Genomic DNA, 144,179 nt, shown 5'->3' on the forward strand with positions numbered 1-144,179 from the left:
GACATAGTATAGTATGTCGTTTTTTAAAATTTTTCGACCACAGTATGACGTTTTTTTAAATTTTTCGACGACATAGTATGTCTTTTTTTCAACTTTTCGGACGACATACTATAGTATGTCGTTTTTTTCAATATTTCGGACGACATATGTACATACATATGTATGTCGTCCGAAAAATTGAAAAAAACGTCATACTATATATAGTATGTCATCAAAAAATTGACAAAAAACAACATACTATAGTATGTCGGTTTTTTAAATTTTTCGACGACATACTATAGTATTTCGTTTTTTGCTATATTTCGGACGACATACTATAGTATGTCGTTTTTTTCAATTTTTCGGACGACATACTATTGTATGTCGTTTTTTCTCAATATTTCGGACGACATACCACAGTATGTCGTTTTTTTAAATTTTTCGGATGACATACTATAGTATTGCATTTTTTTCAATTTTTCGACCACATACTTAATATGTCGTTTTTTTTCAATATTTCGACGACATACAATAGTATGTCGTTTTTTTAAATTTGTCGGACGACATACTATAGTATGTCATTTTTTTCAATTTTTCGACCACATACTTAGTATGTCGTTTTTTTCGACCACATAGTATGTCGCTTTTCTCAATATTTCGGACGACATACTATAGTATGTCGTTTTTTCAATTTTTCGTACGACATATTATATAGTATGTCGTTTTTTTCAATTTTTCGACCACATACTATAGTATGTCGTTTTTTTCAATTTTTCGGACGTCATACTATAGTATGTCGCTTTTTCTAAATATTTCGGACGACATACTATAGTATGTCGTTTTTTTCAATTTTTCGTACGACATAGTATATAGTATGTCGTTTTTTTCAAAAACGACATACTTAGTATGTCGTTTTTTTTTAAATTTTCAGACGACATACTATAGTATGTCCTTTTTTTCAATTTTTCGACCACATACTTAGTATGTCGTTTTTTCAATATTTCGGACGACATAGTATATAGTATGTCGTTTTTTCAATTTTCAACGACATACTATAGTATGTCATTTTTTTTCAATTTTTCGACCACATACTATAGTATGTCGTTTTTTCAATACAACATACTATAGTATGTCGTTTTTTCAATTTTTCGGACGACATATGTCGTTTTTTTCAATTTTTCGACGACATACTATAGTATGTCATTTCTTTCAATTTTTCGACCACATACTATAGTATGTCGTTTTTTTTAATTTTTCGGACGACATACTATGGTATGTCGTTTTTTTCAATTTTTCGTACAAAATAGTATGTAGTATGTCGTTTTTTTTTTTTTCGAATGACAGTATATTATGTCATTTTTTCTATTTTTCGAACGACATACTATAGTATGTCATTTTTTTCAATTTTTCGGACGACATAGTATAGTATGTTGTTTTTTTAAATTTTAAATTTTTCGTACGACATAGTATATAGTATGTCGTTTTTTTCAATTTTTCGGACGACATGTCGTTTTTTCTCAAAATTTGGGACGACATAGTATAACATGTCGTTTTTTTCCATTTTTCGAACGACATAGTATAGTATGTCATTTTTTTCAATATTTCGGACGACATACTATAGTATGTCGTTTTTTTCAATTTGTCGACCACAGTATGTCGTTTTTCTCAATATTTCGGACGACATACTATAGTATGTCGTTTTTTTCAATTTTTCGACGACATAGTATAATATGTCGTTTTTTTCAATTTTTCGAACGACATACTATAGTATGTCGTTTTTTCTCAATATTTTGACGACATACAATAGTATGTCGTTTTTTTAAATTTTTCAGACGACATACTATAGTGTGTCATTTTTTTCAATTTTTCGACCACATACTATAGTATGTCGTTTTTTTCAATTTTTCGGACGACATACGAGTCGTTTTTTTAAATTCTTCGGACAAGATACTATATAGTATGTCGTTTTTTTCAATTCTTGGGACATAGTATACTATATACGACATAGTATATAGTATGTCGTTTTTTTCAATTTTTCGGACGACATGTCGTTTTTTCTCAATATTTCGGACGACATAGTATAATATGTTGTTTTTTTCAATTTTTCGACGACATAGTATAACATGTCGTTTTTTTCCATTTTTCGGACGACATACTATAGTATGTCGTTTTTTTAAATTTTTCGGACGACATGTCGTTTTTTTCTATTTTTTGACCACATACTATATATAGTATGTCGTTTTTTAAATTTTTCGTACGACATAGTATAGTATGTCGTTTTTTTCAATATTTCGGACGACATAGTATAGTATGTCGTTTTTTCAATTTTTTGGACGACATGTCGTTTTTCTCAATATTTCGGACGACATAGTATAGTATGTCGTTTTTTTCAATTTGTCGACCACAGTATGTCGTTTTTTCTCAATATTTCGGACGACATACTATATTATGTCGTTTTTTTCAATTTTTCGGACGACATTGTATAGTATGTCATTTTTTTCAATATTTCGGACGACATACTATATAGTATGTCGTTTTTTCTCAATATTTCGACGACATACAATAGTATGTCGTTTTTTTAAATTTTTCGGACGACATACAATAGTATGTCATTTTTTTCAATTTTTCGACCACATACTTAGTATGTCGTTTTTTTTTCAATATTTCGGACGACATACTATAGTATGTTGTTTTTTTCAATTTTCGGACGACTTAGTCGTCGGAAAAATTGACGACTATAGTATGTCATTTTTTTCAATTTTTGAAAAAAATGACATTGGACTATAGTCGTCAATAGTAATTGACGACTATAGTATGTCATTTTTTTCAATTTTCGACCACATAATATAGTATGTCATTTTTTTCAATTTTTTGACTACATACTATAGTATGTCGTTTTTTTTCAATTTGTCGCACGACATACGAGTCGTTTTTTTAAATTCTTCGGACAACATACTATAGTATGTCGTTTTTTTCAATATTTCGGGCATAGTATACTATACGACATAGTATATAGTATGTCGTTTTTTTTCAATTTTTCGGACGACATGTCGTTTTTTCTCAATATTTCGGACGACATAGTATATATAGTATGTCGTTTTTTTCAATTTTTCGACGACATAGTATAACATGTCGTTTTTTTCCATTTTTCGAACGACAAACTATAGTATGTCATTTTTTTCAATTTTTCGACCACAGACTATAGTATGTCGTTTTTTCTCAATATTTTGCACGACATAGTCGTCCGAAATACATACTATAGTATGTCGTTTTTTTCAATTTTTCGGACGACTTACTATAGTATGTCGTTTTTTCTCAATATTTCGGACGACATACTATAGTTTGTGGTTTTTTTCAATTTTTCGTACGACATAGTATATAGTAGGTCGTTTTTTTCAAAAAACGACATACTTAGTATGTCGTTTTTTTCAATTTTTCGGACGACATACTATAGTATGTCGCTTTTTCTCAATATTTCGGACGACATAGTATAGTATGTCGTTTTTTTCAATTTTTCGTACGACATAGTATATAGTAGGTCGTTTTTTTCAAAAAACGACATACTTAGTATGTCGTTTTTTTAAATTTTTCAGACGACATACTATAGTATGTCATTTTTTTCAATTTTCCGACCACATACTTAGTATGTCGTTTTTTTCAATATTTCGGACGACATAGTATATAGTATGTCGTTTTTTTCAATTTTTCAACGACATACTATAGTATGTCATTTTTTTCAATTTTTCGACCACATACTATAGTATGTCGTTTTTTTCAATTTTTCGGACGACTTACTTCGTCGTTTTTCTCAATATTTCGGACAACATACTATATAGAATGTCGTTTTTTTCAATTTTTCGACGACAAACTATAGTATGTCATTTTTTTCAATTTTTCGACCACAGACTATAGTATGTCGTTTTTTCTCAATATTTTGCACGACATAGTCGTCCGAAATACATACTATAGTATGTTGTTTTTTCTCAATATTTCGACGACATACTATAGTATGTCGTTTTTTTCAATATTTCGGACATAGTATACTATATACGACATAGTATATAGTATGTCGTTTTTTTCAATTTTTCGGACGACATGTCGTTTTTTTTCAATATTTCGGACGACATAGTATAGTATGTCGTTTTTTTCAATTTTTTGACGACATAGTATAACGTCGTTTTTTTCCATTTTTCGAACGACATAGTATAGTATGTCGTTTTTTCTCAATATTTCGGACGATATACTATAGTATGTCGCTTTTTCTCAATATTTCGGACGACATACTATAGTTTGTCGTTTTTTTCAATTTTTTGTACGACATAGTATATAGTATGTCGTTTTTTTCAAAAAACGACATACTTAGTATATCGTTTTTTTCAATTTTCCGACGACATACTATAGTATGTAATTTTTTTCAATTTTTCGACGACATACTTAGTATGTCGTTTTTTTCAATATTTCGGACGACATAGTATAGTATGTCATTTTTTTCAATTTTTCGACCACATACTATAGTATGTCGTTTTTTTCAATACGACATACTATAGTATGTCGTTTTTTTCAATTTTTCGGACGACATACTATAGTATGTCGTTTTTTTCAATTTTTCGTACGACATAGTATATAGTATGTCATTTTTTCTCAATATTTCGACGACATACAATAGTATGTCGTTTTTTTAAATTTTTCGGACGACATACTATGGTATGTCATTTTTTTCAATTTTTCGACCACATACTTAGTATGTCGTTTTTTTCAATTTTTCGACGACAAACTATAGTGTCATTTTTTTCAATTTTTCGACCACAGACTATAGTATGTCGTTTTTTTCTCAATATTTTGCACGACATAGTCGTCCGAAATACATACTATAGTATGTCGTTTTTTCTCAATATTTCGACGACATACTATAGTATGTTGTTTTTTTCAATATTTCGGACATAGTATACTATATACGACATTGTATATAGTATGTCATTTTTTTCAATATTTCGGACGACATACTATAGTATGTCGTTTTTTTCAATTTTTCGACGATAGTATAACATGTCGTTTTTTTCCATTTTTCGAACGACCTAGTATAGTATGTCGTTTTTTTCAATTTTTTGGACGACTTACTATAGTATGTCGTTTTTTCTCAATATTTCGGACGACATACTGTAGTATGTCGTTTTTTTCAATTTTTCGACGACAAACTATAGTATGTCATTTTTTTAAATTTTTCGACCACAGACTATAGTATGTCGTTTTTTCTCAATATTTTGCACGACATAGTCGTCCGAAATACATACTATAGTATGTTGTTTTTTCTCAATATTTCGGACATAGTATATTATATACGACATAGTATATAGTATGTCGTTTTTTTCAATTTTTCGGACGACATGTCGTTTTTTCTCAATATTTCGGACGACATTGTATAGTATGTCGTTTTTTTCAATTTTTCGACGACATAGTATAACATGTCGTTTTTTCCATTTTTCGTAACGACATAGTATAGTATGTCATTTTTTTCAATATTTCGACCACAGACTATAGTATGTCGTTTTTTCTCAAAATTTTGCACGACATAGTCGTCCGAAATACATACTATAGTATGTCGTTTTTTCTCAATATTTCGACAACATACTATAGTATGTCGTTTTTTTCAATATTTCGGACATAGTATACTATATACGACATAGTATATAGTATGTCGTTTTTTTCAATTTTTCGGACGACATGTCGTTTTTCTCAATATTTCGGACGACATAGTATAGTATGTCGATTTTTTCAATTTTTCGACGACATAGTATAACATGTCGTTTTTTTCCATTTTTCGAACGACATAGTATAGTATGTCATTTTTTTCAATATTTCGGACGACATAGTATAGTATGTCATTTTTTTCAATATTTCGGACGTCATACTATAGTATGTCGCTTTTTCTCAATATTTCGGACGACATACTATAGTTTGTCGTTTTTTTTCAATTTTTTGTACGACATAGTATATAGTATGTCGTTTTTTTCAAAAAACGACATACTTAGTATGTCGTTTTTTTCAATTTTCCGACGACATACTATAGTATGTAATTTTTTTCAATATTTCGACCACATACTATAGTATGTCGTTTTTTTCAATACGACATACTATAGTATGTCGTTTTTTTCAATTTTTCGGACGACATACTATAGTATGTCGTTTTTTTCAATTTTTCGTACGACATAGTATATAGTATGTCATTTTTTCTCAATATTTCGACGACATACAATAGTATGTCGTTTTTTTTTTAAATTTTTCGGACGACATACTTTTTCAATTTTTCGACCACATACTTAGTATGTCGTTTTTTTTAATTTTTTGGACGACTTACTATAGTATGTCGTTTTTTCTCAATATTTCGGACGACATACTATAGTATGTCGTTTTTTTCAATTTTTCGACGACAAACTAGTGTCATTTTTTTCAATTTTTCGACCACAGACTATAGTATGTCGTTTTTTCTCAATATTTTGCACGACATAGTCGTCCGAAATACATACTATAGTATGTCGTTTTTTCTCAATATTTCGACGACATACTATAGTATGTTGTTTTTTTCAATATTTCGGACATATATACTATATATGTTAGGGTTAACACCTGTTAAACATACATTAACAAAGACAGAAAAGACAAAAGAGTTAGATTCTTTTCTCACTCGCGAGGAGAACGGACAGAGATGTGCTTCAGTTACAATCTCCTACCGCTCTGAAGCACATTTTGTCTGCTCCTCTATTTTATTGTTTCTAGGATCCCTAATCACAAGGACGCTGTAGCTCTAAAGGGAGGGGGCAAACAGCTACAGCGTCAAATGTTATTCACTAACTAACACACAATCATTCTGTACTAGATAATGTCCTTCCAGGCACAAAGATTAATAAAATATGTAGTGATCTTAGCAATGATGGTTTTATTGGAGGCCAGCAACTCAACCGAAGCAGAGCTCTTCACCAAGAGGTAAACCTGCAGGAAGATTTTGTTTCTGCTCTCTGTCAGTGAGGCCTTCTGAGAAAGGAATCAGAGTAAATCAACAATACAAGAAACATTCTTAATTCTATAATGAGATTAACTTTAAGGAAAGCATCAATTAAAGATACATTATAAAGATCAATGAAAATAACAAATAATTGATTAATAATATCACAATTTCTCCAACAATATACGACATAGTATATAGTATGTCGTTTTTTTCAATTTTTCGACGACAGTATAACATGTCGTTTTTTTCCATTTTTCGAACGACATAGTATAGTATGTCGTTTTTTTCAATTTTTTGGACGACTTACTATAGTATGTCGTTTTTTCTCAATATTTCGGACGACATACTGTAGTATGTCGTTTTTTTCAATTTTTCGACGACAAACTATAGTATGTCATTTTTTTTTAATTTTTCGACCACAGACTATAGTATGTCGTTTTTTCTCAATATTTTGCACGACATAGTCGTCCGAAATACATACTATAGTATGTTGTTTTTTCTCAATATTTCGGACATAGTATATTATATACGACATAGTATATAGTATGTCGTTTTTTTTCAATTTTCGGACGACATGTCATTTTTTCTCAATATTTCGGACGACATAGTATAGTATGTCGTTTTTTTCAATTTTTCGACGACATAGTATAACATGTCGTTTTTTTCCATTTTTCAAACGACATAGTATAGTATGTCATTTTTTTCAATATTTCGGACGACATACTATAGTATGTCGTTTTTTTTCAATATTTCGGACGACATAGTATAGTATGTCGTTTTTTTCAATTTTTCGGACGACATGTCGTTTTTTCTCAATATTTTGGACGACATAGTATAGTATGTCGTTTTTTTCAATTTTTCGACCACATACTATATATAGTATGTCGTTTTTTTCAATTTTTCGTACGACATAGTATATAGTATGTCGTTTATTTCAATTTTTCGACGACATAGTATAGTATGTCGTTTTTTCAATATTTCGGACGACAGTATAGTATGTCGTTTTTTTCAATTTTTTGGACATGTAGTTTTTTCTCAATATTTCGGACGACATAGTATAGTATGTCGTTTTTTTCAATTTGTCGACCACAGTATGTCGTTTTTTCTAAATATTTCGGAAGACATACTATAGTATGTCGTTTTTTTCAATTTTTCGGACGACATACTACAGTATGTCATTTTTTTCAATTTTTCGACCACATACTTAGTATGTCGTTTTTTTTCAATATTTCGACGACATACAATAGTATGTCGTTTTTTTAAATTTTTCGGACGACATACTATAGTATGTCAATTTTTTCAATTTTTCGACCACATACTTAGTATGTCGTTTTTTCTCAATATTTTGGACGACATACTATAGTATGTCGTTTTTTTCAAATTTTCGACGACAAACTATAGTGTCATTTTTTTCAATTTTTCGACCACAGACTATAGTATGTCGTTTTTTCTCAATATTTTGCACGACATAGTCGTCCGAAATACATACTATAGTATGTTGTTTTTTCTCAATATTTCGACGACATACTATAGTATGTCGTTTTTTTCAAATTTTCGACCACATACTATATAGTATTTCGTTTTTTAAAATTTTACGGACGACTTACTATAGTATGTCATTTTTTCTCAATATTTCGGACGACATATATGTCGTTTTTTCTCAATATTTCGGACGACATATATGTCATTTTTTCTCAATATTTTGATGACATACTATAGTATGTCGTTTTTTTTCAATTTTTCGACGACATAGTATAATATGTCGTTTTTTCAATTTTTCGAATGACATAGTATAGTATGACGTTTTTTTCAATATTTCAGACGACATACAATAGTATGTCGTTTTTTTTTCAATTTTTCGACCACAGTATGTCGTTTTTTTAAATTCTTCGACGACATAGTATGTCGTTTTTTTAAATTTTTCGGACGACATACTATAGTATGTCATTTTTTTCAATTTTTTGACCACATACTATAGTATGTCGTTTTTTTCAATTTTTCGGACGACATATGTCGCTTTTTTCCATTTTTCGACCACATACTATATATAGTATGTCGTTTTTTTCAAATTTTCGACGACATACTATAGAATGTCGTTTTTCTCGATATTTCGACGACATACTATAGTATGTCGTTATTTTCAATTTTTCAACAACATAGTATAATATGTCGTTTTTTTCAATTTCAGACGACATACTATAGTATGTCGTTTTTTTCAAATTTTCGTACGACATAGTATATAGTATGTCGTTTTTTTCAATTTTTCGGACATGTCGTCTTTTCTCAATATTTCGGACGACATAGTATAGTATGTCGTTTTTTTCAAATTTTCGGACGACTTACTATAGTATGTCATTTTTTCTCAATATTTCGGACGACATATATGTCGATTTTTTTCAATTTTTCGACGACATAGTATAGTATGTCGTTTTTTCAATATTTCGGACGACATACAATAGTATGTCGTTTTTTTCAATTTTTCGACCACAGAATGTCGTTTTTTTAAATTTTTCGTACGACTTACTATAGTATGTCGTTTTTTCTCAATATTTCGGACGACATATGTACATACATATGTATGTCGTCCGAAAAATTGAAAAAAACGTCATACTATATATAGTATGTCATCAAAAAATTGAAAAAAACAACATACTATAGTATGTCGTTTTTTTTCAATTTTTCAACGACAAACTATAGTATGTCATTTTTTTCAATTTTTCGACCACATACTAGTATGTCGTTTTTTCTCAATATTTTGCACGACATAGTATATAGTATGTCGTTTTTTTAAATTTTTTGACGACATACTATAGTATGTCGTTTTTTTCAATATTTCGGACGACATAGTATAGTATGTCGTTTTTTACAATTTTTCGGACGACGTCGTTTTTTCTCAATATTTCGGACGACATAGTATAGTATGTCGTTTTTTCAATTTTCGACCACAGTATGTCGTTTTTTCTCAATATTTCGACGACATACAATAGTATGATGTTTTTTTAAATTTTTCGGATGACATACGAGTCGTTTTTTTAAATTCTTCGGACGACATACTATAGTATGTCGTTTTTTTCAATTCTTCGGACGACATACTATAGTATGTCGTTTTTTTCAATACGACATACTATAGTATGTCGTTTTTTTTCAATTTTTCGGACGACATATGTCGTTTTTTTTCCATTTTTCGACCTTATACTATATATAGTATGTCGTTTTTTTCAATTATTAGTACGACATAGTATATAGTATGTTGTTTTTTTCAATTTTCGACGACATACTATAGTATGTCGTTTTTTTCAGTATTTCGGACGACATAGTAGTATGTCGTTTTTTCAATTTTTCGAACGACAGTATAGTATGTCGTTTTTTTCAATATTACGGACGACATACAATAGTATGTCGTTTTTTTCAATTTTCGACCACAGTATGTCGTTTTTTTAATTTTTTCGGATGACTTACTATAGTATGTGGTTTTTTTCTCAATATTTCGGACGACATATGTACATACATATGTATGTCGTCCGAAAAATTTAAAAAAACGTCATACTATATATAGTATGTGATCAAAAAATTGACAAAAAACAACATACTATAGTATGTCGTTTTTTTCAATTTTTCGACAAACTATAGTATGTCGTTTTTATCAATTTTTCGACCACAGTATGTCGTTTTTTCTCAATATTTCGGACGACATACTATAGTATGTCGTTTTTTTCAATACGACATACCATAGTATGTCGTTTTTTTCAATTTTTCGGACGACATATGTCGTTTTTTTCCATTTTCGACCACATACTATATAGTATGTCGTTTTTTTTCCATTTTTCGACGACATAGTATAATATGTCGTTTTTTTCAATTTTTCGAACGACATAGTATAGTATGTCGTTTTTTTCAATATTTCAGACGACATACTATAGTATGTCGTTTTTTTCATTTTTCGGACATCATACTATAGTATGTCGTTTTTTCTCAATATTTCGGACGACATACTATAGTATGTCGTTTTTTCAAATTTTCGACCACATACTATATAGTATGTCGTTTTTTTAAATTTTTCGGACGACTTACTATAGTATGTCATTTTTTCTCAATATTTCGGACGACATATATGTCGTTTTTTCTCAATATTTCGGACGACATATATGTCGTTTTTTCTCAATATTTCGGACGACAAACTATAGTATGTCGTTTTTATCAATTTTTCGACCACAGTATGTCGTTTTTTCTCAATATTTCGGACGACATACTATAGTATGTCGTTTTTTTCAATACGACATACCATAGTATGTCGTTTTTTTCAATTTTTCGGACGACATATGTCGTTTTTTTCCATTTTTCGACCACATACTATATATAGTATGTCGTTTTTTTCCATTTTTCGACGACATAGTATAATATGTCGTTTTTTTCAATTTTTCGAACGACATAGTATAGTATGTCGTTTTTTTCAATATTTCAGACGACATACTATAGTATGTCGTTTTTTTCATTTTTCGGACATCATACTATAGTATGTCGTTTTTTCTCAATATTTCGGACGACATACTATAGTATGTCGTTTTTTTCAAATTTTCGACCACATACTATATAGTATGTCGTTTTTTTAAATTTTTCGGACGACTTACTATAGTATGTCATTTTTTCTCAATATTTCGGACGACATATATGTCGTTTTTTCTCAATATTTCGGACGACATATATGTCGTTTTTTCTCAATATTTCGGACGACATACTATAGTATGTCGTTTTTTTAAATTTTTCGACGACATAGTATAATATGTCGTTTTTTCAATTTTTCGAACGACATAGTATAGTATGTCGTTTTTTTAAATTTTTCGGACGACATACTATAGTATGTCATTTTTTTCAATTTTTCGACCACATACTTAGTATGTCGTTTTTTTCAATTTTTCGGACGACATACTATAGTATGTCATTTTTTTCAATTTTTCGACCACATACTATAGTATGTCGTTTTTTTCAATTTTTCAGACGACATATGTCGTTTTTTTCCATTTTTCGACCACATACTATATATAGTATGTCGTTTTTTTCAATTTTTCGTACGACATAGTATATAGTATGTCGTTTTTTTCAATTTTTCAGACGACATATGTCGTTTTTTTTCCATTTTTCGACCACATACTATATATAGTATGTCGTTTTTTTCAATTTTTCGTACGACATAGTATATAGTATGTCGTTTTTTTCAATTTTTCGACGACATACTATAGAATGTTGTTTTTCTCGATATTTCGACGACATACTATAGTATGTCATTTTCAATTTTTCAACAACATAGTATAATATGTCGTTTTTTTCAATTTCAGACGACATACTATAGTATGTCGTTTTTTTCAAATTTTCGGACGTCATACTATATATAGTATGTTGTTTTTTCTCAATTTCGGACGACATACCATAGTATGTCGTTTTTTTCAAATTTTCGTACGACATAGTATATAGTATGTCGTTTTTTTCAATTTTTCGGATGACATAGTATAGTATGTCGTTTTTTTCAATTTTTCGGACATGTCGTTTTTTCTCAATATTTCGGACGACATAGTATAGTATGTCATTTTTTCCAAATTTTCGGACGACTTACTATAGTATGTCATTTTCTCTTAATATTTCGGACGACATATATGTCGTTTTTTTTTCAATTTTTTCGACGACATAGTATAGTATGTCGTTTTTTAAAATTTTTCGACCACAGTATGACGTTTTTTTAAATTTTTCGACGACATAGTATGTCTTTTTTTCAACTTTTCGGACGACATACTATAGTATGTCGTTTTTTTCAATATTTCGGACGACATATGTACATACATATGTATGTCGTCCGAAAAATTGAAAAAAACGTCATACTATATATAGTATGTCATCAAAAAATTGACAAAAAACAACATACTATAGTATGTCGGTTTTTTAAATTTTCGACGACATACTATAGTATTTCGTTTTTTGCTATATTTCGGACGACATACTATAGTATGTCGTTTTTTTCAATTTTTCGGACGACATACTATTGTATGTCGTTTTTTCTCAATATTTCGGACGACATACCACAGTATGTCGTTTTTTTAAATTTTCGGATGACATAGTATAGTATGTCATTTTTCAATTTTTCGACCACATACTTAGTATGTCGTTTTTTTCAATTTTTCGGACGACATACTATAGTATGTCATTTTTTTCAATTTTTCGACCACATACTATAGTATGTCGTTTTTTTCAATTTTTCAGACGACATATGTCGTTTTTTTCCATTTTTCGACCACATACTATATATAGTATGTCGTTTTTTTCAATTTTTCGTACGACATAGTATAGTATGTCGTTTTTTTCAATTTTTGACGACATACTATAGAATGTTGTTTTTCTCGATATTTCGACGACATACTATAGTATGTCATTTTCAATTTTTCAACAACATAGTATAATATGTCGTTTTTTTCAATTTCAGACGACATACTATAGTATGTCGTTTTTTTCAAATTTTCGGACGTCATACTATAGTATGTCGTTTTTTCTCAATATTTCGGACGACATACCATAGTATGTCGTTTTTTTCAATTTTTCGTACGACATAGTATATAGTATGTCGTTTTTTTCAATTTTTCGGACATGTCGTTTTTTCTCAATATTTCGGACGACATAGTATAGTATGTCATTTTTTCCAAATTTTCGGACGACTTACATAGTATGTCATTTTCTCTTAATATTTCGGACGACATATATGTCGTTTTTTTTCAATTTTTCGACGACATAGTAGTATGTCGTTTTTTAAAATTTTTCGACCACAGTATGACGTTTTTTTAAATTTTTCGACGACATAGTAGTCTTTTTTTCAACTTTTCGGACGACATACTATAGTATGTCTTTTTTCAATATTTCGGACGACATATGTACATACATATGTATGTCGTCCGAAAAATTGAAAAAAACGTCATACTATATATAGTATGTCATCAAAAAATTGACAAAAAACAACATACTATAGTATGTCGGTTTTTTAAATTTTTCGACGACATACTATAGTATTTCGTTTTTTGCTATATTTCGGACGACATACTATAGTATGTCGTTTTTTTCAATTTTTCGGACGACATACTATTGTATGTCGTTTTTTCTCAATATTTCGGACGACATACACAGTATGTCGTTTTTTTAAATTTTTCGGATGACATAGTATAGTATGTCATTTTTTTCAATTTTTCGACCACATACTTAGTATGTCGTTTTTTTCAATTTTTCGGACGACATACTAGTATCATTTTTTCAATTTTTCGACCACATACTATAGTATGTCGTTTTTTTCAATTTTTCAGACGACATATGTCGTTTTTTCCATTTTTCGACCACATACTATATATAGTATGTCGTTTTTTTCAATTTTTCGTACGACATAGTATATAGTATGTCGTTTTTTCAATTTTTTGACGACATACTATAGAATGTTGTTTTTCTCGATATTTCGACGACATACTATAGTATGTATTTTCAATTTTTCAACAACATAGTATAATATGTCGTTTTTTTCAATTTCAGACGACATACTATAGTATGTCGTTTTTTTCAAATTTTCGGACGTCATACTATAGTATGTCGTTTTTTCTCAATATTTCGGACGACATACCATAGTATGTCGTTTTTTTCACATTTTCGTACGACATAGTATATAGTATGTCGTTTTTTTCAATTTTTCGGACATGTCGTTTTTTCTCAATATTTCGGACGACATAGTATAGTATGTCATTTTTTCCAAATTTTCGGACGACTTACTATAGTATGTCATTTTTTCTTAATATTTCGGACGACATATATGTCGTTTTTTTTTCAATTTTTCGACGACATAGTATAGTATGTCGTTTTTTAAAATTTTTCGACCACAGTATGACGTTTTTTTTAAATTTTTCGACGACATAGTATGTCTTTTTTTCAACTTTTCGGACGACATACTATAGTATGTCGTTTTTTTCAATATTTCGGACGACATGTACATACATATGTATGTCGTCCGAAAAATTGAAAAAAACGTCATACATATATAGTATGTCATCAAAAAATTGACAAAAAACAACATACTATAGTATGTTGGTTTTTTAAATTTTTCGACGACATACTATAGTATGTCGTTTTTTTCAATTTTTCGGACGTCATACATTGTATGTCGTTTTTTCTCAATATTTCGGACGACATACCACAGTATGTCGTTTTTTTCAATTTTTCGGATGACATAGTATAGTATGTCGTTTTTTTCAATTTTTCGGACATGTTTTTTCTCAAATTTCGGACGACATAGTATAGTATGTCATTTTTTCCAAATTTTCGGACGACTTACTATAGTATGTCATTTTTCTTAATATTTCGGACGACATATATGTCGTTTTTTTAAATTTTTCGACCACAGTATGACGTTTTTTTAAATTGTTCGACGACATAGTATGTCGTTTTTTTCAACTTTTCGGACGACATACTATAGTATGTCGTTTTTTTCAATATTTCGGACGACATATGTACATACATATGTATGTCGTCCGAAAAATTGAAAAAAACGTCATACTATATATAGTATGTCATCAAAAAATTGACAAAAAACAACATACTATAGTATGTCATAGTATATAGTATGTCGGTTTTTTTCAATTTTTCGACGACATACTATAGTATGTCGTTTTTTGCAATATTTCGGACGACATAGTATAGTATGTCGTTTTATCAATTTTTCGACCACAGTATGTCGTTTTTTCTCAATATTTCGGACGACATACTATAGTATGTCATTTTTTAAATTTTTCGGACGACATACTATAGTATGTCGTTTTTTCTCAATATTTCGACGACATACTATAGTATGTCATTTTTTTCAATTTTTCGTACGACATAGTATATAGTATGTCGTTTTTTTAAATTTTTCGGACGACATACTATAGTATGTTGTTTTTTTCAATACGACATATTATAGTATGTCGTTTTTTTCAATTTTTCGGAAGACATATGTCGTTTTTTCCATTTTTCGACGACATAGTATAATATGTCGATTTTTTCAATTTTTCGAACGACATAGTATAGTATGTCGTTTTTTTCAATATTTCAGACGTCATACTATAGTATGTTTTTTTTCTCAATATTTCGGACGACATACTATAGTATGTCGTTTTTTAAAATTTTTCGGACGACATATATGTCGTTTTTCTCAATATTTCGACGACATACTATAGTATGTCGTTTTTTTCAATTTTTCGACGACATAGTATAATATGTCGTTTTTTTTCAATTTTTCGACCACAGTATGTCGTTTTTTTAAATTTTTCGACGACATAGTATGTCGTTTTTTTTAAATTTTTCGACCACATACTTAGTATGTCGCTTTTTTCAATATTTCGGATGACATACTATATAGTATGTAGTTTTTTTCAATTTTTCGGACGACATACTATAGTATGTCGTTTTTTTTCAATTTTTCGGACGACATATGTCGTTTTTTTCCATTTTTCGACCACATACTATATAGTATGTCGTTTTTTTCAATTTTTGTACGACATAGTATATAGTATGTCGTTTTTTTTCAATTTTTCGACGACATACTATAGAATGTTGTTTTTCTAGATATTTCGACGACATACTATAGTATGTCGTTTTTCAATTTTTCAACGTCGTTTTTTTCAACGTCCGAAAAATTTTTCAATTTTTCGGACGTCATACTATAGTATGTCGTTTTTTCTCAATATTTCGGAAGACATACCATAGTATGTCGTTTTTTTCAAATTTTCGTACGACACAGTATATAGTATGTCGTTTTTTTCAATTTTTCGACAACATACTATAGTATGTCGTTTTTTTCAATATTTCGGATGACATAGTATAGTATGTCGTTTTTTTCAATTTTTCGGACATGTCGTTTTTTCTCAAATTTCGGACGACATATATGTCGTTTTTTTTCAATTTTTCGACGACATAGTATAGTATGTCGTTTTTTTCAAATTTTCGGACGACTTACTATAGTATGTCATTTTTTCTCAATATTTCGGACGACATATATGTCGTTTTTTTTCAATTTTTCGACGACATAGTATGCCGTTTTTTTCAATTTTTCGGACGACATACTATAGTATGTCGTTTTTTTCAATATTTCGGACGACATAGTATAGTATGTCGTTTTTTTCAATTTTTCGGACATGTCGTTTTTTCTCAATATTTCGGACGACATAGTATAGTATGTCGTTTTTTTCAATTTATCGACCACAGTATGTCGTTTTTTCTCAATATTTCGGACGACATACTATAGTATGTCGTTTTTTTCAATTTTTCGACAACAGTATAATATGTTTTTTTCAATTTTTCGAACGACATAGTATAGTATGTCGTTTTTTCCAATTTTTCGGACGACATACTATAGTATGTTGTTTTTTTCAATTTTTCGTACGACATAGTATATAGTATGTAGTTTTTTTCAATTTTTCGACGACATACTATAGTATGTCGTTTTTTTCAATTTTTCGACGACATAGTATAATATGTCGTTTTTTTCCATTTTTCGAACGACATTGTATAGTATGTCGTTTTTTTCAATATTTCAGACGACATACTATAGTATGTCATTTTTTTCAATTTTTCGACCACATACTATAGTATGTCATTTTTTCTCAATATTTCGGACGACATACATGTCGTTTTTTTTCAATTTTTCGACGACATAGTATAGTATGTCGTTTTTTCAATATTTTGGACGACATACAATAGTATGTCGTTTTTTTCAATTTTTCGACCACAGTATGTCGTTTTTTTAAATTTTTCGGACGACTTACTATAGTATGTCGTTTTTTCTCAATATTTCGGACGACATTTGTACATACATATGTATGTCGTCCGAAAAATTGAAAAAAACGTCATACTATATATAGTATGTCATCAAAAAATTGAAAAAAACAACATACTATAGAATGTCGTTTTTTTTTCAATTTTTCAACGACAAACTATAGTATGTCATTTTTTTCAATTTTTCGACCACATACTAGTATGTCGTTTTTTTCAATATTTCGGACGACATAGTATAGTATGTCGTTTTTTACAATTTTTCGGACGACGTCGTTTTTTCTCAATATTTCGGACAACATACTATATATAGTATGTCGTTTTTTTAAATTTTTCGACGACATAGTATAGTATGTCGTTTTTTTAAATTTTTCGACGACATAGTATAATATGTCGTTTTTTTCAATTTTTCGAACGACATAGTATATAGTATGTCGTTTTTTTCAATTTTTCGGACGACATACTATAGTATGTCGTTTTTCTCAATATTTCGACGACATACAATAGTATGATGTTTTTTTCAATTTTCGTACGACATAGTATAGTATGTCATTTTTTTCAATTTTTCGACCACATACTTAGTATGTCGTTTTTTTCAATATTTCGGACGACATACTATAGTATGTCATTTTTCAATTTTTGACCACATACTAGAGTATGTCGTTATTTTCAATTTTCAACAACATAGTATAATATGTCGTTTTTTTTCAATTTCAGACGACATACTATAGTATGTCGTTATTTTCAATTTTTCAACAACATAGTATAATATGTCGTTTTTTTCAATTTTCGGACGTCATACTATAGTATGTCATTTTTTCTCAATGTTTCGGACGACATATATGTCATTTTTTCCCAATATTTCGACGACATACTATATTATGTCGTTTTTTTCAATTTTTTGACGACATAGTATAATATGTCGTTTTTTCAATTTTTCGAACGACATAGTATAGTATGTCGTTTTTTTCAATATTTCGGACGACATACAATAGTATGTCGTTTTTTTCAATTTTTCGACGACAAACTATAGTATGTCATTTTTTTCAATTTTTCGACCACATACTAGTATGTTGTTTTTCTCAATATTTTGCACGACAGAGTATATAGTATGTCGTTTTTTTCAATATTTCGGACGACATAGTATAGTATGTCATTTTTTACAATTTTTCGGACGACGTCGTTTTTTCTCAATATTTCGGACGACATAGTATAGTATGTCGTTTTTTTCAATTTTTCGACCACAGTATGTCATTTTTTCAATATTTCGGACGACATACTATATATAGTATGTCGTTTTTTTAAATTTTTCGACGACAGTATAATATGTCGTTTTTTCAATTTTTCAAACGACATAGTATAGTATGTCGTTTTTTTCAATATTTCGGACGACATACAATAGTATGTCGTTTTTTTCAATTTTTCGACCACAGTATGTCGTTTTTTTAAATTTTTCGGACGACTTAATAGTATGTCGTTTTTTCTCAATATTTCGGACGACATATGTACATACATATGTATGTCGTCCGAAAAATTGAAAAAAACGTCATACTATATATAGTATGTCATCAAAAAATTGAAAAAAACAACATACTATCGTATGTCTTTTTTCAATTTTTCGACGACAAACTATAGTATGTCATTTTTTTCAATTTTTCGACCACATACTAGTATGTCGTTTTTTCTCAATATTTTGCACGACATAGTATATAGTATGTCGTTTTTTTCAATTTTTCGGACGACGTATGTCGTTTTTTCCATTTTTCGGACGACATACTATATAGTATGTCGTTTTTTCTCAATATTTCGGACGACATACTATAGTATATCGTTTTTTTCAAATTTTCGACCGCATACTATATAGTATGTCGTTTTTTAAAATTTTTGGGACGACTTACTATAGTATGTCATTTTTTCTCAATATTTCGGACGACATATATGTCGTTTTTTTCAATATTTCGACGACATACTATAGTATGTCGTTTTTTTTCAATTTTTCTACGACATAGTATAATATGTTGTTTTTTCAATTTTTCGAACGACATAATATAGTATGTCGTTTTTTTCAATATTGCGGACGACATACAATAGTATGTCGTTTTTTTCAATTTTTCGACCACAGTATTTCGTTTTTTTAAATTTTTCGACGACATAGGATGTCGTTTTTTAAAATTTTTCGGACGACATACTATAGTATGTCATTTTTTTAAATTTTTCGACCACATACTATAGTATGTCGTTTTTTTCAATATTTCGGATGACATAGTATAGAATGTCGTTTTTTTCAATTTTTCGGACATGTCGTTTTTTCTCAATATTTCAGACGACATACCATAGTATGTCGTTTTTTTCATTTTTCAACAACATAGTATAATATGTCGTTTTTTTCAATTTTTCGGACGTCATACTATAGTATGTCGTTTTTTTCAATTTTTCGGACGTCATACTATAGTATGTCGTTTTTTCTCAATATTGCGGACGACATACTGTAGTATGTCGTTTTTTTCAAATTTTCGTACAACATAGTATATAGTATGTCGTTTTTTTCAATTTTTCGACAACATACTATAGTATGTCGTTTTTTTCAATATTTCGGATGACATAGTATAGTATGTCGTTTTTTTCAATTTTTCGGACATGTCGTTTTTTCTCAATATTTCGGACGACATAGTATAGTATGTCGTTTTTTTCAAATTTTCGTACGACTTACTATAGTATGTCATTTTTTCTCAATATTTCGGACGACATATATGTCGTTTTTTTTTTCAATTTTTCGACGACATAGTATAGTATGTCGTTTTTTTCAATTTTTTGACCACAGTATGTCGTTTTTTAAAATTTTTCGACGACATAGTATGTCGTTTTTTTCAATTTTTCGGACGACATACTATTGTATGTCGTTTTTTCCAATATTTCGGACGACATAGTATAGTATGTCGTTTTTTCAATTTTTTGGACATGTCGTTTTTTCTCAATATTTCGGACGACATAGTATAGTATGTCGTTTTTTTCAATTTATCGACCACAGTATGTCGCTTTTTCTCAATATTTCGGACGACATACTATAGTATGTCGTTTTTTTCAATTTTTCGACGACATAGTATAATATGTCGTTTTTTCAATTTTTCGAACGACATAGTATAGTATGTCGTTTTTTCTCAATATTTCGGACGACATATGTACATACATATGTATGTCATCCGAAAAATTGAAAATAACGTCATTCTATACATAGTATGTCATCAAAAAATTGAAAAAAACAACATACTATAGTATGTCGTTTTTTTCAATTTTTCGACAACAAACTATAGTATGTCATTTTTTTCAATTTTTCGACCACATACTAGTATGTCGTTTTTTCTCAATATTTTGCACGACAGAGTATATAGTATGTCGTTTTTTTAATTTTTTGACGACATACTATAGTATGTCGTTTTTTTCAATATTTCGGACGACATAGTATACTATGTCATTTTTTACAATTTTTCGGACGACGTCGTTTTTTCTCATATTTCGCATGACATAGTATAGTATGTCGTTTTTTTAAATTTTTCGACGACATAGTATAATATGTCGTTTTTTCAATTTTTCAAACGACATAGTATAGTATGTCGTTTTTTTCAATATTTCGGACGACATACAATAGTATGTCGATTTTTTCAATTTTTCGACCACAGTATGTCGTTTTTTTAAATTTTTCGGACGACTTAGTATGTCGTTTTTTCTCAATATTTCGGACGACATAGTATAGTATGTCGTTTTTTCAATTTTTCGACCACAGTATGTCGTTTTTTCTCAATATTTCGGACGACATACTATATATAGTATGTCATTTTTTTCAATTTTTCGACCACATACTAGTATGTCGTTTTTTCTCAATATTTTGCACGTCATAGTATATAGTATGTCGGTTTTTTAAATTTTTCGACGTTTTTTTCAATATTTCGGACGACATAGTATAGTATGTCGTTTTTTTCAATTTTTCGGACGACATATGTCGTTTTTTTCCATTTTTCGACCACATACTATATATAGTATGTCGTTTTTTTCAATTTTTCGACGACATAGTATAATATGTTGTTTTTTTCAATTTTTTGGACGACATACTATAGTATGTCATTTTTTTAAATTTTTGACCACATACTAGTATGTCGTTTTTTCTCAATATTTCGGACGACATAGTATAGTATGTCGTTTTTTTCAATTTTTCGAACGACATAGTATAGTATGTCGTTTTTTTCAAATCATATATCCATAATACTTCAATGTTTCAATGTGACTGCTGCTTTACCATTTTAATACTCTTTTGAAAAATAAATCTAAAAGTTCAGAACACATGTTTCAGTTCAGAAATGGGGATAATCTCCCTTCAATTTCTGCAGGATTAAAAACATCTCCACCGAAAAATCTACAGCTAATTTGTCTCTCTTTCCTCTCGTGTGTAAATATGTTTACAGAAACAGAATTCAAACCCCCCAAAAAATTCAAAACATGAAAGGATGACTTTTATTAACATGATTCCTCTTGGCTGTCATGTACTTTTAAAATATTGATAACTGTCCTTCCAAATCAGTGGATCCTGGACACGGAAGATGGAGCCGGTGCTGGGAAAGACGTACTCAGAAATGACTCACAAGTCGTGGGCGTCTTGGTGGAGCGTTTGAGGACCCAGGGATGGGAGACGACGCCTTCAATGGGCAACCTGTGCATGGGGTTGGGCTGCAGCAGCTTGGCCAGCAAGTCTTTAGCTCCGGCACTAATGGAAGCATGTGGAGGGGAACTGTACTCCACCTACACCAATAATAAATATTAACAACATGTTAGCTGGTCCGTCTGCCTAAAAGATTTTTATTTTGGATCTCTGTGCTCCAAAAAGCTCAAATATTTGGATAAAACTCCTGTGAAAATTAGGAATTGAATTATTGCATTCATCAGCAATTACCTTAGAAATCCTACGGTAGGTTCATCGTGACTTTTTGTTTCAAATGGACGTTTTCCAACAAGACACTCATAGCAAAGAACCCCCAGACTCCACAGGTCCACCTTCTCATCCTGAGTTTGGTCGTCCAGCGATCCACACAGGGTGGACCTCCTGCATGGACAGAACAACACAATGTCAGAGCTGAAATGACTACAGAGCATGCTAACATGTCAGCATGCACATACCTTAAAGATGGAATGTGAACAGAAGAACCAAAGTCAGCGATCTTCAGCTCCCCGTTTCCTCCCAGCAACAGGTTCTCTGGTTTGATGTCTCTGTAGTGGAGCGCATCTGCCAGCTCCATGATGCACTAAAAACAAAAGCAAAACAGAAAGTAGCTCATCTGTGAGCTTTAACTAGACCAGAGGCCAGTTATGTTTAAAATGCTTCGTTATTTAATTTGCGTTTTACTTAGAATTACTAATCGGACTTTCTGAACCGTTTCAAATGTTTGTCGCCGTTTATCGACATGTTGAACTGAGTTGGTCAACTTGTTGCTTTCATCTGTTTCTTTATTATTTATTAAACTACTGGAGCTTCTGGTGGATTCAGCTGCACTGATGCTGCTTATCAGCTACATTTATAATCCACAACTTTTACACCAGTTTTCAAATCATAAAACCGTTTTAAATGAATTCAGATGGTCAATACGAAACATCGGATCGCTGCATCCAGACGTTAAACTGTCTAAAATGGCCGTCGCTTCTACGTTACATATATAAATATTATATTCCTGTCTGTAAAGAGACTCTGTGTCTGTTACGAATTTCTGCTTTTGAGCTGAATGGTTGCAACATTTCTCCTGCATGTTTGCACGTCTGCATCGCATTTGATTGGATGCAGGAATGTTCTGCTGCGTTTCGGGTCCAGAGAGTCGTTTGGACCGGACCTTAGAACCGACCTGTTTCTGTAGATCTGGGTCGGAGTGGAACCGTCAGGAGCCAGGCTGATCTCCACGTCTCCTCTGCCCGGAGAAAAACAAGAAAAGGCGACTCAGATTCACATTCAAACCTCATGAACTGAAACTACTTTCCACAAATGTTCACACAAAGTGTCGCAGCTTTCAGCTCAGGAATATCTGAGGAATCTTAACTAAACTGAAATATTTCCTGGTTCAGGATTTCTCTTCTGCACGTCACAATTACACCCAGTGAAAACCTTTTCCAGTGAAAACCTTTTCCAGTGAACTGACACATCAACACCAGCAGCAGGTTTTCGTTTCTCTCACTCTGCCAGTTACTGATTTAGGACTTTTCTTCAACATCCTGGAAACAGAACTGCAGTGAAGAACAGAAACAAATGATTCATCAGAGCAGTAGATGGCTGTTCAAGAAGTCCAAATGGAAACCTGGACCTGGTCGTCCGCTTCCTGCTGGGTCTGTCGCTGCAGACCAATCAGAGACTCGTACACACAGACAGGAAGCAGCTCAGACCAATGAGGAGACAGTTCAGTACATAAAGAAGAACATCAGCGACAATCTGCCTGTAGAGAAGATCATCAACCTTTTCCACTGTCTGAATGAACTGAACCATCGTTCTCTAGTGGAGGAGATCCAACAGTCTCTGAGTTCAGGACGTCTGTCCTCTGGTAAACTGTCTCCTGCTCAGTGGTCGGCTCTGGTCTTCATCTTACCGTCATCAGAAAAAGATCTGGATGAGTTTGATCTGGAAAAGGATTCTCCTTCAGAGGAGACTCTTCTCAGACTGAGAGGTCAAAGCTGCTAACAAAGTCATACAAGTACAAACAGAGCCAGATACATCTGGTTCATCAGGCTCAGCTTGCTTTATTTGTTCAATCATTTGTTTTTGGAGCGATTTCAGTTCTTAGATTCTTTATACTTTAGTTTTGAAGTCGTTCTTTAAACTTGAACATGTGAGTATTTGAGGCTGGAAGCTCTCAGCCCTGAACTCCATCACCTTACAGAGCTACAACCATCTGGGAGGCGGGAATGAAGACGCTCTCCTTTGGGAGAGACGGTGAAAATGGCAGACTGGAAACTGAAAAATGATTTAAATATAGTTATTCAAAGAGAAACTCTGAGCTTTAAGTCCAACAGACCTAAAGCTGTTGGCCTGAACAGCAAAGTGCCAAAGTTTGAACCGATTCTATTTTTACTGGATGCTGCAGCAAGTATGAAGTCAATCGACATCCTGAGGAGTTGAGGACACATGAAATCACTTCCTGTCTCCTCCGGTGGGTTTCAGGTGAGGTACCGCTCACCTGAACAGCGCCCTCTGCTGCACTGGTGCTGCTTCTCTTCTGGCTGTTGCATCCAGTGGAGACCACAGCTCACCTGGAAAGAGATGAACAAGTCATTATTGATAATTATATATGGCAGATGAAATGCAGCAATACTGTGAAAAGTTTATTACTAAATAACTAAAAACTCTCCAGAGTTTCTCCTCCTGCATCTTATGAATCGTAGCTTCAGAACCTTGAGCTGCTTTTAGCCTCTATTTAGCTCAGAGTTTTGAGCCGAGGCTCCAGAAATCAGGTCATTGTCGTGTTACTTCATGTCTCTGTTAGGAAGGACTCAGTTTTTCTAAAACTTGTTGAATTCCAGCGTGTAAATGAGTCTTTGTCTGTGAAATGTTTGCTACCTTCAGGGTGAGTCCTTTGCGGCAGCCATCTTGGGATTCTGCTAAAGAAGAGGCCCGCCTCAAACACAGCTCTTTAATAGAACCGGCTGCACTTTGATTGGCCGGGCAAATTGAGAGGCGGGGCTTCACTGGTTAATTGATGAACTGCTGGATGTAAGGGCGGCCATTTTGAAAGCTGCTTTGGTGCAAATGACTCAATAAATAAACTTTGTTGGCAGAACAGCAAAAGTTTGACTGGATTCTTCTTTCCACACCTTTTAGTATAAAAGTCACATTCTTTAATAAATTATCACAAACTCTTGTCTCATAATTCAAACTGTTGACCTTTGTTATTCCAACTGTAATTTTCTGTTTTATCTCCAGAGAATCTCTAAAAATTGAGACTTTAGAGAGAATCTAAAATCTCTCTAATTTTATATTAGAGAGATTTAATCTTTAATTTTTAGATTAAATCTAAAAAACATCGACATGACGGCACCAGGTCCAGTTCTGGTTCTGCCCTCTGACCTCTTGGCCTCCTCCGGCCTGCACAGGTAGAGATAGGCCAGGTTCTGGAGCCACAGTGATGCTGATCGGTGATACGAACTGGATTCTGATCCGAATCCTGAGACGGATTCAAGCTGCAGCTTCAATATCAGAACCAGATGAAGTTTCTTCTTCACTAAAGAACCTTTCAGTTTGAGTCTCTGAATGAAGGAACTGATTTCATGAACGCAAGAGAGTCAGAGGAAACCGGGTCAGAGAGAACCGGGTCAGAGAGAACCGGGTCAGAGATAGAACCGGGTCAGAGAGGGAACCGGGTCAGAGAGGGAACCGGGTCAGAGATGGAACCAGGTCAGAGAGGGAACCGGGTCAGAGATGGGGCTGCTCTTAATGTTATTAAAATACTTTTATGAATTGATAATCATTTCAGTTTGAGATGAGTAAAATTTAATTTGCTGCTTTTGAATAACAGTTTATTGTTTCAGAGAGAAAAACAACAGAAGTAAAATGTATTATTTCAAATGAAAGCTAACAGAGGAACTCGTTTCTATGGCTCTTAATGTGAAAGTACTCACCGGAAGTGAATGTAGTTTGTAAACGCTCTAACTTTATCAAGTAGGTGTAGTTATCTGGGTCCGCTAGAGGGCAGAAACCGCCCTGCTCTGATATTAATAGTTCAGTTCGCGGCTCGGCAGCTAAAATATCAACATTATTCTGACTGTTTGCAGGATAATTTAACTTTTCATAAATATTTTCCTACCTTCAGACCGGAAGCTCAGCATCTTATCGCCTAAACCAGAGTTTGTTTCAGCTCTGTTGGAGCTGAAGCTCCAGTTTTAAGAACCACAGCTCCTCTGAAGCCGCTGCTAGTCTGTTAGCATCGTTAGCTCCGCTCAGAGTTTCTGCGGGATGTTTTCGTCTCTGTGGAGATGCTTCTAGTTCACACTGACAGATGAAACACTGATTTCCAGAAACCAGCTGCAGCTCTTCAAACTCACCTGTATATTCAGAGCGGGGTATTTACGCCCTCTGGTGGCCTTAGTGGGAACTACAGCCCTGATAATGCCGCATTATTTATGTTTAATATCCATTAATGTGGAGTTTAGAGAAAAACTAAAAGACATCCTGAGTCATTATCACAGATTTCTGACTCGTATATTATTCAGACATATTTTGATTCACTGTTTGGAGTTAACTTTGATCTGACGTTATAAAATTTTACATTAAAACAAACATCCGGTTTAACAATTTATATGAAGAATGTCTGTAGTTATGATAGTTCACCACCAGAGGGCAGTAAGAACTCAATCAACCATCATAAAATTAATACTTTAAACTTTTCATTAGTTTCTAATGACAACAGCTATATTAACTTAATCCTGTGAATAATAATTTATATATTTCATACATGTATGTTATTAGAGATGGAGATTAATTATTAGAATAATTTAGACACAAAGTGAACTTATAAATTAATATTTTATTTTACTATAGTAAAATAGTAAATAGTTTGAAAAAAATCCTACATTTTATTGTGTAACAATCCCAGAATTATTAACTGTGGCTAATTTTGAGAATGAAAGTATGAAAAAGCTTCAAATATCAAGAAAAAACAACCAGCTGACATAAGAACAACTGTTCTTTATTATTTTAAAAACTGTTTAAAATTATAAAATAAAGCTGATGTATTAAACTCTTTACAAGACGTTTTATTTCTAATCAAACTGAATAAAATCCTGCAGTGACTCTTATTTAACGACAGTAATGTAAGCTGACTTGATCTGACTTTATAACAGTGAAAATTAAAACAAAGAGAAACATCTGGTTGAACAATTTCTATTGATGATGTAAATAATGAATAAATCCAGAACGACGGCAGGATGACCGATGGAGAATGTCCTGATATGTGAGGAAAATTAACTCTTTCATCTCATGAACATATAAACTTTTATCCAAGCATCATCAGAGGTGGAGTCGCTCGTCCCGTCTGTATCAGCGCTGAATTTTCCTGCGTACCTGAACACATCTTCAGTAAAACCAGCCTCACTGAAGCCAACAGACCAGAGCTTCGTTGCAGGAAAACTCTGAAGCTTCTTGCTGGTTTTAGCCTCTAAACTGAGACGCGCTCTCATAAGGAGTGAAATGTTGCACTAGGTGCAGGAGACCTTTAACCCCTGGTCCCAGGTTTTAGGCGGTGTTGAGGTGAAGAGCGAGGCTCCTGATCTGCTGTGAGTGACGTGACGCTCGGTGGAAGTTCTGCATCCTGTTGCAGCTTCATGTTGGAGACGTGAGGTTTTGCTTCTCCTGTCAGGGATTTGATGGGAAACGAGTCACAACATTCAGATGATTTAATCACTTTGACGATGCAAACTCTGGTTCCTCAGTGTTTGGTCTGTCAGAACGCTGGCTCAGGTTTCTCCTCTAGTTTTTCTTTAAACTTGTTCCACTTTAAATCCACACAAATAAACCACAGAAAGTTATTTTCTCATCTTCTGATGCAAATTTGCATCCATCAACAAAAGCAGGAAAATAAAACTGTTCTTGAACAACAGCTGTGCAAACTGATCCCATCACATCTGTGAGCAACATGGAGTTGATCTGTTTCACCTTTGACCTTTTCTTCCTTCTTGTTGCATCAGAAACTTAAAGTGAATAAAGACGGTTTGAGTGAAACCAGGTTTCAGGTGGACTGAAGTCGTCTTCACTGTGAACTTCATCAACTTTCTGCTTCACAACAAAACCTTTCAAATCCAAACACACATCCAAGCAGCCGAGTCCAAATGATCCACGTTCAAATATTGTTTCTTTTCTCTGCAGGATCTGGTCAGGACGTCTGGATCTCAAGTGGATTTAATGCCACAGATCCAGAGGAAGTTTTACTGTTTGGCTCTGAATCTATAGAGCTGCTATCATGTCTGATTTTAGATCAACTTTTTCACCTCAACAGAATAAAATGACATTTTGTCCCATTAACAAACTCTTTAAAGCTTTTTAATGAAATTTATGCTTCATGTTTTTGCTCAATTCAACTTTTCTAACAAACTCAGAGTATTTTTCTCTCTTTTGTTCCTGCAGATCATCAAACAGATCAGATGAAAAATAAAACTGAAAATCTTCAACAATAGACGTCTGGAAAATATTTGAAATAGAAATAGAAAATGTTCTGAGGTCAAAGGTCATCATCTTGATCCAGAGTCTCTTTAGACTCAAACTGCTGCAGCTTCAACCTGTGAGGATCAGCAGGACACAGAGACGTTCTCTACTTTACAGAGATCAGAACCTGCAGAGAGAAGAAGGAAGGAGAGCAGATCAGTGAGTGTTTCCAGTAGCAGTCAGTGACGCAGCACATCCAGTAGATGGTTTCCAGTCAGACTGATCTCAGAGCTGTGACCAAGATGAACCTGATCAGTTGTTTCCTGTTGAACTGAGAGAACAAGCAGGTCTGAGATCAGATCTGCTGCTGTTTGATGAATGAGGACCACTGTCTCTAGACATGTTGGACGCTGGAGTCCAGCTGGACGTCCTGGAGACATGGACACAGCAACAACACAGCAAGCTGCTGCTCCTCTGATTGGCTGATTGCTGTGTCCAATCAGGAAGCCTGAACCATTCTCCTCCCACTGAGAAGCTGCAGCTTTACTGGGAACACTGGATCTTTGCTTTGATGCTGACTGGGTTTAGTTCAATATGCTGACAGCAGCTGGACTCACTGCAAACATTTACTTACTTTAAAGTCTCTACAAGATCCATCAGCTGCTGAACATCTGATTCCTTCAGGTTGTTCCATCTCAGGTCCAGTTCTGTCAGACGGGTCGGGTTGGACTTCAGAGCTGAGGCCAAATAATCACAGCTGATCTTTGACAAACTGCAGTGAATCAACCTGAATAAAGATTAAAAGATGTGAACCAACAGGATGCAGGTTAACCAGTCCAACAGAACCAGTTAAAGATTCTCATGAATATTAATGCCAACAAGCTGCTGCTCCAATAAAGACCTGCTGACTTCAGAACCAGAACCAGAACCAGAACCTGGTACTGGGTCATGATGAGTTGGAGGATTTTAGTCAGTAAAACCATTCCAGGTTCTGATCAAAGTGTTGAAGCATCAATCATTGATTATTGATTTGTTCCTGTCAGATTCCAGGAATTCACTTTTCTAGACTGGATGACCTTTGACCTGCTTGACCTGAGGGGGATTTCTACACACTGGGGTCCGAATGCTGTCCTGTTCTGACCTCAGATCAGCAGGTCCAACTCAGTTACACAGAGAAACTAAATTAAACTCTGGATCCAGGAACAAACTCAGAAAATATTGATTAGATCAGAAGAAATGAACTTTGATTGATGATCAATTATATAGAATTATTCACAGAAATATCAATAATTATATCATTAAAATACCTCAATGTCTCCAGTCTGCAGTCTTCAGTCTGTAGAAAACCACAGAGATCCTTCAGTCCAGAACCTTCCAGGTTGGTTCTTACAGGTCCAGTTCTGTCAGATGGGTCGGGTTGGACTTCAGAGCTGAGAACAGAGACGTCCAGCTGGTCTCTGATAAACTGCCTCAATCTGAATAAAGAATAAAAGATGTGAACCAACAGGATGCAGTTAAAACTGAAATATGAACAAATCAATAATAAAATGTATAAATTAATTTCCCTGAATGTAAAAGAAACATGATGAACTGATTCTAACATCTGATCCAGTCAAACTGGTTTAAAGAGTCCAAACCAGCAGAACCAGAACATTTGATCAACAAAGAAACTCAAAGTTTGTCTCAAAGTTTCTGAGGATCTTAAACTCAGTGGATGTTTTTCTCTCCATGTTTCCTTCCAGGCTCTGGATTCTCCGACTGCTCTGTCCATCATTGATCTGCTGATATTTTATGGCTCCAGTTTTTCTTCATTAATCTATTAATGATGTTTTTCTTGCTGCTTGTATTTGAACTGCAGCTCATTGCTCAGTATGACAGATGGAAACGGGTTGATTTCAATCCTTTTATCATATCATCACATTCTGAAAGTTGATCATTTTGTGCTGATTCAGTTTCTGAACCATCAACTAGAAAATATTGATCTTTTCTCTGTGAGGTCATTGTGGGTCATTTGGTTCTGGTTCTGAATCGTTCATCAGACGCTGCAGAAATGGGAACATTGATCAGGATATCAGCATCTTTAATCTGGTCTAGTTAAAGCACTGCAACACCTGGACTCTGTAAACCTGGACTGGATCATCATCAACTAATAGCAGAAGATTTAAAACTAATGTGGGATTTATGGATCTTCAATAAAGGGACATTTCATGTTGACCTTTGACCTGCTTGACCTGAGGGGATTTCTACACACTGGGGTCCGAATGCTGTCCTGTTCTGGCCTCAGATCAGCAGGTCCAACTCAGTTACACAGAGAAACTAAATTAAACTCTGGATCCAGGAACAAACTCAGAAAATATTGATTAGATCAGAAGAAATGAACTTTGATTGATGATCAATTATATGAATTATTCACAGAAATATCAATAATTATATCATTAAAATACCTCAATGTCTCCAGTCTGCAGCCTTCAGTCTGTAGAAAACCACAGAGATCCTTCAGTCCAGAACCTTCCAGGTTGGTTCCTCTCAGGTTCAGTTCTGTCAGACGGGTCGGGTTGGACTTCAGAGCTGAGAACAGAGACGTCCAGCTGGTCTCTGATAAACTGCAGTCAAACAATCTGAATAAAGAATAAAAGATGTGAACCAACAGGATGCAGTTAAAACTGAAATATGAACAAATCAATAATAAAATGTATAAATTAATTTCCCTGAATGTAAAAGAAACATGATGAACTGATTCTAACATCTGATCCAGTCAAACTGGTTTAAAGAGTCCAAACCAGCAGAACCAGAACATTTGATCAACAAAGAAAGTCAAAGTTTGTCTCAAAGTTTCTGAGGATCTTAAACTCAGTGGATGTTTTTCTCTCCATGTTTCCTTCCAGGCTCTGGATTCTCCGACTGCTCTGTCCATCATTGATCTGCTGATATTTTATGGCTCCAGTTTTTCTTCATTAATCTATTAATGATGTTTTTCTTGCTGCTTGTATTTGAACTGCAGCTCATTGCTCAGTATGACAGATGGAAACGGGTTGATTTCAATCCTTTTATCATATCATCACATTCTGAAAGTTGATCATTTTGTGCTGATTCAGTTTCTGAACCATCAACTAGAAAATATTGATCCTTTTCTCTGTGAGGTCATTGTGGGTCATTTGGTTCTGGTTCTGAATCCTTCATCAGAGACGCTGCAGAAATGGGAATATTGATCACGATATCAGCTTCTTTAATCTGGTCTAGTTAAAGCACTGCAACACCTGGACTCTGTAAACCTGGACTGGATCATCATCAACTAATAGCAGAAGATTTAAAACTAATGTGGGATTTATGGATCTTCAATAAAGGGACATTTCATGTTGACCTTTGACCTGCTTGACCTGAGGGGGATTTCTACACACTGGGGTCCGAATGCTGTCCTGTTCTGGCCTCAGATCAGCAGGTCCAACTCAGTTACACAGAGAAACTAAATTAAACTCTGGATCCAGGAACAAACTCAGAAAATATTGATTAGATCAGAAGAAATGAACTTTGATTTATGATCACTTATATAGAATTATTCACAGAAATATCAATAATTATATCATTAAAATACCTCAATGTCTCCAGTCTGCAGCCTTCAGTCTGTAGAAAACCACAGAGATCCTTCAGTCCAGAATCTTCCAGGTTGGTTTCGTACAGGTCCAGTTCTGTCAGATGGGTCGGGTTGGACTTCAGAGCTGAGAACAGAGACGTCCAGCTGGTCTCTGAGAAACTGCAGTCACTCAATCTGAATAAAGAATAAAAGATGTGAACCAACAGGATGCAGTTAAAACTGAAATATGAACAAATCAATAATAAAATGTATAAATTAATTTCCCTGAATGTAAAAGAAACATGATGAACTGATTCTAACATCTGATCCAGTCAAACTGGTTTAAAGAGTCCAAACCAGCAGAACCAGAACATTTGATCAACAAAGAAACTCAAAGTTTCTATCAGTCTGGATGAGTTGAGCTATTTCTGCTGGTTCCTGATCATCAGACCCGACTTGGTAACTGGATCAGAACCAGTCAGGTTCTTCATTAATGGCTTTGGGTTCCTATTAAAGCTGCTGAAAGCCAATGGAGGCCATTATTTCCTCAGGAGACGGTTCCTCTCTGACCCGGCCCAACAGAACCACAGCCTCAGGACAAAGCTGAGGAACCTGCTGCTGCTGCAAACCTCACTTTCATTCATTGCATCTAGATTTGCTTTTCTACAATCAGTGGTTTCTTAGACGTTCATTAATGAGGATTTGAACTCGTCAGTGTTTGTGGCTCTGGAGGATCAACATTTCATTCTGATGTAAAGAATCAGAAATAAAAGCATCTGAATCTTTACCAAACTGAAACATCTCCATCATTCATTCACAGCATTTCAATTATTTTACTCATTTTGTTCATCAAAAACATTTTAAAGAGAAAAACTGAAAAACAAAGTTCAATAATCTCAAAGTCTGAAATAAGAAAATAATTAATAAGGTCAAAAGTTTTAGAGATTTTATTCTGATAATTAAACAGGTTGTTTTAAAATAATATATATTAACATTAAATTGATTAACTATTGATTAAAGAATCAATAAATGATTTTATTGAATAAATAGAGAAAACAAACCTCAGAATCTTCACTTTACTGACTGAATTCTCCAGGATCTCAATCAGATGCTTCATATCAGATTCTCCAGCTTTATATATGAAGATCTGATTTATTTCCAGTTCAGTCAGATCTGGGTTGGACTTCAGAGCCGAGGCCAAAACTTCATATTCAGCATTTTCCATCAAACAGCCACCAAGTCTGTGATTAGAGAAGAAATAAATTCAGTTCTAATGAAATCAATCTGGATCATAAACAGACTAAAATATGATAACAGTGATGTCATCATCTGATCATCATCTGATCAATATCTACTGAGTTTGACCCCACAGAGAATCTGTGCAGTTCCTGGTTAGAGTCCAGGTTCTGGTTCTGGTTCTGGTCCAGGTTCTGGTTCTGGTTCTGGTTCTGGTTCTGGTCCAGGTTCTGGTTCTGGTTCTGGTCCAGGCTTCATGTCCTCAGACCTTCAGCTGCAGTCAGATGTTGAAGATCTTCTATCATCAGTGAAGGAAAGTTCAGTTTCTCTGCAGCAGCTGATGAAGAGGCTGACTGAGCTGAATGAAGGAAACGACTGGAGATGATGGAGAGGAGGAGGAACTGCTCACAGCTCTGACTTGGACTAGACCGTTTAGATCAAGCAGGAAGTGAGTTCTAAATGAAGTGAGCAGAACAGGAAGTCCAGCTGCTGTGGACCTCTGGCATCTCTGGGTTTGTGGAGCCAATATCTGCTGCATCATCATGAATAATAGTAATATATTGTATAGAAACATGTTTCCCAGCAGCAGGTTATTAAATGCTGCCACAGAGGAAACTGTGGCAGCATTTAGACAGAACGGAGACAGTTCTGTCTCCGTTCATCTGCTGGATTTGATGCTTTAACAAAGTAGAAAGTGGACAGTCGTCAACCTGCTGCAGCTAAAAGCTTCACGTTGTTCTGGTCGTCCTGCAGAGCAGCAGCAGAACCGGTCCTGCTGCTCCTTCCGGTCTGAACCGTCTGGACTGGGTCAGAACCGGGTCCAGGTGACCCAGGATCTGCAGATGATCCTCATTAATATGTCTGCACACATTGAGATGAGACAGACTGATAAACTCTCAGTCCATCAGTCTGATCTACTATAGTGATGATATGGATCATGGTGGACAGAACCAGAACCAGAGCCAGGGCCGGATCCGGGCCGGACCAGCGCAAGACCATCATTTGTATATGGACCCCTGTGATATAGCCTTGCTCACCCTTTGGCCACCCCTTGAAAAAAAGTCGAGCTCCGCCACTGCAGACAGAAACAGTTTATATTAAAATCCTGTTTTATGAATCATGTTTGGTGGATGAATCATAAAATGTGACAGATGAGAGACGTCTGATCATGCAGAGTGTTTCTGACTCCATTTGGGTCATGAACCAAAGAAACCCTGTGGAGAATCAACAATAATTATAGTTTATTAATGACACTAAATTTAACAGATTTCAGGAAAAACGACTCAAAGATGATTTGAACCAGAACAACACAGAGGATTTTTCTCCCTGGATTTTATGGGACGAAGCAAAAACTTTAATTATCTGGTTCTCTAATGAGAAAGAGAGAAATGTTTAAAAGATTAGAAAACTAAAATCTCCAAATACAACGTATGGAAAATAATAATAATAACAAATCAGAGAAACAAGGAGAAACTGTTTCTATGAAACCAGATGGAGGAAAAGGATAAATTTATTCAACTCAACTATTATGGAAATAGATCAAAGCAAAGAAACTGATAGCAAACTAATAGATTTATCAATAAATTTAAATCCAACAGATAAAGACACCGATCTCTAAAACACGTGAGAATCTGTTGAATGATCCTCCACTCAGTTCTGCTCTCAGCCTCATGCAGTTTTTGCTGCTGCTCTGGATTCACCATCGATAGGAACAGATCAAAATCATCCACTAACAACTAATCACTGATCAATAAAGTCATTAAAGACTGAAAGGGAATCAGACGGCAGGTGAGGAGGCGACCCGGCAGAGCGGCTGCTGAAGGATTGATTAGATCAGAACTTTGTGGAGGGGAAACACCGCCATCTTGGATCAGAGCAGAGATGTCAGTGATTCCTAAACCTGGTAAAGATGAAACTGGATGTGGTTCATAAACCAACATCAGTTTGAAACATTGATTACAGGATCACTGCAGCAACACTGGATGAATATTATAATCCCAGGAATTACAGACACAGATCAGATTTAATCTGGTTTTATCATCAACATTCAAACCCATGACAACGTGGGCTCCTGACCTCACAGGTCAAAGGTTAAACAGAATCAATAAAGTCATTTAGATGCTGAAAAGGCTTTTGATTCAATGTGTTGGAAATATCTTTATTGAGCTCTGGACAGATTTGGCTTTAATAATCAGATTATAGGTTGTTTCAGTCTGTATGAATCACATTCTGCCAGGATTAAGATTAATGTGGATTATCAGATTCAGGAAAGGGTCTGTGGCCGAGGCTGAACCCTCATCGCCACGTTGCTGCTTTTATTGATCCATCAGAGAACAACAACATTATGGGAGGAACTATTAAAGGAACAAGACCAGACGATGAGCTGCTAACGCTAACTGCTAACGCTAACTGCTAACGCTAACTGACCCGGAGTTAGCCGACCTGATAGCACAGGATGCTACGTCAACGATGGATTATAGTCAGAATGATTGATTTCTGGTCCATAATCAATGATCAATCAGCAAACAATCATCCAATTCTAGTCAGAACCAAAGTTGAAAATGTGTCAACGAATCATTTGAGGTTGAAATTGATGAATCAAACGCCGATAACTGATCAATATCTGTTATCGGCAGATATTGATCGAGTCAATATCTGATCTATATTAAATCAATAAATGCTTTCCCAACTCCCTCTTCAGTACTTTGGTTCTTGGTTTGGTGAAACTGAACTGGATCTTTATCAGCATTTGGACATTTTTAATGAATTTAATCAACTTATTTTTCAGTGTTTGTGGTTAATGGAGGATTGAACCAGTTATTGATGAACTTTAACCCCTGTATATATTGTCAATAATTGTTCCAACTGCAGTTCAAATCACCTTTTGCTCTATTTTTCTGTCTCTGGTGTTAAATCAATCCTGATTTGATCTTTAGGTTTTCTGATAAACACTTTATTTTAAAAAATTGACTCATTTTTACCACGAGCTGCAGCATCATAAATGCTGCAGCATAGTGCAGCATTTATGATGCTGCACTATGCTGTAGCATCATAAATGCTGCAGCATTTATGATGCTACAGCATAGTGCAGCATCATAAATGCTGCAGCTTGATAGCTAAATGTAACTGTATGTGTCGACTAGCATAAGATAAATATTCATGAATATTCCTCATTAACTTAGTGAGTGTACATCAATCAATCAGATTGACTGATTGATTGATTGATTGATTGATTGAGTGTACATGGGGAACCGAACGCTTTGTGTTTGTTCTCAGACCTGTAACCAGTTCCCTACTTAATATTTCTGCGTGTTACAAAACGTCTCTCTTGCTCTGCAGAACCTGGTTTCTTTAGCAGAATGCTCTCAGAGTCAAGATAAGCAACCAGCAGCTTCTGCATGCTGAGTTTTTAAATTAACACCACAAAGGAGCAGCAGACACGAACAGACAGTCAGTTTGACACAAACTTATTTTAATCTCATCAGAGAACATGTGAAATTTCCTCCCCAGAATGTTTAATGTTTTCCTGGGCGAATAACATGCAACACTGATGATGATGATGATGATGATGATGATCAGAACATTCACATTAGACTGGAAGGAAATAATTAAGGAAATTCATCCAGTGGAGAGACTGACTGTCATGAAGACTTTCTGCTGATCAATAAAAATATTGGAAGAGAAGAAACCTGAACCTGGAACCAACTGGAGGATCAATGTAATCATCTAGTTTTATTGTGAAAGTTCTCACTTTGGGTTTTATTGTTTTATTATTTAATTGTCTTTGTTCAACAAGATACTTTGCAGCTTTTGTTAGTGGAGGTTTGAATGTTCAAAGTATTTATATTTCTGAAACTATGAAAACAACAAAATATAAAGTTTATGAAAAATAATCCAGAGGATGAAGGAAGTAGATAAAGAGCAAAAACATCCAGAATCAACTTAAAGACAGAAGAAGAAACAGGAGGACAATAGAGCTGAATCAGCATCACACAATGAAAACATCTGGACTCACCGAGCCTTTCTGCAGTTCCTCACAGCTGGAACCAGTCTCCGTCGTCCTTTATCTGAGGTTTTGTACTTCTTCAGGTCCAACTCATCCAGAACTTCTGACATCTGCAGCATGAAGGCCAGAGCTGAACAGTCAGTCTCTGAGAGCTCCTTCCCTGAATCCAGCAGCCGTTGGATCTCCTGATAAAATGAGACGTCGTTCATCTCCACCAGACAGTAGAAGATGTTGATGCTTCTGGCAGGAGAGATATCATCAGAGTTCATCTCCTTCAGGTTGGTGATGATTCTCTGGATGGTTTCTGGACTGGTCTCTGTCTGACCCAGCAGATCTTCTAAGAGTCTCTGGTTGGACTCCACAGTGAGACCATGAAGGAAGCGGACAAACAGGTCCAGGTGGCCATTTTTTACTCCAGAGGGATTTCTCCATGACTTTCTCCATGAACTCATCTAGAGATGTTTCTCTGTATTCGTCTCCCAGGAACGTCTTGATCTCCTCTGACTTCCTGCTGGTGAAGCAGTGGAGCATGTAGACTGCAGCCAGAAACTCCTGGATGCTCAGATGAACAAAGGAGTAGACGGAGACGTCGCCCGTTCCACTGTCCTTTTTAAACATTTCAGTGAAAACTCCTGAATTGTGCAGATTTCTTGCTATCAATGCCACACTTCTCCAGGTCTTTGTCATAGAAGATCAGGTTTCCCTTCAGCAGCTGATCAAAAGCCAGTTTTCCTAGAGACTCAATCAGCTTCCTGTTCTCTGGACTCCAGATAGATTTGCTCTTTTTTCCTCCATCATATTTTTCCTCCTTGATTTTGAGTTGAACCTTCAGGAACTTTATGTACATCTCAGTCAGAGTCTTGGGTAGTTTCTCTCTCTCTCTGGTCTTCATCACATCCTCCAGAACTTTAGCAGTGATCCAGCAGAAGACGGGGATGTGACACATGATGTGGAGACTTTTGGATTTCTGGATGTGGGAGATGATCCTGCTGGCCTTCTCTTCATCATCTCTGAATCTCTTCCTGAAGTATTCCTCCTTCTGGGGGTCAGTGAACCCTCTGACCTCTGTCACCATGTCAACACAGTGAGCAGGGATCTGATTGGCTGCTGCAGGTCGTGTGGTTATCCAGAGGAGAGCAGAGGGAAGCAGTTCCTTCCTGATGAGGTTTCAGCAGAACAACAGTGAGGTCGACTTTTCAGGGTCAGTCAACATTGTAGTGTTGTAGAAATCCAGATTAAATCGACTTTCATCCAGACCATCAAAGATGAACAGAACCGGAACGATTCAAAGTTTCTGATTCCTTTGGTTTTAGTGAAGCGTTCATGAATCAGTTTCTAATAAGCTGAACTTTTCTTCTCTCAGTAAATTCAGTTCTCTGAAGGTGAATGGAAATATGAAATCAATGTTGTGGTTGGTTTTGCCTTCAGCCCAGTCCAGAGTGAAACTTCTGTGTTAACAGTGTTTCCCAATGCCAGCCACGCCCATGGTCATCACTGTTCTGATTGGTTGATCCTCCCAGGTGGGACTTTAAAGATGTCTTCTCTTCTGACTGTTTCTTGTTTCCTGGATGCTGTTTCAATCTGTCTGACCTCATGTTCCTGGTTGACCTCTCTAGTTGACCCCTCTGTGATGTAGAGCTCAGTGTAGATCTGGTTCAGATCGGTTTTATTTCCAAGTTCAGCGACGCCTTCAGAGAGACTCTGGATCATCTTCAGATGGTTTTTAAGTTCCTGTTGACACCGAACATCAAAATCTAAAAAATAAACAAGAGCAGACACTTCAGCTAAACATAATGAAAATAGTTATTTTGATATTCTCAAAGGACATTAATATATTTAACTTTTTCTCTGTGGTGAAAAATTTTGAAATCAGGAACTATTAGAAGAGATCAGATTTATTTATCATTTATAGTTTAATCAAAACCAGTAGAGGTTGTAATAGCAGCTTTAATGAACTTTGTCTCTCACCTGGACCAAAGGAGGCAGAGGACAAACCCAGCTGGTTGGACAGAGTTGGATCCATGTGATGAAGATGTTTGATCATCAACCTGCAGGCTCTCTGTCCTTTCTTTCTCACAGCATCTATGGTGTCGCGGGCCTTGTCTGCTCTGGTTTGGTTCATCTGCAGTATACCCTCATCCTCCAAATCACCAAACACCTCATCTGATAGAAGCTCATCAAGGAGCCGTTTCAGGATTTCCTCAGAAACTTTCTTCACAAACTCAGAGAACCTTGAAAAGTTTTTCCTCTACAGGCAGAAACAGAAACAGGATTAATTTACATCTGAGAGACAAACCTGATGAAGATCAACTCTTCCTGTTGCTCCATCCAGAGATTCCTCAGAGTCTGTTGATCAGCTCCTCAGGTCTGAACCTGCTGTTGTGTTTCTGCCTCATATCTGAGTGACGACCACTGATTCTGTCTACATGAGAACAAATGAAGCTTCTGTTCATCATTTGTTTCCTCACTGCAGGAAGAACAATAAAACAAACACCTTCTAAATATAGAGCTGAACTATTTCAGGAAAACAGGAAACTCTGATGTTATTGATGAAAATATCGACTGATTAACATTTTCATCACTTTTCTCTCTTTTACTTTCAACAAATTTTTAATCTCTATCTTTAAGCTTCAGCATCTCTGTCACCAAATGTTGGGATAAAAGACAGAGACAGTCTTTGATAATAAATTAGTAATAAATGATGTGATTATTGGATCAATTAATTAGTGAATATAGTAAATATTCCTGAAGATGTTCTTCACTTTGGTTCCTTTTAGTTCTGTTTCCATCTGAGTCCAGGTTTTATCTTCAGGTTTCACAGAAACTCAGTTTCCAGCACAGCTTCACTGAACAGGAAGCATGAAAACAATAAATAGTCTGAGGCTGAGGTTCATCACATGGCAGCAACACGGGCTGTGATTGGTCCGTTTGTTCCTTCATGATGGTTCATTTCTGCTTCTGATCACTTACCAAAATCCACTTCCTGCTGGACTTCCTGCTGGACTTCCTGCTGGACTTCCTGCTGCTGCGCCATCTTTTATCTGGAAAACATGAAGGATTTATTATGTTTCAGACTTTGTCTCATAAATAATTTACTGTGGTATAAATGATAAACTACATGGAAAATACCAGATTAGAGATGAAAATACTCATTTAAATCACACAATAACACACCACTGAAAAACACCATTTCTTTAATTCTTAAAACTAAAATTTGTCTTTATGAAAACTGACTTGATTCTTCCAGAACATCTGAAATCAACACTATTGAACCAAATGTTTGTATTTAAGGATGGAAAGCGACTGTGAGTCATTCTAGGATCAGATTTCCTTCAGACTGAAATGAAAAACATCTTTAAATCCTGTTTGTTGCCATTGAACAGTAATGTGTTGCTGCCATCACCAGCTGATTAAATGTCCCAGAAATGCGTCTGGCCTCCTGCTCAGGCGTTTAGTTTTCAGGTGACCAGTTGTCCTCACCGTCTCTGCCGTCTTCCTCTGAGTGATGATGAGAAGCAGCAGAAATAAAGACACAGAGGGATGAGAGGGACGAATCTGGACTGACAGAGTTTCATCCTGTTGAAACAAACCAAGTTCTGACTGGTTCTGCTGAAGCTGCTGACTGGGACCAAACTGGAGAAACTTAGTGGAATTAAAACCTCTACAACCCTAAAGGCGACCCAATCAAAACGACTCACTGTAGATATTTGAAACTTGCTACACAAAGCCTTCAACACAGGAAATAAACTATTGGAGGGAGGGTCAAAGGTCATTTTTGACATGTCACATGATGAATTTAGTCCAAGGAATTTAGATGTATTGGCTTCTTACAGCAGGTATTGTTGTTGCGCAACCTCTGCCCCCTCCTTCACTCTCTCCTCTCTCAGTCACTACTTCCTCTTCAGAGAGGGGAGATGTGCTACCAGCTCTCTGTCTAACGGGTGAATTGAGTTTCCTAAATCTGTCCAGAACTGAAGTAAACTCTGTTTTAGCTGCATCCAGAAAGGATTCGCCTGGTTTGACGGCCTCCATCCAGATGTCTCGTCCTTCTTCCCCTGTGAATCAGCCAGACTGAGCAGCCAACTAGTTCCACAGAGCACATCTGTTAACGGTCGCTCCTTCTCTTTGTTACAACTTGCACTTGTTACTGAATCAGGTTGGTTTAGTGACTCTGGCGAGTCCCAAGGATGTTGTTTTAGATTTGGGCTAAAGCAACCTATAAAACATGACCTAGTTTTTTCTTCCCCAGAATCAAACATCACAGCTATTTTACTACCGTCAAAGAACTTTGAGGTGACTCATTAATTGAATGTCCACATCTTTTACATTTTCTTTATGCTAAATATTTTTAGTAAAGCACTTTTGCAAGAGTCAGTACAGCTTAATGAAGTAGCAGAAATAATCAAATAAGTAAAATCAATCATCTAGTTTGTCTTTCCCTAACGCTGATACTAAGAACTAAAAAGGGAATCTGTTGTGGACAGGCGTAGAGGGGATCACGTGATGTCGTTAGTGATTATAGATCAGCTGTTGCACCTGGGTGAAGTAGTGAGTGGGTGATGGAGGAAGGTTTACTTTTTGCTGACCGCTTCAATTTAGCACATTTTGTCTTTATTCACTGTTTTTTCTACGGATCCGTTTTTTTATTTTTTTTTAACTTTATTTTTATTTATTTTTAACAACACATGTCCACAGTTGCATTCGTCTGTCTCTTACTGACATTTATCTTCTGCATTATAACTTGACAAAAGATGAGACATCAAATGATCTAACATAGGCAATAAGGAATACATACCAGTACAAACATCACACAAGAACAACAAAATAAAAATAAAAAATAATACAAGACACACAATTAAATCCCCTCTGACATAAGATGGTCCTCATTCTTAAACACCATGGTATTAACTGACCCATGGGTACATACAGGTGCCAACAAGCAATCCTGTAAGGGCGTCATTGAATTAGTAACGGTAAGACCGGGCTCCACCTTATATCAAAAACTGTTTTTGAAGCCTTAAGGAATATGTGATTCCTTCCATCAGATAAATGTCCCAGATTTTTGTATCCATGTGTTATGTAGGAGGCCCTGGTTTCAGCCACCTGATAGTTATACATTTCAAGGCTGCTGTGAGCAAGATACTTAGAAGATATCTATCACCCTTCCTGTCCATTCCATCGGGTATTACTCCCAGAACTGCCACCAAGGGAGTTTTTGGAACATTTCTCCTGAAAATAACACTGAGAGCTTCAAAAATGTCCTTCCAGAAATCACTTAGTTTAGGACAAGACCAGAAGCTACGGATCCGTTTTTATGCTGTGTGGACACTGACGCTTTGGATATTGGCAAAATAAATCAACTTAAATGCAACTTGGATTGCGTTTTTGATCAGCTGGCGCGTCAACAAAGATTCCCCTATTCAGCCGCTCAGCGACCTGGTTTGACAGTCGCTAATAGAACCTCTGAGAGAGATGGACGATCACACAAGTGACCTCTCAGGTTCTGGTTCCCCAGAACCAGAACCAACAGAGGAGAAGCAGCTTTCAGCATCTATGCACCACAAATCTGGAACAAACTTCCAGAAAACTGTAAAATAGCTGAAACCCTGACATCCTTTAAATCTCAACTAAAAACTCACCTGTTTAGAATTGAATTTGAAATGTAATCAATACTCACTGATTATTGGCTGAAAGTGCTGCAAGTGTATCCAATACTGACTGCATTGTCTGCATAAAGTAGGTTCATGTTTATTAACAGAGATTTTGAAGGGCCCAGTAGATCAAAGTCCATTGGCTGAGTTAAATATTATAAATGTTTTATTTGCATTGTTATGGCATTGACTTAATGTAGTTTTTGATTATTGATTCTATGTTGCATCACTTTGTGTTTTTTGTGTTTATTATGTCAGGAAAATCTGAGATCATCCCACTTCCCCATGCTGGAGATTTCAGTTAATAGTAATGTTATGTTCTTTGGGCACTCTCTAATTATTTTTATTTTCTTAAATAATTTTGTATTGATTTAAGTTGAGTGGTTTTGTGTTTAATATATTTTAGGGTAGTGATTCTTTTTGTAATTAGTTTGGCTTTAATTGGTGGGCGAGGACGGCCTATATATATAGGCTGGGTTGTAATGGTTGCCGCCCAGCCGCTCTCTCTCTGCTCGCTCATCCACCTCCATCTCCACCTCCAAGAGGGATGCGCCCGGAGGAGGCTCCTCCAACTTTGTCGGCCTTTGGACCCTTGTGATGCCTCCTGCCTGCCATGGGGATTTTTTTTGGTTGTTTTTTGGTCTGTTTTGGCCTGGTGAGTCCGGTTGTCCTGTTTTCGGTCATTTTGTGTTAATAGCTTATATTATTTTTCCCTATTTTCTTAGTCTGGTACTAGCAGGGGCTTCGACGGCCCTGTATAGGGTTGGCCCCCTGCTGTACCTTTTTGTTTCTTTGGACCGGCTCACCAGGTCCACCTTTCTGTTGAACTTTTTTCTCTTACTTTTTTGTTACGTTTTGGGACACGGGAAGAGGGGTTCTTTCCTTCCCTTTACAGAAAAAAACAAGTAGAAAAGGACAAGGAAGTCTAAAAGAAAAGAAAAAAAAAAATGAATAAAGGAATATTTTTCTTGGAATCCTTTTTGTCTACGTGTCCTTTTAAATATGGCGTCCTGGCGGACGTAACAAGTAACAACAAATAAAGTTACCTTTAAAATCAGTCACACAAGCGACATCTGGACCCAACAGTAGAGCCAGACTGCAATAAAATAAATCTGGTTGTGTGTGTTGTTTTTGTCTCCTGCAAACTTTGCTTTAATTATAATTATCTTTTTTATCTAATCTTAAGAAATCATAGAGAGAGATGAGACAGGAAGAGCAGGTTTCCTGGAAACTGAGGAAGGAAGTTTCCAGCCTGCAGATTTATAAAAATATCTGAGATTATTCCTTATTAAAAAGCATAAAAGTTTGAAAGGATGAAATCTAAACATTTTGAGTAATTACATAAGATTTAAAGTAAAGTACTTATATTAATATTGGTTTACTTATAACACTTACTGACACTTGTGGAAAAACGTACAAGTAAGACAAGTAACTGTAACTTTGGTATTAAATAATTACAATAATAGATTATTCTTGGTTTCTTTTCAGAACATGTGTAATAACTCACATTATAATTATAATAAGAGTAATAAGTTGTGATTATCATAAAATTATAAATTAATGCTAAATTAAAGGAACTAAAAGGATTAACATTGAACTTGAAATGGTGTAAAATGTGTAACTGCTATTAAAGATCACTGATGATGTGTTGGAGGTAGATAGAAGGTGAAAGGTCAAGGGTCAAAGAGGACTAACAGGAGAGCAGAGATGACCAACGCCTCATTTGAAGATAGATGATTGAACAACTTAAACGTCTCAGAGACATGGGAGCACGTTGAGCAACCCTGAGACATTAGCCAAGACATCAGGACAAAATGTCTCCAAGACAGTGATGGATATGAGGTCATCTGTCCATCAGCCAATGAAACAAGCACAGCAACAGTGTTAGCCAATGCTAATGCACCAAAATGGTGGATAAACCCAATAAAGGGTGAGAGCAAAAGAGGAACCTTTGGTTGGATCAGGGTTGCTCAACTTATTACTCTTGTTATTATAATGTGAGTTATTACAGAAGTTACAGTTACTTGTCTTACTTGTACGTTTTTCCACAAATGTCAGTAAGTATTGTTATAAGTAAACCAATATTAATATAAGTACTTTACTTTAAATCTTATCTAATTACTCAAAATGTTTACATTCATCCTTTCAAACTTTTATGCTTTTTAATAAGGAATAATCTCAGATATTTTTATAAATCGCAGGCTGGAAACTTCCTCAGTTTCCAGGAAACCTGCTCTTCCTGTCTCATCTCTCTCTATGATTTCTTAAGATTAGATAAAAAAGATAATTATAATTAAAACAACACACACAACCAGATTTATTTTATTGCAGTCTGGGTCTACTGTTGGGTCTAGATGTCACTTGTGTGACTGATTTTAAAGGTAACTTTATTTATTGTTACTGTTAAATTAAACTCTCCAGCATGGGGAAGTGGGATGATCTCAGATTTTCTTGACAGTATTCTTGTAAACCTTGGAGGATTAAAAGTTATCAAAATGTTAAATGTTTTGATCCAGGCCTCAAACTTTGATTTTTCACCAATAAAATTATGTCAGAGTCAAACAGTTTGACTTTAACTTGATTGTGCAGGAGGAATTAAGACTTCAGGTTGTTTTTCCCCATAAACAGAGACGTAGACCAGAACTCATTTCTTCAGAGGAACCAACTTCACACGGATCTGAATGATTGGTAGAAGAAAAGAGCAAGAACTGAAGCTCTGCATATCTGAATCCTGAGACAAGATCAGACATGCAGGTAATCAACGTCTTCAGTTTCTCACGTTGGAGAATCACAGATGGATTAAAGTGAGATGCTGAAACCTGCTGAGGCTTGAAATATTCCTCCACTCCTCAGTGGAACAAGAAGAGCTTCATAAAAACAGAAAACAAACCGTCTCTGGAGTCTGACAATAATGAGAGGATTAATATGTGAACATCTGCTGTACAGAGATGATAGATGATTGTAATAAGATCAATATTCATTCAACAAACACCATCATGTAATCTGAGATTATTTGGTTTGGTTGGGACAGATTGAGATTCCTGATAATTAGTTCATCTCTCAGGATGATTCATCTCAGAACACAAACATTCAAAGTCATGATTCTCATGTTTAGGTTCTGATTATAATCACTTAAATAAGTTTCAACAAACTCTGCTTCTGTAAACTCTGAGTTAACTTAGCCTGAAACTGAGATCCTGGTTCTAAAACTTTTTACCTAAAGATCAACAAACTGCACTAATCAAGAACCACAGGAAGTGGATTTGTGATGTCACCAGGTTCAGATGTCATTAGACTGTTCCTCTGGAGGGCGCTGTTGATTCTTTACGGCTTGATCAGCTTTCAACTGAACCACCTGCAGCCTGGACTGAAATGATTGATCAATAATTTGGTTGAAAATCTGAAAACCGTTCATCAGATTTTATCTAATTAAGCAACAACTTAAATAATATCATTAATATTAAACTTTGTTTTGGTTTCACATGAATATCAGGAAACTGGGAAATGAAAATATGATGATGTTTAAAGGGTGTAAAAACTTTCAGATGGTTTTGGATTTAAAGTCAGACTTTAATCCAGTTTCTGCTTTAAAAGTTTAGATAAATTATCCAATCTTATTAAAGCAACTATAAAACTTTAATTGTGATTGTTTCACTGATAAACAGTGAATGATCTCCTGATCTTATGATTCCTGACTCACCTCAGGCTCCGCCCCTTCTCACTACTGGACAATAAAAACTGTGGAAAGATGTTGATCGTGTTGGAGTCACTCTAGGTGGCGCTGTTTTGTCTCTTTTCACAATCAAGTTTGCTACATTTTTACAGAGAAGGGAAACAACTGAACCACTAGGGTCAAAGGTCAAAATCCTGCCACCAGACTCAGTTTATTTATATGAAATAGAAAAATCCAAACATTTAACAATGATCAAAAACAGAGTAAAAAAAACTCTAAAGATTCACAGATAGCCAAACTTCTGTAAATTTCTCTCATTCACCAAAATTTAAAACTATTTAAAACTTTGTTAAAAACAACAAAATTATTTAATATCACTGTCATTGAATGTATGAAGTGACTGAAATATGAAATACATTAACAGGTTTTCTTTTAAGTGTTAACAGTGATATAGATTATTAGAAATCGCTGTGATTCAACCAATAGTTTAGCAGATTTGTGATTTAATATTAATCAATCATTTAAAAATCAAAATGAGAGAAAATGAACGACGATCAGAGTGGAGGACAGTTTTCTTCTGCTTAAACCTCTGAGCTCTCCAGGACAAATCTGACATTTTTTATTTGTTTTACATTAAAAACAACAAACAAGACATTTGATCCAAAATGGCCGACTTCCTGCTGGGTGTGTAAACGGGTCCAATAGTCATTTTTCTCAGTTCTGATGGTTTGATGTTTTAACTCAGTTCAGGTCTAAATAACAGCAGTGGATGTTTTTAAATACTCTAGGGGGCGCTGTGTTGATATTTCACCATAATCACTTCTTACTGATCAATAATTGATTGAAATGTGATCAGCTGTCCTCTGGCTCCTCTCTGATCAATAAATTATTGACTTCATATCGAAATATTTTCATCCACCAACCAGGAACCAGATATATCAGCTGAACCAGAACAGAACCAGAACCAGCAGCTCAGAGAGAGAAACCAGTCAGGACTGGAAACCAGAAGAATGTGGAGTTAAAACTCACCTGATCAGATCTTTGCTTCTCCTTCTGTTCACACAAACCCAGTGGGAGCGAACTGGAGAACCGCACCCGATTCTCCAGAACTTTAATGGGACCCACCTGAGGCTCCGCCCCTGACAGCAGGGTGTGTTCACCTGTTGAATAACAAGAAACCAGGAAATAAATGTTAAACAACAAGTTCACGTTTAGGTTTAAAGCTTCTTTAAGTTTGAAACATATTCAGGATTTTAATCAATATTTTATTAAATTAATGGAGATTTTCAGTTTCATCTATAAAGAAATTTAACAAATAAAAGTAATAATAGTTGCTGCTTGTTATGATCTGAGCCAACAGAACCAAGAACCTTGAAATGTTGATGTTTCTCCATCTGACATGTTCATATTAAATACAGATTTTATTCATTTATTTAATCTTGTTTAATGTTGATATGAAGGAAACTTTCCATGATGATTCTCACCTGATCCTCCTTCACTACTGAACATAAACTTCTTTAATCTTTGTCTCTTTTAGCCTGGAGGCTTTAAGTTGTTCAACTAGTTTGTCTCAAACGTTTCCAACGAAAATTAAAAACCTGCAGAGTTACAAACAGGTTTTAAGTTGCTGCAGCCGTTCACTGGAAGATGTTTACCAGTTTCTGTCTCTGCTGTGCAGGAATGTTTCCTCGTTGCCAACATGCCTGAAAAAAAAAAGGTTTAACCTCCAAACATTAAGATCCGTCCAGCAGGAACCTGATGTGTCATAAATGGAAGGTGAAGGTTTCAGATCAATGTTAATCAAACTAGTAAATATCATTTAACACAAAATTCCTGATGCAGGAATTCCTGGGAACACTTCAGGGTGGGGTCATAAGGTCGTCCATCAGCGGCCCGCTGCGTTTTTTGGGTTAAAAATATTACAAAGTTTTGAGTGTCATAATTCAGAGGAGGGTTGTGAAGCCCTCCTCTGATTGTTTTACTGATAAAAAGTGAATAATCTGTTTCTCCTGATCTTATTGTTCCTGACTCACCTCAGGCTCCGCCCCTTCTCACTACAGTACAACAGTATCAGCCCGGCAGGCTGATGAAGCAGAGGAAACCCTGACTTCTAGTTCTAGTTGGTCTCTTGCTGCTCTTGTTCTGGTCCCTCACTAGGAGCCAGTGACTAATAACTTCAGCAAAACACATGAGCTTCTTTTCAGTCAATTATTTCTTAATATTGATGAATCATGCAGATTATTCACTGATAACAACATTTACCCAAATTATGAGTGAAACAATCTTCCAATTAAATAAGTAACTAATTCTACTGGCAAAATTGAATAAATTATAGGTAAATCTTTATTATTGCAAACCTTCATTCTGTCCACCAGGAGGCAGAAATGAGTAACAGATGTTTATTTAAGACTCATTTAATCATCAGATAAAAGCTTTACATTTAATAACATTCTAAAAAACAGAAATTCTCAGGAAAACATAAAAAAACAACAAAAGTTAATAAAAATGAGTCATAGGAGACAAGAAATATGATTAAAACAGCAGAATAACAATTAAATGATCATAATGTCCATCATATTAATGTTAACCTAAATATCTATTTTCATTTGATTTTATCTCTGATTTGACTAAATGTGTTTAAATTGTCCTTCTTGTGTTTCCATCCAGTTCAAAACTGACTTCAGTTCTTCAGACTTCACACAGTCAGACATTAGAAGCAAAACTATTGAGCAGGTTTCCTCCTGTTTCTCATCCTCATACAAATATTTACACAACAGAGAAACTTCTCGGCATCGAATGCTAATTAATGAGTGGAATTATTGATTTCCCTTTAAACTAATCAAAAACTATTGATCACATTGATGAGCTCTAAATAAAAAACTGTCATATTTCAGAATTTTAAAGCTCCAAATCTGGTGGGAAAAGCCTTAAATTCCCAGATGTTGAGGAGCCGTCGGGTCCAATCAGAGTAAAACTTGGTGCTGATCTGCAGGATTCTTCAGAACCGACCCGGTTAGCGGGCCGGAAGCGGCTGCATCTGCAGGGAGTCGTAGGTGTCTCTGGTGACCGAGCTCAGACCCTGAAAGCAGCCCATCAGTTAATCAATCAGCTGATCAGAGCAGATGTTGGGGGTCGGTCCAGAGCGGTCCGGTCCAGAGCGGTCCGGTCCGGTCCGGTCGGTACTCACCTGGTAAACCTGCTCGTTCTTCCGCTGACGCTGCAAAAACAAGAGTTTTTAATGCAACTGGTTCCAGAACCTGACAGAACCTCATCGTGTTCAGACGCTCACCTCTCTCCTCACAGGAAGCTCTTTATACGTCGGTTCTGATCGTTTCTGCAGGCCCTGAAACCCAAACAGAACCAGTTAGATAAACATCCAGAGGTCACTGCGGTTCTGGTCTGGACGGTTCGTCTGGTACCGTGTGTAGGTGGAGTCATCCGGCGCTCTGCGGTTCTGAGAGACACAATGAGAAGAAACAAGATGAAGCATCTGAACAGAACCAGAACCTTCAGAACCGGACATCTGGACTCACCCGTCCTCGCTCCGGGTCGGTCATCAGCGGCTCGTAGGTGTCGCCCGTCGCTCTGCTGAGAGACTGACCACAAAAACACACATGAAGACGAATTCAAGAGAAAATCTGAGCTGCGACACGACGAGACGACGGGACTCACAGCGTAGGTTCCATCGTCTGAGCCCTTCGCTTTGGTTCTGAAGAACTGGAACACAGAAGGTCCAGAATAAGTTCTGAAAACTCACAAACCGTCTGAAAGAACGAATTTATAAAAATATGTTTGTGATGACAGTTTGTTATGAAGCTGATCGACTGTGAAAATATCGACCTGCAGCAAAAAACCACCAATCAGAGCCAGGAGGAGGGGCTTAGTGCTGTCAATCATCCTCATGTATTCGCTGCTGAATGTGTTAAAGGCAGAAAAATGACTTATGTTTCAGGAAAACTGTTTATTGTTTTCCTTTTTCTACAAACAAACAGGTTTTAATCTCAACCAGAATTTATTGAAGGATAGTTTTGATATTTTATTTCACTTGTTTTATTGATTTTAGATATTTAAAATGTTTTCCAGTTCTAGAGCTAAATGGTCATTAAAATGTAAAGTTCACTGATCTGTCTTCTTGATTATGATAATCTTGGTCTTAAATAATAATGTGTTCCTGGTTTGACCCGTCATGGAAACATGTTCTGCCTGGTTCTGCCTGGTTCTGTTGGGTTTGGACCCACCTTCTCCTTGATGAACATGCCGGTCATGATGAGACCGTAGAGACCCAGAAAACCGTCCAGGTCTGGCTGCAGCTGCTAGAATATGTGTGTGTGTGTGTGTGTGTGTGTGTGTGTGTGTGTGTGTGTGTGTGTGTGTGTGTGTGTGTGTGTGTGTGTGTGTGTGTGTGTGTAGAGGGGATGTTGATTTAATGCTTAGGAACATTTTCCATCAGCAACAAACTCAGCAAGATTTAAAGAACAATGGCTACAGAGGAGGAGGAGGAGTCTCTGTGGTTACTAACCAACAGCGGATGAGGAAGAGTGAGGATGGGGACACAATGCAGACTCAGCAGATTGTAACGTTTTCCACGTACCGTTCCTCCAGCGGTTCAGTTCAGCCTCCAGCCTCTGGATGGCGCTCTTCAGGCTCTTGTTCTTCTCCTTCTCGTATTTCTTCTTCCACTCCTCTGCGGTCAGCTCCAGGTTCACACACACCGTGTTCTTGATGGTCTTCGCCCTGAACCAGACAAGATGGCCACCATCAGTCCATCAACATCTGCACATCAGGAGGGTTCAAATGTATTTGGGACAAAATAACTGAAAGCCAAAAAAATGACATTTTTAACAAATAAATCACAAAAATTGTTGTGATTCTTTAATATACTCAACAATAAACAAAGCATAATATTTAAATTTAAAAAGTAAAATTACTCAGAGGGTTTTTTGTAGAATTTTTGTAAATTGAAAAAAACTGAAAAAGTATTTATCTACTCTTGCTAATAAAAATAAAATGTCCTGGAAGCTTGAATCCAGCAACTAAAAGCAGATTTTAGTTCATAGATGTGAAGTTTTGAGTAAAAGCAATGAGTGCATGTTCTAGATACCATGACAATAGAAGGGAACCAAAAAGCTAGAAACAGATGATCACTGTGTGATGCATCACATGATTTTCATTTAAAAGTTGTAGTTTTGTCCTGATTTATTTCTTTTTGTGCTTTGAGTCCCGCACTAAATCAGTCCTCGGGCCGTAAATGGCCGCGTCCCTCACTTTGAACACCTGAGTTAGTTTGCAGAACTGACATCAACTTTCACCTGCACACGACCCAAAGATCTGAAACACTGCAGGCGAACATACATGACATCTGACACGCATGGTGGTGGCAGTATCATGATGCGGAGCTGATTACACTCTCAAATCATTGCAGAGAGAGGACACAATAAAAAAAAGGAGCATCACTTTTAAATTCCCCAACTTTACTTCAAATCAACATCTACAGATGGGGTGTCCAAACTGCGGCTGAGGGCCATTTGAGGCCCCTGAAATGATATTTGTCGGCCTCCAGACAAACAAGTCAAGAAGAGCCTCCAGCACAAGCAACAAGAATGCAGCGAATGGTTTCTGGATGGTAAGACAACCACAAAACACTTGTCTTTTCCAGCAGCCATTGTATCAAACATACTGAAGCTCATCTTGGGTTGCTAGGTAACTGTTTGCTAATTTGTGACGTTACATTCTGGAGGTTTTTAGTAAACCAAAGAAAACAACAACAAAATACATTAACATTTAGTTTTTCAGAGCATTTGGACTGTTCCTAGAAGCAGCCGAGATCCAAAACCTGAATGTGTTTCCTTATCTGTGCTCCAGAGAAGAAGCCAGGAGTACCTCTGTCCAAACATGAGCGTGGACTTGGTCTCGGCCTCGTTGTAGACGACGGCGAGCAGCAGATGATGATGGTGGTGCGGCAGTTTCCTCCCAGGGAGTCCTGCAGGATCCGGGTCATCTTGCTGTCTCTGTACGGCACGTGGGTTTTCTGGGGGAACCGGGATCAGATCAACCATCTCCAACTCGCTCCATCAGAACCTCAGGGAGAACCAAACTCACCGTTCCCTCAGCCAGAGCCGAGATGACGTTCCCCAACGCCGACAGAGATTTGTTGATGTTTTTTGCTCGTCCACCGCCCCTCTGCTCCGGTCTTGCTGACCTGTCAAACAATCGGACTTTATGAATCTCACAGCTCAGCAGAGGAATGCGACCTCATTAATCTCAGACTGACCTTCGCTGCGGCCCAGATCCACCAGGTAAAGCTTCCCTGACAGTTTCTTCTCCGTTTCCACGTTTTCCTGCTTGATGTTGATCAGAAAGATGCTGTGGCTGCGAGAGCTGTGCTCATTCATGTCTGCAGCAGAAAACAGAAAATCATTCATTAAAAAATATATATATCATTCATAAATCATCTTCTGCTCATTTTATGTAAAAAAAGTCCCTTTTAAATAAGCCAACGCCACATAGGCAATGATGACAGAAGATAAAAAAGTCAATCAAATGTTGTTTTAATCCATTTTCTGCAGCAGTTGCACATATAATCATTTTACCAGATTGTGTTTTTTGGTGAGAAAAACTCAATTTCCCAAAAATCGTCTGATTTTACTCCATCCAACAACATAATAAAGATATTTAGTAGGAAAAATAAACCCTAACAGGAAATATTTTACCAAAAATATGTTTTTGAACAAGATTTTTGATATCTTTATGGAAATATAATTTTTAACCGAATATTTTTTTGCAAATGCATTTTAAATGCTCTCGGGCTTACTGCACCCTACTGGCCAACAGTAGGTAGTTCAGGGTTATTTTTGTACTTTTTGATGTGAAATTTCATTTTGCCACAGAAAATCCACAGTATAGCAGCTAAAACTGAGAGAAAATGTGTTATTTGTCTAAATGATATCAATAAAGTCATGCAGCAACAAAACACAGATCAAAAAGTTCATGATTGCAGAATTAGACTTCAGTATAAAACAAAAATGGTAAATCTGCAGCAGGCACAAAACATGTCTTAGACTTGTTCTACATATTTTCTGTTTTTGTAAAAAGTTATAATTGAATAAATGTGATAAATAAATATGTTTACGTACTTGTCACTGCCACGTGCCGATTGGCCTTTCCCTCGTCGATGACGTCCATCACTTCCTCAGGACTGGACACGAAGCGCTCAGTGCAGCCCTGAAACAGAGAGCAGGCCGTTACAGCTGGAACAACATCATTTACAGATAAAAACATCGAAAATATGTTTGTGTCAAACCAGATCTAACCCTCATTGAAGAAGTTGAAACTCGTCTTACTGACCTTCACATAGGGCACTCTGTTCTTGTCTTCATGCACAGCGAGGTTCGTCTTCGACACTGAAAGCAAGACAAAGATCTCAAAACTCAGCTGGTGCTAGAATTAAGAAAGATCCTCAGTAAAATGTGGTTTTCTGAAGGTCAGAACGTGGAAGTGGGAGAACAGACTCACCGTCCAGCAGGTCTCTGATTTTATCCAGGTAGATTTCAAAATAAGAAACCTGCAGAGAGAACACACAAATTTAGAGTCTGGTCACTGCTTACTGAGAATTTAAACATTTTGTATTTATTATTACTCTAATCATAAATGTAAGGTCTACTAACCTGGTAGTCACGTACGACAAGGGAATCAGTGACTATAAATCTTTATGATCAATTAGCGTATCAGAAACTAGGTTCATCTCAGGAGGAAAAAGTGAAACAAAGAGTTGAACAAAACACATATTTATTACACATTTTGGCAATAACACGAACAGAACAAAATAGTCAATGTTTTCCTCTAGGAGTCCTAAGTCAAGTCAGTCAAGTTCAGGGGTTTCTTTTCCTTTGATTCGGTTTCAGTTCAGTTTTCAGATCTGAATGTCATGTTGTAGCTAACCCTAACCCAATCCCACCCATCTAGTGGAACAGAAGGTTCTTCTTTGGCATCGTAGTGGACACAATGTGAATCTGATCTTGTGGATCCTGGCTCGCTGTTCTTCATGTGTTGTTCCTCAACACAAAAAACCAACAACCTGCATGTAGCAGAAATATCTTTCACTTTAGTGTTATTATGCAACTCTAAGTCACCTCAGTGAAATTTTATCTCCTCTCCGTGTAGATAAAATTATTTGTACTTGTGATAAATAACTTTTGTCTTTTAACTCAACAAACATCACAAAAATACTATTCACTGAATTACATCAATATCTTATTTTTTAGCACTCTTAAATTCCATACAGCGAAATAAATTAAATACCTCATCAGTGTCACCATTTCAAAAGAAAAGGTGCAATATTAGCAGAATAGCCTTTGAGTTAGCGAGAAACATTTCTAATTCACTTACAAACATCATGTAGAAACATGCATTCTGACCCATAAACAAGTATCGCCGATTGTTTTTGTTTTTTCCTTTCAACTTTAAACTATAAAATTTCATGACAATCCAACCTTTAATACAAAAGCAAAACATTAGCTTGTGGCTAATCGATAGCTAACGAGCTAATTATAGCACAGAACTCACCGGAGATTCGCAGCAAGAAAAGAAATAAATTAAATCTCAAAATCTAATTCTACATTAGATAGATTTAATCTAAAAAAATCTTTAATTTTTAGATTAAATCTAAAAAACATCGACATGACGGCACCAGGTCCAGTTGTGGTTCTGCCCTCTGACCTCTTGGCCTCCTCCGGCCTGCACAGGTAGAGATAGGCCAGGTTCTGGAACCACAGTGATGCTGATCGGTGATACAACTGGATTCTGATCCGAATCCTGAGACGGATTCAAGCTGCAGCTTCAACATCAGAACCAGATGAAGTTTCTTCTTCACTAAAGAACATTTCAGTTTGAGTCTCTGAATGTAGAAACTGATTTCATGAACAAGAGAGTCAGAGGAAACCGGTCAGAGAGAACCGGGTCAGAGATGGAACCGGGTCAGAGATGGAACCGGGTCAGAGATCGGTTTATTGTTTCAGAGAGAAAAACAACAGAAGTAAAATTTATTATTTCAAATGAAAGCTAACAGAGGAACTCGTTTCTATGGTTCTTAATGTGAAAGTACTCACCGGAAGTGAATGTAGTTTGTAAACTCTCTAACTTTATCAAGTAGGTGTAATTATATCTGTGTCCACTAGAGGGCAGAAACCGCCCTGCTCTGATATTAATAGTTCAGTTCGCGGCTCTGCAGCTAAAATATCAACATTATTCTGACTGTTTGCAGAATAATTTAACTTTTCATAAATATTTTCCTACCTTCAGACCGGAAGCTCAGCATCTATCGCCTAAACCAGAGTTTGTTTCAGCTCTGTTGGAGCTGAAGCTCCAGTTTTAAGAACCACAGCTCCCCTGAAGCCGCTGCTAGTCTGTTAGCATCGTTAGCTCCGCTCAGAGTCTCTGCGGGATGTTTTCGTCTCTGTGGAGATGCTTCTAGTTCACACTGACAGATAAAACACTGATTTCCAGAAACCAGCTGCAGCTCTTCAAACTCACCTCTATATTCAGAGCGGGGTATTTGCGCCCTCTGGTGGCCTTAGTGGGAACTACAGCCCTGATAATGCTGCATTATTTATGTTAATATCCATTAATGTGGAGTTTAGAGAAAAACTAAAAGACATCCCGAGTCATTATCACAGATTTCTGTCTAGTTTGTTATTCAGACATATTTTGATTCACTGTTTGGAGTTAACTTTGATCTGACGTTATAAAATTTTACATTAAAACAAACATCCGGTTTAACAATTTATACGAATAATGTCTGTAGTTATGATAGTTCACCACCAGAGGGCAGTAAGAACTCAATCAACCATCATAAAACTAATAAACTTTTAAACTTTTCACTAGTTTCTAATGACAAGTTATATTAACTTAATCCTGTGAATAATAATTTATATATTTCATACATGTATGTTATTAGAGATAGAGATTAATTATTAGAATAATTTAGATACAAAGTGAACAACTACTTATAAAGTAATATTTTATTTTACAATAGATGGAAATTTAGTTTGAAAAAATCCTACATTTTATTGTGTAACAATCCCGGAAATATTAACTGTTGCTAATTTTGAGAATGAAAGTATGAAAAAGCTTCAAATATCAAGAAAAAAACAACCAGCTGACATAAGAATAACTGTTCTTTATTATTTTAAAAACTGTTTAAAATTATAAAATAAAGCTGCTGTATTAAACTCTTTACAAGACGTTTTATTTCTAATCAAACTGAATAAAATCCTGCAGTGACTCTTATTTAACGACAGTAATGTAAGCTGACTTGATCTGACTTTATAACAGTGAAAATTAAAACAAAGAGAAACATCTGGTTGAACAATTTCTATTGATGATGTAAATAATGAATAAATCCAGAACGACGGCAGGATGACCGATGGAGAATGTCCTGATATGTGAGGAAAATTAACTGTTTCATCTCATGAACATATTAATTTTTATCCAAGCATCATCAGAGGTGGAGTCGCTCGTCCCGTCTGTATCAGCGCTGAATTTTCCTGCGTACCTGAACACATCTTCAGTAAAACCAGCCTCACTGAAGCCAACAGACCAGAGCTACGTTGCAGGAAACTCTGAAGCTTCTTGCTGGTTTTGGCCTCTAAACTGAGACGCGCTCTCATGAGAAGTGAAATGTTGCACTAGGTGCAGGAGATGACCTTTAACCCCTGGTCCCAGGTTTTAGGCGGTGTTGAGGTGAAGAGCGAGGCTCCTGATCTGCTGTGAGTGACGTGACGCTCGCTGGAAGTTCTGCATCCTGTTGCAGCTTCATGTTGGAGACGTGAGGTTTTGCTTCTCCTGTCAGGGATTTGATGGGAAACGAGTCACAACATTCAGATGATTTCATCACTTTGACGATGCAAACTCTGGTTCCTCAGTGTTTGGTCTGTCAGAACGCTGGCTCAGGTTTCTCCTCTAGTTTTTCTTTAAACTCGTTCCACTTTAAATCCACACAAATAAACCAAAGAAAGTTATTTTCTCATCTTCTGATGCAAATTTGCATCCATCAACAAAAGCTGGAAAATAAAACTGTTCTCCTTGAACAACAGCTGTGCAAACTGATCCCATCACATCTGTGAGCAACAAGGAGTTAATCTCTGGTTCACCTTTGACCTTTTCTTCCTTCTTGTTGCATCAGAAACTTAAAGTGAATAAAGACGTTTGAGTGAAACCAGGTTTCAGGTGGACTGAAGTCGTCTTCACTGTGAACTTCATCAACTTTCTGCTTCACAACAAAACCTTTCAAATCCAAACACACATCCAAGCAGCCGAGTCCAAATGATCCACGTTCAAATATTGTTTCTTTCTCTGCAGGATCTGGTCAGGACGTCTGGATCTCAAGTGGATTTAATGCCACAGATCCAGAGGAAGTTTTACTGTTTGGCTCTGAATCTATAGAGCTGCTATCATGTCTGATTTTAGATCAACTTTTTCACCTCAACAGAATAAAATTACATTTTGTCCCATTAACAAACTCTTTAAAGCTTTTTAATAAAATTTATGCTTCATGTTTTTGCTCAATTCAACTTTTCTAACAAACTCAGAGTATTTTTCTCTCTTTTGTTCCTGCAGATCATCAAACAGATCAGATGAAAAATAAAACTGAAAATCTTCAACAATAGACGTCTGGAAAATATTTGAAATAGAAATAGAAAATGTTCTGAGGTCAAAGGTCATCATCTTGATCCAGAGTCTCTTTAGACTCAAACTGCTACAGCTTCAACCTGTGAGGATCAGCAGGACACAGAGACGTTCTCTACTTTATAGAGATCATGGGTTCTTCCACCTGCAGAGAGAAGAAGGAAGGAGAGCAGATCAGTGAGTGTTTCCAGTAGCAGTCAGTGACGCAGCACATCCAGTAGATGGTTTCCAGTCAGACTGATCTCAGAGCTGTGACCAAGATGAACCTGATCAGTTGTTTCCTGTTGAACTGAGAGAACAAGCAGGTCTGAGATCAGATCTGCTGCTGTTTGATGAATGAGGACCACTGTCTCTAGACATGTTGGACGCTGGAGTCCAGCTGGACGTCCTGGAGACATGGACACAGCAACAACACAGCAAGCTGCTGCTCCTCTGATTGGCTGATTGCTGTGTCCAATCAGGAAGCCTGAACCATTCTCCTCCCACTGAGAAGCTGCAGCTTTACTGGGAACACTGGATCTTTGCTTTGATGCTGACTGGGTTTAGTTCAATATGCTGACAGCAGCTGGACTCACTGCAAACATTTACTTACAATAAAGTCTCTACAAGATCCTTCAGCTGCTGAACATCTGATTTCTTCAGGTTGTTTCCAATTAGGTTCAGTTCTGTCAGACGGGTCGGGTTGGACTTCAGAGCTGAGGCCAAATAATCACAGCTGATCTTTGACAAACTGCAGAGATTCAACCTGAATAAAGAATAAAAGATGTGAACCAACAGGATGCAGGTTAACCAGTCCAACAGAACCAGTTAAAGATTCTCATGAATATTAATGCCAACAAGCTGCTGCTCCAATAAAGACCTGCTGACTTCAGAACCAGAACCAGAACCAGAACCTGGTACTGGTCTAATGTGTTGGAGGATTTTAGTCAGTAAAATCATTCCAGGTTCTGATCAAAGTGTTGAAGCATCTATCATTGATTATTGATTTGTTCCTGTCAGATTCCAGGATTTCACTTTTCTAGACTGGATGACCTTTGACCTGCTTGACCTGAGGGGGATTTCTACACTGGGGTCCGAATGCTGTCCTGTTCTGACCTCAGATCAGCAGGTCCAACTCAGTTACACAGAGAAACTAAATTAAACTCTGGATCCAGGAACAAACTCAGAAAATATTGATTAGATCAGAAGAAATGAACTTTGATTTATGATCAATTATATAGAATTATTCACAGAAATATCAATAATTATATCATTAAAATACTTCAATGTCTCCAATCTGCAGCCTTCAGTCTGTAGAAAACCACAGAGATCCTTCAGTCCAGAATCTCCCAGGTTGGTTCCGGTCAGGTCCAGTTTTGTCAGACGGGTCGGGTTGGACTTCAGAGCTGAGAACAGAGACGTCCAGCTGGTCTCTGATAAACTGCATTCCCTCAGTCTGAATAAAGAATAAAAGATGTGAACCAACAGGATGCAGTTAAAACTGAAATATGAACAAATAAAGAATAAAAATGTATAAATTAATTTCCCTGAATGTAAAAGAAACATGATGAACTGATTCTAAATCTGATCCAGTCAAACTGGTTTAAAGAGTCCAAACCAGCAGAACCAGAACATTTGATCAACAAAGAAAGTCAAAGTTTGTCTCAAAGTTTCTGAGGATCTTAAACTCAGTGGATGTTTTTCTCTCCATGTTTCCTTCCAGGCTCTGGATTCTCTGACTGCTCTGTCCATCATTGATCTGCTGATATTTTATGGCTCCAGTTTTTCTTCATTAATCTATTAATGATGTTTTTCTTGCTGCTTGTATTTGAACTGCAGCTCATTGCTCAGTATGACAGATGGAAACGGGTTGATTTCAATCCTTTTATCATATCGTCACATTCTGAAAGTTGATCATTTTGTGCTGATTCAGTTTCTGAACCATCAACTAGAAAATATTGATCCTTTTCTCTGTGAGGTCATTGTGGGTCATTTGGTTCTGGTTCTGAATCGTTCATCAGAGACGCTGCAGAAATGGGAATATTGATCACGATATCAGCATCTTTAATCTGGTCTAGTTAAAGCACTGCAACACCTGGACTCTGTAAACCTGGACTGGATCATCAACTAACAGCAGGAGATTTAAAACTAATGTGGGATTTATGGATCATCAATAAAGGGACATTTCATGTTGACCTTTGACCTGCTTGACCTGAGGGGGATTTCTACACACTGGGGTCCGAATGCTGTCCTGTTCTGACCTCAGATCAGCAGGTCCAACTCAGTTACACAGAGAAACTAAATTAAACTCTGGATCCAGGAACAAACTCAGAAATATTGATTAGATCAGAAGAAATGAACTTTGATTGATGATCAATTATATAGAATTATTCACAGAAATATCAATAATTGTATCATTAAAATACCTCAATGTCTCCAGTCTGCAGCCTTCAGTCTGTAGAAAACCACAGAGATCCTTCAGTCCAGAACCTTCCAGGTTGGTTCCGCTCAGGTCCAGTTCTGTCAGATGGGTCGGGTTGGACTTCAGAGCTGAGAACAGAGACGTCCAGCTGGTCTCTGAGAAACTGCATTGATCCAATCTGAATAAAGAATAAAAGATGTGAACCAACAGGATGCAGTTAAAACTGAAATATGAACAAATAAATAATAAAAATGTATAAATTAATTTCCCTGAATGTAAAAGAAACATGATGAACTGATTCTAACATCTGATCCAGTCAAACTGGTTTAAAGAGTCCAAACCAGCAGAACCAGAACATTTGATCAACAAAGAAACTCAAAGTTTCTATCAGTCTGGATGAGTTGAGCTATTTCTGCTGGTTCCTGATCATCAGACCCGACTTGGTAACTGGATCAGAACCAGTCAGGTTCTTCATTAATGGCCTTTGGGTTCCTATTAAAGCTGCTGAAAGCCAATGGAGGCCATTATTTCCTCAGGAGACGGTTCCTCTCTGACCCGGCCCAACAGAACCCAGCCTCAGGACAAAGCTGAGGAACCTGCTGCTGCTGCAAACCTCACTTTCATTCATTGCATCTAGATTTGCTTTCTACAATCAGTGGTTTCTTAGACGTTCATTAATGAGGATTTGAACTCGTCAGTGTTTGTGGCTCTGGAGGATCAACATTTCATTCTGATGTAAAGAATCAGAAATAAAAGCATCTGAATCTTTACCAAACTGAAACATCTCCATCATTCATTCACAGCATTTCAATTATTTTACTCATTTTGTTCATCAAAAAATTTTAAAGAGAAAAACTGAAAAACAAAGTTCAATAATGTCAAAGTCTGAAATAAGAAAATAATTAATAAGGTCAAAAGTTTTAGAGATTTTATTCTGATGATTAAACAGGTTGTTTGAAAATAATATATATTAACATTAAATTGATTAACTATTGATTAAAGAATCAATAAATGATTTTATTGAATAAATAGAAAACAAACCTCAGAATCTTCACTTTACTGACTGAATTCTCCAGGATCTCAACCAGATGCTTCATACCAGATTCTCCAGCTTTTTCTATGTTGATCTGATTTATTTCCAGTTCAGTCAGATCTGGGTTGGACTTCAGTCGAGGCCAAAACTTCACATTCAGCCTTTAGGAGCGAACAGCCACCAAGTCTGTGATTAGAGAAGAAAATAAATTCAGTTCTAATGAAATCAATCTGGATCATAAACAGACTAAAATATGATAACAGTGATGTCATCATCTGATCATCATCTGATCATCATCTGATCTTTAATCTACTGAGTTTGACCCCACAGAGAATCTGTGCAGTTCCTGGTTAGAGTCCAGGTTCTGGTTCTGGTCCAGGTTCTGGTTCTGGTCCAGGTTCTGGTTCTGGTCCAGGTTCTGGTTCTGGTCCAGGTTCAGGTTCAGGTTCAGGTTCTGGTTCTGGTTCTGGTTCAGGTTCTGGTCCAGGTTCTGGTTCTGGTCCAGGTTCAGGTTCAGGTTCAGGTTCTGGTTCTGGTTCTGGTTCAGGTTCTGGTCCAGGTTCTGGTTCTGGTCCAGGTTCTGGTTCTGGTTCTGGTCCAGGTTCTGGTTCTGGTCCAGGTTCTGGTTCTGGTTCTGGTTCTGGTCCTGGTCCAGGTTCTGGTTCTGGTCCAGGTTCTGGTTCAGGTTCTGGTTCTGGTTCTGGTTCTGGTTCTGGTTCTGGTCCAGGTTCTGGTTCTGGTTCTGGTCCAGGCTTCATGTCCTCAGACCTTCAGCTGCAGTCAGATGTTGAAGATCTTCTATCATCAGTGAAGGAAAGTTCAGTTTCTCTGCAGCAGCTGATGAAGAGGCTGACTGAGCTGAATGAAGGAAACGACTGGAGATGATGGAGAGGAGGAGGAACTGCTCACAGCTCTGACTTGGACTAGACCGTTTAGATCAAGCAGGAAGTGAGTTATAAATGAAGTGAGCAGAACAGGAAGTCCAGCTGCTGTGGACCTCTGGCATCTCTGGGTTTGTTGAGCCACTATCTGCTGCATCATCATGAATAATAGTAATATATTGTATAGAAACATGTTTCCCAGCAGCAGGTTATTAAATGCTGCCACAGAGGAAACTGGGAGCAGAACAAACACATGATGCTCCAGTTCTGTCTCCGTTCATCTGCTGGATTTGATGCTTTAACAAAGTAGAAAGTGGACAGTCGTCAACCTGCTGCAGCTAAAAGCTTCACGTTGTTCTGGTCGTCCTGCAGACAGCAGCAGAACCGGTCCTGCTGCTCCTTCCGGTCTGAACCGTCTGGACTGGGTCAGAACCGGGTCCAGGTGACCCAGGATCTGCAGATGATCCTCATTAATATGTCTGCACACATTGAGATGAGACAGACTGATAAACTCTCAGTCCATCAGTCTGATCTACTATAGTGATGATATGGATCATGGTGGACAGAACCAGAACCAGAGTGTTTGGGTCCATTTTTCATGATGAAGCAGTGAAATTTCTCCAGTAACTAGAAGATGTTGGGATCCATTTTCTGCTGCATGGATCATAGAGAATCTCCTGATTCAATGTGTTGACAGTAAGTAATGATTATTAGGAACATTTTGGACTCAAAGTATCAGATATTGATATGAAACTGGAACTTTCACTAAAATCATTTTCTGGTCTCCAGCAAAATTAAAACGTCTCAGACAGCAGAGGCGGACAGAGGGGTGGCAGGGATTGCATTTGCCACCCCCAACAGAGGCCTTGCCACCCCTACTGCCACCCCACTGGAAATGGTCATTTTAAAATATACTTATGAGATCGGCAAAGACCCGGCCGGACCCGGGACGGACCAGCGCGGACCAGCGCCAGACCAGGACCGGACCCGAGCCAGACCCGAGCCAGACCAGCGCAAGACCAGGGACAGACCCGGGCCAGGAAAGGGCCGATCCAGGCCGGACCAGCGCCGGACCAGCGCCAGACCAGGGCCGGACCAGGGCCAGATCCGGGCCGGACCAGCGCAAGACCAGGGATAGACCCGGCCAGGAAAGGGCCGGACTCTGGCCGAACCTGGGCCGGATCCGGGCCGACCAGGGCCGGGCCACGGCAAAACCATGCCAGGAAGGGCCGGGATCCGGGCCGGACCCGGGCCAGACCAGCGCAAGACCAGGGCCAGACCAGGGCCGGACCCAGGCCGGATCCGGGCCGGACCAGGGCCAGGCCATGGCAAAACCAGGGACGGACCCAGGCCAGGAAAGGGCCGGACCCGGGCCAGACCAGCGCAAGACCAGGGACAAACCCGGGCCAGGAAAGGGCCGGACCCGGGCCAGACCAGGACCGGACCCGGGCCAAACCAGGGCCAGACCAGGGCCGGGCCACGGCAAAACCAGGGCCAGGAAAGGGCCGGATCCGGGCCTGGCCCGAGTCAGACCAGCGCAAGACCAGGGACAGACCCGGGCCAGGAAAGGCCCGGATCCGGGCCAGCCCAGGGCCAGATCCGGGCCGGACCAGCGCAAGACCAGGGATAGACCCAGGCCAGGAAAGGGCCGGACTCGGGCCGAACCTGGGCCGGATCCGGGCCGGACCACGGCAAAACCAGGGACGGACCCGGGCCAGGAAAGGGCCGGACCCGGGCCAGACCAGCGCAAGACCAGGGACAGACCGGGCCAGGAAAGGGCGGATCCGGGCCAGACCAGGGCCTGGAAAGGGCCAGATCCGGGCCAGACCAGGGCCTGGAAAGGGCCGGATCCGGGCCAGACCAGGGCCGGACCCGGGCCGGACCAGCGCAAGACCATCATTTGTATATGGACCCCTGTGATAAAGCCCTGCTCACCCTTTGGCCACCCCTTGAAAAAAAGTCGAGCTCCGCCACTGCAGACAGAAACAGTTATAAAATCCTGTTTTATGAATCATGTTTGGTGGATGAATCATGCAGAGTGTTTCTGACTCCATTTGGGTCATGAACCAAAGAAACCCTGTGGAGAATCAACAATAATTATAGTTTATTAATGACACTAAATTTAACAGATTTCAGGAAAAACGACTCAAAGATGATTTGAACCAGAACAACACAGAGGATTTTTCTCCCTGGATTTTATGGGACGAAGCAAAAACTTTAATTATCTGGTTCTCTAACGAGAAAGAGAGAAATGTTTAAAAGATTAGAAAACTAAAATCTCCAAATACAACGTATGGAAAATAATAATAATAACAAATCAGAGAAACAAGGAGAAACTGTTTCTATGAAACCAGATGGAGGAAAAGGATAAATTTATTCAACTCAACTATTATGGAAATAGATCAAAGCAAAGAAACTGATAGCAAACTAATAGATTTATCAATAAATTAAAATCCAACAGATAAAGACACCGATCTCTAAAAACACATGAGAATCTGTTGAATGATCCTCCACTCAGTTCTGCTCTCAGCCTCATGCAGTTTTTGCTGCTGCTCTGGATTCACCATCGATAGGAACAGATCAAAATCATCCACTAACAACTAATCACTGATCAATAAAGTCATTAAAGACTGAAAGGGAATCAGACGGCAGGTGAGGAGGCGACCCGGCAGAGCGGCTGCTGAAGGATTGATTGATCAGAACTTTGTGGAGGGGAAACGCCGCCATCTTGGATCAGAGCAGAGATGTCAGTGATTCCTAAACCTGGTAAAGATGAAACTGGATGTGGTTCATAAACCAACATCAGTTTGAAACATTGATTACAGGATCACTGCAGCAACACTGGATAAATATTATAATCCCAGGAATTACAGACACAGATCAGATTTAATCTGGTTTTATCATCAACACTCAAACCCATGACAACGTGGACTCCTGACCTCACAGGTCAAAGGTTAAACAGAATCAATAAAGTCATTTAGATGCTGAAAAGGCTTTGATTCAAAGTGTTAGAAATATCTTTATTGAGCTCTGGACAGATTTGGCTTTAATAATCAGATTATAGGTTGTTTCAGTCTGTATGAATCACATTCTGCCAGGATTAAGATTAATGTGGATTATCAGATTCAGGAAAGGGTCTGTGGCCGAGGCTGAACCCTCATCGCCACGTTGCTGCTTTTATTGATCCATCAGAGAACAACAACATTATGGGAGGAACTATTAAGGAACAAGACCAGACGATGAGCTGCTAACGCTAACTGCTAACGCTAACTGCTAACGCTAACTGACCCGGAGTTAGCCGACCTGATAGCACAGGATGCTACGTCAACGATGGATTATAGTCAGAATGGTTGATTTCTGGTCCATAATCAATGATCAATCAGCAAACAATCATCCAATTCTAGTCAGAACCAAAGTTGAAAATGTGTCAACGAATCATTTGAGGTTGAAATTGATGAATCAAACGCCGATAACTGATCAATATCTGTTATCGGCAGATATTGATCGAGTCAATATCTGATCTATATTAAATCAATAAATGCTTTCCCAACTCCCTCTTCAGTACTTTGGTTCTTGGTTTGGTGAAACTGAACTGGATCTTTATCAGCATTTGGACATTTTTAATGAATTTAATCAACTTATTTTTTAGTGTTTGTGATTAATGGAGGATTGAACCAGTTATTGATGAACTTTAACCCTGTATATATTGTCAATAATTGTTCCAACTGCAGTTCAAATCACCTTTTGCTCTATTTTCTGTCTCTGGTGTTAAATCAATCCTGATTTGATCTTTAGGTTTTCTGATAAACACTTTATTTTAAAAAATTGACTCATTTTTACCACGAGCTGCAGCATCATAAGTGCTGCAGCATAGTGCAGCATTTATGATGCTGCACTATGCTGCAGCATTTATGATGCTGCAGCATAGTGCAGCATCATAAATGCTGCAGCTTGATAGCTAAATGTAACTGTATGTGTCGACTAGCATAAGATAAATATTGATGAATATTCATCATTAACTTAGCAGTGAGTGTACATCAATCAATCAGACTGACTGATTGATTGATTGATTGATTGAGTGTACATGGGGAACCGAACGCTTGTGTTTGTTCTCAGACCTGTAACCAGTTCCCTACTTAATATTTCTGCTTGTTACAAAACGTCTCTCTTGCTCTGCAGAACCTGGTTTCTTTAGCAGAATGCTCTCAGAGTCAAGATAAGCAACCAGCAGCTTCTGCATGCTGAGTTTTTAAATTAACACCACAAAGGAGCAGCAGACACGAACAGACAGTCAGTTTGACACAAACTTATTTTAATCTCATCAGAGAACATGTGAAATTTCCTCCCAGAATGTTTTAATGTTTTCCTGGGCGAATAACATGCAACACTGATGATGATGATGATGATGATCATCAGAACATTCACATTAGACTGGAAGGAAATAATTAAGGAAATTCATCCAGTGGAGAGACTGACTGTCATGAAGACTTTCTGCTGATCAATAAAAATATTGGAAGAGAAGAAACCTGAACCTGGAACCAACTGGAGGATCAATGTAATCATCTAGTTTTATTGTGAAAGTTCTCACTTTGGGTTTTATTGTTTATTATTTAATTGTCTTTGTTCAACAAGATACTTTGCAGCTTTTGTTAGTGGAGGTTTGAATGTTCAAAGTATTTATATTTCTGAAACTATAAAAACAACAAATATAAAGTTTATGAAAAATAATCCAGAGGATGAAGGAAGTAGATAAAGAGCAAAAACATCCAGAATCAACTTGAAGACAGAAGAAGAAACAGGAGGACAATAGAGCTGAATCAGCATCACACAATGAAAACATCTGGACTCACCGAGCCTTTCTGCAGTTCCTCACAGCTGGAACCAGTCTCAGTTGTCCTGCATCTGATGTGTTGTACTTCTCCAGGTCCAACTCATCCAGAACCTCTGACATCTGCAGCATGAAGGCCAGAGCTGAACAGTCAGTCTGAGAGCTCCTTCCCTGAATCCAGCAGCCGTTGGATCTCCTGATAAAATGAGACGTCGTTCATCTCCACCAGACAGTGGAAGATGTTGATGCTTCTGTCAGGAGAGATTCTATCAGTGTTCATCTCCTTCAGGTTGGTGATGATTCTCTGGATGGTTTCTGGACTGGTCTCTGTCTGACCCAGCAGATCTTTTAAGACTCTCTGGTTGGACTCCACAGTGAGACCATGAAGGAAGCGGACAAACAGGTCCAGGTGGCCATTTTGACTCCTGAGGGATTTCTCCATGACTTTCTTCATGAACTCATCTAGAGATGTTTCGCTGTATTCGTCTCCCAGGAACGTCTTGATCTCCTCTGACTTCCTGCTGGTGAAGCAGTGGAGCATGTAGACTGCAGCCAGAAACTCCTGGATGCTCAGATGAACAAAGGAGTAGACGGAGACGTCGCGTGTCCCTCTCTCTCTTTTAAACATCTCAGTGAAAACTCCTGAGAACAACGCAGCATCTTGGATGTTGATGCCGCACCGTTTGAGCTCTTTGTCATAGAAGATCAGGTTTCCCTTCAGCAGCTGATCAAAGCCAGTTTTCCTAGAGACTCAATCAGCTTCCTGTTCTCTGGACTCCAGATAGATTTGCTCTTTTTCCTCCATCATACTTTTCCTCCTTGATTTTCAGTTGGACCTTCAGAAAACTCTATGTACATCTCAGTCAGAGTGTTGGGTAGTTTCTCTCTCTCTCTGGTCTTCATCACATCCTCCAGAACTTTAGCAGTGATCCAGCAGAAGACGGGGATGTGACACATGATGTGGAGACTTTGGATTTCTGGATGTGGGAGATGATCCTGCTGGCCTTCTCTTCATCATCTCTGAATCTCTTCCTGAAGTATTCCTCCTTCTGGGGTCAGTGAACCCTCTGACCTCTGTCACCATGTCAACACACTGAGCAGGGATCTGATTGGCTGCTGCAGGTCGTGTGGTTATCCAGAGGAGAGCAGAGGGAAGCAGTTTCCTCCTGATGAGGTTTGTCAGCAGAACATCCACTGAGCTGGACTCTGTAACATCAGTCAGGATCAGATTGTTCTTGAAATCCAGACTAAATCGACTTTCATCCAGACCATCAAAGATGAACAGAACCTGGAACGATTCAAAGTTTCTGATTCCTTTGGTTTTAGTGAAACGTTCATGAATCAGTTCTAATAAGCTGAACTTTTCTTCTCTCAGTAAATTCAGTTCTCTGAAGGTGAATGGAAATATGAACTCAATGTTCTGGTTGGTTTGCCTTCAGCCCAGTCCAGAGTGAACTTCTGTGTTAACAGTGTTTTCCCAATGCCGGCCACGCCATGGTCATCACTGTTCTGATTGGTTGATCTCCTCCAGGTGGGACTTTAAAGATGTCTTCTCTTCTGACTGTTTCTTGTTTCCTGGATGCTGTTTCAATGCGTCTGACCTCATGTTCCTGGTTGACCTCTCTAGTTGACCCCTCTGTGATGTAGAGCTCAGTGTAGATCTGGTTCAGATCGGTTTTATTTCCATGTTCAGCGACGCCTTCAGAGAGACTTTGGAACATCATCTTCAGAGACGCTTTAAGTTCAGGCTGATACTGACCAACAATATCTGAAAAAAGAAAGAAAATAAACAAAATAAAAACAATTTGCTGGACTAATAAAGTGACCAGTTTGGTTCTTCTTCATAAACTTCGATGAAGGAAACATAATTCAATAATTAGAGAAAGTTATCCCAACGTCAGTCTCAGAGCCGGCCCAAGAAACTAAGCAGCCCCAGGGCCTCCAAGGGGCCCCATCAGTGGACCTGATTTATTTTATATCCATTTCAATTTCATCACAATGACATAATCACACAATTTCCTCATGAATTGATTTGTTACAATATATTTGATAATGTATGTAGAAATCATAGTTTTATAGACCAAAAGAATAAAAATGACTCCTGGTGCTTCCAGAACCGATCCAAACGTCCAAAGCTCTGATCAGAAGATAAGTTGGAAAACAATGTCTAAAAAAATGATTTATCATTCAGGGAGAAAGAAAAGAGGGAGAATAGAAAGAATCCAAGATAAAGGTTTGTTTTAATGTGTCTTGGTAATGTAATGTTTATAAAAGAGATTTGTGAAGCTGCTGATAGATTATTAACTTTATTGCCACTTTGAACAATTCAGTTCAACAGCCAAACATTTAAGCTGCGTCTTTGTGTGAAACTGAGTTTTATTTTGAAATGACTTGATTCTCATGGTTGGCTCTGAATATTTCTAAGGTATTTTGGCTTCAAAACGCAGTTTTATAACGTTTGATGCTCTTTGAATTGTTCTGAATATTCCTTACTCTATGTATGGACATGTTTCATTCTCTCTCTGTTTTTACTGTTTCTACATGCTCACTGCCACACATTTACAATTCAGACTTAAAAATGAAACACAGAAGACAAATGTAGTAAAAAACATGATGCAGTGATAAAGTTGGAACAAAACCATCAGAGTCATTGAATCCAGGAGTTTTCAGTAACATCAACTCTTCTGCATCATGTCATCATTGTCCTTATAGAAACAGAAAAATGTTTCCACCCTTCATTTTTCAGCCTTTATGAAAGAAATCTGGAGAAAAAGGTTTAATCTGCCAAAGAAATGACTCATTATGTCGATAATGTTCACATTTAAAATGACTTTCCTCAGATTGTTAGTGTCATTACATTTTGCATTTATACTGTAAATATATATAATGCAGTCTGTGTTATTTTGTCAGAGTGAATAAAGGTTTCTGTTCTAGTTGTTGGTCCCCAGATTGTCCTCCACTCCTCTGTTGCTGCTGCAGCTCTGCTGTCCTCACATTCATCTGCCTGATTCTTCTCCAACAACGTTTGGATCACAAATTATTCACTTCCTGAAGAAGCTTTTCTGTAACATAACTCCTTATTATATTCTACATTTACCATCATCTCCAGGCTGAACCTCAACCTTGAACCAGGAGCTTTTCAGAGACTTCAGTGACCTCTGAGGTTGCTCAAAATCACTTTCTGCCTCGTGAAAACCATTTTAGTTTTTGAAGTAGATCACATTAAAGATGCTCAATGTGGCGAGAAATTACGTGGAATTGTCCTTTAGTCATTTCCTGAATTGTAAGATGCAATTTTCCAGCAGAACCTTAACGGCCTGGTGTAATAACCAATAAAAGTAGGATAAAAATCCTTTTCAGCAGAATCAGATTAACCATATTGGCAGGTGGGCAATTTGCTGACCTAGAACTTTTGTCACCTCTCTTCTTTTATTGTTTTATTATTCACTTTATTCTGTTATTCTAAACATAACATTAATATCAACCAATACCCTGAGCCATCCTTTCTGCTATTTCATTCCCCTTAAACTCATAATGTGCTGAAACCAAATAAAATTATCTGTAAGAATCATCAAATTGATTCTATGAAATGTTTTATTTAGAGCTGCTCATTTTAAAATTAAAAACAATAATAATAATTATTATAATGATAATAATACAGACCTTATGGCACTTAAATAACTTAGAAACAACATAATATGTAGGAGAAAACAGAAATACAGAAACCCTTCAGCTATGAGTTTTACGATGTCTATGATTTTAACTAAAATGTGCAGATTCATATTATGATTATTTAACTTGCTGCAACACGACCTTCAGAGTAAGAGTCTTCATTTATCATTTTAAAATGAACAAAATAAAGTCAATTTGTACATTTATCTTGTGGCCATTTTTGAACAGGCTGAAATTAAATGAATAGTTTATTAAGTCGAGTTACTGAGACATAAAACTTTTAATCCTTAAATGTTCAAATCTCAACTAAAGACGTGGATCTGGAAGGAAGAAGCTCTGATTGGACATGTTCAGTCTCACCTGGAGCACGGCTGCTCTGATTGGCCGTCAGGAGTCTGGATCTGTTCTGGGTCGTTTCCCACACTGGGGCAGCTGGTCCAGCCGGATCATCAGAACATTCTGACCCAAAGCACAGCAGGATGGAAGCTCCTCACTAAAGCTGCTCCTGTGAAGACATTTCTTCATCACTGAAATATTCACTAGCAACAGGCTGGAGCTGAACATGTTCATGAAGGTCCACAAAGAACCAGGGACCAGAAACTGGGTCAGAACAGAACCTCAGAACATTGATGATTTCTGGTTTTAAGTACTTCATTGATTATATTTGGTATGATGACTGATGCCAGTGTTCCCAGTCTGGAAGATGTGGTTTCACTGCTTCAGTGGGTTTACAGACAATCTGAATTGTTGCTCCTCACATGTTTTGTTTCATGCAACATTTTAATCCATATTAATTCATTCAAACTGATTTACTGACCAACATCCTTCATGTCTAACTTTAAATTAATAAGTAAGAAAATTAAATTACTGTTTATTAAAACACTGAGATCAACCAGTTAATTTATATTTTATCTCTATAGATTCACATGAATCAGATAGAAACTGGTTTCTTACTTTCTGTCTGAGGGTCCAGGTTCATTACTGAAGTATGGATTATCATCTTTGGACCAGTCACTCCTCATAGACGGACTGATGGATCCTGGAGGTTCTTTTAGATCCAGATCTTCCATCTTCTGGACCTTTTGAGAGAGAAACCAGAACCAGTCAGTCCCAGTGATCCAGTTCCAGTAACTGGAAGCAGAAAGCTGGTTCCCATCATGTGTTCAGAGGATCAGAGTGAATCAGGTGAATGAAGGAGTGAACATCTCCTATGAAGTGGTGAATATATTTAGCTCTGTCACAGGGGTCAAAGTTCACTGCTCACCATAAAAATATCAACTGTTGTATCTCCTGCACAGAAACTCACTGAGTCACCAAAGTTACTGTGATTGATCATCATTGGGTCTCCTTCATACATATGGTCGAAACTAACTTTGACTATTCCCCTGAAACATCAAGATTCAATAACTTCCAAATGCAAGATCACAGCTGCATCAAACTTCCTATATCTCTCTGCAGACCAGTCCTGATCACATTCACACGGTCACTTGATGACATCACCTTTGCCCGCCCACTTCAACAGGCAGTCACCTGTTTTTCTGCTGTATGTTTTACTGAAATTCTATGATTATTTTTCATCCTGTGAAAACGGACTATATCTCCTCTACATCCACCGATCTGCACCAGATCTTTTGCAGATCCATATCAGTACGCCTGATGGACGGGCGCGGAAACTGCGCGAGACCTTCTGCGTTGACTAACGTGCGGGCCTCAACCGCATGACGCCGCTGTGCGGCTTCAATCTGCATGTTTACCTCACAAATGTGTCAATCATCAGTAACAGTGTTATTACCACAAATCAACCTATTAGTGAAATGAAATGGTGAAATGCTCACAATAAAGCATTTTATTTAACCCGTGACTAATTCCTGTCTAGATGAGGAAGTTAATAAAGTAAACTGAAGCCGAGCGACCCGGTGGTGGAGAACCCGGGAAACTGCGGTGGTTCATCGGTTAGAAAGGATCCAGAGAGCCGAGAGAGACACGGAGAGACACGGAGAGACACGGAGAGACAACACTTACTGTTATTAACACGGTAAGTTGTTTTCCTCCTGCGACTCAAAAATGGACGCTGTTCTGAAGGAAACCAAAGTTGCTTTCAGTTTCTTTTCCACATGACGTTACGTGACTCACAGACTAAAAACAAAACTAGATTAAATATTGAAAACCTTCAGTATTTAGATTTTGCTTTTAGTGAAGCAGATCCGAAGCTGAGCATCTTTTTTCATGGATTCAGCAGAAAACTCATTATTTGGCCTCATCGTGAGAGTTGAGGCCAAATAAAGATATTTTATTATTCTTAGCACTAATAAATGAAAAGGCCTTGTAGTAACTGTGGCTGCATCAGCGCTTCCTCTTCCTCGTCCCACCAGCTTCAACACAAAGTTAAACGCTTGCATTCAAATAATGATATGTGCCAGATTTTAGATAATTTTTTCCTGCATAATGTGCATTGCATGTATTCTACGTTGGGCAAACGTATCTTGAACGATAATATTAAATAAAAGTAGAAGAAGCAATAAAAACTTTAATGTCAAACCTGAACTTCTGTTTCCAGCTTCTCTTCTGACCGTACAGGTGAGTGCTTCTCTGATTGGCCTGTAGGTGGCGGTAATGCACCTGAAGTTGGTTTGCAGCCGCCACTGACACCCTGTAGAAGAAGAAGAAGAACGTCAACACCGGTTCTGTATTTCATTTAAAACCGACCTGCTTTGCTCGGTAAGTTGTTGGTTTTTCTATTTATTTGTGTCATATTGTGACCGAGCATCTGGACCCATGCAGGTTGTTAGCTGCGCTTTAATAAAAGTGTCATTTTGTGTTGCTTCGTAAACATTCCGCCACTCGGACTCTCATCTTTGATTCGAAGTTCTGGTTGGGAAATGTCGAGCTCTTTGTTATTAATGTTGCAGTTTCCTCTGGTTGGCGTCATAAGGGCAGGAAAAGTCGGAGAAAGTCACTTTATTCACTATTCAGTTGAACCAGGAGGAAAACCACCGCTTACTTTATTGCAAACAGTCAGAACTGCGCATGTCTCACATCTTAAATGGTCCCACGATGATGACGTCAGTGAAGAGGCTGGGCCTCACTCTGCAGCCTGCACCTCTCGATGACGTGTTTACTCAAATTGTGATAGTAGCCCACATCCAAAAATAATAAACTACAAATAAATAATAGAACCAAATAACTTTCTATTCCACAGCAGATTTGACATTAATTTCATAATTATCTATTAAGTTTTCTCTAATGAGTTTCTGTAAAAGAAAATCTAAAATAAATATTAATTCCTGTTTTGTGTTCTTGAGACATTTTTTCAATTGCAACTTCATGAATGTTTTTAGAAAGATTTTCAAAACTGAATTTTGTACAATAAATCTGTTCCACAAGTTTTAATCTTATAAAATTTGATGAAAAGTTAAATTATGATATTGACAATTTCATCCTCTGGCAAACTTTTTATTTATTCTAAAAATCACCTCCATTTTTAAAGTGAAATGATTTTATTTAATAAAGTGCTTAAACGTTGCAACATCACAAAATCCTAATATTTATACCAATATATTAACTTCATTTAAGATTTAAATTCATCTCTCATTTTTTACATTTTCTGTTTTCTTTCTTTCCTCACAGTTAGTATGTGACGATTGTTTTTTATTTCTTTTTTCTGCTCAGTTTATGAGAACTACGTAGTAAGAAAAGAACTTTGAACATGAACGGTTCTGAACTGAACTGGTTCTATTTCAGATGAATTAATTAGTTCTTGTTTTTCCTCAGTCCAGAATCTCAGGATGAGAACTGAAGACGATCTGCCACCGTTTCCCGGTCCCTCCTGGTCTTGATCCTGATACTGGTTCTGGTCTTGGTTCTGTTTCTTCGTCGCTCCTGGTGGTTCTGTTCGGCCCGTTTGCGCTCCGCGTCCTCGTCATGGTGGGCTTTGTTTAGTCCAGCTCTGTGCAGCTTTCCAATCCAGAGACATTTTTTGCTTTTCCAGGTAAATAAAACGGGTCCAGAGCCACAAAATGACATTTTAAAATATTTACTTCATTTTATCTGTTTTAACTGTTAGAGGAAATATTTTATTTTTACTTTAAGGTTTTTATTAAAAAGAGAAACACAAAACGTTCTCAAAAAAGATTTTTGAGGAATTTGTGCTAAATTTTTTTATATAGGATGTTTATATTTGCACATGATTTTTATTTTAATATCAGGAAAAATAAATCGAAATAAAATGATGAATAATCAATTATTAAAATAATAGTCAGCTAATTTGGTAATCAGTGAATCAATAACTTCAGTATTTATTCAAGTGTTAATTTTCTTTAAAAAACAACCATTCAAAAAAAAAATCTATAATTTTACATTTAAGATCAAATAAAATCTTGTTTGTAATTATTTTCTACCCAGAACTTATTAAACTGCAGTTTTTGACTCAATTATGTAAAAAAATAAAAATCTACAATTATTAATTGATTAATTGATAAAATGAATTATTAAATTTTATTGTCTCATTTAAAAATAAACTGAATTATTTGTTGCAAAATGTGTAAAGTGAAAAATATTCAAAATGTGATTTTGTTATTTATCACATTTTGTTACTTAAACACTTTTAAAGTCATTTTGTTGTGAAAATGAAAAAGTAATTTTCACTAAAAAGTGTAAAATGGTTAAATTTGTATGTTTTCTTTGTCAAACTTGAGTTTGTGATCTTTAGTCCTAATGAGCTGCAGGCTGCAGAGCTCTGCTTTAATTAGTCTAACTTACCTTCATCACTGCTGAAGACTCTGAAAACTCTCCTGTTTGTATCAATGTGACTCTGCTCGGCTTGTCGGGCTTTAATTGTTCCCTCTGAGGTGGAGGCCCAGAGAAAGTATTTCTGTGTAAAGATGAAGAAATAAAGCTGGAGTCTGTGAGAAGCCGAGTCCTGCTGGTGGATTTACTGCTGAACAGACGAAGGTCTGCAGGAGCCCAACGAGTCGCTGCAGAGAATCTGGAAAGTCTTTGGTCTGAAGATGAAGAGAATCTGAAGACCTGAAGCTCCAAGCTGTCATCAACTCTCTGATCAACACGTTTCCTCGCCTCTTTTCTTCCCTCGCCAGGTTTTTCCACAAAATTTGACAAAGTGTGAAAATGTGGTGATTTTTTCGTGACAAATTTACGCGGAAATTATTTATTTTGTAATGAGCAGTAGCTCAGAGGAATAAGACGTGGACTGGGAGTCCACAGGTTGCAGGTTCGAGTCCTGAACTCTACCGATTTTACTTGAATTTTTCCTTTATTTGAGTCAAAACGCAACAAGATCCTTGCTGGACTCGAACCAACAACCTTTAGATAAGCAGCCTGTATTCCTCTCTCCTCGCTCATCTACACTAAAATGCTTTTTTTTTAAAACTTGTCTTCTGTTTTGGAGGATTTTGGTGAAAAAGGGGCGTCGACCGTGACGACTGGAGGCGTGGCTTCAGAATCGTCTCTGATCCAGGAGAAAAACTCAAAGTTCAGGATCCAGAAGGTCCAAACTGAGCTGATGCATCTGGGCAGGAAAGCAGAACCAACATTTACTGCTCAACATGTTCAGAACAACAACGGAGGAGATCTGGAACAATTTCACTTCATCTGCAGCTCCACTTTTACTTCTTCACTTGGAGGCTTTTTATTTCTCCTCACATGTTGGGAACTTTTAAGATCATTGAAACCAGAAGGAAAATATTGATTTTCCATCCAATGATCAGTTGCAACTTTGTAAAAACACAAAATATTCCCAGTGTTTCAGTTCTGTTGCAAAGGGAGAAAAGAAAAACTTTTCTCTGCAAATTCATGAAATACAAAAATCTAACTTTAACTTTTGAAATTTAGCCTCACCTGGTTGGAAATAGAAGAGAAAAAATAAAATGAGGTTTAGTTAAAACACAACCGACTCTAATGACATATAAAATTTGTATATATAAAAAAGAAACGTTTGAAAATATAAAACATAAAATAAAAAGTCTGGAAAGTCAGAAACATTTAGAAGCAGTTGTTTTAATTCCTGAATGTCAGATGAAATTATTAGGAATTAAATGACAGGAATTCAGTTTGTTTTTATATATTTAGTTTTTATTTGGATAAATATCTGCTGGTGGCTCAGCGGCATAAATACACAAGAAGAACCAGAACAAAACGTTACATTCAGAAACAAAACGTCACATGATCCAAAGAGCTGCAGCTCGGACCGCGCCGCGCCGCAGCTTTGTGCTTCCTCAGTGACCTTTGACCCCACTACCCGCCGGTTCTGACCCGACTTCTGGAATGATCCTCCTTTTTCTAAAGTTTGGATTTGGGAGAAAAAAACAAATAAAACATGATTGTTTCAAACTTTCAGCACAAAAACAGAACCGGACTCTTCAAGTATGAGTCAGAAACAATCTGCATCGGAAAGCGTGTCAGCGTCCTGAGTGGAACACACACACACACACACACACACACACACACATATATACACACACACACACACACATATATACACACACACATACCACACACACACACACACACCCCACACACACACACACACACACACACCCCACACACACATATATACACACACACCCACACACACACACACACCCCACACACACATATATACACACACACACACACACACACCCCACACACACACACACATATATACACACACACACACCCCACACACACATATATACACACACACCCACACACACACACACACACCCCACACACACATATATACACACACACACACCCACACACACACACACACACACCCACACACACACATACACACACAGACACCTCAAACTTGCCATCAGCAGGGAGAATATTCAGGATTCAGCCGAATCTTGGACCAGAACTTCACCCAGCAGGTCTTACTGGTTCTGGTGAAGGTCGTTACCGTGGTAACACTTCCTGCCACCTGAACATTCATCCCTTCTGACTGCGGCTCGGTCAGAACCGGTCCATTCAATCTGGCAGAACAGATAAACATGATGAGGAGCTTTTATACTGAAGGAGCCTCCAGGAAGTCACAGCATGCCGTCCAGGTTCTTCTCGGCGCTCTGCGAGTCGCGGCGGTGGCAGCGGCATCCTGAGGGCTGTACTGGGTGTGGTAGTCTCTGAGGATGGTGACCACGTCGTGATGGCCGAAGTGCACCGCCTCGTCCATCGGCGTGTTGCCCCACCTGCACGCAAAACACGACAACACCATGAAAACGCTGCTGGAACGCTTTCAGGACAAAGTTTGATGCTAAAAAATAACAAAATGAAGGAAGAAAAGAAACAAGAGAGAGGAAATGAAGGAAGGAAGTAAGAAGAACAAAGTAAGGAGAGTAAAAAGGAAGTGAAAAAGAAGGAAATGAAGAAGGAAATATGGAGAGAGAAGGAAGGAAGGTCAAAGGAAAGGAGGAAAGATGTCAGCAGACAGGAAATAAACATGGAGACACTGAGGACCAGGTCTGAACTGGTCCTCAGTGTCTCTGTGTCCCTGGAGACGCTCCTACCTGTCCTTGGGGACCGGGTTGACCTTACAGGCCTCCAGCAGGAAGCGGACCACCTCAGCGTGACCTGGAACACACCAGCAGAACCTCAGCCTTCACAACACACACACAGCAGGAAGCAGCCGCCTCCACTTCCTGGGGCTGACCTTCAGCAGCAGCTGACCCTCCTCTGGTCTCCTCCCTCCCTGCGGGGGTCCCGCATCTTGAAGTGCCTCAGCTCCTCATCCTCTCACTTCCAGCTCTGGATGAAGATTCTCAATCAGCTGTTTAGATTCTGTCAGAGAGATCAGACCAGGACCGTGTAATGCGGTTCCACTAAAACCCACTTGGTTCTGTAAATGAACTGATCAAATATTGTCACCATCACTGGACAAAAGCAGCAGCTAATCAATCAGAACATTAACATTCACCAGAATCACTGAGTAAAACAAGCTGCTGCTAGTCAGTTAGCATCGTTAGCTCCGCTCAGAGTCTCTGGGATGTTCTCATCTCTGTGGAGCTGCTTCTAGTTCACACTGACAGATAAAACACTGATTTCATGTTAAAATAGGAAGAAGATTTAAGAAATAACAGCAGAAACACCAAGAGAGCAACAAGGGAGCCGATCAGGAACTGGAATCCAGCTAACTGCTAACTTAGCCTTCTGCCCCCTTCTTCTTCTTTTCTATTATGGCGGATCGCAAGCAACTTTAAGGTGCATACCGCCACCTACTGTACACGAGTGTGAAGCAACAGTATTTCACATCAGTCAGATTCTATTTTTTTATTTTGAAGATAAATAAATAGTGCTTTCCTTAATATGCAAATATCCATTATATTTCCATCATTCCCCAGTATTCCTTTCAAACTCCATTCTTGATCTGTCCTTCCAACTATTCTTCTCAATTTCTCCCTTTCACATTCATGTTTTACAGTTCATTAATACATGTTCTATGTTTACATTCTCTCCACATTCTTCACACATATCATTGTTTTCTTCCTTATTAAATATAAAGTATCATTTCAATATGTATGCCCTACTGTTAATCTAATCATTATTTCTCTCCTTAATATTTCTACTTACTACTGACTTCTGTATTTATATAATTCCTTCCTTTCTTATCTTCATTCCACCTTTTTTGCCAAATTTCCATTTCTTTACTCTTAATAATGGATTTTCCTTCCCTTTCCCAATAGGTATTTTCATGGTTATTGCCTCATCAAAAGCCCTTTTTGCTAATTTATCTGACTTATATATATATATATATATATATATATATATATATAATAAATAAATATAATATATATATATATATATATATATATATATATATATATATATATATATATATATATAACGACATACTATATATAGTGTTGTTTTTTTCAATTTTCGACCACATACTATATATAGATGTCGTTTTTTTTCAATATTTCGGACGACATACTATAGTATGTCGTTTTTTTCAATTTTTCGACCACAGTATGTCGTTTTTTCAATTTTTCGACGAAAAATTATTGTGTCATTTTTTTCAATTTTCGACCACAGTATGTCGTTTTTTCTCAATATTTTGCACGACATAGTCATCCGAAATACATTATAGTATGTCATTTTTTCTCAATATTTCGACGACATACTATAGTATGTCGTTTTTTTCAAATTTCGGACATAGTATACTATACGACATACTATAGTATGTCGTTTTTTTCAATTTTCGGACGACTTACTATAGTATGTCGTTTTTTCTCAATATTTCGGACGACAAACTATAGTATGTCATTTTTTTCAATTTTTCGACGACAAACTATAGTATGTCATTTTTTTCAATTTTTCGACCACAGACTATAGTATGTCGTTTTTTCTCAATATTTTGCACGACATAGTCGTCCGAAATACATACTATAGTATGTCGTTTTTTCTCAATATTCGACGACCTACTATAGTATGTCGTTTTTTTCAATATTTCGGAGTATTATATATACGACAAAGTATATAGTATGTCGTTTTTTTTAATTTTCGGACGACATGTCGTTTTTTCTCAATATTTTGCACGACATAGTCGTCCGAAATACATACTATAGTATGTCGTTTTTTTCAATATTTCGGACATAGTATATATATACGACATAGTATATAGTATGTCGTTTTTTTTAATTTTTCGGACGACATGTCGTTTTTCTCAATATTTTGGACGACATAGTATAGTATGTCATTTTTTTCAATATTTCGACCACAGACTATAGTATGTCGTTTTTCTCAATATTTCGACGACATACTATAGTATGTTGTTTTTTTCAATATTTCGGACATAGTATACTATATACGACATAGTATATAGTATGTCGTTTTTTTCAATTTTTCGACGACATAGTATGTCGTTTTTCCATTTTCGAACGACATAGTATAGTATGTCATTTTTCAATATTTCGGACGACATACTATATAGTATGTCGTTTTTTCTCAATATTTTGGACGACAAACTATAGTATGTCGTTTTTTTCAATTTTCGACGACATATTTCGGACAAAAATTTTTTTCAATTTTTCGACCACAGACTATATATAGTATGTCGTTTTTTCTCAATATTTTGCACGACATAGTCGTCCGAAATACATACTATGGTATGTCGTTTTTTCTCAATATTTCGACGACATACTATAGTATGTTGTTTTTTTCAATTTTTCGACGACATAGTATGTCGTTTTTTTCCATTTTTCGAACGACATAGTATAGTATGTCATTTTTTTCAATTTTTCGGACGACTTACTTCGTCGTTTTTTCTCAATATTTCGACGACATACTATAGTATGTTGTTTTTTTCAATATTTCGGACGACATGTCGTTTTTTCTCAATATTTCGGACGACATAGTATAGTATGTCGTTTTTTTCAATTTTTCGAAGACATAGTATAACATGTCGTTTTTTTCCATTTTTCAAACGACATACTATAGTATGTCGTTTTTTCAATTTTCGACGAAAACTATAGTATGTCATTTTTTTCAATTTTTCGACCACAGACTATAGTATGTCGTTTTTTCTCAATATTTTGCACGACATAGTCGTCCGAAATACATACTATAGTATGTCGTTTTTTCTCAATATTTCGACGACATACTAGTATGTCGTTTTTTTAATATTTCGGACATAGTATACTATATACGACATATATAGTATGTCGTTTTTTTCAATATTTCGGACGACATAGTATAGTATGTCATTTTTTTCAATATTTCGGACGACATACTATAGTATGTCATTTTTTTCAATTTTTCGACCACAGACTATAGTATGTCGTTTTTTCTCAATATTTTGCACGACATAGTCGTCCGAAATACATACTATAGTATGTCGTTTTTTCTCAATATTTCGACGACCTACTATAGTATGTCGTTTTTTTCAATATTTCGGACATAGTATACTATATACGACAAAGTATATAGTATGTCGTTTTTTTCCATTTTTCGAACGACATAGTATAGTATGTCATTTTTTTCAATATTTCGGACGACATACTATAGTATATCGTTTTTTTCAATTTTTCGGACGACTTACTTCGTCGTTTTTTCTCAATATTTCGACGACATACTATATATGTTGTTTTTTTCAATATTTCGGACGACATGTCGTTTTTTCTCAATATTTCGGACGACATAGTATAGTATGTCGTTTTTTTCAATTTTTCGAAGACATAGTATAACATGTCGTTTTTTTCCATTTTTCAAACGACATAGTATAGTATGTCGTTTTTTTCAATTTTCGACGACAAACTATAGTATGTCATTTTTTTCAATTTTTCGACCACAGACTATAGTATGTCGTTTTTTCTCAATATTTTGCACGACATAGTCGTCCGAAATACATACTATAGTATGTCGTTTTTTCTCAATATTTCGACGACATACTAGTATGTCGTTTTTTTTAATATTTCGGACATAGTATACTATATACGACATAGTATATAGTATGTCGTTTTTTTCAATATTTCGGACGACATAGTATAGTATGTCATTTTTTTCAATATTTCGGACGACATACTATAGTATGTCATTTTTTTCAATATTTCGGACGACATACTATATAGTATGTCGTTTTTTCTCAATATTTTGGACGACAAACTATAGTATGTCGTTTTTTTCAATTTTTCGACGACAAATATTTCGGACAAAATTTTTTTCAATTTTTCGACCACAGACTATATATAGTATGTCGTTTTTTCTCAATATTTTGCACGACATAGTCGTCCGAAATACATACTATGGTATGTCGTTTTTTCTCAATATTTCGACGACATACTATAGTATGTTGTTTTTTTCAATTTTTCGACGACATAGTATGTCGTTTTTTTCCATTTTTCGAACGACATAGTATAGTATGTCATTTTTTTCAATTTTTCGGACGACATACTATAGTATATCGTTTTTTTCAATTTTTCGGACGACTTACTTCGTCGTTTTTTCTCAATATTTCGACGACATACTATAGTATGTTGTTTTTTTCAATATTTCGGACGACATGTCGTTTTTTCTCAATATTTCGGACGACATAGTATAGTATGTCGTTTTTTTCAATTTTTCGAAGACATAGTATAACATGTCGTTTTTTTCCATTTTTCGACGACAAACTATAGTATGTCATTTTTTTCAATTTTTCGACCACATACTAGTATGTCGTTTTTTCTCAATATTTTGCACGTCATAGTATATAGTATGTCGGTTTTTTAAATTTTTCGACGACATACTATAGTATGTCGTTTTTTTCAATATTTCGGACGACATAGTATAGTATGTCATTTTTTACAATTTTTCGGACGACGTAGTTTTTTCTCAATATTTCGGACGACATTGTATAGTATGTCGTTTTTTTCAATTTTTCGTCCACAGTATGTCGTTTTTTTCTCAATATTTCGGACGACATACTAAAGTATGTCGTTTTTTTCAATTTTTCGACGACATAGTATAATATGTTTTTTTTTCAATTTTTCAAACGACATAGTATAGTATGTCGTTTTTTTTCAATATTTCGGACGACATACAATAGTATGTCGTTTTTTTCAATTTTTCGACCACAGTATGTCGTTTTTTTAAATTTTCGGACAACTTACTATAGTATGTCGTTTTTTTCTCAATATTTCGGACGACATATGTACATACATATGTATGTCGTCCGAAAAAATTGAAAAAAACGTCATACTATATATAGTATGTCATCAAAAAATTGACAAAAAACAACATACTATAGTATGTCGTTTTTTTCAATTTTTCGACGACAACTATAGTATGTCATTTTTTTCAATTTTTCGACCACATACTAGTATGTCGTTTTTTCTCAATATTTTGCACGTCATAGTATATAGTATGTCGGTTTTTTAAATTTTTCGACGACATACTATAGTATGTCGTTTTTTTCAATATTTCGGACGACATAGTATAGTATGTCATTTTTTACAATTTTTCGGACGACGTAGTTTTTTCTCAATATTTCGGACGACATTGTATAGTATGTCGTTTTTTTCAATTTTTCGAGGACATAGTATAATATGTCGTTTTTCAATTTTTCAAACGACATAGTATAGTATGTCGTTTTTTCAATATTTCGGACGACATACAATAGTATGTCGTTTTTTTTTCAATTTTTCGACCACAGTATGTCGTTTTTTTAAATTTTTCGGACAACTTACTATAGTATGTCGTTTTTTTCTCAATATTTCGGACGACATATGTACATACATATGTATGTCGTCCGAAAAATTGAAAAAAACGTCATACTATATATAGTATGTCATCAAAAATTGAAAAAAAACATACTATAGTATGTCGTTTTTTTCAATTTTTCGACGACAAACTATAGTATGTCATTTTTTTCAATTTTTCGACCACATACTAGTATGTCGTTTTTTCTCAATATTTTGCACGTCATAGTATATAGTATGTCGGTTTTTTAAATTTTTCGACGACATACTATAGTATGTCGTTTTTTTCAATATTTCGGACGACATAGTATAGTATGTCATTTTTTACAATTTTTCGGACGACGTAGTTTTTTTCTCAATATTTCGGACGACATAGTATAGTATGTCGTTTTTTTCAATTTTTCGACCACAGTATGTCGTTTTTTCTCAATATTTCGGACGACATACTATATATAGTATGTCGTTTTTTTCAATTTTTCGAACAACATAGTATAGTATGTCGTTTTTTTCAATTTTTCGACGACATAGTATAATATGTCGTTTTTTCAATTTTTCAAACGACATAGTATAGTATGTCGTTTTTTTCAATATTTCGGACGACATACAATAGTATGTCATTTTTTCAATTTTTCGACCACATACTAGTATGTCGTTTTTTCTCAATATTTTGCACGACATAGTATATAGTATGTCGTTTTTTACAATTTTTCGGACGACGTTTTTTCTCAATATTTCGGACGACATAGTATAGTATGTCGTTTTTTCAATTTTTCGACCACAGTATGTCGTTGTTTCTCAATATTTCGGAAGACATACTATATATAGTATGTCGTTTTTTTAAATTTTTCGACGACATAATATAATGTCGTTTTTTTCAATTTTTCGAACGACATAGTATAGTATGTCGTTTTTTTCAATTTTTCGACGACATAGTATAATATGTCGTTTTTTCAATTTTTCAAACGCCATAGTATAGTATGTCGTTTTTTTCAATGTTTCGGACGACATACAATAGTATGTCATTTTTTTCAATTTTTCGACCACATACTAGTATGTCGTTTTTTCTCAATATTTCGACGACATACTATAGTATGTCGTTTTTTTCAATATTTCGGACATAGTATACTATATACGACATACTATAGTATGTCGTTTTTTTTCAATTTTTCGGACGACTTACTATAGTATGTCGTTTTTTCTCAATATTTCGGACGACATACTACAGTATGTCGTTTTTTTCAATTTTTCGACGACAAACTATAGTATGTCATTTTTTTCAATTTTTCGACCACAGACTATAGTATGTCGTTTTTTCTCAATATTTTGCACGACATAGTCGTCCGAACATACTATAGTATGTCGTTTTTTCTCAATATTTCGACGACCTACTATAGTATGTCGTTTTTTTCAATATTTCGGACATAGTATACTATATACGACAAAGTATATAGTATGTCGTTTTTTTTAATTTTTCGGACGACATGTCGTTTTTTCTCAATATTTTGCACGACATAGTCGTCCGAAATACATACTATAGTATGTCGTTTTTTTCAATATTTCGGACATAGTATACTATATACGACATAGTATATAGTATGTCGTTTTTTTTTTTTTTTTCGGACGACATGTCGTTTTTTCTCAATATTTTGGACGACATAGTATAGTATGTCATTTTTTTCAATATTTCGACCACAGACTATAGTATGTCGTTTTTTCTCAATATTTCGACGACATACTATAGTATGTTGTTTTTTTCAATATTTCGGACATAGTATACTATATACGACATAGTATATAGTATGTCGTTTTTTTCAATTTTTCGACGACATAGTATGTCGTTTTTTTCCATTTTTCGAACGACATAGTATAGTATGTCATTTTTTTCAATATTTCGGACGACATACTATATAGTATGTCGTTTTTTCTCAATATTTCGACGACATACTATAGTATGTCGTTTTTTTCAATTTTTCGACGACAAATATTTCGGACAAAAATTTTTTTCAATTTTTCGACCACAGACTATATATAGTATGTCGTTTTTTCTCAATATTTTGCACGACATAGTCGTCCGAAATACATACTATGGTATGTCGTTTTTTCTCAATATTTCGACGACATACTATAGTATGTTGTTTTTTTCAATTTTTCGACGACATAGTATGTCGTTTTTTTCCATTTTTCGAACGACATAGTATAGTATGTCATTTTTTTCAATTTTTCGGACGACATACTATAGTATATCGTTTTTTTCAATTTTTCGGACGACTTACTTCGTCGTTTTTTCTCAATATTTCGACGACATACTATAGTATGTTGTTTTTTCAATATTTCGGACGACATGTCGTTTTTTCTCAATATTTCGGACGACATAGTATAGTATGTCGTTTTTTTCAATTTTTCGAAGACATAGTATAACATGTCGTTTTTTTCCATTTTTCGACGACAAACTATAGTATGTCATTTTTTTCAATTTTTCGACGACAAACTATAGTATGTCATTTTTTTCAATTTTTCGACCACATACTAGTATGTCGTTTTTTCTCAATATTTTGCACGTCATAGTATATAGTATGTCGGTTTTTTAAATTTTTCGACGACATACTATAGTATGTCGTTTTTTCAATATTTCGGACGACATAGTATAGTATGTCATTTTTTACAATTTTTCGGACGACGTAGTTTTTTCTCAATATTTCGGACGACATTGTATAGTATGTCGTTTTTTTCAATTTTTCGTCCACAGTATGTCGTTTTTTCAATATTTCGGACGACATACTAAAGTATGTCGTTTTTTTCAATTTTTCGACGACATAGTATAATATGTTTTTTTTTCAATTTTTCAAACGACATAGTATAGTATGTCGTTTTTTTCAATATTTCGGACGACATAGTATAGTATGTCGTTTTTTTCAATTTTCGACCAGTATGTCGTTGTTTTCAATATTTCGGAAGACATACATATATAGTATGTCGTTTTTTTAAATTTTTCGACGACATAATATAATGTCGTTTTTTTCAATTTTTCGAACGACATAGTATAGTATGTCGTTTTTTTCAATTTTTCGACGACATAGTATAATATGTCGTTTTTTTCAATTTTTCAAACGCCATAGTATAGTATGTCGTTTTTTTCAATGTTTCGGACGACATAATAGTATGTCATTTTTTTCAATTTTTTCGACCACATACTAGTATGTCGTTTTTTCTCAATATTTCGACGACATACTATAGTATGTCGTTTTTTTCAATATTTCGGACATAGTATACTATATACGACATACTATAGTATGTCGTTTTTTTCAATTTTTCGGACGACTTACTATAGTATGTCGTTTTTTCTCAATATTTCGGACGACATACTATAGTATGTCGTTTTTTTTTTCAATTTTTCGACGACAAACTATAGTATGTCATTTTTTTCAATTTTTCGACCACAGACTATAGTATGTCGTTTTTTTCTCAATATTTGCACGACATAGTCGTCCGAAATACATACTATAGTATGTCGTTTTTTCTCAATATTTCGACGACCTACTATAGTATGTCGTTTTTTTCAATATTTCGGACATAGTATACTATATACGACAAGTATATAGTATGTCGTTTTTTTCCATTTTTCGAACGACATAGTATAGTATGTCATTTTTTTCAATATTTCGGACGACATACTATAGTATATCGTTTTTTTCAATTTTTCGGACGACTTACTTCGTCGTTTTTTCTCAATATTTCGACGACATACTAGTATGTTTTTTTCAATATTTCGGACGACATGTCGTTTTTTCTCAATATTTCGGACGACATAGTATAGTATGTCGTTTTTTTCAATTTTTCGAAGACATAGTATAACATGTCGTTTTTTTCCATTTTTCAAACGACATAGTATAGTATGTCGTTTTTTTCAATTTTTCGACGACAAACTATAGTATGTCATTTTTTTCAATTTTTCGACCACAGACTATAGTATGTCGTTTTTTCTCATATTTTGCACGACATAGTCGTCCGAAATACATACTATAGTATGTCGTTTTTTCTCAATATTTCGACGACATACTAGTATGTCGTTTTTTTTTAATATTTCGGACATAGTATACTATATACGACATAGTATATAGTATGTCGTTTTTTTCAATATTTCGGACGACATAGTATAGTATGTCATTTTTTTCAATATTTCGGACGACATACTATAGTATGTCATTTTTTCAATTTTTCGACCACAGACTATAGTATGTCGTTTTTTCTCAATATTTTGCACTACATAGTCGTCCGAAATACGTACTATGGTATGTCGTTTTTTCTCAATATTTCGACGACATACTATAGTATGTTGTTTTTTTCAATATTTCGGACATAGTATACTATATACGACATAGTATATAGTATGTCGTTTTTTTCAATTTTTCGACGACATAGTATGTCGTTTTTTTCCATTTTCGAACGACATAGTATAGTATGTCATTTTTTTCAATATTTCGGACGACATACTATAGTATGTCGTTTTTTTCTCAATATTTTGGACGACAAACTATAGTATGTCGTTTTTTTTCAATTTTTCGACGACAAATATTGACAAAATTTTTTTCAATTTTTCGACCACAGACTATATATAGTATGTCGTTTTTTCTCAATATTTTGCACGACATAGTCGTCCGAAATACATACTATGGTATGTCGTTTTTTCTCAATATTTCGACGACATAGTATGTCGTTTTTTTCCATTTTTCGAACGACATAGTATAGTATGTCATTTTTTTCAATATTTCGGACGACATACTATAGTATATCGTTTTTTTCAATTTTTCGGACGACTTACTTCGTCGTTTTTTCTCAAATTTCGACGACATACTATAGTATGTTGTTTTTTTCAATATTTCGGACGACATGTCGTTTTTTCTCAATATTTCGGACGACATAGTATAGTATGTCGTTTTTTTCAATTTTTCGAAGACATAGTATAACATGTCGTTTTTTCCATTTTTCAAACGACATAGTATAGTATGTCGTTTTTTTCAATTTTTCGACGACAAACTATAGTATGTCATTTTTTTCAATTATTCGACCACAGACTATAGTATGTCGTTTTTTCTCAATATTTTGCACGACATAGTCGTCCGAAATACATACTATAGTATGTCGTTTTTTCTCAATATTTCGACGACATACTAGTATGTCGTTTTTTTTAATATTTCGGACATAGTATACTATATACGACATAGTATATAGTATGTCGTTTTTTTCAATATTTCGGACGACATAGTATAGTATGTCATTTTTTTCAATATTTCGGACGACATACTATAGTATGTCATTTTTTTCAATTTTTCGACACAGACTATAGTATGTCGTTTTTTCTCAATATTTGCACTACATAGTCGTCCGAAATATACTATAGTATGTCGTTTTTTCTCAATATTTCGACGACATACTATAGTATGTCATTTTTTTCAATATTTCGGACATAGTATACTATATACGACATAGTATATAGTATGTCGTTTTTCTCAATATTTTGGACGACAAACTATAGTATGTCGTTTTTTTCCATTTTCGACGACAAATATTTCGGACAAAAATTTTTTTCAATTTTTCGACCACAGACTATATATAGTATGTCGTTTTTTCTCAATATTTTGCACGACATAGTCGTCCGAAATACATACTATGGTATGTCGTTTTTTCTCAATATTTCGACGACATACTATAGTATGTGTTTTTTTCAATTTTTCGACGACATAGTATGTCGTTTTTTTCCATTTTTCGAACGACATAGTATAGTATGTCATTTTTTTCAATTTTCGGACGACATACTATAGTATATCGTTTTTTTCAATTTTTCGGACGACTTACTTCGTCGTTTTTTCTCAATATTTCGACGACATACTATAGTATGTTGTTTTTTCAATATTTCGGACGACATGTCGTTTTTTCTCAATATTCGGACGACATAGTATAGTATGTCGTTTTTTTCAATTTTTCGAAGACATAGTATAACATGTCGTTTTTTTCCATTTTTCGACGACAAACTATAGTATGTCATTTTTTTCAATTTTTCGACCACATACTAGTATGTCGTTTTTTCTCAATATTTTGCACGTCATAGTATATAGTATGTCGGTTTTTTAAATTTTTCGACGACATACTATAGTATGTCGTTTTTTTCAATATTTCGGACGACATAGTATAGTATGTCATTTTTTACAATTTTTCGGACGACGTAGTTTTTTCTCAATATTTCGGACGACATTGTATAGTATGTCGTTTTTTCAATTTTCGTCACAGTATGTCGTTTTTTCTCAAATTTCGGACGACTACTAAAGTATGTCGTTTTTTCAATTTTTCGACGACATAGTATAATATGTTTTTTTTTCAATTTTTCAAACGACATAGTATAGTATGTCGTTTTTTCAATATTTCGGACGACATACAATAGTATGTCGTTTTTTTTCAATTTTTCGACCACAGTATGTCGTTTTTTTAAATTTTTCGGACAACTTACTATAGTATGTCGTTTTTTTCTCAATATTTCGACGAATATGTACATACATATGTATGTCGTCCGAAAATTGAAAAAACGTCATACTATATATAGTATGTCATCAAAAATTGACAAAAACAACATACTAGTATGTTTTTTTTCAATTTTTCGACGACAACTATAGTATGTCATTTTTTTTCAATTTTTCGACCACATACTAGTATGTCGTTTTTTCTCAATATTTTGCACGTCATAGTATATAGTATGTCGGTTTTTAAATTTTTCGAACAACATAGTATAGTATGTCGTTTTTTTCAATTTTCGACGACATAGTATAATATGTCGTTTTTTTCAATTTTTCAAACGACATAGTATAGTATGTCGTTTTTTTCAATTTCGGACGACATACAATAGTATGTCATTTTTTTCAATTTTCGACCACATACTAGTATGTCGTTTTTTCTCAATATTTTGCACGACATAGTATATAGTATGTCGTTTTTTTACAATTTTTCGGACGTCGTTTTTTCTCAATATTTCGACGACATAGTATAGTATGTCGTTTTTTCAATTTTTCGACCACAGTATGTCGTTGTTTCTCAATATTTCGGAGACATACTATATATAGTATTTTTTTAAATTTTTCGACGACATAATATAATGTTTTTTTTCAATTTTTCGAACGACATAGTATAGTATGTCGTTTTTTTCAATTTTTCGACGACATAGTATAATATGTCGTTTTTTTCAATTTTTCAACGCCATAGTATAGTATGTCGTTTTTTTTCAATGTTTCGGACGACATACAATAGTATGTCATTTTTTCAATTTTTCGACCACATACTAGTATGTCGTTTTTTCTCAATATTTTGCACGACATATATATAGTATGTCGTTTTTTTAAATTTTTGACGACATACTATAGTATGTCGTTTTTTTCAATTTTTCGGACGACATATGTCGTTTTTTTCCATTTTTCGACCATATACTATATATAGTATGTCGTTTTTTTCAATTATTCGTACGACATAGTATATAGTATGTTGTTTTTTCAATTTTTCGACGACATACTATGGTATGTCGTTTTTTTTCAATTTTTCGAACGACATAGTATAGTATGTCGTTTTTTTCAATATTTCTGACGACATACATAGTATGTCATTTTTTTCAATTTTTCGACCACAGTATGTCGTTTTTTTAAATTTTTCGACGACATAGTATGTCGTTTTTTATAAATTTTTCGGACGACATACTATAGTATGTCATTTTTTTCAATTTTTCGACCGACTTAGTATGTCGTTTTTTTCAATATTTCGGACGACATACTATATAGTATGTAGTTTTTTTCAATTTTTCGGACGACATATGTCGTTCTTTTTCCATTTTTCGACCACATACTATATATAGTATGTCGTTTTTTTCAATTTTTCGTACGACATACTATAGAATGTCGTTTTTTCTCGATATTTCGACGACATACTATAGTATGTCGTTATTTTCAATTTTCAACAACATAGTATGTCGTTTTTTTCAATTTTTCGGACGTCACTATAGTATGTCGTTTTTTCTCAATTTTTCGACGACATACTATAGTGTGTCGTTTTTTTTCAATTTTCGTACGACATAGTATATAGTATGTTGTTTTTTTCAATTTTTCGACGACATACTATAGTATGTCGTTTTTTTCAATACGACGTACTATAGTATGTCGTTTTTTTCAGTTTTTCGGACGACATATGTCGTTTTTTTCCATTTTTCGACCATATACTATATATAGTATGTCGTTTTTTTCAATTATTCGTACGACATACTATAGTATGTGTTTTTTTCAATTTTTCGACGACATACTATAGTATGTCGTTTTTTTCATATTTCGGACGACATACTATAGTATGTCGTTTTTTTCAATTTTTCGACGACATACTATAGTATGTCGTTTTTTTCAATATTTCAGACAACATAGTATAGTATGTCGTTTTTTTCAAATTTTCGGACGACGTCGTTTTTTCTCAATATTTCGGACGACATAGTATAGTATGTCGTTTTTTCAATTTTCGACCACAGTATGTCGTTTTTTCTCAATATTTCGGACATAGTATACTATATACGACATAGGATATAGTATGTCGTTTTTTTAAATTTTTCGGACGACATGTCGTTTTTTCTCAATATTTCGGACGACATGTATAGTATGTTGTTTTTTGCAATTTTTCGACGACATAGTATATGTTGTTTTTTTTCATTTTTCGACGACAAACTATAGTATGTCATTTTTTTCAATTTTTCGACCAGACTATAGTACGTCGTTTTTTCTCAATATTTTGCACGACATAGTCATCCGAAATACATACTATAGTATGTCGTTTTTTTCTCAATATTTCGACAACATACTATATGTTGTTTTTTTCAATATTTCGGACATAGTATACTATATACGACAAAGTATATAGTATGTCGTTTTTTTCAATTTTTCGACGACAAACTATAGTATGTCGTTTTTTCTCAATATTTCGGACGACATAGTATAGTATGTCGTTTTTTTCAATATTTCAGACGACATACAATAGTATGTCGTTTTTTTTCAATTTTTCGACCACAGTATGTCGTTTTTTTCAATTTTCGGAAGACTTACTATAGTATGTCGTTTTCTCTCAATATTTCGACGACATATGTACATACATATGTATGTCGTCCGAAAATTGAAAAAAACGTCATACTATATATAGTATGTCATCAAAAATTGACAAAAAACAACATGCACGACATACTATATACTATATACTATATATACTTTGTATGTCGTTTTTTTCAATTTTTCGACGACAAACTATAGTATGTCATTTTTTCAATTTTTCGACCACATACTAGTATGTCGTTTTTTCTCAATATTTTGCACGTCATAGTATATAGTATGTCGGTTTTTTTAAATTTTTCGACGACATACTATAGTATGTCGTTTTTTTCAATATTTCGGACGACATAGTATAGTATGTCATTTTTACAATTTTTCGGACGACGTAGTTTTTTCTCATATTTCGGACGACATTGTATAGTATGTCGTTTTTTTCAATTTTTCGTCCACAGTATGTCGTTTTTTCTCAATATTTCGGACGACATACTAAAGTATGTCGTTTTTTCAATTTTTTTTTTCGACGACATAGTATAATATGTTTTTTTTTCAATTTTTCAAACGACATAGTAGTATGTCGTTTTTTCAATATTTCGGACGACATACAATAGTATGTCGTTTTTTCAATTTTTCGACCACAGTATGTCGTTTTTTTAAATTTTTCGGACAACTTACTATAGTATGTCGTTTTTTTCTCAATATTTCGGACGACATATGTACATACATATGTAGTCGTCCGAAAATTGAAAAAAACGTCATACTATATATAGTATGTCATCAAAAAATTGACAAAAAACAACATACTATAGTATGTCGTTTTTTTCAATTTTTCGACGACAAACTATAGTATGTCATTTTTTTCAATTTTTCGACAATACTAGTATGTCGTTTTTTCTCAATATTTTGCACGTCATAGTATATAGTATGTCGGTTTTTTAAATTTTCGACGACATACTATAGTATGTCGTTTTTTTCAATATTTCGGACGACATAGTATAGTATGTCATTTTTTACAATTTTTCGGACACGTAGTTTTTTCTCAATATTTCGGACGACATTGTATAGTATGTCGTTTTTTTCAATTTTTCGACCACAGTATGTCGTTTTTTCTCAATATTTCGGACGACATACTATATATAGTATGTCGTTTTTTCAATTTTTCGAACAACATAGTATAGTATGTCGTTTTTTTCAATTTTTCGACGACATAGTATAATATGTCGTTTTTCAATTTTTCAAACGACATAGTATAGTATGTCGTTTTTTTCAATATTTCGGACGACATACAATAGTATGTCATTTTTTTCAATTTTTCGACCACATACTAGTATGTCGTTTTTTCTCAATATTTTGCACGACATAGTATATAGTATGTCGTTTTTTACAATTTTTCGGACGTCGTTTTTTCTCAATATTTCGGACGACATAGTATAGTATGTCGTTTTTTCAATTTTTCGACCACAGTATGTCGTTGTTTCTCAATATTTCGGAAGACATACTATATATAGTATGTCGTTTTTTAAATTTTTCGACGACATAATATAATGTCGTTTTTTTCAATTTTTCGAACGACATAGTATAGTATGTCGTTTTTTTCAATTTTTCGACGACATAGTATAATATGTCGTTTTTTCAATTTTTCAAACGCCATAGTATGTATGTCGTTTTTTTCAATGTTTCGGACGACATACAATAGTATGTCATTTTTTTTCAATTTTTCGACCACATACTAGTATGTCGTTTTTTCTCAATATTTTGCACGACATATATATAGTATGTCGTTTTTTAAATTTTTTGACGACATACTATAGTATGTCGTTTTTTTCAATTTTCGGACGACATATGTCGTTTTTTTTCCATTTTTCGACCATATACTATATATAGTATGTCGTTTTTTTCAATTATTCGTACGACATAGTATATAGTATGTTGTTTTTTTCAATTTTTCGACGACATACTATGGTATGTCGTTTTTTTCAATTTTTCGAACGACATAGTATAGTATGTCGTTTTTTTCAATATTTCTGACGACATACAATAGTATGTCATTTTTTTCAATTTTTCGACCACAGTATGTCGTTTTTTAAATTTTCGACGACATAGTATGTCGTTTTTATAAATTTTCGACGACATACTTAGTATGTCATTTTTTCAATTTTTCGACCACACTTAGTATGTCGTTTTTTTCAATATTTCGGACGACATACTATAGTATGTAGTTTTTTTCAATTTTCGGACGACATATGTCGTTCTTTTCCATTTTTCGACCACATACTATATATAGTATGTCGTTTTTTTCAATTTTTCGTACGACATACTATAGAATGTCGTTTTTCTCGATATTTCGACGACATACTATAGTATGTCGTTATTTTCAATTTTCAACAACATAGTATGTCGTTTTTTTCAATTTTCGGACGTCATACTATAGTATGTCGTTTTTTCTCAATTTTTCGGACGACATACTATAGTGTGTCGTTTTTTTCAAATTTTGTACGACATAGTATATAGTATGTTGTTTTTTTCAATTTTTCGACGACATACTATAGTATGTCGTTTTTTTCAATACGACGTACTATAGTATGTCGTTTTTTTCAGTTTTTTCGGACGACATATGTCGTTTTTTTCCATTTTTCGACCATATACTATATATAGTATGTCGTTTTTTTCAATTATTCGACATAGTATAGTATGTTGTTTTTTTTCAATTTTTCGACGACATACTATAGTATGTCGTATTTTTTCAATATTTCAGACAACATAGTATAGTATCGTTTTTTTTCAATTTTCGGACGACGTCGTTTTTTCTCAATATTTCGGACGACATAGTATAGTATGTCGTTTTTTTCAATTTTTCGACCACAGTATGTCGTTTTTCTCAATATTTCGGACATAGTATACTATATACGACATAGGATATATGTCGTTTTTTTAAATTTTTCGGACGACATGTCGTTTTTCTCAATATTTCGGACGACATAGTATAGTATGTTGTTTTTTGCAATTTTTCGACGACATAGTATAACATGTTGTTTTTTTCCATTTTTCGACGACAAACTATAGTATGTCATTTTTTTCAATTTTTGAACCACAGACTATAGTACGTCGTTTTTCTCAATATTTGCACGACATAGTCATCCGAAATACATACTATAGTATGTCGTTTTTTCTCAATATTTCGACAACATATATAGTATGTTGTTTTTTTCAATATTTCGGACATAGTATACTATATACGACAATATATAGTATGTCGTTTTTTTCAATTTTTCGACGACAAACTATAGTATGTCGTTTTTTCTCAATATTTCGGACAACATAGTATAGTATGTCGTTTTTTTTTCAATATTTCAGACGACATACAATAGTATGTCGTTTTTTTCAATTTTTCGACCACAGTATGTCGTTTTTTCAATTTTTCGGAAGACTTACTATAGTATGTCGTTTCTCTCAATATTTCGGACGACATATGTACAACATATGTATGTCGTCCGAAAAATTGAAAAAAACGTCATACTATATATAGTATGTCATCAAAAAAATTGACACATGCACGACATACTATATACTATATACTATATATACTTGTATGTCGTTTTTTCAATTTTTCGACGACAAACTATAGTATGTCATTTTTTCAATTTTTCGACCACATACTAGTATGTCGTTTTTTTCTCAATATTTGCACGTCATAGTATATAGTATGTCGGTTTTTTTAAATTTTTCGACGACATACTATAGTATGTCGTTTTTTTCAATATTTCGGACGACATAGTATAGTATGTCATTTTTTACAATTTTTCGGACGACGTAGTTTTTTCTCAATATTTCGGACGACATTGTATAGTATGTCGTTTTTTCAATTTTTCGTCCACAGTATGTCGTTTTTTCTCAATATTTCGGACGACATACTAAAGTATGTCGTTTTTTTCAATTTTTCGACGACATAGTATAATATGTTTTTTTTTCAATTTTTCAAACGACATAGTATAGTATGTCGTTTTTTTCAATATTTCGGACGACATACAATAGTATCGTTTTTTTTCAATTTTTCGACCACAGTATGTCGTTTTTTTAAATTTTCGGACAACTTACTATAGTATGTCGTTTTTTCTCATATTTCGGACGACATATGTACATACATATGTATGTCGTCCGAAAAATTGAAAAAAACGTCATACTATATATAGTATGTCATCAAAAAATTGACAAAAAACAACATACTATAGTATGTCGTTTTTTTCAATTTTTCGACGACAAACTATAGTATGTCATTTTTTTCAATTTTTCGACCACATACTAGTATGTCGTTTTTTCTCAATATTTTGCACGTCATAGTATATAGTGTCGGTTTTTTAAATTTTTCGACGACATACTATAGTATGTCGTTTTTTCAATATTTCGGACGACATAGTATAGTATGTCATTTTTTACAATTTTCGGACGACGTAGTTTTTTCTCAATATTTCGGACGACATGTATAGTATGTCGTTTTTTTCAATTTTTCGACCACAGTATGTCGTTTTTCTCAATATTTCGGACGACATACTATATAAGTATGTCGTTTTTTTCATTTTTCGAACAACATAGTATAGTATGTCGTTTTTTCAATTTTTCGACGACATAGTATAATATGTCGTTTTTCAATTTTTCAAACGACATAGTATAGTATGTCGTTTTTTCAATATTTCGGACGACATACAATAGTATGTCATTTTTTTCAATTTTTCGACCACATACTAGTATGTCGTTTTTCTCAATATTTTGCACGACATAGATATAGTATGTCGTTTTTTACAATTTTTCGGACGTCGTTTTTCTCAATATTTCGGACGACATAGTATAGTATGTCGTTTTTTCAATTTTTCGACCACAGTATGTCGTTGTTTCTCAATATTTCGGAAGACATACTATATATAGTATGTCGTTTTTTTAAATTCGACGACATAATATAATGTCGTTTTTTTCAATTTTTCGAACGACATAGTATAGTATGTCGTTTTTTTCAATTTTTCGACGACATAGTATAATATGTCGTTTTTTTCAATTTTTCAAACGCCATAGTATAGTATGTCGTTTTTTTCAATGTTTCGGACGACATACAATAGTATGTCATTTTTTCAATTTTTCGACACATACTAGTATGTCGTTTTTTCAATATTTTGCACGACATATATATAGTATGTCGTTTTTTTAAATTTTTTGACGACATACTATAGTATGTCGTTTTTTTCAATTTTTCGACGACATATGTCGTTTTTTTCCATTTTTCGACCATATATATATAGTATGTCGTTTTTTTCAATTATTCTACGACATAGTATATAGTATGTTGTTTTTTTCAATTTTTCGACGACATACTATGGTATGTCGTTTTTTTCAATTTTTCGAACGACATAGTATAGTATGTCGTTTTTTTCAATTTTTCGGACGACATATGTCGTTTTTTTCCATTTTTCGACCATATACTATATATAGTATGTCGTTTTTTTCAATTATTCGACGACATAGTATATAGTATGTCGTTTTTTTAAATTTTTGACGACATACTATAGTATGTCGTTTTTTCAATTTTTCGGACGACATATGTCGTTTTTTTCCATTTTTCGACCATATACTATATATAGTATGTCGTTTTTTTTCAATTATTCGTACGACATAGTATATAGTATGTGTTTTTTTCAATTTTTCGACGACATACTAGTATGTCGTTTTTTTTCATTTTTCGACGACATACTATAGTATGTCATTTTTTTCAATTTTTCACCACAGTATGTCGTTTTTTTAAATTTTTCGACGACATAGTATGTCGTTTTTATAAATTTTTCGGACGACATACTATAGTATGTCATTTTTTTCAATTTTTCGACCACAGACTTAGTATGTCGTTTTTTCAATATTTCGGACGACATACTATATAGTATGTATTTTTTTCAATTTTTCGGACGACATATGTCGTTCTTTTCCATTTTTCGACACATACTATATATAGTATCGTTTTTTTCAATTTTTCGTACGACATACTATAGAATGTCGTTTTTCTCGATATTTCGACGACATACTATAGTATGTCGTTATTTTCAATTTTCAACAACATAGTATGTCGTTTTTCTCAATTTTCGGACGACATACTATAGTGTGTCGTTTTTTTCAATTTTCGTACGACATAGTATATAGTATGTTGTTTTTTTCAATTTTTCGACGACATACTATAGTATGTCGTTTTTTTCAATACGACGTACTATAGTATGTCGTTTTTTTCAGTTTTTCGGACGACATGTCGTTTTTTTCCATTTTTCGACCATATACTATATATAGTATGTCGTTTTTTTCAATTATTCGTACGACATAGTATATAGTATGTTGTTTTTTTCAATTTTTCGACGACATACTATAGTATGTCGTTTTTTTCAATATTTCGGACGACATACTATAGTATGTCGTTTTTTTCAATTTTTCGACGACATACTATAGTATGTCGTATTTTTTCAATATTTCAGACAACATAGTATAGTATGTCGTTTTTTTCAAATTTTCGGACGACGTCGTTTTTTCTCAATATTTCGGACGACATAGTATAGTATGTCGTTTTTTTCAATTTTTCGACCACAGTATGTCGTTTTTTCTCAATATTTCGGACATAGTATACTATATACGACATAGGATATAGTATGTCGTTTTTTTAAATTTTTCGGACGACATGTCGTTTTTTCTCAATATTTCGGACGACATAGTATAGTATGTTGTTTTTTGCAATTTTTCGACGACATAGTATAACATGTTGTTTTTTTCCATTTTTCGACGACAAACTATAGTATGTCATTTTTTTCAATTTTTCGACCACAGACTATAGTACGTCGTTTTTTCTCAATATTTTGCACGACATAGTCATCCGAAATACATACTATAGTATGTCGTTTTTTCTCAATATTTCGACAACATACTATAGTATGTTGTTTTTTTCAATATTTCGGACATAGTATACTATATACGACAAAGTATATAGTATGTCGTTTTTTCAATTTTTCGACGACAAACTATAGTATGTCGTTTTTTCTCAATATTTCGGACGACATAGTATAGTATGTCGTTTTTTTTCAATTTTTCGACCACAGTATGTCGTTTTTTTCAATTTTTCGGAAGACTTACTATAGTATGTCGTTTTCTCTCAATATTTCGGACGACATATGTACATACATATGTATGTCGTCCGAAAAATTGAAAAAAACGTCATACTATATATAGTATGTCATCAAAAAATTGACAAAAACAACATGCACGACATACTATATACTATATACTATATATACTTTGTATGTCGTTTTTTTCAATTTTTCGACGACAAACTATAGTATGTCATTTTTTTCAATTTTTCGACCACATACTAGTATGTCGTTTTTTCTCAATATTTTGCACGTCATAGTATATAGTATGTCGGTTTTTTAAATTTTTCGACGACATACTATAGTATGTCGTTTTTTTCAATATTTCGGACGACATAGTATAGTATGTCATTTTTTACAATTTTTCGGACGACGTAGTTTTTTCTCAATATTTCGGACGACATTGTATAGTATGTCGTTTTTTTCAATTTTTCGTCCACAGTATGTCGTTTTTTCTCAATATTTCGGACGACATACTAAAGTATGTCGTTTTTTCAATTTTTCGACGACATAGTATAATATGTTTTTTTTTCAATTTTTCAAACGACATAGTATAGTATGTCGTTTTTTTCAATATTTCGGACGACATACAATAGTATGTCGTTTTTTTCAATTTTTCGACCACAGTATGTCGTTTTTTTAAATTTTTCGGACAACTTACTATAGTATGTCGTTTTTTCTCAATATTTCGGACGACATATGTACATACATATGTATGTCGTCCGAAAAATTGAAAAAAACGTCATACTATATATAGTATGTCATCAAAAAATTGACAAAAAACAACATACTATAGTATGTCGTTTTTTTCAATTTTTCGACGACAAACTATAGTATGTCATTTTTTTCAATTTTTCGACCACATACTAGTATGTCGTTTTTTCTCAATATTTTGCACGTCATAGTATATAGTATGTCGGTTTTTTAAATTTTTCGACGACATACTATAGTATGTCGTTTTTTTCAATATTTCGGACGACATAGTATAGTATGTCATTTTTTACAATTTTTCGGACGACGTAGTTTTTTCTCAATATTTCGGACGACATTGTATAGTATGTCGTTTTTTTCAATTTTTCGACCACAGTATGTCGTTTTTTCTCAATATTTCGGACGACATACTATATATAGTATGTCGTTTTTTTCAATTTTCGAACAACATAGTATAGTATGTCGTTTTTTTCAATTTTTCGACGACATAGTATAATATGTCGTTTTTTCAATTTTTCAAACGACATAGTATAGTATGTCGTTTTTTTCAATATTTCGGACGACATACAATAGTATGTCATTTTTTTCAATTTTTCGACCACATACTAGTATGTCGTTTTTTCTCAATATTTTGCACGACATAGTATATAGTATGTCGTTTTTTACAATTTTTCGGACGTCGTTTTTTCTCAATATTTCGGACGACATAGTATAGTATGTCGTTTTTTCAATTTTTCGACCACAGTATGTCGTTGTTTCTCAATATTTCGGAAGACATACTATATATAGTATGTCGTTTTTTTAAATTTTTCGACGACATAATATAATGTCGTTTTTTTCAATTTTTCGAACGACATAGTATAGTATGTCGTTTTTTTCAATTTTTCGACGACATAGTATAATATGTCGTTTTTTCAATTTTTCAAACGCCATAGTATAGTATGTCGTTTTTTTCAATGTTTCGGACGACATACAATAGTATGTCATTTTTTTCAATTTTTCGACCACATACTAGTATGTCGTTTTTTCTCAATATTTTGCACGACATATATATAGTATGTCGTTTTTTTAAATTTTTTGACGACATACTATAGTATGTCGTTTTTTTCAATTTTTCGGACGACATATGTCGTTTTTTTCCATTTTTCGACCATATACTATATATAGTATGTCGTTTTTTTCAATTATTCGTACGACATAGTATATAGTATGTTGTTTTTTTCAATTTTTCGACGACATACTATGGTATGTCGTTTTTTTCAATTTTTCGAACGACATAGTATAGTATGTCGTTTTTTTCAATATTTCTGACGACATACAATAGTATGTCATTTTTTTCAATTTTTCGACCACAGTATGTCGTTTTTTTAAATTTTTCGACGACATAGTATGTCGTTTTTATAAATTTTTCGGACGACATACTATAGTATGTCATTTTTTTCAATTTTTCGACCACAGACTTAGTATGTCGTTTTTTTCAATATTTCGGACGACATACTATATAGTATGTAGTTTTTTTCAATTTTTCGGACGACATATGTCGTTCTTTTCCATTTTTCGACCACATACTATATATAGTATGTCGTTTTTTTCAATTTTTCGTACGACATACTATAGAATGTCGTTTTTCTCGATATTTCGACGACATACTATAGTATGTCGTTATTTTCAATTTTCAACAACATAGTATGTCGTTTTTTTCAATTTTTCGGACGTCATACTATAGTATGTCGTTTTTTCTCAATTTTTCGGACGACATACTATAGTGTGTCGTTTTTTTCAAATTTTCGTACGACATAGTATATAGTATGTTGTTTTTTTCAATTTTTCGACGACATACTATAGTATGTCGTTTTTTTCAATACGACGTACTATAGTATGTCGTTTTTTTCAGTTTTTCGGACGACATATGTCGTTTTTTTCCATTTTTCGACCATATACTATATATAGTATGTCGTTTTTTTCAATTATTCGTACGACATAGTATATAGTATGTTGTTTTTTTCAATTTTTCGACGACATACTATAGTATGTCGTTTTTTTCAATATTTCGGACGACATACTATAGTATGTCGTTTTTTTCAATTTTTCGACGACATACTATAGTATGTCGTATTTTTTCAATATTTCAGACAACATAGTATAGTATGTCGTTTTTTTTCAAATTTTCGGACGACGTCGTTTTTTCTCAATATTTCGGACGACATAGTATAGTATGTCGTTTTTTTCAATTTTTCGACCACAGTATGTCGTTTTTTCTCAATATTTCGGACATAGTATACTATATACGACATAGGATATAGTATGTCGTTTTTTTAAATTTTTCGGACGACATGTCGTTTTTTCTCAATATTTCGGACGACATAGTATAGTATGTTGTTTTTTGCAATTTTTCGACGACATAGTATAACATGTTGTTTTTTTCCATTTTTCGACGACAACTATAGTATGTCATTTTTTTCAATTTTTCGACCACAGACTATAGTACGTCGTTTTTTCTCAATATTTTGCACGACATAGTCATCCGAAATACATACTATAGTATGTCGTTTTTTCTCAATATTTCGACAACATACTATAGTATGTTGTTTTTTTCAATATTTCGGACATAGTATACTATATACGACAAAGTATATAGTATGTCGTTTTTTCAATTTTTCGACGACAAACTATAGTATGTCGTTTTTTCTCAATATTTCGGACGACATAGTATAGTATGTCGTTTTTTTCAATATTTCAGACGACATACAATAGTATGTCGTTTTTTTCAATTTTTCGACCACAGTATGTCGTTTTTTTCAATTTTTCGGAAGACTTACTATAGTATGTCGTTTTCTCTCAATATTTCGGACGACATATGTACATACATATGTATGTCGTCCGAAAAATTGAAAAAAACGTCATACTATATATAGTATGTCATCAAAAAATTGACAAAAAACAACATGCACGACATACTATATACTATATACTATATATACTTTGTATGTCGTTTTTTTCAATTTTTCGACGACAAACTATAGTATGTCATTTTTTTCAATTTTTCGACCACATACTAGTATGTCGTTTTTTCTCAATATTTTGCACGTCATAGTATATAGTATGTCGGTTTTTTAAATTTTTCGACGACATACTATAGTATGTCGTTTTTTTCAATATTTCGGACGACATAGTATAGTATGTCATTTTTTACAATTTTTCGGACGACGTAGTTTTTTCTCAATATTTCGGACGACATTGTATAGTATGTCGTTTTTTTCAATTTTTCGTCCACAGTATGTCGTTTTTTCTCAATATTTCGGACGACATACTAAAGTATGTCGTTTTTTTCAATTTTTCGACGACATAGTATAATATGTTTTTTTTTCAATTTTTCAAACGACATAGTATAGTATGTCGTTTTTTTCAATATTTCGGACGACATACAATAGTATGTCGTTTTTTTTCAATTTTTCGACCACAGTATGTCGTTTTTTTAAATTTTTCGGACAACTTACTATAGTATGTCGTTTTTTTCTCAATATTTCGGACGACATATGTACATACATATGTATGTCGTCCGAAAAATTGAAAAAAACGTCATACTATATATAGTATGTCATCAAAAAATTGACAAAAAACAACATACTATAGTATGTCGTTTTTTTCAATTTTTCGACGACAAACTATAGTATGTCATTTTTTTCAATTTTTCGACCACATACTAGTATGTCGTTTTTTCTCAATATTTTGCACGTCATAGTATATAGTATGTCGGTTTTTTAAATTTTTCGACGACATACTATAGTATGTCGTTTTTTTCAATATTTCGGACGACATAGTATAGTATGTCATTTTTTACAATTTTTCGGACGACGTAGTTTTTTCTCAATATTTCGGACGACATTGTATAGTATGTCGTTTTTTTCAATTTTTCGACCACAGTATGTCGTTTTTTCTCAATATTTCGGACGACATACTATATATAGTATGTCGTTTTTTTCAATTTTTCGAACAACATAGTATAGTATGTCGTTTTTTTCAATTTTTCGACGACATAGTATAATATGTCGTTTTTTCAATTTTTCAAACGACATAGTATAGTATGTCGTTTTTTTCAATATTTCGGACGACATACAATAGTATGTCATTTTTTTCAATTTTTCGACCACATACTAGTATGTCGTTTTTTCTCAATATTTTGCACGACATAGTATATAGTATGTCGTTTTTTACAATTTTTCGGACGTCGTTTTTTCTCAATATTTCGGACGACATAGTATAGTATGTCGTTTTTTCAATTTTTCGACCACAGTATGTCGTTGTTTCTCAATATTTCGGAAGACATACTATATATAGTATGTCGTTTTTTTAAATTTTCGACGACATAATATAATGTCGTTTTTTTCAATTTTTCGAACGACATAGTATAGTATGTCGTTTTTTTCAATTTTTCGACGACATAGTATAGTATGTCGTTTTTTACAATTTTTCGGACGTCGTTTTTTTTCAATATTTCGGACGACATAGTATAGTATGTCGTTTTTTCAATTTTTCGACCACAGTATGTCGTTTTTCTCAATATTTCGGAAGACATACTATATAGTATGTCGTTTTTTTAAATTTTTGACGACATAATATATGTCGTTTTTTTTCAATTTTTCGAACGACATAGTATAGTATGTCGTTTTTTTTCAATTTTTCGACGACATAGTATAATATGTCGTTTTTTCAATTTTTCAAACGCCATAGTATAGTATGTCGTTTTTTTCAATGTTTCGGACGACATACTATTGTATGTCATTTTTTTCAATTTTTCGACCATACTAGTATGTCGTTTTTTCTCAATATTTTGCACGACATATATATAGTATGTCGTTTTTTTAAATTTTTTGACGACATACTATAGTATGTCGTTTTTTTCAATTTTTCGGACGACATATGTCGTTTTTTCCATTTTTCGACCATATACTATATATAGTATGTCGTTTTTTTCAATTATTCGTACGACATAGTATATAGTATGTTGTTTTTTTCAATTTTTCGACGACATACTATGTATGTCGTTTTTTTCAATTTTTCGACGACATATATAGTATGTCGTTTTTTTCAATTTTCTGACGACATACATAGTATGTCATTTTTTTCAATTTTTCGACCACAGTATGTCGTTTTTTTAAATTTTTCGACGACATAGTATGTCGTTTTTTAAATTTTCGGACGACATACTATAGTATGTCATTTTTTTCAATTTTTCGACCACAACTAGTATGTCGTTTTTTTCAATATTTCGGACGACATACTATATATATGTAGTTTTTTTTCAATTTTTCGGACGACATATGTCGTTCTTTTCCATTTTTCGACCACATACTATATATAGTATGTCGTTTTTTTCAATTTTTCGTACGACATACTATAGAATGTCGTTTTTCTCGATATTTCGACGACATACTATATATAGTATGTCGTTATTTTCAATTTTCAACAACATAGTATGTCGTTTTTTTCAATTTTTCGGACGTCATACTATAGTATGTCGTTTTTTTCAATTTTTCGGACGACATACTATAGTATGTCGTTTTTTTCAAATTTTCGTACGACATAGTATAGTATGTCGTTTTTTTCAATTTTTCGACGACATACTATAGTATGTCGTTTTTTTCAATACGACGTACTATAGTATGTCGTGTTTTTCAGTTTTTCGGACGACATATGTAGTTTTTTTCATTTTTTGTCCATATATTATATATAGTATGTCGTTTTTTTCAATTATTCGTACGACATAGTATATAGTATGTTGTTTTTTTCAATTTTTCGACGACATACTATAGTATGTCGTTTTTTCAATATTTCGGACGACATACTATAGGATGTCGTTTTTTTTCAATTTTTCGACGACATACTATAAGATGTCGTATTTTTTCAGTATTTCAGACAACATAGTATAGTATGTCGTTTTTTTCAAATTTTCGGACGACGTCGTTTTTTCTCAATATTTCGGACGACATAGTATAGTATGTCGTTTTTTTCAATTTTTCGACCACAGTATGTCGTTTTTTCTCAATATTTCGGACATAGTATACTATATACGACATAGGATATAGTATGTCGTTTTTTTAAATTTTTCGACGACATGTCGTTTTTTCTCAATATTTCGGACGACATAGTATAGTATGTTGTTTTTTGCAATTTTTCGACAACATAGTATAACATGTTTTTTTCCATTTTTCGACGACAAACTATAGTATGTCATTTTTTTCAATTTTTCGACCACAGACTATAGTACGTCGTTTTTTCTCAATATTTTGCACGACATAGTCATCCGAAATACATACTATAGTATGTCGTTTTTTCAATATTTCGACAACATACTATAGTATGTTGTTTTTTTCAATATTTCGGACATAGTATACTATATACGACAAAGTATATAGTATGTCGTTTTTTCAATTTTTCGACGACAAACTATAGTATGTCGTTTTCTCAATATTTCGGACGACATAGTATAGTATGTCGTTTTTTTCAATATTTCAGACGACATACAATAGTATGTCGTTTTTTTTCAATTTTTCGACCACAGTATGTCGTTTTTTTCAATTTTTCGGAAGACTTACTATAGTATGTCGTTTTCTCTCAATATTTCGGACGACATATGTACATACATATGTATGTCGTCCGAAAAATTGAAAAAAACGTCATACTATATATAGTATGTCATCAAAAAATTGACAAAAAACAACATGCACGACATACTATATACTATATACTATATATACTTGTATGTCGTTTTTTTCAATTTTTTCAACGACGACAAACTATAGTATGTCATTTTTTTCAATTTTTCGACCACATACTAGTATGTCGTTTTTTCTCAATATTTTGCACGTCATAGTATATAGTATGTCGGTTTTTTAAATTTTTCGACGACATACTATAGTATGTCGTTTTTTTCAATATTTCGGACGACATAGTATAGTATGTCATTTTTTACAATTTTTCGGACGACGTAGTTTTTTCTCAATATTTCGGACGACATTGTATAGTATGTCGTTTTTTTCAATTTTTCGTCCACAGTATGTCGTTTTTTCTCAATATTTCGGACGACATACTAAAGTATGTCGTTTTTTTCAATTTTTCGACGACATAGTATAATATGTTTTTTTTTCAATTTTTCAAACGACATAGTTGAAAAATGTCGTTTGATGACTTCAGATGACTGTAAAACATGTAACCGCTTCTTTAGACTGTCGTTTTTTTCAATATTTCGGACGACATACAATAGTATGTCGTTTTTTTCAATTTTTCGACCACAGTATGTCGTTTTTTTAAATTTTCGGACAACTTACTATAGTATGTCGTTTTTTTCTCAATATTTCGGACGACATATGTACATACATATGTATGTCGTCCGAAAAATTGAAAAAAACGTCATACTATATATAGTATGTCATCAAAAAATTGACAAAAAACAACATACTATAGTATGTCGTTTTTTTCAATTTTTCGACGACAAACTATAGTATGTCATTTTTTTCAATTTTTCGACCACATACTAGTATGTCGTTTTTTCTCAATATTTGCACGTCATAGTATATAGTATGTCGGTTTTTTAAATTTTTCGACGACATACTATAGTATGTCGTTTTTTCAATATTTCGGACGACATAGTATAGTATGTCATTTTTTACAATTTTTCGGACGACGTAGTTTTTTCTCAATATTTCGGACGACATTGTATAGTATGTCGTTTTTTTCAATTTTTCGTCCACAGTATGTCGTTTTTTCTCAATATTTCGGACGACATACTAAAGTATGTCGTTTTTTTCAATTTTTCGAGGACATAGTATAATATGTCGTTTTTTCAATTTTTCAAACGACATAGTATAGTATGTCGTTTTTTTCAATATTTCGGACGACATACAATAGTATGTCGTTTTTTTCAATTTTTCGACCACAGTATGTCGTTTTTTTAAATTTTTCGGACAACTTACTATAGTATGTCGTTTTTTTCTCAATATTTCGGACGACATATGTACATACATATGTATGTCGTCCGAAAAATTGAAAAAACGTCATACTATATATAGTATGTCATCAAAAATTGAAAAAAAACAACATACTATAGTATGTCGTTTTTTTCAATTTTTCGACGACAAACTATAGTATGTCATTTTTTTCAATTTTCGACCACATACTAGTATGTCGTTTTTTCTCAATATTTTGCACGTCATAGTATATAGTATGTCGGTTTTTTAAATTTTTCGACGACATACTATAGTATGTCGTTTTTTTCAATATTTCGGACGACATAGTATAGTATGTCATTTTTTACAATTTTTCGGACGACGTAGTTTTTTTCTCAATATTTCGGACGACATAGTATAGTATGTCGTTTTTTTTCAATTTTTCGACCACAGTATGTCGTTTTTTCTCAATATTTCGGACGACATAGTATAGTATGTCGTTTTTTTCAATTTTTCGACCACAGTATGTCGTTTTTTCTCAATATTTCGGACGACATATATATAGTATGTCGTTTTTTTCAATTTTTCGAACAACATAGTATAGTATGTCGTTTTTTTTCAATTTTTCGACGACATAGTATAATATGTCGTTTTTTCAATTTTTCAAACGACATAGTATAGTATGTCGTTTTTTTCAATATTTCGGACGACATACAATAGTATGTCATTTTTTTCAATTTTTCGACCACATACTAGTATGTCGTTTTTTCTCAATATTTTGCACGACATAGTATATAGTATGTCGTTTTTTACAATTTTTCGGACGTCGTTTTTTCTCAATATTTCGGACGACATAGTATAGTATGTCGTTTTTTCAATTTTTCGACCACAGTATGTCGTTGTTTCTCAATATTTCGGAAGACATACTATATATAGTATGTCGTTTTTTTAAATTTTCGACGACATAATATAATGTCGTTTTTTTCAATTTTTCGAACGACATAGTATAGTATGTCATTTTTTTCAATTTTTCGACGACATAGTATAATATGTCGTTTTTTTCAATTTTTCAAACGCCATAGTATAGTATGTCGTTTTTTCAATGTTTCGGACGACATACAATAGTATGTCATTTTTTTCAATTTTTCGACCACATACTAGTATGTCGTTTTTTCTCAATATTTTGCACGACATATATATAGTATGTCGTTTTTTTAAATTTTTTGACGACATACTATAGTATGTCGTTTTTTTCAATTTTTCGGACGACATATGTCGTTTTTTTTCCATTTTTCGACCATATACTATATATAGTATGTCGTTTTTTTCAATTATTCGTACGACATAGTATATAGTATGTTGTTTTTTTCAATTTTTCGACGACATACTATGGTATGTCGTTTTTTTCAATTTTTCGAACGACATAGTATAGTATGTCGTTTTTTCAATATTTCTGACGACATACAATAGTATGTCATTTTTTTCAATTTTTCGACCACAGTATGTCGTTTTTTTTAAATTTTCGACGACATAGTATGTCGTTTTTATAAATTTTTCGGACGACATACTATAGTATGTCATTTTTTCAATTTTTCGACCACAGACTTAGTATGTCGTTTTTTTCAATATTTCGGACGACATACTATATAGTATGTAGTTTTTTTCAATTTTTCGGACGACATATGTCGTTCTTTTCCATTTTTCGACCACATACTATATATAGTATGTCGTTTTTTTTCAATTTTTCGTACGACATACTATAGAATGTCGTTTTTCTCGATATTTCGACGACATACTATAGTATGTCGTTATTTTCAATTTTCAACAACATAGTATGTCGTTTTTTCTCAATTTTTCGGACGACATACTATAGTGTGTCGTTTTTTTCAAATTTTCGTACGACATAGTATATAGTATGTGTTTTTTTCAATTTTTCGACGACATACTATAGTATGTCGTTTTTTTTCAATACGACGTACTATAGTATGTCGTTTTTTTCAGTTTTTCGGACGACATATGTCGTTTTTTCCATTTTCGACCATATACTATATATAGTATGTCGTTTTTTCAATTATTCGTACGACATAGTATATAGTATGTTGTTTTTTTCAATTTTTCGACGACATACTATAGTATGTCGTTTTTTTCAATATTTCGGACGACATACTATAGTATGTCGTTTTTTTCAATTTTTCGACGACATACTATAGTATGTCGTATTTTTTCAATATTTCAGACAACATAGATAGTATGTCGTTTTTTTCAAATTTTCGGACGACGTCGTTTTTTCTCAATATTTCGGACGACATAGTATAGTATGTCGTTTTTTTCAATTTTTCGACCACAGTATGTCGTTTTTTCTCAATATTTCGGACATAGTATACTATATACGACATAGGATATAGTATGTCGTTTTTTTAAATTTTTCGGACGACATGTCGTTTTTTCTCAATATTTCGGACGACATAGTATAGTATGTTGTTTTTTGCAATTTTTCGACGACATAGTATAACATGTTGTTTTTTTCCATTTTTCGACGACAAACTATAGTATGTCATTTTTTCAATTTTTCGACCACAGACTATAGTACGTCGTTTTTTCTCAATATTTTGCACGACATAGTCATCCGAAATACATACTATAGTATGTCGTTTTTTCTCAATATTTCGACAACATACTATAGTATGTTGTTTTTTCAATATTTCGGACATAGTATACTATATACGACAAAGTATATAGTATGTCGTTTTTTCAATTTTCGACGACAAACTATAGTATGTCGTTTTTTCTCAATATTTCGGACGACATAGTATAGTATGTCGTTTTTTTCAATATTTCAGACGACATACAATAGTATGTCGTTTTTTCAATTTTTCGACCACAGTATGTCGTTTTTTTCAATTTTCGGAAGACTTACTATAGTATGTCGTTTTCTCTCAATATTTCGGACGACATATGTACATACATATGTATGTCGTCCGAAAAATTGAAAAAAACGTCATACTATATATAGTATGTCATCAAAAAATTGACAAAAAACAACATGCACGACATACTATATACTATATACTATATATACTTTGTATGTCGTTTTTTTCAATTTTTCGACGACAAACTATAGTATGTCATTTTTTTCAATTTTTCGACCACATACTAGTATGTCGTTTTTTCTCAATATTTTGCACGTCATAGTATATAGTATGTCGGTTTTTTAAATTTTTCGACGACATACTATAGTATGTCGTTTTTTCAATATTTCGGACGACATAGTATAGTATGTCATTTTTTACAATTTTTCGGACGACGTAGTTTTTCTCAATATTTCGGACGACATTGTATAGTATGTCGTTTTTTTCAATTTTTCGTCCACAGTATGTCGTTTTTTCTCAATATTTCGGACGACATACTAAAGTATGTCGTTTTTTTCAATTTTTCGACGACATAGTATAATATGTTTTTTTTTCAATTTTCAAACGACATAGTATAGTATGTCGTTTTTTTCAATATTCGGACGACATACAATAGTATGTCGTTTTTTTCAATTTTTCGACCACAGTATGTCGTTTTTTTAAATTTTTCGGACAACTTACTATAGTATGTCGTTTTTTTTCTCAATATTTCGGACGACATATGTACATACATATGTATGTCGTCCGAAAAATTGAAAAAAACGTCATACTATATATAGTATGTCATCAAAAAATTGACAAAAAACAACATACTATAGTATGTCGTTTTTTTCAATTTTTCGACGACAAACTATAGTATGTCATTTTTTCAATTTTTCGACCACATACTAGTATGTCGTTTTTTCTCAATATTTTGCACGTCATAGTATATAGTATGTCGGTTTTTAAATTTTTCGACGACATACTATAGTATGTCGTTTTTTTCAATATTTCGGACGACATAGTATAGTATGTCATTTTTACAATTTTTCGGACGACGTAGTTTTTTCTCAATATTTCGGACGACATTGTATAGTATGTCGTTTTTTCAATTTTTCGACCACAGTATGTCGTTTTTTCTCAATATTTCGGACGACATACTATATATAGTATGTCGTTTTTTTCAATTTTTCGAACAACATAGTATAGTATGTCGTTTTTTTCAATTTTTCGACGACATAGTATAATATGTCGTTTTTTCAATTTTTCAAACGACATAGTATAGTATGTCGTTTTTTTCAATATTTCGGACGACATACAATAGTATGTCATTTTTTTCAATTTTCGACCACATACTAGTATGTCGTTTTTTCTCAATATTTTGCACGACATAGTATATAGTATGTCGTTTTTTACAATTTTCGGACGTCGTTTTTTCTCAATATTTCGGACGACATAGTATAGTATGTCGTTTTTTCAATTTTTCGACCACAGTATGTCGTTGTTTCTCAATATTTCGGAAGACATACTATATATAGTATGTCGTTTTTTTAAATTTTTCGACGACATAATATAATGTCGTTTTTTTCAATTTTTCGAACGACATAGTATAGTATGTCGTTTTTTTCAATTTTTCGACGACATAGTATAATATGTCGTTTTTTCAATTTTTCAAACGACATAGTATAGTATGTCGTTTTTTTCAATATTTCGGACGACATACAATAGTATGTCATTTTTTCAATTTTTCGACCACATACTAGTATGTCGTTTTTTCTCAATATTTTGCACGACATAGTATATAGTATGTCGTTTTTTACAATTTTTCGGACGTCGTTTTTTCTCAATATTTCGGACGACATAGTATAGTATGTCGTTTTTTCAATTTTTCGACCACAGTATGTCGTTGTTTCTCAATATTTCGGAAGACATACTATATATAGTATGTCGTTTTTTTAATTTTTCGACGACATAATATATGTCGTTTTTTTCAATTTTTCGAACGACATAGTATAGTATGTCGTTTTTTTCAATTTTTCGGACGACATATGTCGTTTTTTTTCCATTTTTCGACCATATACTATATATAGTATGTCGTTTTTTTCAATTATTCGTACGACATAGTATATAGTATGTTGTTTTTTTAAATTTTTTGACGACATACTATAGTATGTCGTTTTTTTCAATTTTTCGGACGACATATGTCGTTTTTTTCCATTTTTCGACCATATACTATATATAGTATGTCGTTTTTTTCAATTTCGTACGACATAGTATATAGTATGTTGTTTTTTCAATTTTTCGACGACATACTATGTATGTCGTTTTTTTCATATTTTCGAACGACATACTATAGTATGTCATTTTTTTCAATTTTTCGACCACAGTATGTCGTTTTTTTAAATTTTTCGACGACATAGTATGTCGTTTTTATAAATTTTTCGGACGACATACTATAGTATGTCATTTTTTTCAATTTTTCGACCACAGACTTAGTATGTCGTTTTTTTCAATATTTCGGACGACATACTATATAGTATGTAGTTTTTTTCAATTTTTCGGACGACATATGTCGTTCTTTTCCATTTTTCGACCACATACTATATATAGTATGTCGTTTTTTTCAATTTTTCGTACGACATACTATAGAATGTCGTTTTTCTCGATATTTCGACGACATACTATAGTATGTCGTTATTTTCAATTTTCAACAACATAGTATGTCGTTTTTTTCAATTTTTCGGACGTCATACTATAGTATGTCGTTTTTTCTCAATTTTTCGGACGACATACTATAGTGTGTCGTTTTTTTCAAATTTTCGTACGACATAGTATATAGTATGTTGTTTTTTTCAATTTTTCGACGACATACTATAGTATGTCGTTTTTTTCAATACGACGTACTATAGTATGTCGTTTTTTTCAGTTTTTCGGACGACATATGTCGTTTTTTTCCATTTTTCGACCATATACTATATATAGTATGTCGTTTTTTTCAATTATTCGACGACATAGTATAGTATGTTGTTTTTTCAATTTTTCGACGACATACTATAGTATGTCGTTTTTTCAATATTTCGGACGACATACTATAGTATGTCGTTTTTTTCAATTTTTCGACGACATACTATAGTATGTCGTATTTTTTCAATATTTCAGACAACATAGTATAGTATGTCGTTTTTTTCAAATTTTCGGACGACGTCGTTTTTTCTCAATATTTCGGACGACATAGTATAGTATGTCGTTTTTTTCAATTTTCGACCACAGTATGTCGTTTTTTCTCAATATTTCGGACATAGTATACTATATACGACATAGGATATAGTATGTCGTTTTTTAAATTTTTCGGACGACATGTCGTTTTTTCTCAATATTTCGGACGACATAGTATAGTATGTTGTTTTTTGCAATTTTTCGACGACATAGTATAACATGTTGTTTTTTTCCATTTTTCGACGACAAACTATAGTATGTCATTTTTTTCAATTTTTCGACCACAGACTATAGTACGTCGTTTTTTCTCAATATTTTGCACGACATAGTCATCCGAAATACATACTATAGTTGTCGTTTTTTCTCAATATTTCGACAACATACTATAGTATGTTGTTTTTTTCAATATTTCGGACATAGTATACTATATACGACAAAGTATATAGTATGTCGTTTTTTCAATTTTTCGGACGACATGTCGTTATTTCTCAATATTTCGGACGACATAGTATAGTATGTCGTTTTTTCAATTTTCGAACGACATATAATAAATAGTAAGTCGTTTTTTTCAATTTTCGACCACAGTATGTCGTTTTTTTCAATTTTTCGGACGACATATGTACATACATATGTATGTCGTCCGAAAATTGAAAAAAACGTCATACTATATATATGTCATCAAAAAATTGACAAAAAACAACATACTATAGTATGTCGTTTTTTTTCAATTTTCCGACCACAGTATGTCGTTTTTTCCTCAATATTCGGACGACATACTATAGTATGTCGTTTTTTTCAATTTTTCGAACGACATAGTATAGTATGTCGTTTTTTCAATTTTCGGACGACATATGTCGTTTTTTTCCATTTTTCGACCACATACTATATATAGTATGTCGTTTTTATCAATTTTTCGACGACATAGTATAATATGTCGTTTTTTTCAATTTTCCGACCACAGCATGTCGTTTTTTTCAAATTTTCGACCACATACTATATAGTATGTCGTTTTTTAAAATTTTTCGGACGACTTACTATAGTATGTCATTTTTTCTCAATATTTCGGACGACATATATGTCGTTTTTCTCAATATTTCGACGACATACTATAGTATGTTGTTTTTTTTTCAATTTTTCAACGACATAGTATAATATGTCGTTTTTTCAATTTTTCGAACGACATAGTATAGTATGTAGTTTTTTTTCAATATTTCGGACGACATACAATAGTATGTCGTTTTTTTCAATTTTTCGACCACAGTATGTCATTTTTTAAAATTTTTCGACGACATAGTATGTCGTTTTTTTTAAATTTTTCGGACGACATCATTTTTTTCAATTTTTCGACCACAGACTTAGTATGTCGTTTTTTTCAATATTTCGGACAACATACTATAGTATGTCGTTTTTTCTCAATATTTCGGACGACATACTATAGTATGTCTTTTTTTTCAATTTTTCGACGACAAACTATAGTATGTCGTTTTTTCAATTTTTCGGACGACATGTCGTTTTTTCTCAATATTTTGGACGACATAGTATAGTATGTCGTTTTTTTCAATTTTCGACCACAGACTATAGTATGTCGTTTTTTCTCAATATTTCGACGACCTACAATAGTATGTCGTTTTTGTCAATTTTTCGACCACAGTATGTCGTTTTTTCTCAATATTTCGGACATAGTATACTATATACGACATAGGATATAGTATGTCGTTTTTTTAAATTTTTCGGACGACATGTCGTTTTTTCTCAATATTTCGGACGACATAGTATAGTATGTTGTTTTTTGCAATTTTTCGACGACATAGTATAACATGTTGTTTTTTTCCATTTTTCGACGACAACTATAGTATGTCATTTTTTTCAATTTTTCGACCACAGACTATAGTACGTCGTTTTTTTCAATATTTTGCACGACATAGTCATCCGAAATACATACTATAGTATGTCGTTTTTTCTCAATATTTCGACAACATACTATAGTATGTGTTTTTTTCAATATTTCGGACATAGTATACTATATACGACAAAGTATATAGTATGTCGTTTTTTCAATTTTTCGGACGACATGTCGTTATTTCTCAATATTTCGGACGACATAGTATAGTATGTCGTTTTTTCAATTTTTCGAACGACATATAATAAATAGTAAGTCGTTTTTTTCAATTTTTCGACCACAGTATGTCGTTTTTTTCAATTTTTCGGACGACATATGTACATACATATGTATGTCGTCCGAAAAATTGAAAAAAACGTCATACTATATATAGTATGTCATCAAAAAATTGACAAAAAACAACACCCGCACCCGGGTCTTGAAGTCAGACCCATCGGAACCGCAACACATGTCTTTACGCAGTGCGCCAACCGAGCACTCACACATCAAGCCGCTCGAACTCCTAAAAGTACCTCAAAGTCGGTCTTCCGTGTTTAACTTTAAAACTCCAGCTGTCACTCTGGATAAAGAGGGTGCTTCAGACCATTCCGCCTGAAGGTCTTGAACTCAGACCCATCGGAACCACAACGCATGTCTTTACGCAGTGCGCCAACCGAGCACTCACCAATCAAACTGCTCGAACTCCTAAAAGTACCTCAAAGTCGGTCTTCTGTGTTTAACTTTAAAACTCCAGCTGTCACTCTGGATAAAGAGGGTGCTTCAGACCATTCCGCCTGAAGGTCTTGAACTCAGACCCATCGGAACCACAACGCATGTCTTTACGCAGTGCGCAAACCGAGCACTCACCAATCAAACTGCTCGAACTCCTAAAAGTACCTCAAAGTCGGTCTTCCGTGTTTAACTTCAAAACTCCAGCTATCACTCTGGATAAAGAGGGTGCTTTGGACCATTCCGCCTGCAGGTCTTGAACTCAGACCCATCGGAACCGCAACGCATGTCTTTACGCAGTGCGCCAACCGAGCACACACCAATCAAACTGCTCGAACTCCTAAAAGTACCTCAAAGTCGGTCTTCCGTGTTTAACTTCAAAACTCCAGCTATCACTCTGGATAAAGAGGGTGCTTCGGACCGTTCCTCACCCGGGTCTTGAACTCGGACCCATCGGAACCGCAACGCATGTCTTTACGCAGTGCGCCAACCGAGCACTCACCCATCAAGACGCTCGAACTCCTAAAAGTTCCTCAAAGTCGGTCTTCCGTGTTTAACGTTAAAACTCCAGCTGTCACTCTGGATAAAGAGGGTGCTTCAGACCATTCCGCCTGCAGGTCTTGAACTCAGACCCATCGGAACCGCAACGCATGTCTTTACGCAGTGCACCAACCGAGCACTCACCCATCAAGCCGCTCGAACTCCTAAAAGTACCTCAAAGTCGGTCTTCCGTGTTTAACTTTAGAAATCCAGCTGTCACTCTGGATAAAGAGGGTGCTTCGGACCATTCCGCCTGCAGGTCTTGAACTCAGGCCCATCGGAACCGCAACGCATGTCTTTACGCAGTGCGCCAACCGAGCACTCACCCATCAAGCAGCTCGAACTCCTAAAAGTACCTCAAAGTCGGTCTTCCGAGTTTGAGTCCCTCTCAGAGGGCCTCTCAGGGCCTGAGAGTCCCTCAGAGGGCCTCTCAGTCCCTCTCAGAGGGCCTCTCAGGGCCTGAGAGTCCCTCAGAGGGCCTCTCAGTCCCTCTCAGAGGGCCTCTCAGGGCCTGAGAGGCCCTCAGAGGGCCTTTGAGTCCCTCAGAGGGCCTCTCAGGGCCTGAGAGGCCCTCTCAGAGGGCCTCTCAGGGCCTGAGAGTCCCTCAGAGGGCCTCTCAGGGCCTGAGAGTCCCTCTCAGAGGGCCTCTCAGGGCCTGAGAGTCCCTCTCAGAGGGCCTCTCAGGGCCTGAGAGTCCCTCTCAGAGGGCCTCTCAGGGCCTGAGAGTCCCTCTCAGAGTCCCTCAGAGGGCCTCTCAGGGCCTGAGAGTCCCTCAGAGGGCCTCTCAGAGTTGTTTTTTTTTTTGGTTGCTCTTATGGACTGCGTAAACTGAGCACCTTTCCATTCGAAGTTCTACAAGTACCCCAAGGACCATCGGAACAGTTAGTCTTCCATGTTAAACTTTAAACGTCCAGCTGTCTCTCTGGATAAAGAGTGTGCTTCAGACAGTTCCGCACACGTGTCTTGAACTCTCACTTTAGACCCAGTGAGAGTCTAACGTTGTCCATTGTTGCTCCCATGGACTGAGAACTTTAACTTCCTTCTCTTTCCAACATTTACAATAGTACATTCTGGATGCAGTGTATGGTGCAGACCATTCCATAAGCAGATCTTGAACTCCCTCCACTTTCCACCTCTCTGAGTAAAGCCTCCCTAACATGTGCGGAATAAAGCACATGTTAGAGAGTTGGCTCCCTCACTGACACTCTGCATACAGACTATGCTTCGCAGTGTTCCGCCTGCAGGTCTTGAACTCAGACCCATCGGAACCGCTACGCATGTCTTTACGCAGTGCGCCAGCCGAGCACTCACCCATCAAGCTGCTCAAACTCCTAAAAGTACCTCAAAGTCGGTCTTCCGTGTTTAACTTTAAAACTCCAGCTGTCACTCTGTATAAAGAGGGTGCTTTGGACAATTCCGCCTGCAGGTCTTGAACTCAGACCCATCGGAACCGCAACGCATGTCTTTACGCAGTGCGCCAACCGAGCACTCACCCATCAAGCCGCTCGAACTCCTAAAAGTTCCTCAAAGTCAGTCTTCCGTGTTTAACTTTAAAACTCCAGCTGTCACTCTGGATAAAGAGGGTGCTTCAGACCATTCCGCCTGAAGGTCTTGAACTCAGACCCATCGGAACCGCTACGCATGTCTTTACGCAGTGCGCCAGCCGAGCACTCACCCATCAAGCTGCTCAAACTCCTAAAAGTACCTCAAAGTTGGTCTTACGTGTTTAACTTTAAAACTCCAGCTGTCACTCTGTATAAAGAGGGTGCTTTGGACAATTCCGCCTGCAGGTCTTGAACTCAGACCCATCGGAACCGCAACGCATGTCTTTACGCAGTGCGCCAACCGAGCACTCACCCATCAAGCCGCTCGAACTCCTAAAAGTTCCTCAAAGTCAGTCTTTCCGTGTTTAACTTTAAAACTCCAGCTGTCACTCTGGATAAAGAGGGTGCTTCAGACCATTCCGCCTGAAGGTCTTGAACTCAGACCCATCGAAACCGCAACGCATGTCTTTACGCAGTGCGCCAACCGAGCACTCACCCATCAAGCTGCTCGAACTCCTAAAAGTACCTCAAAGTCGGTCTTCCGTGTTTAACTTAAAAACTCCAGCTATCACTCTGGATAAAGAGGGTGCTTCGGACCATTCCGCCTGCAGGTCTTGAACTCAGACCCATCGGAACCGCAACGCATGTCTTTACGCAGTGCACCAACCGAGCACTCACCCATCAAGCCGCTCGAACTCCTAAAAGTACCTCAAAGTCGATCTTCCGTGTTTAACTTCTAAACTCCAGCTATCACTCCGGATAAAGAGGGTGCGTCGGACCGTTCCTCACCCGGGACTTGAACTCAGACCCATCGGAACCGCAACACATGTCTTTACGCAGTGCGCCAATCGAGCACTCACCAATCAAACTGCTTGAACTCCTAAAAGTACCTCAACGTCGGTCTTCCGTGTTTAACTTCAAAACTCCAGCTATCACTCTGGATAAAGAGGGTGCTTCGGACCATTCCGCCTGCAGGTCTTGAACTCAGACCCATCGGAACCGCAACGCATGTCTTTACGCAGTGCACCAACCGAGCACTCACCCATCAAGCCGCTCGAACTCCTAAAAGTACCTCAAAGTCGATCTTCCGTGTTTAACTTCAAAACTCCAGCTATCACTCTGGATAAAGAGGGTGCTTCGGACCGTTCCTCACCCGGGTCTTGAACTCGGACCCATCGGAACCGCAACGCATGTCTTTACGCAGTGCGCCAACCGAGCACTCACCATCAAGCCGCTCGAACTCCTAAAAGTACCTCAAAGTCGGTCTTCCGTGTTTAAATTTAAAACTCCAGCTGTCACTCTGGATAAAGAGGGTGATTCGGACCATTCCGCCTGCAGGTCTTGAACTCAGGCCCATCGGAACCGCAACGCATGTCTTTACGCAGTGCGCCAACCGAGCACTCACCCATCAAGCAGCTCGAACTCCTAAAAGTACCTCAAAGTCGGTCTTCCGTGTTTAACTTTAGAAATCCAGCTGTCACTCTGGATAAAGAGGGTGCTTCTAACCATTCCGCCTGCAGGTCTTGAACGCAGGCCCATCGGAACCGCAACGCATGTCTTTACGCAGTGCGCCAACCGAGCACTCACCCATCAAGCAGCTCGAACTCCTAAAAGTACCTCAAAGTCGGTCTTCCGTGTTTAACTTCAAAAACTCCAGCTGTCACTCTGGATAAAGAGGGTGCTTCCGTCCGATCCGCACCCGGGTCTTGAAGTCAGACCCATCGGAACCGCAACACATGTCTTTACGCAGTGCGCCAACCGAGCACTCACACATCAAGCCGCTCGAACTCCTAAAGTACCTCAAAGTCGGTCTTCCGTGTTTAACTTTAAAACTCCAGCTGTCACTCTGGATAAAGAGGGTGCTTCAGACCATTCCGCCTGAAGGTCTTGAACTCAGACCCATCGGAACCACAACGCATGTCTTTACGCAGTGCGCCAACCGAGCACTCACCAATCAAACTGCTCGAACTCCTAAAAGTACCTCAAAGTCGATCTTCCGTGTTTAACTTCTAAACTCCAGCTATCACTCCGGATAAAGAGGGTGCGTCGGACCGTTCCTCACCCGGGTCTTGAACTCAGACCCATCGGAACCGCAACACATGTCTTTACGCAGTGCGCCAATCGAGCACTCACCAATCAAACTGCTTGAACTCCTAAAGTACCTCAACGTCGGTCTTCCGTGTTTAACTTCAAAACTCCAGCTATCACTCTGGATAAAGAGGGTGCTTCGGACCATTCCGCCTGCAGGTCTTGAACTCAGACCCATCGGAACCACAACGCATGTCTTTACGCAGTGCACCAACCGAGCACTCACCCATCAAGCCGCTCGAACTCCTAAAAGTACCTCAAAGTCGATCTTCCGTGTTTAACTTCAAAACTCCAGCTATCACTCTGGATAAAGAGGTGCTTCGGACCGTTCCTCCCCCGGGTCTTGAACTCGGACCCATCGGAACCGCAACGCATGTCTTTACGCAGTGCGCCAACCGAGCACTCACCCATCAAGCCGCTCGAACTCCTAAAAGTACCTCAAAGTCGGTCTTCCGTGTTTAAATTTAAAACTCCAGCTGTCACTCTGGATAAAGAGGGTGATTCGGACCATTCCGCCTGCAGGTCTTGAACTCAGGCCCATCGGAACCGCAACGCATGTCTTTACGCAGTGCGCCAACCGAGCACTCACCCATCAAGCAGCTCGAACTCCTAAAAGTACCTCAAAGTCGGTCTTCCGTGTTTAACTTTAGAAATCCAGCTGTCACTCTGGATAAAGAGGGTGCTTCTAACCATTCCGCCTGCAGGTCTTGAACGCAGGCCCATCGGAACCGCAACGCATGTCTTTACGCAGTGCGCCAACCGAGCACTCACCCATCAAGCAGCTCGAACTCCTAAAAGTACCTCAAAGTCGGTCTTCCGTGTTTAACTTCAAAAACTCCAGCTGTCACTCTGGATAAAGAGGGTGCTTCCGTCCGATCCGCACCCGGGTCTTGAAGTCAGACCCATCGGAACCGCAACACATGTCTTTACACAGTGCGCCAACCGAGCACTCACACATCAAGCCGCTCGAACTCCTAAAAGTACCTCAAAGTCGGTCTTCCGTGTTTAACTTTAAAACTCCAGCTGTCACTCTGGATAAAGAGGGTGCTTCAGACCATTCCGCCTGAAGGTCTTGAACTCAGACCCATCGGAACCACAACGCATGTCTTTACGCAGTGCGCCAACCGAGCACTCACCAATCAAACTGCTCGAACTCCTAAAAGTACCTCAAAGTCGGTCTTCCGTGTTTAACTTTAAAACTCCAGCTGTCACTCTGGATAAAGAGGGTGCTTCAGACCATTCCGCCTGAAGGTCTTGAACTCAGACCCATCGGAACCACAACGCATGTCTTTACGCAGTGCGCCAACCGAGCACTCACCAATCAAACTGCTCGAACTCCTAAAAGTACCTCAAAGTCGGTCTTCCGTGTTTAACTTCAAAACTCCAGCTATCACTCTGGATAAAGAGGGTGCTTCGGACCATTCCGCCTGCAGGTCTTGAACTCAGACCCATCGGAACCGCAACGCATGTCTTTACGCAGTGCGCCAACCGAGCACGCACCAATCAAACTGCTCGAACTCCTAAAAGTACCTCAAAGTCGGTCTTCCGTGTTTAACTTCAAAACTCCAGCTATCACTCTGGATAAAGTGGGTGCTTCGGACCGTTCCTCACCCGGGTCTTGAACTCGGACCCATCGGAACCACAACGCATGTCTTTACGCAGTGCGCCAACCGAGCACTCACCCATCAAGACGCTCGAACTCCTAAAAGTACCTCAAAGTCGGTCTTCCGTGTTTAACGTTAAAACTCCAGCTGTCACTCTGGATAAAGAGGGTGCTTCAGACCATTCCGCCTGAAGGTCTTGAACTCAGACCCATCGAAACCGCAACGCATGTCTTTACACAGTGCGCCAACCGAGCACTCACCCATCAAACCGCTCGAACTCCTAAAAGTACGTCAAAGTCGATCTTCCGTGTTTAACTTCAAAACTCCAGCTGTCACTCTGGATAAAGAGGGTGCTTCCGTCCGTTCCGCACCCGGGTCTTGAAGTCAGACCCATCGGAACCGCAACACATGTCTTTACGCAGTGCGCCAACACGCGCACTCAAACATCAAGCCGCTCGAACTCCTAAAAGTACCTCAAAGTCGGTCTTCCGTGTTTAACTTTAAAACTCCAGCTGTCACTCTGGATAAAGAGGGTGCTTCAGACCATTCCGCCTGAAGGTCTTGAACTCAGACCCATCGGAACCACAACGCATGTCTTTACGCAGTGCGCCAACCGAGCACTCACCAATCAAACTGCTCGAACTCCTAAAAGTACCTCAAAGTCGGTCTTCCGTGTTTAACTTCAAAACTCCAGCTATCACTCTGGATAAAGAGGGTGCTTCGGACCATTCCGCCTGCAGGTCTTGAACTCAGACCCATCGGAACCGCAACGCATGTCTTTACGCAGTGCGCCAACCGAGCACGCACCAATCAAACTGCTCGAACTCCTAAAAGTACCTCAAAGTCGGTCTTCCGTGTTTAACTTCAAAACTCCAGCTATCACTCTGGATAAAGAGGGTGCTTCGGACCATTCCGCCTGCAGGTCTTGAACTCAGACCCATCGAAACCGCAACGCATGTCTTTACGCAGTGCGCCAACCGAGCACTCACCCATCAAACCGCTCGAACTCCTAAAAGTACGTCAAAGTCGATCTTCCGTGTTTAACTTCAAAACTCCAGCTGTCACTCTGGATAAAGAGGGTGCTTCCGTCCGTTCCGCACCCGGGTCTTGAAGTCAGACCCATCGGAACCGCAACACATGTCTTTACGCAGTGCGCCAACCCAGCACTCACACATCAAGCCGCTCGAACTCCTAAAAGTACCTCAAAGTCGGTCTTCCGTGTTTAACTTTAAAACTCCAGCTGTCACTCTGGATAAAGAGGGTGCTTCAGACCATTCCGCCTGAAGGTCTTGAACTCAGATCCATCGGAACCACAACGCATGTCTTTACGCAGTGCGCCAACCGAGCACTCACCAATCAAACTGCTCGAACTCCTAAAAGTACTTCAAAGTCGGTCTTCCGTGTTTAACTTTAAAACTCCAGCTGTCACTCTGGATAAAGAGGGTGCTTCAGACCATTCCGCCTGAAGGTCTTGAACTCAGACCCATCGGAACCACAACGCATGTCTTTACGCAGTGCGCCAACCGAGCACTCACCAATCAAACTGCTCGAACTCCTAAAAGTACCTCAAAGTCGGTCTTCCGTGTTTAACTTCAAAACTCCAGCTATCACTCTGGATAAAGAGGGTGCTTCGGACCATTCCGCCTGCAGGTCTTGAACTCAGACCCATCGGAACCGCAACGCATGTCTTTACGCAGTGCGCCAACCGAGCACGCACCAATCAAACTGCTCGAACTCCTAAAAGTACCTCAAAGTCGGTCTTCCGTGTTTAACTTCAAAACTCCAGCTATCACTCTGGATAAAGAGGGTGCTTCGGACCGTTCCTCACCCGGGTCTTGAACTCGGACCCATCGGAACCGCAACGCATGTCTTTACGCAGTGCGCCAACCGAGCACTCACCCATCAAGACGCTCGAACTCCTAAAAGTTCCTCAAAGTCGGTCTTCCGTGTTTAACGTTAAAACTCCAGCTGTCACTCTGGATAAAGAGGGTGCTTCAGACCATTCCGCCTGCAGGTCTTGAACTCAGACCCATCGGAACCGCAACGCATGTCTTTACGCAGTGCACCAACCGAGCACTCACCCATCAAGCCGCTCGAACTCCTAAAAGTACCTCAAAGTCGATCTTCCGTGTTTAACTTCAAAACTCCAGCTATCACTCTGGATAAAGAGGGTGCTTCGGACCGTTCCTCACCCGGGTCTTGAACTCGGACCCATCGGAACCGCAACGCATGTCTTTACGCAGTGCGCCAACCGAGCACTCACCCATCAAGCCGCTCGAACTCCTAAAAGTACCTCAAAGTCGGTCTTCCGTGTTTAAATTTAAAACTCCAGCTGTCACTCTGGATAAATAGGGTGATTCGGACCATTCCGCCTGTAGGTCTTGAACTCAGACCCATCAGAACCGCAACTCATGTCTTTACGCAGTGCGCCAACCGAGCTCTCAACCATCAAGCCGCTCGAACTCCTAAAGTACCTCAAAGTCGGTCTTCCGTGTTTAACTTTAGAAATCCAGCTGTCACTCTGGATAAAGAGGGTGCTTCGGACCATTCCGCCTGCAGGTCTTGAACTCAGGCCCATCGGAACCGCAACGCATGTCTTTACGCAGTGCGCCAACCGAGCACTCACCCATCAAGCAGCTCGAACTCCTAAAAGTACCTCAAAGTCGGTCTTCCGAGTTTGAGTCCCTCTCAGAGGGCCTCTCAGGGCCTGAGAGTCCCTCAGAGGGCCTCTCAGGGCCTCTCAGGGCCTGAGAGTCCCTCAGAGGGCCTCTCAGGGCCTCTCAGGGCCTGAGAGTCCCTCAGAGGGCCTGAGAGTTCCTCAGAGGGCCTCTCAGGGCCTGAGAGTCCCTCTGAGAGGGCCTCTCAGGGCCTGAGAGTCCCTCTGAGAGGGCCTCTCAGGGCCTGAGAGTCCCTCTGAGAGGGCCTCTCAGGGCCTGAGAGTCCCTCAGAGAGGGCCTCTCAGGGCCTGAGAGTCCCTCAGAGAGGGCCTCTCAGGGCCTGAGAGTCTCTCAGAGGGCCTCTCAGGGCCTGAGAGTCCCTCAGAGGGCCTCTCAGGGCCTGAGAGTCCCTCAGAGGGCCTCTCAGAGTTGTTTTTTTTTTTGGTTGCTCTTATGGACTGCGTAAACTGAGCACCTTTTCATTCGAAGTTCTACAAGTACCCAAGGACCATCGGAACAGTTAGTCTTCCATGTTAAACTTTAAACGTCCAGCTGTCTCTCTGGATAAAGAGTGTGCTTCAGACAGTTCCGCACACGTGTCTTGAACTCTCACTTTAGACACAGTGAGAGTCTAACGTTGTCCATTGTTGCTCCCATGGACTGAGAACTTTAACTTCCTTCTCTTTCCAACATTTACAATAGTACATTCTGGATGCAGTGTATGGTGCAGACCATTCCATAAGCAGATCTTGAACTCCCTCCACTTTCCACCTCTCTGAGTAAAGCCTCCCTAACATGTGCGGAATAAAGCACATGTTAGAGAGTTGGCTCCCTCACTGACACTCTGCATACAGACTATGCTTCGCAGTGTTCCGCCTGCAGGTCTTGAACTCAGACCCATCGGAACCGCTACGCATGTCTTTACGCAGTGCGCCAGCCGAGCACTGACCCATCAAGCTGCTCGAACTCCTAAAAGTACCTCAAAGTCGGTCTTCCGTGTTTAACTTTAAAACTCCAGCTGTCACTCTGGATAAAGAGGGTGCTTTGGACAATTCCGCCTGCAGGTCTTGAACTCAGACCCATCGGAACCGCAACGCATGTCTTTACGCAGTGCGCCAACCGAGCACTCACCCATCAAGCCGCTCGAACTCCTAAAAGTTCCTCAAAGTCGGTCTTCCGTGTTTAACGTTAAAACTCCAGCTGTCACTCTGGATAAAGAGGGTGCTTCAGACCATTCCGCCTGAAGGTCTTGAACTCAGACCCATCGAAACCGCAACGCATGTCTTTACGCAGTGCGCCAACCGAGCACTCACCCATCAAACCGCTCGAACTCCTAAAAGTACGTCAAAGTCGATCTTCCGTGTTTAACTTCAAAACTCCAGCTGTCACTCTGGATAAAGAGGGTGCTTCCGTCCGTTCCGCACCCGGGTCTTGAAGTCAGACCCATCGGAACCGCAACACATGTCTTTACGCAGTGCGCCAACCGAGCACTCACACATCAAGCCGCTCGAACTCCTAAAAGTACCTCAAAGTCGGTCTTCCGTGTTTAACTTTAAAACTCCAGCTGTCACTCTGGATAAAGAGGGTGCTTCAGACCATTCCGCCTGAAGGTCTTGAACTCAGACCCATCGGAACCACAACGCATGTCTTTACGCAGTGCGCCAACCGAGCACTCACCAATCAAACTGCTCGAACTCCTAAAAGTACCTCAAAGTCGGTCTTCCGTGTTTAACTTCAAAACTCCAGCTATCACTCTGGATAAAGAGGGTGCTTCGGACCATTCCGCCTGCAGGTCTTGAACTCAGACCCATCGGAACCGCAACGCATGTCTTTACGCAGTGCGCCAACCGAGCACGCACCAATCAAACTGCTCGAACTCCTAAAAGTACCTCAAAGTCGGTCTTCCGTGTTTAACTTCAAAACTCCAGCTATCACTCTGGATAAAGAGGGTGCTTCGGACCGTTCCTCACCCGGGTCTTGAACTCGGACCCATCGGAACCACAACGCATGTCTTTACGCAGTGCGCCAACCGAGCACTCACCCATCAAGCCGCTCGAACTCCTAAAAGTACCTCAAAGTCGATCTTCCGTGTTTAACTTCAAAACTCCAGCTATCACTCTGGATAAAGAGGGTGCTTCGGACCGTTCCTCACCCGGGTCTTGAACTCGGACCCATCGGAACCGCAACGCATGTCTTTACGCAGTGCGCCAACCGAGCACTCACCCATCAAGCCGCTCGAACTCCTAAAAGTACCTCAAAGTCGGTCTTCCGTGTTTAAATTTAAAACTCCAGCTGTCACTCTGGATAAAGAGGGTGATTCGGACCATTCCGCCTGCAGGTCTTGAACTCAGGCCCATCGGAACCGCAACGCATGTCTTTACGCAGTGCGCCAACCGAGCACTCACCCATCAAGCAGCTCGAACTCCTAAAAGTACCTCAAAGTCGGTCTTCCGTGTTTAACTTTAGAAATCCAGCTGTCACTCTGGATAAAGAGGGTGCTTCTAACCATTCCGCCTGCAGGTCTTGAACGCAGGCCCATCGGAACCGCAACGCATGTCTTTACGCAGTGCGCCAACCGAGCACTCACCCATCAAGCAGCTCGAACTCCTAAAAGTACCTCAAAGTCGGTCTTCCGTGTTTAACTTCAAAACTCCAGCTGTCACTCTGGATAAAGAGGGTGCTTCCGTCCGATCCGCACCCGGGTCTTGAAGTCAGACCCATCGGAACCGCAACACATGTCTTTACGCAGTGCGCCAACCGAGCACTCACACATCAAGCCGCTCGAACTCCTAAAAGTACCTCAAAGTCGGTCTTCCGTGTTTAACTTTAAAACTCCAGCTGTCACTCTGGATAAAGAGGGTGCTTCAGACCATTCCGCCTGAAGGTCTTGAACTCAGACCCATCGGAACCACAACGCATGTCTTTACGCAGTGCGCCAACCGAGCACTCACCAATCAAACTGCTCGAACTCCTAAAAGTACCTCAAAGTCGATCTTCCGTGTTTAACTTCTAAACTCCAGCTATCACTCCGGATAAAGAGGGTGCGTCGGACCGTTCCTCACCCGGGTCTTGAACTCAGACCCATCGGAACCGCAACACATGTCTTTACGCAGTGCGCCAATCGAGCACTCACCAATCAAACTGCTTGAACTCCTAAAAGTACCTCAACGTCGGTCTTCCGTGTTTAACTTCAAAACTCCAGCTATCACTCTGGATAAAGAGGGTGCTTCGGACCATTCCGCCTGCAGGTCTTGAACTCAGACCCATCGGAACCACAACGCATGTCTTTACGCAGTGCACCAACCGAGCACTCACCCATCAAGCCGCTCGAACTCCTAAAAGTACCTCAAAGTCGATCTTCCGTGTTTAACTTCAAAACTCCAGCTATCACTCTGGATAAAGAGGGTGCTTCGGACCGTTCCTCCCCCGGGTCTTGAACTCGGACCCATCGGAACCGCAACGCATGTCTTTACGCAGTGCGCCAACCGAGCACTCACCCATCAAGCCGCTCGAACTCCTAAAAGTACCTCAAAGTCGGTCTTCCGTGTTTAAATTTAAAACTCCAGCTGTCACTCTGGATAAAGAGGGTGATTCGGACCATTCCGCCTGCAGGTCTTGAACTCAGGCCCATCGGAACCGCAACGCATGTCTTTACGCAGTGCGCCAACCGAGCACTCACCCATCAAGCAGCTCGAACTCCTAAAAGTACCTCAAAGTCGGTCTTCCGTGTTTAACTTTAGAAATCCAGCTGTCACTCTGGATAAAGAGGGTGCTTCTAACCATTCCGCCTGCAGGTCTTGAACGCAGGCCCATCGGAACCGCAACGCATGTCTTTACGCAGTGCGCCAACCGAGCACTCACCCATCAAGCAGCTCGAACTCCTAAAAGTACCTCAAAGTCGGTCTTCCGTGTTTAACTTCAAAACTCCAGCTGTCACTCTGGATAAAGAGGGTGCTTCCGTCCGATCCGCACCCGGGTCTTGAAGTCAGACCCATCGGAACCGCAACACATGTCTTTACGCAGTGCGCCAACCGAGCACTCACACATCAAGCCGCTCGAACTCCTAAAAGTACCTCAAAGTCGGTCTTCCGTGTTTAACTTTAAAACTCCAGCTGTCACTCTGGATAAAGAGGGTGCTTCAGACCATTCCGCCTGAAGGTCTTGAACTCAGACCCATCGGAACCACAACGCATGTCTTTACGCAGTGCGCCAACCGAGCACTCACCAATCAAACTGCTCGAACTCCTAAAAGTACCTCAAAGTCGGTCTTCCGTGTTTAACTTTAAAACTCCAGCTGTCACTCTGGATAAAGAGGGTGCTTCAGACCATTCCGCCTGAAGGTCTTGAACTCAGACCCATCGGAACCACAACGCATGTCTTTACGCAGTGCGCCAACCGAGCACTCACCAATCAAACTGCTCGAACTCCTAAAAGTACCTCAAAGTCGGTCTTCCGTGTTTAACTTCAAAACTCCAGCTATCACTCTGGATAAAGAGGGTGCTTCGGACCATTCCGCCTGCAGGTCTTGAACTCAGACCCATCGGAACCGCAACGCATGTCTTTACGCAGTGCGCCAACCGAGCAAGCACCAATCAAACTGCTCGAACTCCTAAAAGTACCTCAAAGTCGGTCTTCCGTGTTTAACTTCAAAACTCCAGCTATCACTCTGGATAAAGTGGGTGCTTCGGACCGTTCCTCACCGGGTCTTGAACTCGGACCCATCGGAACCACAACGCATGTCTTTACGCAGTGCGCCAACCGAGCACTCACCCATCAAGACGCTCGAACTCCTAAAAGTACCTCAAAGTCGGTCTTCCGTGTTTAACGTTAAAACTCCAGCTGTCACTCTGGATAAAGAGGGTGCTTCAGACCATTCCGCCTGAAGGTCTTGAACTCAGACCCATCGAAACCGCAACGCATGTCTTTACACAGTGCGCCAACCGAGCACTCACCCATCAAACCGCTCGAACTCCTAAAAGTACGTCAAAGTCGATCTTCCGTGTTTAACTTCAAAACTCCAGCTGTCACTCTGGATAAAGAGGGTGCTTCCGTCCGTTCCGCACCCGGGTCTTGAAGTCAGACCCATCGGAACCGCAACACATGTCTTTACGCAGTGCGCCAACCGCGCACTCAAACATCAAGCCGCTCGAACTCCTAAAAGTACCTCAAAGTCGGTCTTCCGTGTTTAACTTTAAAACTCCAGCTGTCACTCTGGATAAAGAGGGTGCTTCAGACCATTCCGCCTGAAGGTCTTGAACTCAGACCCATCGGAACCACAACGCATGTCTTTACGCAGTGCGCCAACCGAGCACTCACCAATCAAACTGCTCGAACTCCTAAAAGTACCTCAAAGTCGGTCTTCCGTGTTTAACTTCAAAACTCCAGCTATCACTCTGGATAAAGAGGGTGCTTCGGACCATTCCGCCTGCAGGTCTTGAACTCAGACCCATCGGAACCGCAACGCATGTCTTTACGCAGTGCGCCAACCGAGCACGCACCAATCAAAACTGCTCGAACTCCTAAAAGTACCTCAAAGTCGGTCTTCCGTGTTTAACTTCAAAACTCCAGCTATCACTCTGGATAAAGAGGGTGCTTCGGACCATTCCGCCTGCAGGTCTTGAACTCAGACCCATCGAAACCGCAACGCATGTCTTTACGCAGTGCGCCAACCGAGCACTCACCCATCAAACCGCTCGAACTCCTAAAAGTACGTCAAAGTCGATCTTCCGTGTTTAACTTCAAAACTCCAGCTGTCACTCTGGATAAAGAGGGTGCTTCCGTCCGTTCCGCACCCGGGTCTTGAAGTCAGACCCATCGGAACCGCAACACATGTCTTTACGCAGTGCGCCAACCCAGCACTCACACATCAAGCCGCTCGAACTCCTAAAAGTACCTCAAAGTCGGTCTTCCGTGTTTAACTTTAAAACTCCAGCTGTCACTCTGGATAAAGAGGGTGCTTCAGACCATTCCGCCTGAAGGTCTTGAACTCAGATCCATCGGAACCACAACGCATGTCTTTACGCAGTGCGCCAACCGAGCACTCACCAATCAAACTGCTCGAACTCCTAAAAGTACCTCAAAGTCGGTCTTCCGTGTTTAACTTTAAAACTCCAGCTGTCACTCTGGATAAAGAGGGTGCTTCAGACCATTCCGCCTGAAGGTCTTGAACTCAGACCCATCGAAACCACAACGCATGTCTTTACGCAGTGCGCCAACCGAGCACTCACCAATCAAACTGCTCGAACTCCTAAAAGTACCTCAAAGTCGGTCTTCCGTGTTTAACTTCAAAACTCCAGCTATCACTCTGGATAAAGAGGGTGCTTCGGACCATTCCGCCTGCAGGTCTTGAACTCAGACCCATCGGAACCGCAACGCATGTCTTTACGCAGTGCGCCAACCGAGCACGCACCCATCAAACTGCTCGAACTCCTAAAAGTACCTCAAAGTCGGTCTTCCGTGTTTAACTTCAAAACTCCAGCTATCACTCTGGATAAAGAGGGTGCTTCGGACCGTCCTCACCCGGGTCTTGAACTCGGACCCATCGGAACCGCAACGCATGTCTTTACGCAGTGCGCCAACCGAGCACTCACCCATCAAGACGCTCGAACTCCTAAAAGTTCCTCAAAGTCGGTCTTCCGTGTTTAACGTTAAAACTCCAGCTGTCACTCTGGATAAAGAGGGTGCTTCAGACCATTCCGCCTGCAGGTCTTGAACTCAGACCCATCGGAACCGCAACGCATGTCTTTACGCAGTGCACCAACCGAGCACTCACCCATCAAGCCGCTCGAACTCCTAAAAGTACCTCAAAGTCGATCTTCCGTGTTTAACTTCAAAACTCCAGCTATCACTCTGGATAAAGAGGGTGCTTCGGACCGTTCCTCACCCGGGTCTTGAACTCGGACCCATCGGAACCGCAACGCATGTCTTACGCAGTGCGCCAACCGAGCACTCACCATCAAGCCGCTCGAACTCCTAAAAGTACCTCAAAGTCGGTCTTCCGTGTTTAAATTTAAAACTCCAGCTGTCACTCTGGATAATAGGGTGATTCGGACCATTCCGCCTGTAGGTCTTGAACTCAGACCCATCAGAACCGCAACTCATGTCTTTACGCAGTGCGCCAACCGAGCTCTCAACCATCAAGCCGCTCGAACTCCTAAAAGTACCTCAAAGTCGGTCTTCCGTGTTTAACTTTAGAAATCCAGCTGTCACTCTGGATAAAGAGGGTGCTTCGGACCATTCCGCCTGCAGGTCTTGAACTCAGGCCCATCGGAACCGCAACGCATGTCTTTACGCAGTGCGCCAACCGAGCACTCACCCATCAAGCAGCTCGAACTCCTAAAAGTACCTCAAAGTCGGTCTTCCGAGTTTGAGTCCCTCTCAGAGGGCCTCTCAGGGCCTGAGAGTCCTCAGAGGGCGCCTCAGTCCTCTCAGAGGGCCTCTCAGGGCCTGAGAGTCCCTCAGAGGGCCTCTCAGTCCCTCTCAGAGGGCCTCTCAGGGCCTGAGAGTCCCTCAGAGGGCCTGAGAGTCCCTCAGAGGGCCTCTCAGGGCCTGAGAGTCCCTCTCAGAGGGCCTCTCAGGGCCTGAGAGTCCCTCTCAGAGGGCCTCTCAGGGCCTGAGAGTCCCTCTCAGAGGGCCTCTCAGGGCCTGAGAGTCCCTCTCAGAGGGCCTCTCAGGGCTGAGAGTCCCTCAGAGGGCCTCTCAGAGTTGTTTTTTTTTTTGGTTGCTCTTATGGACTGCGTAAACTGAGCACCTTTCCATTCGAAGTTCTACAAGTACCCCAAGGACCATCGGAACAGTTAGTCTTCCATGTTAAACTTTAAACGTCCAGCTGTCTCTCTGGATAAAGAGTGTGCTTCAGACAGTTCCGCACACGTGTCTTGAACTCTCACTTTAGACACAGTGAGAGTCTAACGTTGTCCATTGTTGCTCCCATGGACTGAGAACTTTAACTTCCTTCTCTTTCCAACATTTACAATAGTACATTCTGGATGCAGTGTATGGTGCAGACCATTCCATAAGCAGATCTTGAACTCCCTCCACTTTCCACCTCTCTGAGTAAAGCCTCCCTAACATGTGCGGAATAAAGCACATGTTAGAGAGTTGGCTCCCTCACTGACACTCTGCATACAGACTATGCTTCGCAGTGTTCCGCCTGCAGGTCTTGAACTCAGACCCATCGGAACCGCTACGCATGTCTTTACGCAGTGCGCCAGCCGAGCACTGACCCATCAAGCTGCTCGAACTCCTAAAAGTACCTCAAAGTCGGTCTTCCGTGTTTAACTTTAAAACTCCAGCTGTCACTCTGGATAAAGAGGGTGCTTTGGACAATTCCGCCTGCAGGTCTTGAACTCAGACCCATCGGAACCGCAACGCATGTCTTTACGCAGTGCGCCAACCGAGCACTCACCCATCAAGCCGCTCGAACTCCTAAAAGTTCCTCAAAGTCGGTCTTCCGTGTTTAACGTTAAAACTCCAGCTGTCACTCTGGATAAAGAGGGTGCTTCAGACCATTCCGCCTGAAGGTCTTGAACTCAGACCCATCGAAACCGCAACGCATGTCTTTACGCAGTGCGCAACCGAGCACTCACCCATCAAACCGCTCGAACTCCTAAAAGTACGTCAAAGTCGATCTTCCGTGTTTAACTTCAAAACTCCAGCTGTCACTCTGGATAAAGAGGGTGCTTCCGTCCGTTCCGCACCCGGGTCTGAAGTCAGACCCATCGGAACCGCAACACATGTCTTTACGCAGTGCGCCAACCGAGCACTCACACATCAAGCCGCTCGAACTCCTAAAAGTACCTCAAAGTCGGTCTTCCGTGTTTAACTTTAAAACTCCAGCTGTCACTCTGGATAAAGAGGGTGCTTCAGACCATTCCGCCTGAAGGTCTTGAACTCAGACCCATCGGAACCACAACGCATGTCTTTACGCAGTGCGCCAACCGAGCACTCACCAATCAAACTGCTCGAACTCCTAAAAGTACCTCAAAGTCGGTCTTCCGTGTTTAACTTCAAAACTCCAGCTATCACTCTGGATAAAGAGGGTGCTTCGGACCATTCCGCCTGCAGGTCTTGAACTCACCCATCGGAACCGCAACGCATGTCTTTACGCAGTGCGCCAACCGAGCACGCACCAATCAAACTGCTCGAACTCCTAAAAGTACCTCAAAGTCGGTCTTCCGTGTTTAACTTCAAAACTCCAGCTATCACTCTGGATAAAGAGGGTGCTTCGGACCGTTCCTCACCCGGGTCTTGAACTCGGACCCATCGGAACCACAACGCATGTCTTTACGCAGTGCGCCAACCGAGCACTCACCCATCAAGACGCTCGAACTCCTAAAAGTACCTCAAAGTCGGTCTTCCGTGTTTAACTTTAAAACTCCAGCTGTCACTCTGGATAAAGAGGGTGCTTTGGACAATTCCGCCTGCAGGTCTTGAACTCAGACCCATCGGAACCGCAACGCATGTCTTTACGCAGTGCGCCAACCGAGCACTCACCCATCAAGCCGCTCGAACTCCTAAAAGTTCCTCAAAGTCGGTCTTCCGTGTTTAACTTTAAAACTCCAGCTGTCACTCTGGATAAAGAGGGTGCTTTGGACAATTCCGCCTGCAGGTCTTGAACTCAGACCCATCGGAACCGCAACGCATGTCTTTACGCAGTGCGCCAACCGAGCACTCACCCATCAAGCCGCTCGAACTCCTAAAAGTTCCTCAAAGTCGGTCTTCCGTGTTTAACGTTAAAACTCCAGCTGTCACTCTGGATAAAGAGGGTGCTTCAGACCATTCCGCCTGATGGTCTTGAACTCAGACCCATCGAAACCGCAACGCATGTCTTTACGCAGTGCGCCAACCGAGCACTCACCCATCAAACCGCTCGAACTCCTAAAAGTACGTCAAAGTCGATCTTCCGTGTTTAACTTCAAAACTCCAGCTGTCACTCTGGATAAAGAGGGTGCTTCCGTCCGTTCCGCACCCGGGTCTTGAAGTCAGACCCATCGGAACCGCAACACATGTCTTTACGCAGTGCGCCAACCGAGCACTAACACATCAAGCCGCTCGAACTCCTAAAAGTACCTCAAAGTCGGTCTTCCGTGTTTAACTTTAAAACTCCAGCTGTCACTCTGGATAAAGAGGTGCTTCAGACCATTCCGCCTGAAGGTCTTGAACTCAGACCCATCGGAACCACAACGCATGTCTTTACGCAGTGCGCCAACCGAGCACTCACCAATCAAACTGCTCGAACTCCTAAAAGTACCTCAAAGTCGGTCTTCCGTGTTTAACTTCAAAACTCCAGCTATCACTCTGGATAAAGAGGGTGCTTCGGACCATTCCGCCTGCAGGTCTTGAACTCAGACCCATCGGAACCGCAACGCATGTCTTTACGCAGTGCGCCAACCGAGCACGCACCAATCAAACTGCTCGAACTCCTAAAAGTACCTCAAAGTCGGTCTTCCGTGTTTAACTTCAAAACTCCAGCTATCACTCTGGATAAAGAGGGTGCTTCGGACCATTCCGCCTGCAGGTCTTGAACTCAGACCCATCGGAACCGCAACGCATGTCTTTACGCAGTGCACCAACCGAGCACTCACCCATCAAGCCGCTCGAACTCCTAAAAGTACCTCAAAGTCGATCTTCCGTGTTTAACTTCAAAACTCCAGCTATCACTCTGGATAAAGAGGGTGCTTCGGACCTTTCCTCACCCGGGTCTTGAACTCGGACCCATCGGAACCGCAACGCATGTCTTTACGCAGTGCGCCAACCGAGCACTCACCATCAAGCCGCTCGAACTCCTAAAAGTACCTCAAAGTCGGTCTTCCGTGTTTAAATTTAAAACTCCAGCTGTCACTCTGGATAAAGAGGGTGATTCGGACCATTCCGCCTGTAGGTCTTGAACTCAGACCCATCAGAACCGCAACTCATGTCTTTACGCAGTGCGCCAACCGAGCACTCAACCATCAAGCCGCTTTAACTCCTAAAAGTACCTCAAAGTCGGTCTTCCGTGTTTAACTTTAGAAATCCAGCTGTCACTCTGGATAAAGAGGGTGCTTTGGACAATTCCGCCTGCAGGTCTTGAACTCAGGCACCTCGGAACCGCAACGCATGTCTTTACGCAGTGCGCCAACCGAGCACTCACCCATCAAGCAGCTCGAACTCCTAAAAGTACCTCAAAGTCGGTCTTCCGAGTTTAACTTTAAAACTCCAGCTGTCACTCTGGATAAAGAGGGTGCTTCAGACCATTCCGCCTGAAGGTCTTGAACTCAGACCCATCGAAACCGCAACGCATGTCTTTACGCAGTGCGCCAACCGAGCACTCACCCATCAAACCGCTCGAACTCCTAAAAGTACGTCAAAGTCGATCTTCCGTGTTTAACTTCAAAACTCCAGCTGTCACTCTGGATAAAGAGGGTGCTTCCGTCCGTTCCGCACCCGGGTCTTGAAGTCAGACCCATCGGAACCGCAACACATGTCTTTACGCAGTGCGCCAACCGAGCACTCACACATCAAGCCGCTCGAACTCCTAAAGTACCTCAAAGTCGGTCTTCCGTGTTTAACTTTAAAACTCCAGCTGTCACTCTGGATAAAGAGGGTGCTTCAGACCATTCCGCCTGAAGGTCTTGAACTCAGACCCATCGAAACCACAACGCATGTCTTTACGCAGTGCGCCAACCGAGCACGCACCAATCAAACTGCTCGAACTCCTAAAAGTACCTCAAAGTCGATCTTCCGTGTTTAACTTCAAAACTCCAGCTGTCACTCTGGATAAAGAGGGTGCTTCCGTCCGTTCCGCACCCGGGTCTTGAAGTCAGACCCATCGGAACCGCAACACATGTCTTTACGCAGTGCGCCAACCGAGCACTCACACATCAAGCCGCTCGAACTCCTAAAAGTACCTCAAAGTCGGTCTTCCGTGTTTAACTTTAAAACTCCAGCTATCACTCTGGATAAAGAGGGTGCTTCAGACCATTCCGCCTGAAGGTCTTGAACTCAGACCCATCGGAACCACAACGCATGTCTTTACGCAGTGCGCCAACCGAGCACTCACCAATCAAACTGCTCGAACTCCTAAAAGTACCTCAAAGTCGGTCTTCCGTGTTTAACTTCAAAACTCCAGCTATCACTCTGGATAAAGAGGGTGCTTCGGACCATTCCGCCTGCAGGTCTTGAACTCAGACCCATCGGAACCGCAACGCATGTCTTTACGCAGTGCACCAACCGAGCACTCACCCATCAAGCCGCTCGAACTCCTAAAAGTACCTCAAAGTCGATCTTCCGTGTTTAACTTCAAAACTCCAGCTATCACTCTGGATAAAGAGGGTACTTCGGACCGTTCCTCACCCGGGTCTTGAACTCGGACCCATCGGAACCGCAACGCATGTCTTTACGCAGTGCGCCAACCGAGCACTCACCCATCAAGCCGCTCGAACTCCTAAAAGTACCTCAAAGTCGGTCTTCCGTGTTTAACTTTAAAACTCCAGCTGTCACTCTGGATAAAGAGGGTGCTTTGGACAATTCCGCCTGCAGGTCTTGAACTCAGACCCATCGGAACCGCAACGCATGTCTTTACGCAGTGCGCCAACCGAGCACTCACCCATCAAGCCGCTCGAACTCCTAAAAGTTCCTCAAAGTCGGTCTTCCGTGTTTAACTTTAAAACTCCAGCTATCACTCTGGATAAAGAGGGTACTTCGGACCGTTCCTCACCCGGGTCTTGAACTCGGACCCATCGGAACCGCAACGCATGTCTTTACGCAGTGCACCAACCGAGCACTCACCCATCAAGCCGCTCGAACTCCTAAAAGTACCTCAAAGTCGGTCTTCCGTGTTTAACTTTAAAACTCCAGCTGTCACTCTGGATAAAGAGGGTGCTTCAGACCATTCTGCCTGAAGGTCTTGAACTCAGACATCGAAACCGCAACGCATGTCTTTACGCAGTGCGCCAACCGAGCACTCACCCATCAAGCCGCTCGAACTCCTAAAAGTTCCTCAAAGTCGATCTTCCGTGTTTAACTTCAAAACTCCAGCTATCACTCTGGATAAAGAGGGTACTTCGGACCGTTCCTCACCCGGGTCTTGAACTCGGACCCATCGGAACCGCAACGCATGTCTTTACGCAGTGCGCCAACCGAGCACTCACCCATCAAGCCGCTCGAACTCCTAAAAGTACCTCAAAGTCGGTCTTCCGTGTTTAACTTTAAAACTCCAGCTGTCACTCTGGATAAAGAGGGTGCTTCAGACCATTCCGCCTGAAGGTCTTGAACTCAGACCCATCGAAACCGCAACGCATGTCTTTACGCAGTGCGCCAACCGAGCACTCACCCATCAAACCGCTCGAACTCCTAAAAGTACCTCAAAGTCGATCTTCCGTGTTTAACTTCAAAACTCCAGCTGTCACTCTGGATAAAGAGGGTGCTTCCGTCCGTTCCGCACCCGGGTCTTGAACTCGGACCCATCGGAACCGCAACGCATGTCTTTACGCAGTGCGCCAACCGAGCACTCACCCATCAAGCCGCTCGAACTCCTAAAAGTACCTCAAAGTCGGTCTTCCGTGTTTAACTTCAAAACTCCAGCTATCACTCTGGATAAAGAGGGTGCTTCGGACCGTTCCTCACCCGGGTCTTGAACTCGGACCCATCGGAACCACAACGCATGTCTTTACGCAGTGCGCCAACCGAGCACTCACCCATCAAGACGCTCGAACTCCTAAAAGTACCTCAAAGTCGGTCTTCCGTGTTTAACTTTAAACTCCAGCTGTCACTCTGGATAAAGAGGGTGCTTTGGACAATTCCGCCTGCAGGTCTTGAACTCAGACCCATCGGAACCGCAACGCATGTCTTTACGCAGTGCGCCAACCGAGCACTCACCCATCAAGCCGCTCGAACTCCTAAAAGTTCCTCAAAGTCGGTCTTCCGTGTTTAACGTTAAAACTCCAGCTGTCACTCTGGATAAAGAGGGTGCTTCAGACCATTCCGCCTGAAGGTCTTGAACTCAGACCCATCGAAACCGCAACGCATGTCTTTACGCAGTGCGCCAACCGAGCACTCACCCATCAAACCGCTCGAACTCCTAAAAGTATGTCAAAGTCGATCTTCCGTGTTTAACTTCAAAACTCCAGCTGTCACTCTGGATAAAGAGGGTGCTTCCGTCCGTTCCGCACCCGGGTCTTGAAGTCAGACCCATCGGAACCGCAACACGTCTTTACGCAGTGCGCCAACCGAGCACTCACACATCAAGCCGCTCGAACTCCTAAAAGTACCTCAAAGTCGGTCTTCCGTGTTTAACTTTAAAACTCCAGCTGTCACTCTGGATAAAGAGGGTGCTTCAGACCATTCCGCCTGAAGGTCTTGAACTCAGACCCATCGGAACCACAACGCATGTCTTTACGCAGTGCGCCAACCGAGCACTCACCAATCAAACTGCTCGAACTCCTAAAAGTACCTCAAAGTCGGTCTTCCGTGTTTAACTTCAAAACTCCAGCTATCACTCTGGATAAAGAGGGTGCTTCGGACCATTCCGCCTGCAGGTCTTGAAACTCAGACCCATCGGAACCGCAACGCATGTCTTTACGCAGTGCGCCAACCGAGCACGCACCAATGAAACTGCTCGAACTCCTAAAAGTACCTCAAAGTCGGTCTTCCGTGTTAACTTCAAAACTCCAGCTATCACTCTGGATAAAGAGGGTGCTTCGGACCGTTCCTCACCCGGGTCTTGAACTCGGACCCATCGGAACCACAACGCATGTCTTTACGCAGTGCGCCAACCGAGCACTCACCCATCAAGACGCTCGAACTCCTAAAAGTACCTCAAAGTCGATCTTCCGTGTTTAACTTCAAAACTCCAGCTATCACTCTGGATAAAGAGGGTGCTTCAGACCATTCCGCCTGATGGTCTTGAACTCAGACCCATCGGAACCGCAACGCATGTCTTTACGCAGTGCGCCAACCGAGCACTCACCCATCAAGCCGCTCGAACTCCTAAAAGTTCCTCAAAGTCGGTCTTCCGTGTTTAACGTTAAAACGTCCAGCTGTCTCTCTGGATAAAGAGTGTGCTTCAGACCATTCCGCCTGATGGTCTTGAACTCAGACCCATCGAAACCGCAACGCATGTCTTTACGCAGTGCGCCAACCGAGCACTCACCCATCAAACCGCTCGAACTCCTAAAAGTACGTCAAAGTCGATCTTCCGTGTTTAACTTCAAAACTCCAGCTGTCACTCTGGATAAAGAGGGTGCTTCCGTCCGTTCCGCACCCGGGTCTTGAAGTCAGACCCATCGGAACCGCAACACATGTCTTTACGCAGTGCACCAACCGAGCACACTCACCCATCAAGCCGCTCGAACTCCTAAAAGTACCTCAAAGTCGATCTTCCGTGTTTAACTTCAAAACTCCAGCTATCACTCTGGATAAAGAGGGTGCTTCGGACCTTTCCTCACCGGGTCTTGAACTCGGACCCATCGGAACCGCAACGCATGTCTTTACGCAGTGCGCCAACCGAGCACTCACCCATCAAGCCGCTCGAACTCCTAAAAGTACCTCAAAGTCGGTCTTCCGTGTTTAAATTTAAAACTCCAGCTGTCACTCTGGATAAAGAGGGTGATTCGGACCATTCCGCCTGTAGGTCTTGAACTCAGACCCATCAGAACCGCAACTCATGTCTTTACGCAGTGCGCCAACCGAGCACTCAACCATCAAGCCGCTTTAACTCCTAAAAGTACCTCAAAGTCGGTCTTCCGTGTTTAACTTTAGAAATCCAGCTGTCACTCTGGATAAAGAGGGTGCTTTGGACAATTCCGCCTGCAGGTCTTGAACTCAGGCACCTCGGAACCGCAACGCATGTCTTTACGCAGTGCGCCAACCGAGCACTCACCCATCAAGCAGCTCGAACTCCTAAAAGTACCTCAAAGTCGGTCTTCCGAGTTTAACTTTAAAACTCCAGCTGTCACTCTGGATAAAGAGGGTGCTTCAGACCATTCCGCCTGAAGGTCTTGAACTCAGACCCATCGAAACCGCAACGCATGTCTTACGCAGTGCGCCAACCGAGCACTCACCCATCAAACCGCTCGAACTCCTAAAAGTACGTCAAAGTCGATCTTCCGTGTTTAACTTCAAAACTCCAGCTGTCACTCTGGATAAAGAGGGTGCTTCCGTCCGTTCCGCACCCGGGTCTTGAAGTCAGACCCATCGGAACCGCAACACATGTCTTTACGCAGTGCGCCAACCGAGCACTCACACATCAAGCCGCTCGAACTCCTAAAAGTACCTCAAAGTCGGTCTTCCGTGTTTAACTTCAAAACTCCAGCTATCACTCTGGATAAAGAGGGTGCTTCGGACCATTCCCCCTGCAGGTCTTGAACTCAGACCCATCGGAACCGCAACGCATGTCTTTACGCAGTGCACCAACCGAGCACTCACCCATCAAGCCGCTCGAACTCCTAAAAGTACCTCAAAGTCGATCTTCCGTGTTTAACTTCAAAACTCCAGCTATCACTCTGGATAAAGAGGGTACTTCGGACCGTTCCTCACCCGGGTCTTGAACTCGGACCCATCGGAACCGCAACGCATGTCTTTACGCAGTGCGCCAACCGACACTCACCCATCAAGCCGCTCGAACTCCTAAAAGTACCTCAAAGTCGGTCTTCCGTGTTTAACTTTAAAACTCCAGCTGTCACTCTGGATAAAGAGGGTGCTTTGGACAATTCCGCCTGCAGGTCTTGAACTCAGACCCATCGGAACCGCAACGCATGTCTTTACGCAGTGCGCCAACCGAGCACTCACCCATCAAGCCGCTCGAACTCCTAAAAGTTCCTCAAAGTCGGTCTTCCGTGTTTAACTTTAAAACTCCAGCTATCACTCTGGATAAAGAGGGTACTTCGGACCGTTCCTCACCCGGGTCTTGAAACTCGGACCCATCGGAACCGCAACGCATGTCTTTACGCAGTGCGCCAACCGAGCACTCACCATCAAGCCGCTCGAACTCCTAAAAGTACCTCAAAGTCGGTCTTCCGTGTTTAACTTTAAAACTCCAGCTGTCACTCTGGATAAAGAGGGTGCTTCAGACCATTCCGCCTGAAGGTCTTGAACTCAGACCCATCGAAACCGCAACGCATGTCTTTACGCAGTGCGCCAACCGAGCACTCACCCATCAAGCCGCTCGAACTCCTAAAAGTTCCTCAAAGTCGATCTTCCGTGTTAACTTCAAAACTCCAGCTATCACTCTGGATAAAGAGGGTACTTCGGACCGTTCCTCACCCGGGTCTTGAACTCGGACCCATCGGAACCGCAACGCATGTCTTTACGCAGTGCGCCAACCGAGCACTCACCCATCAAGCCGCTCGAACTCCTAAA

General features: G+C 37.6%; 1 protein-coding gene, 2 long non-coding RNA genes and 2 pseudogenes across 3 annotated transcripts; all 5 read right to left on the minus strand.

Annotated features, from left to right (window-relative positions):
• Positions 1 to 22,326: 22,326 nt before the first annotated feature.
• Positions 22,327 to 25,410, minus strand: LOC129356934 (aurora kinase A-B-like; annotated as a pseudogene).
• A 3,427-nt stretch (positions 25,411 to 28,837) lies between these two features.
• Positions 28,838 to 38,110, minus strand: LOC129356932 (ribonuclease inhibitor-like). Its single transcript, XM_055026473.1, has 6 exons — positions 37,784 to 38,110; positions 33,594 to 33,773; positions 32,554 to 32,727; positions 31,406 to 31,579; positions 29,596 to 29,748; positions 28,838 to 29,148 (listed from the first exon to the last, which is right to left on the minus strand). The coding sequence occupies exons 1-6, from the start codon at positions 38,041 to 38,043 to the stop codon at positions 29,142 to 29,144; spliced, it is 948 nt and encodes a 315-aa protein (XP_054882448.1). The 5' UTR covers positions 38,044 to 38,110; the 3' UTR covers positions 28,838 to 29,141.
• An 11,724-nt stretch (positions 38,111 to 49,834) lies between these two features.
• Positions 49,835 to 50,461, minus strand: LOC129356933 (uncharacterized). The gene is made up of 3 exons (XR_008605468.1): positions 50,388 to 50,461; positions 50,286 to 50,315; positions 49,835 to 50,177 (listed from the first exon to the last, which is right to left on the minus strand). It is a non-coding gene; the product is annotated as an uncharacterized LOC129356933 (long non-coding RNA).
• A 71-nt stretch (positions 50,462 to 50,532) lies between these two features.
• Positions 50,533 to 55,141, minus strand: LOC129356930 (kinesin heavy chain-like; annotated as a pseudogene).
• Positions 55,142 to 78,407: 23,266 nt separating this feature from the next.
• LOC129356931 (uncharacterized) lies at positions 78,408 to 79,456 on the minus strand. The gene is made up of 3 exons (XR_008605467.1): positions 79,244 to 79,456; positions 79,101 to 79,164; positions 78,408 to 78,782 (listed from the first exon to the last, which is right to left on the minus strand). It is a non-coding gene; the product is annotated as an uncharacterized LOC129356931 (long non-coding RNA).
• Between the last annotated feature and the right edge of the window lie 64,723 nt (positions 79,457 to 144,179).

This window comes from Poeciliopsis prolifica, unplaced genomic scaffold (assembly GCF_027474105.1).
Source record: "Poeciliopsis prolifica strain line A6 unplaced genomic scaffold, Auburn_PproV2 SCAFFOLD210, whole genome shotgun sequence".
NCBI lineage: Eukaryota > Metazoa > Chordata > Actinopteri > Cyprinodontiformes > Poeciliidae > Poeciliopsis > Poeciliopsis prolifica.

Coding starts and splice junctions, on each gene's coding strand:
- LOC129356932 (XM_055026473.1), bottom strand. CDS start 38,043: ATGAACTCTGATGATATCTCTCCTGCCAGAAGCATCAACATCTTCTAC. Junction 32,728..33,593: donor AGTAAAGTGAAGATTCTGAG/GTTTGTTTTCTC, acceptor TTCTTTATTCAG/ATTGAGTGACTGCAGTTTCT. Junction 29,749..31,405: donor TGCAGACTGGAGACATTGAG/GTATTTTAATGA, acceptor ATCTTTATTCAG/GTTGATTCACTGCAGTTTGT.